The sequence below is a fragment of the Ochotona curzoniae genome, unplaced genomic scaffold (genome assembly GCF_017591425.1).
Source record: "Ochotona curzoniae isolate NIBS_2020 unplaced genomic scaffold, NIBS_Ocur_1.0 contig_64, whole genome shotgun sequence".
NCBI lineage: Eukaryota > Metazoa > Chordata > Mammalia > Lagomorpha > Ochotonidae > Ochotona > Ochotona curzoniae.
The window spans coordinates 290,823-412,925 of record NW_024466502.1 but is presented as its reverse complement, the minus strand read 5'-3'; the positions used below and the strand labels follow the sequence as shown (position 1 = coordinate 412,925).

The 122,103-nt window shown below is 56.8% G+C and overlaps 7 protein-coding genes across 13 annotated transcripts; 4 read left to right on the top strand and 3 right to left on the bottom strand.

Moving 5' to 3' along the window:
- The first annotated feature begins 4,359 nt into the window (after nucleotides 1-4,359).
- On the top strand, nucleotides 4,360-9,941 carry F7 (coagulation factor VII). Of its 2 annotated transcripts, XM_040991000.1 has the most exons (8): nucleotides 4,360-4,429; nucleotides 5,664-5,824; nucleotides 6,555-6,579; nucleotides 6,656-6,769; nucleotides 7,858-7,998; nucleotides 8,390-8,499; nucleotides 8,903-9,029; nucleotides 9,349-9,941. In XM_040991000.1, the coding sequence occupies exons 1-8, from the start codon at nucleotides 4,360-4,362 to the stop codon at nucleotides 9,939-9,941; spliced, it is 1,341 nt and encodes a 446-aa protein (XP_040846934.1). The 2 variants fall into 2 exon arrangements, with proteins under 2 accessions (XP_040846934.1, XP_040846935.1); XM_040991001.1 differs by lacking the exons at nucleotides 5,664-5,824; nucleotides 6,555-6,579.
- A 1,339-nt stretch (nucleotides 9,942-11,280) lies between these two features.
- F10 (coagulation factor X) lies at nucleotides 11,281-22,749 on the top strand. Its single transcript, XM_040990999.1, has 8 exons — nucleotides 11,281-11,350; nucleotides 13,232-13,392; nucleotides 18,645-18,669; nucleotides 19,592-19,705; nucleotides 19,990-20,121; nucleotides 20,231-20,469; nucleotides 21,531-21,638; nucleotides 22,690-22,749. The coding sequence occupies exons 1-8, from the start codon at nucleotides 11,281-11,283 to the stop codon at nucleotides 22,747-22,749; spliced, it is 909 nt and encodes a 302-aa protein (XP_040846933.1).
- A 9,398-nt stretch (nucleotides 22,750-32,147) lies between these two features.
- On the bottom strand, nucleotides 32,148-45,153 carry PCID2 (PCI domain containing 2). Of its 4 annotated transcripts, none has more exons than XM_040991116.1 (14): nucleotides 45,068-45,153; nucleotides 44,575-44,664; nucleotides 44,219-44,292; nucleotides 43,699-43,764; nucleotides 42,956-42,997; nucleotides 42,103-42,157; nucleotides 39,859-39,962; nucleotides 37,316-37,391; nucleotides 36,698-36,839; nucleotides 35,170-35,270; nucleotides 33,629-33,702; nucleotides 33,368-33,493; nucleotides 32,820-32,943; nucleotides 32,148-32,553 (listed from the first exon to the last, which is right to left on the bottom strand). In XM_040991116.1, the coding sequence occupies exons 1-14, from the start codon at nucleotides 45,101-45,103 to the stop codon at nucleotides 32,464-32,466; spliced, it is 1,200 nt and encodes a 399-aa protein (XP_040847050.1). In that variant the 5' UTR covers nucleotides 45,104-45,153; the 3' UTR covers nucleotides 32,148-32,463. The 4 variants fall into 4 exon arrangements, with proteins under 4 accessions (XP_040847050.1, XP_040847053.1, XP_040847052.1 ...); XM_040991119.1 differs by lacking the exon at nucleotides 45,068-45,153 and adding an exon at nucleotides 44,788-44,958; XM_040991117.1 differs by having other exon boundaries at nucleotides 32,460-32,553; nucleotides 32,816-32,943.
- A 560-nt stretch (nucleotides 45,154-45,713) lies between these two features.
- CUL4A (cullin 4A) lies at nucleotides 45,714-80,155 on the top strand. Of its 3 annotated transcripts, XM_040991112.1 has the most exons (20): nucleotides 45,716-45,899; nucleotides 45,987-46,102; nucleotides 55,466-55,569; nucleotides 59,546-59,615; nucleotides 60,338-60,411; nucleotides 62,974-63,136; nucleotides 63,329-63,418; nucleotides 63,987-64,069; nucleotides 66,191-66,258; nucleotides 66,994-67,112; nucleotides 68,573-68,765; nucleotides 70,528-70,632; nucleotides 70,883-70,993; nucleotides 71,093-71,178; nucleotides 71,485-71,592; nucleotides 72,916-73,029; nucleotides 74,268-74,373; nucleotides 74,564-74,736; nucleotides 77,288-77,440; nucleotides 78,987-80,155. In XM_040991112.1, exons 1-20 carry the CDS (start codon nucleotides 45,764-45,766, stop codon nucleotides 79,080-79,082), a joined length of 2,268 nt encoding a protein of 755 aa, XP_040847046.1. In that variant the 5' UTR covers nucleotides 45,716-45,763; the 3' UTR covers nucleotides 79,083-80,155. The 3 variants fall into 3 exon arrangements, with proteins under 3 accessions (XP_040847048.1, XP_040847047.1, XP_040847046.1); XM_040991113.1 differs by lacking the exons at nucleotides 55,466-55,569; nucleotides 59,546-59,615 and having other exon boundaries at nucleotides 45,715-45,899; XM_040991114.1 differs by lacking the exons at nucleotides 74,268-74,373; nucleotides 74,564-74,736; nucleotides 77,288-77,440; nucleotides 78,987-80,155 and adding an exon at nucleotides 74,042-74,255 and having other exon boundaries at nucleotides 45,714-45,899.
- A 2,275-nt stretch (nucleotides 80,156-82,430) lies between these two features.
- Nucleotides 82,431-91,082, top strand: LAMP1 (lysosomal associated membrane protein 1). The gene is made up of 9 exons (XM_040991111.1): nucleotides 82,431-82,628; nucleotides 84,216-84,328; nucleotides 85,904-86,120; nucleotides 86,232-86,390; nucleotides 88,320-88,516; nucleotides 89,786-89,914; nucleotides 90,040-90,106; nucleotides 90,177-90,347; nucleotides 90,424-91,082. The coding sequence occupies exons 1-9, from the start codon at nucleotides 82,574-82,576 to the stop codon at nucleotides 90,561-90,563; spliced, it is 1,248 nt and encodes a 415-aa protein (XP_040847045.1). The 5' UTR covers nucleotides 82,431-82,573; the 3' UTR covers nucleotides 90,564-91,082.
- Nucleotides 91,083-92,058: 976 nt separating this feature from the next.
- On the bottom strand, nucleotides 92,059-98,020 carry GRTP1 (growth hormone regulated TBC protein 1). The gene is made up of 8 exons (XM_040991532.1): nucleotides 97,974-98,020; nucleotides 97,671-97,822; nucleotides 95,739-95,897; nucleotides 94,235-94,359; nucleotides 93,922-94,018; nucleotides 92,495-92,667; nucleotides 92,225-92,410; nucleotides 92,059-92,148 (listed from the first exon to the last, which is right to left on the bottom strand). Exons 1-8 carry the CDS (start codon nucleotides 98,018-98,020, stop codon nucleotides 92,059-92,061), a joined length of 1,029 nt encoding a protein of 342 aa, XP_040847466.1.
- Nucleotides 98,021-110,292: 12,272 nt separating this feature from the next.
- On the bottom strand, nucleotides 110,293-119,853 carry ADPRHL1 (ADP-ribosylhydrolase like 1). The gene is made up of 7 exons (XM_040990998.1): nucleotides 119,676-119,853; nucleotides 117,571-117,735; nucleotides 115,730-115,855; nucleotides 115,417-115,557; nucleotides 114,637-114,764; nucleotides 113,906-114,038; nucleotides 110,293-110,450 (listed from the first exon to the last, which is right to left on the bottom strand). Exons 1-7 carry the CDS (start codon nucleotides 119,851-119,853, stop codon nucleotides 110,293-110,295), a joined length of 1,029 nt encoding a protein of 342 aa, XP_040846932.1.
- Between the last annotated feature and the right edge of the window lie 2,250 nt (nucleotides 119,854-122,103).

Below are 122,103 nucleotides of genomic sequence, written 5' to 3'. Positions count from 1 at the left end.
AGAAAGCAGCGGAGGATGGACCAAGGCCTCAGGCCCCGGCACCCACGTGGGAAGAGGCTCCTGGCTCTTGGCTTCGAGCTGCCCGGCTCTGCCCATTGCAGCCATTTGGAGAGTGAACCAGCAGATGGAAAATCTCCTTTCTGTCTTTCCTCCTCTGTAAATCTGCCTTTCTAATAAAAATAAGTATTTTTAAAGAAACTAGAAGGAGGTCTACAATTAGCTGTTTGACCAACAGAACACCTGCGGCTTAACAGATGCAAAAAATAGAAATTAAAAATCCAGCCTCTGTTCAGCATTGGGGACCAGATTTGGCCAACCAGGAACAGAAGGAACTTGTCATCACACCGAACAAAATGTTGCCAGTCACAGCTCAGAGCCCCCTGTGAGGGCCAGTGCTGGACTCTGCTGCTGGCCCCGTGTCCTGCGAACACAGCCGCTCCACTGGGTGCCTGGCTTCCCTGGGGGAAGCCTGGGCTGAGTCCCCACCTGAAATGTGAAAGGTGACCAAGCAGTGAAACAGCCAATAGACTGTCTTGTGGGCGGGTCCCAACTACTGGCAGGGGCTCAGTCAGCTGAGACAGGAGTTCCCCAAAAGTGTGTGGGTACACATGGGGGCCAGCAGATGGGGAGCTGTGCAGGTTCCTGGCCCGACTGGTTTGGAGTCGGGATACGATCAGTTCCCTCCCCAACTCAAAACAATTTTTTAAAAAACTGTTTAATTTTATTGGAAAGAAGAAATCTACAGAGAGAAGGAGAGACAGAGAAAGCTCTTTCATCCACTGGTTCACTCCTCAAACAGCCACAACAACCAGAACTGAGCTGATCTGAAACCAGGAGCCTCTTTAGGTCTCCCACCTGGGCGCAGGGTCCCACAGCTTTGAGCTGTCCTCCAGTGCTTTCCAAGGCCACAAGCAGGGAGCTGGATGGGAAGTGGAGCAGCTGGGACTTGAACCAGGGCCCGTATTGTATACTCACACTTTCAGGTGGAGGGTTAGCCAGTTGAGCCATCACACTGGCCCCAGAACAACCTAGGTTAGTGGAAGAAGGCATTATTAGCTGGAGTAGGAGAGGTTTATGGAAGACCGAGAGCGCCGCACACACAGGAGGGGCCAGGAGAAAAACCAGATGAATCTGGATTCATTACACGATGACTTAACGCTTCCCTCAAAGCCGCCCAGAGACCCCGCCGACCTCCATGCTTGACCCTTGGCAGTGCTGGGTTCAGCCGCTGTAACTGTGGGGGTCCATGAGGGCACCACCCCTGAGACGGAGGTTCCCCAGAGGTCAGGGACGTGTGAGTCACACACATGCATGTGAGCATGGCTCACACATGTACACGTTTGCATATGGAGAGTGATGTGAGTAGCATCCACGTGTACCAGTGAGCCTGTGTGCCTGCAGCAGGTGGGTGTGGAAAGCTGTGTGTGGCACAGGGTTCCCCCAGGAGACCAAGGCTGCCTCCCTCGCTCACTGGGCAACGCACAGGCACTGAGCAACAGCTGGCAGCCTCAAAGGCCCTGTGGGGGAGGTAGGGGTGCCAGAGGACAGGCCGGGGAGCCCCAGGGTGGCATATGCAGATCACCAGAAGCACCGCTAGAGGGCATCCATGTCCTCCAGGCACCTGCGTGTCCCCTAGTGGCCAAGTATGGCAAAGGCCCCACCCCTTGAGGACAGCCACTTTGTGCACTCCTGTCTCAAGACCTGAGGCCCCCTCAGGGTGGGGCCAAGTAGGCCCCTGCATCCAGGGTCCTTCCACACCCATGTCCTTCCACACCCATGTCCTTGGGAAGACTGGTCACCTCAGGGCTTTCCCATGTTGTCCTGCTGCCCACAAAAGTAGAGGCTATCAGATGGAGACAGTGAGCCAAGGTCATCCTGCAGTCATCCAGCCCAGCCCAGGGGAGATGAGATATGAGAAGGACACGACTTGGGGCCTAGGCCACCAGGCTGTCCCACTTCCAACACCGTGGGTGCTCTGCATGGCCAGCCTCACCACGGGGGCACTGCCGAAGGCCAGCTCCAACCAGATTCAGAGCTCGGGAAGGGTGCATGGAGTAGGCGATGAGGAAAGACACGGACACTGTCACTTGGTGCCCTCTCGTAACAGCTCAAGAAGCTGTCCTTTCTTGCTTACCCAGCCACATCACAAGCTTCTACATAAACAACTAATTGTTCTATTTTTACTTCAAGACATAGGGGGCATGCACAGATATTTGATCATTCTGTCTGTATTTAAGGGTTAAGCAGGTGCCCCTAAAGATAATTCTGCAAAATAGTGTATTCATGTTCTTCAAAGCAAGCCATTGTTCATTCTTCAGTAGCAGCCATGGCGCCGCAGCCAGGACTCCAAGGCCAAGGCACATGCGATTACCTGCTAGTCAGTAATACATTCCTACCACACTTCTATTCCCACAACTTGCCCGTCATTTAATGGGAGAAAATCTGTCACAAGGAAAAAACATAAAAATCCAAGACAAAAGTTTCAAATATTAAACCCTCCTACGACTATAGGTTCTACAACCCGCTAAACAATCAAACAATAATTAAAAGCATATTTATTTAATAAAAGCATCCTTTAATTTCTGTAGCCAAAAATTATAAAAGTGGCTAAAACAGCTACATTTCCTATGCTTCAAAGAAATTGCAAAGACAGGCTAGCCTTTAAGGTCACAGTAACTGTATTAATTGCCATTGCAGTTTCAGCTCACACTCCCATCACTTTCACTAATATTTAGGATATTTATCAAGCCCTTTCCCAGAAGGTGTGCTACATGTCTGGGCCAGATTCCAGGGCAATGGGTAGGCACACAATAAGGTGTTCAGAAATGGCATGGACTTAATTGTGCTCCTGTGTGTAAACTGTGAAAGGCCCACTTACCAAGACATTATCAGTGACATTAACTCCCAAGCTCACATTGGTTGCAAAAGCCATCTCACAGGGGCAAACAGTGATGCCTCAATAGATTACAGAATTCCTAGTGGGGTGGCTGAGCGTCCTTGCAAAAGGGGCGAGACTGTGTCAAGCTGGTTGGAGAGATATTTGCCAGGCCTTGCCAAACAGGGGAGCTGTTCTCTTCACACTTTTGTGTCATCCACACCCACTGCATGGACCCCAGCAGTCCCATGCGTCTACCATGAGAACAGAGGGGGTGCAGTAGGGGTTTCCGGGCTGGGCCAGCCACCCTAAGTGCTCTCCACATGTGTCCCCCTGGGCACTCGTCACAACTGGCACCAAAGCAGAACTGTTGCAAGCTGACAATTCTGACCAAACTCAGTGGGAGGCACCCTTAGGAGCTCAGGAGGTTACTCAGCAGGCAGACTGTCCCACACCACTGCAAACGGAAGAGAGGAGCAGCCCTGGTGGGCTGGCAGGGCTCTGAAACTCAGACTGGCATGAAAAACTATCCAGTCAGCTAAGTTAGTATCTAATCAACCAGGAGAACATTGGCACAACACCAAGGGGGAGCTGTCAGGAATTCTTGTCTTAAGGTTGGGCGTTTTGCTGAGTGCTAATCTGAGGGTAGGGGGAGGCTCCACCAGCAGCAGCCCAGCTGCCAGGCCCTGTGCAGAGGATCAATAGCGCTGCTCATTCTGTTACTGTCTGCAAACTTGAGCACCTCTGTGGCTGTGTGGTCTGACGGACCTAGTCACACTACCTGAGTCTAAGTGTCATGCGCTCTGAATTTTATGGACTAACAGCTGCGTCCTGCATGGTCACCAGGAGCTCAAGCAAGCAAGCGCTTTGCTGCCAGCCAAGTTCTTAAGTGGACACTAGATGTCCCTTTAATACTCTGGGCCCACATATGTCCCTAACTGAACTCTTTGCTCACCTTGAGACTTACGTCGACTCAGAGTGTTGACATAAGTGATGACATTTTGACACTGGGACTGTCCTAGAATTGATCTCTCAAGCAGAGACAGTCACAGCAACAGTGGCCAGGCCTGGGAGGCAGGGAGCTTGAGGGGCCAAGCGGAACTCAGCTGGCTTGTCAGCTTTTGGGGGCTGTTCCCCTCTGCTGGTGGGGTGGTGGGAGAGAAAGGTAGAGAGTGGAGCAGGATGAGTTCTGTGTGTGTGTGTGTAGACACAGGAGCAGCCCGCATGTGTGAGTGGACACACATGCGCACATGCAGCCCTGGCTGAGGGCTGAGGAGCCACCACATCCCCAGGCCATGTCCTGGCCATCTGAGTCTTTTCCCAGGGCTGGGGCTACCCTGCGGCAGCCGGGACACCCAGCCCCTTCCCCTCCCCTCCCCCACTGGCCTTCCCTGCCCCTCCCCTCGGCTTCCATGGCCCGGAGCCTGGGAACTTTGGCCACTGTCCCCTGCAAAGTCCACAAGCAGGCGACAGGCAGCTCCGACATGGCTGCTCAGGCCCGTGGGCTTGGCCTCCTCTTCCTCCTGCTGGCGCTGCAGGTATCCCTGGCTGCAGGTAGGTGGGCCGACACCCCTTGCCTCCTTTTCCCAGGGTGCTGGCTGGGGCCCCAGCTGTGCTAAAGAGCTGGGGAGAGGGAGCTGTGGCCCAGAAAACAAGCCCAGGGACCCTGGAGTACCCTGAGCACGAGGGGCCACTCTGCTGCTCCTGGGCTCTGCACCAGCCATGGGGGTGGGGGGTGGGAGTCACTGGACTCACCATGGCTTCCCACCCTGGAATCAGGAAGCCCCTTAAGGCTATCTGGCCCTGGTGGGCAGCCTGTCACGTGTCCCTGGGTCTGATGAGACTGTCTCAGGTGTTCATACGCATGGGGATCTCCCGGGGTGCACACACGTTGGGGATGACGTTCAGAGGCCTCCCTGGCCCTGCAGGAGCCACCCCCTCCCCCACACCCAGGGACCTGACTCCATTTGTGCCTCTCCTGCCCTACCTCCCCGCAGGGCCCTGGGCCTCTCAGAGCGGTCCTCCAGGCTCCCTCTGCGCTGCAGCTCACAGCCTGCCTGCTGTGGCCCCCACTGCTGCCTGATCAGGACTCCAAGCCTCTGCCCATACACCTCCCCTGTGACCTCCTGGTTTTAAAGGAGCAGGGTCCCCTCAGCCAGGGCTCCCAGCCTCCCTTTCTATCACCTGCCGGGTACTGCTGGGGTCACACGAGGCCAGGAGGGTGCCCAAAACAGGCTCAGAGGGGCTGGGCTGGGTCTCACACAGGTCAAAGGAGGAGCCGGGAGGAGGGCTGCTGCGGCTGGCCAGGGGTCAGGTCGGCCTGAGGGAGGAGGCAGGGTCTGTGCTGTCCACTAGGAGGGGGGACACAGGTGCGGGCTTGGGATGTCGCATCAGTGCTCCGAGAGTCTCGTCACATATACAGCTTCTCTGCCAATGAAGGGAGGATCAGGCACACCGCAGTTTTTAATCTTACTTACCTGCTGTCACATCTTGTCCTATGGAGAGCCACCACTGGACACGGTCAGTGTGCCTCCAGACTTCTCCTCTGGGGAGCTCTCTAGGTTCAGTCAGGGTCTTGCTCCCCGGTCCCTTAGTGTGTCCATAGCAGCGTAGTCCTCAAACATGGACAGGCCCGAGGGGGTGAGGCTTTCATTCCAGGGGCGTGCTGCCATCGCTTGTAGGGGGAACACTCAGCAAGCCAGGTCCTGTGAACACGCAGGGACGGGGCCCCAAGACCCACTACTGGGCGGGGGATGTGAGCACCTGCCTCGTCCCCGTCTCCACCCAGTCTTTGTGGCCCGGGAGGAGGCCCACGGCATCCTGCGCAGGCAGCGGCGGGCCAACACCTTCTTGGAAGAGCTGCGGTCCGGCTCGCTGGAGAGGGAGTGCAAGGAGGAACTGTGCTCCTTTGAGGAGGCTCGCGAAATCTTCCAGAGTCCCGAGAGGACGGTGAGTGTCCCCAGCCCACGGGGGCAGGAGGGGTGGGCTGCGCCCAGGACCCTGTGCCCACCTCACCTGGGAGCAGCTTTGTTCTCCAAGGCCCTTGTGGATGATTCTGCCATGAGTGTGGGTGAGACTGTGAGGCCACAGAGACAGGGACTGGGGGTCTGGAAGTTTCCAGAGTTTTGTCACAGCCACCGGCTCCTGAGAGACTGGGCCCCAGGAGGACTCACAGGACAAACCCACTCACAGCAAACCTCACACAGGACCAGACACACTCACACCTCATACATCTCACACTCAGGCATCACACTCCTCACACCCAAACAGACCTCACTCTCACACACCTCATGCACATATACCTCACACTCTCACACACCTCACACTCCTTGCACTCACACACCTCATTCTGACACAAATATCTCACTTACACACATCACACTCAGACCTCACATTCACTCACACACATCACTCTCACACATACCTTATACTCACATACCTCAAATATCTCACACTCACACCTCACTCACACACACCTCACACAGGACCATGCACACTCAGACTCCGGGGCCAGGGAAGCTCAGAGCGTGTGCTTGTCCCCGCACAGCTTGTGAGCGATGGAGAAATCCCTGTCCTCTGGTGGCCACGCTTGTCCCAGGGAGGGTGGCTGGCCCGGGGAGAGGGACACCCTCACGTCGAGGGGACCTGGCCACCCACCCTGCACATCCTCTCTCCTCAGAAGCAGTTCTGGATCTCCTACAGTGGTGAGTAGGGGGCAGCCGCCATGCCCTGGCCCCCTCCATCGCCAGCTCCACACACCGACACCGACTCACTTGGCAGATGGGGACCAGTGTGCCTCAAACCCGTGCCAGAATGGAGGCTCCTGCGAGGACCAGCTGCAGTCCTACATCTGCTTTTGCCTGCCTGACTTTGAGGGCCGCAACTGTGACAAGAGTGAGCCAGCGGGGGCGGCCAGGGAGAGGGCTGTGGGGGCCAGGCTGGGTAGGGATTGTAGGGGAGACTGGACGGCCTCCCAACCCTGGGACCCAGACTCTCAGTCACGATGGCTCTGGGGGCTCCCAGTCTGGGGACGGTCCACCCTTGCATGGACAGGACGCTGGCCAGGGTCACTATGTCACCACTGGCTCTGGAGCCACCAGCTAGAGCTGCTGAGTTGACCTCAGTTTCTCTGGCTACTCTCATAGAGGCCTACGATTTGGCTTTCATTTCCCCAAAATTAAATTATTACAAAGCTTAAAGGCCCTCTGGCCACACTCAGATTCATTTAAGCTGCAAGGCTCAAAGCCTCGTTAGCTCCCAGTGATACAGCTGACAACCATGTGCCTGACGGTGACAACTACGATGACACAGCTGGCAGTGACAAACCGACAGACATACCACTGACGCAGACAAGGTCATGGCATGTGCCTCCTGTGGCCTTGCCAGTAGGTCTGAAGCTCTGAGCAGCAGAGGAGGGGTAGCCAGGCCATGCTGAGTACCCCTGACCCAGAACTCCCCAGCCCTGGCACCCAGAGTGTCTGCGAGGGCTCAGTGTTGCAAGTGCCATCAGCCCCCCTCATGACCGACCTCCTCTGGGCTTCCAGAGGCCAGCTCAAGGCTCCATGGCAGACCGGGCGCCCAGTCGAAGGCAGGCTCAGCAAGCAGGGTGTTCTCAAGCCCTGAATCTGAGCCCTGAGGTGACCTGTCTGCCACACCCATCCTCTGGGCAGCACCCAGAACCCAGTGAAGGCACAGCTCGGGAAGGCGGCCTTCATGGCCCAGCCAGCCACCCAGGCCCTGTCCCCACGTCAGCTCCCAGCGGTGCCCACACAAGCCATCCCAGCCCCGGTCCCAGCCGAGGCTGGCACTGGCCCTGTGCATGGAGCAGCTGTCTTGCGGTTTGGGTGGACGCTTGGCCCTCCAGTTGCGTGGACAGGCAGGGGCCCCCCGCCCCAGGCCTCTGGTCCTGTCCTCAGAGCAGCCGGTACCAGGCTCACCCTCTGCCCAGTGGTGCCCTCAACCTGTCGCCTTCGCATCCCCAGACAAGAACGACCAGCTGATCTGCGCCTATGAGAACGGGGGCTGTGCCCAGTATTGCAACGACCACATTGGGGACAAGCGCTCCTGCCGCTGCCATGAGGGCTACATGCTGCAGCCTGATGGGGTGTCCTGCTCACCCGCAGGTAACTCCACCCCAGCTGAGGGCAGCTGTCGGGGACAGGGAGGAGGGATGGCTGCCGTGAGCCCAGCCCTGACAGCACAGCACCCTGCAGTGCTCCCTCACCATCTCCCAGGGCACAGGTACCCAGGGGGCTGGATGGGCCTCAGCCGCCCTCCCTTCTCCGACCTGCATCTTCCCTAAACCAGCCTCTAACACACGGGACTGCCATCTCACAGCCTGGGGCCCCCAAAGGCAGCCTTTTCTGCTTCCAGGAGGTGACTGCGGCCTGTGAACCCTAGCACGTCAGGGCCCATCCCAACAGGTGGACCCCTGTACCCCTGCAGCCCCACCTTGACCCCCAAGCCCCGTCAGAAAGCTGTCCCCCTTCCTCTCCCCACCTTCCCTCCATGCAGTTGAGTATCCGTGTGGAAGAATACCTGTTCTGGAAAAGATGGAAGCCAGCCACGCCCAGGGCCGGATTGTGGGCGGCAAAGTGTGTCCCAAAGGGGAGTGCCCATGGCAGGTAAGGAGGCCCCCTCAGCCCCAGGCTCTGCCCAGGGGGAGACCCCAGAAAGAGCATGGGATAACATGAGCACAGGCTGGCACTCCTAAGCCTGAGTCGGCCATTCATCCCTGCCTCTAGGGGGGAAGATGGAGCTCGCCCACCACCAGGAGTCCCCATGTCACTTCCCATGGCCCCATATGGCCCTGAGCCTTGACCTTCACAGAGTCGGAGACTCAGCTCTTCCTGGGCACACACAGCCCAGGCTCTGACACCCACACAGCCAACGGCAGGCCGGTGCCGGGCAGAGGATCCCGCAGGAACCTGGGCTCAGTGGCCTGGCCAAGGAGGGGTCCACAGAGACCACAGGGAAGCCATGGCTATGGCGTGACTGGTACCCCACGTGCCCCCCCCCCCCGTGCAGGCGGCGCTGATGGTGAACAATGGCACACTGCTGTGTGGGGGCTCTCTGGTGAACCCCCACTGGGTAGTGTCTGCAGCCCACTGCTTCGACAAGCTCCGCAGCCTGAGGAACTTGACCATTGTGCTGGGTAGGGTCGGGCACCAGGGGCCAGGGAGGGTAACGGGCACGCCCAGGCACCAGGCACCCTTCCAGCCTCTCTCCAGCTCCTGAGACCTCCCCTCCCCCCGGAGCTGCTGCCTGCCCTGTCAGGGTCAGGTGCAGCCCCTGGGACCCCACATGACCCCCTCCATGTGGCAGGGCCTGGGTCTGGGACTTTTCTAGACGAGATGAAGACTCTCGGGGAGGACAGAGGACAAAGCCTGGGTAGGGGGCACCCTCGGGCAGCCCCTTCCTGCCCTGTCCCCGGAGGCCTCTGACCCCCTGGCCTCCTGGCTGCCTCTCCCCAGGTGAGCATGACCTCAGCAAGAACCAGCGGGATGAGCAGGTGCGACGTGTGGCCCAGATCATCGTCCCTGACAAGTATATCCCGGGCAGGACTGACCATGACATCGCCCTGCTGCGCCTGCGCCGGCCCGTGGTCCTCACAGATCACGTGGTGCCCCTCTGCCTGCCAGAGCGTGACCTGTCAGAGCGCACGTTGGCTGGCGTCCGCTTCTCACGGGTCAGCGGCTGGGGCCAGCTGCTGGACCGCGGCGCCTCGGCCCGGGAGCTCATGGCCATCCACGTGCCACGGCTGATGACCCAAGACTGCCTGGAGCAGTCGGACCGCAAGCCGGGCAGCCCGGAGGTCACGGAGAACATGTTCTGCGCCGGCTACTTGGATGGCAGCCAAGACGCATGCAAGGGGGACAGCGGGGGCCCTCATGCCACCCCCTACCATGGCACATGGTACCTCACGGGCGTGGTCAGCTGGGGCGAGGGCTGCGCGGCCGTGGGCCATTTTGGCGTGTACACACGGGTCTCACGCTACACTGAGTGGCTGAGCCAGCTCATGCGCTCCAAGCCAGGCCCCGGTTTCGTGCGCGCCCCACTCCCCTAGTGCGGCAGACCCCTGGTTCTTCTGCAGAGTGGGGAGATGCAGAGAGAAGCTTGCGGTGAAGGAAGACAGACTGCAGACAGAGGCGTAAGGAGAGGGGCCCCACATCTCCTACAGTGCCACACGTCTCTTGAAGGCTGCTGTTTCACGTGTTTCCCACTTCCGTGAGGATTCCATCTTCATTTTAAATAAACCAGAAGCATCAGCCGGAGGCCCCTGTACTTCTCTCACACAGAAGTGCTGTGTGTGCTGCACACAGTGTGCACCTTCTACATACACATGTCCACCAAGGCTGCATGGCTTGTGCCTCTGCATGGCTGGGGCCACCATGCGAGGCTGTCTACAGTTCGCCCAGAGCCTGGCAGCCCCCAGCACACTCCCCAGCACTGGGGCTGGGTGCTCACAGTTGACCCTTGTCAGCTGGCAGGCAGCTGAGGCCCAGGGGTGTCTGCTGCAGTGCAGGGAGGGGCCCTGCCAGGGTTCCCCTAAAGTCCTTAGCCCTAGGATGGAGCTGCGGAGCCTTGGCAGGGAAGGATGGCGAATGGGAAATGGGAAACAGAAATAGGACAGAGGCATGCACGATGTCCAGGTCCCCAACTCTGAAGGTCAAGGTTTGGGGCAAGGGAATGAGCTGTTGTAATGGACTGGTCTGAGGGCAAAGACCCATGCATTCCCAAGCCCACCTACAGCTAGGCCCAGGCCCCTGGCCACTCCATGGCCAGGCCTAGCCCCTACAACCACTCATGGCCAGGCCCAGGTCCCACAGCACTCTCCATGGCTGACTCCAGCCCCATGGCTACCCGTAGCTAGACCTAGGCCCCACGGCCAGGCCCAGACCCCACAGTCACTCCACAGCCTGACCCAGGCCCCACGGTCACACCACGGCCAGGCCCAGGCCCCACAGCACTCTTCATGGCTGACTCCAGCCCCATGGCTACCCCCTACTGGAACTAGGCCCCATGGCCAGGCCTAGACTCATGTCCCACCACAATGGCCACCCTCTCTGGAGTCCCCATTCTTTTGTTCTGGAAAAATTATGAGAAAATGGTGCTATCATTGTAGTTGTAGCACCAAGCGGCTATTAGGGAGATCCAAGAACTCCAAGGTGAACATGGAGTGACATCAGAATGACTGTCCCAGGGCCAACCCAGAGAAACACGGTCACTGAGGAAGAAGGTGCTGGGAGGCAGGGCCAGATGGAGACACGCCCCCACAAAACCCTGTACGCCCAACTCGAATCAGGAGGCTGGGATGAAGTGACCGCCCAGCCTCCCAGGAGCCCAACACAGTGACCCTTGCCCCAGCCGGCACAGCAGGACTGGAGCTGGTGCTTGGCCACACCATGGCCAGACCTCTGAGTCTCATGCTGTTCGGTGCCACCCTGACTGGCCTCCTGCTGCCCGGGAGCAGCGGTGAGTGCCCTAGGGGAGGGGGCACAGGTGGGCAGTCAGGCAATAGCCACAAGGTGCCCGGCCCCAGCCCTGGCTGGCATCACCCACTCCACCTGGGCTTCCCAGCCAAGGAGAGCGGAGTTCCCGGTGAAGGACAAAGATAAGGAGACCGGCGGGGGCCCGGGGTGGGGCATAGACTGGGATGTGACGGGGCAGAGTGAGAGAGAAGTCCCCTTGGACTCCCAGGGAGAATTGGGAGGTCACAGCAGGGATGGCTGGGGACACCATCCTTGGGCTGACTCAGCCGAAAGACGGCACTGTGACGGCACTGCTGGGAAAGTGGGAGGAGAGGGAGGGTCCCCCTCAGGATTCAGGCTGTGGGGCCAGGACCCCTGGCTCTGTTCCTGAGAGGGAGGCAGGAGCCCTATCGAGGAGTGTGGGAAACAGGGGCAGGGAGGCAATAACCGAAGGAAGCAGCGTGGAGAGGTGGGGGAACGCACAGCGGGAGGTGGCAGGGGTGAGGGGAGACCCAAATCAGGCTGGCCTAACGGGTGCCTCTTCACAGTGGCTCTTCCTGTGGCAGGTCCGGCCCTGTCAGGTCCCTTGGTGCTGTCCCATCTACCCTTGACCTTTTCTTGGGTAACCCCCTGTTCCCTGCACAGCTGGGGTCCCTGCTCTGGGCCCATCTGCCCACCCCATTCTTGGGTCCTCCCAGGGGCCCTGGGCCTCCCCTTGTGTGCACAGCACTGATCCTCAATAGCCAGGGGTGTCCCTGCAGCTAGGCCCGCTGCCCATGCTCCCATTTTGTGTGGTGGCATGAGGCCCCAGCAGGCCTGCCTGCCATCCCAGCCCTTCTGGTCTCAACCTCGCCACAGGCAGCACTCCCCCCTCCAACTGCCATACAGCAACAAAAAAATGCAAACCCCAGTCACAGCTCAGACAACACAGGTAAAAAATCCAGGGGTAGAAGCAAGGGCAGCCTGCCTGGCTTCTGCCCTGGCTCCCTCCTGCCAGTGTTCCTCTGCACCCTGTGCCTCTGGGAGCACTGCCAGGGCTCGCCCACATGCTTGCACGGCATCGATCCGCATGCTTGTCCCCTCCACATGACGCTGTCACAGTGAGCAGGACTCACCCCATCTGGTGTTGGTGGCAGTCACCAGCCTTTAGACTAACCCTGGGAGCACTCCCAAAGCTATGAACTGTGTAGGTAGGTCCTTCCACTTCTTCACAAGTTGTCAACCCCTTGATTGAAAACGCCCAAGCATGGTGGCCAGCTGCTGGGGTCACTGGCAACGCCACGGTGCTCTCCAGGAGCACACGTGGGAAACATCTCCTGCAGCAAACACCTGAGGGCCACGAGATTCCCGGGGCCAGTTTCAGGAATCTGCAGATAGTGGGGCCAGCCTCAGGGCTGTGGCCTCCTGTCAAATGGTCAACTCAGACAGTATGCCCAGGACGGGAGCCACCGCTGCACTGGCTTCCCACTTCTGGGTGCCAGCTGTGGTGCCCGTCCCCCGCCCCTGGTGCCAGCCGTGGTGCCCGTCCCCTGCCAAGGAGCCCAGGAGCTGATCCCTCCCGCCCACATGGACCACTCAGACTTGAGTTGCGCTGGCTGGCCTAGCCAGCCCCAGGCATTTCCATTTCAGCCAAGCTCTGCCTCTCTGCCTTTCAAAACGAGCCTGCAATTATTTGGTAGAGAATGCTCCCCCCTACACACATACACCCCTCTCCTCTGAGTGTGCGAACTTGGGGCTGGGAGGAGACTGGTGGATCGTTGGATGGTTGGCCACAGGGACCAGGACAAACGGCTCCATTGTGCTGATGGATGGGGCGGGCGGCAGAGAGGGGACGGGGTGAGGGGTCCAGCGCCTGAAGTCTCACTTGGCGTCCCCCACCTCCCAGTGTTCACCAACCGGGAACGCGCCAACACTGTCTTGACGAGGACTCGCAGGGCCAACTCGTTCTTAGAAGAGATGAAGAAGGGCAACCTGGAGCGGGAGTGCCTGGAGGAGACCTGCTCCTTTGAAGAAGCCCGGGAAGTCTTTGAGGACAATGAGAAAACGGTGAGGGCTGCGGTGGGCCCGCGGGAGGCGTGCACCCAGCACAGCTGCCAGCGGTGCCAGCGGGCAGGAGATGGCAGGGCACCCATTCTGGTCTCCACCAACATGTTTTGTGTTTCCTGGGTGGGACAGGCAGTACCCCAATCAGTTGAGGCAATGGGAAGTTTTGTAAGTGTGGCTGAATCAATTTAAAATGCAAAACAATGTTGATCCAAGGGGGGAAATTGGTTTTCATGGGCCAGCTGCCCGGGGGTTGGGGTGGGGGGTCATCCACCAGATATGGCCCTACCTATGCACATCTGCAGGCCGAGTCCGCACGCCTGGGTCAGCCTGCAGAGACAGCGCCCGGGGCGGACTCGGCGGGGAGGCACGTGGGCTCTGAGGGCACTCGGGTCAGGCCCGTCTAGAAAAGTCAGACCTCGGACAGACACGACTGGGCCAGTGTCAGCGTCGAACCTGATAAAGGGAGCAGCCCTGGCCCTCCTCCCAGGTGCGTCACAGACGCGCAAGGCCGACCGAGCGCGGGAGCACGGCCACCGCTCCGCGCCTGCGCAGCAGGAGGAGAAGGAGGCGCACGCCTGAGAGGACCCGGGCCGCGCCTGCGCAGCAGCAGGAGCCGACCTGGCGCCTGAGAGGACCCGGGTCGCGCCTGCGCAATAATAGGAGCACCGGCCCGCGCCTGCGCAGCAGGAGGAGAAACACACCTGACGCCTGAGAGGACCCGAGCCCGCGCCTGCGCAGCAGGAGGAGAAACACACCTGACGCCTTAGAGGACCGAGCCGCGCCTGCGCAGCAGGAGGAGGAGGAGGAGTACGTCTGAGAGGACCCGGGCCGCGCCTGCGCAGCAGCAGGAGTCGCTCCCCAGCAGACGGGGGAAGGCTTGTCCGCTTGCAGCAGGAGAGGCGGAATGTTTGCCTAGCCTGGGAGTGAGCAAGAACGTGTGTTCTCAGCTTAGGCCTCAGGGTAAGGTGGCTGGGTTCAGGGGTTTGAGGTGAAGGTGAGCCAAACGGACAGGAATCAGGTGAAGACAAGAAAAACAGCAGAGAGACCCCTGAAAACAGCCATCAAGCACTGAGGCGGGCTGAAACGGGGACGGCGAGAGCTGCTCTCCCACGGAAGGTCACTGGCAGGGCCTGCCCACACAGCCTCCAGGAGCGAGGGGACCTGCAGCCCAGACCGCGTGACGGGCTCGCCCTGTCGGGGAAGGTCGCGCTGCAGGTTGTGACCTACTCAAGCGCAAGGAGTTGTTCAGAGCTTCCGGGAAATGGGATTGGAATTTGGGAGAAAACTGACGAAGTGAGCCAAAGGAGTGGAGCCTCGCTCTGTCATGCGGCTGGGCCCGGGTTTTTGTTGCAGGATCATAGCAGTTCTGTTCTTGAACCTGTCTGAGGAAGAATTCGGGGCCAGTTCGAATCAAGCAGTAAGTTCTGTCAGGGAAGGCTGGAGCTGCAAGCTGCCCAAACAGCAGTTGCCTCTGTCAGTGGAGAAATTGCCTTTGTCTGACTATGAGATATTCCTCCCTCGAGGTGGGACTTCTGTAGCAAGACTGGGGGACCCTGTTTTGGAACAGACCAGATCTCTCATGAAAGTTTTGGGATTTCTATATTACAGAAGAATTTTTTGAAGGAGTTGGGGCAGAAGGGGGAGTTGTCTGCCATATAATCTGAACACATCTGTTATGCCGACTTGGAAGTAGCAAAAATACTGCAAAGAATTCTATAAACATGTTTGCCTGAAAGTGGGACTACTTGGATGGAATGAGTCCATTTCAAACACCACAAGCTGCCAGCATACCAGATAGAAGCGATATCTCCGAATTCAATATTACTTTAAAACCTAAAAAAAAATTTCCAGATACAGGTGGTCGCACTGAAGAATCGTGTCAGACGTTTCAAGAAGAACTCACACCTGTTCTATGTATTCTTCTGGAATACAAGAGGGACCATTCCTCATTTTTTAAACCAGCATTAGCTTGATACCCAAATCAGACAAAGACTGAAGAAAACACTTATATTTCTTGTTAATATAGACTTTAAAATTCTCCAATTATTAAGTTGAATATGATAGCATATAAAAGAAGTTCACATCAACCAAGTGTTTGAAAATCAATAATGTAGCTGCCATATTAATAGTTTACAGAAGGAAATATAAATGGTGCAGGAAAGAATTTGAAAGAATTCCACTTTCATTCATGATTTTGAAAGGAAGAGGCAGGATGGAGGATGGCTCAGTAGTTAAGAGCTTGGTGAGGGCATCCAGGTCCCAAATGGGAGTGCCTGAGTTTGAGCCTCAGCTCTGACACTGGATTCCTGCATCCTGGTATTGTAGAGCATGGCAGGGAGGGGCAGTGGTGACGGCCCAAGTAATCAGGCTCCTATTGTGCACGAGGGCCGAGGCCCGGCTGGACTGAGTCCCCCAGCCCCATCTTGAGCCTGTTGGGTGTATGGGGGCTGGCCCAGCAGGTGTAGTGTGTTGCTCCTGTTGGCTGTGTGGGCATGGGGGCTGATCCAAGAGGTGGAGTGTTTTGGCCTCTCTCACCTGTGTCTATCTGCTTCTCAAACATGTGGATTTTAGAAGCTATCAGCCAGATATGAGCAGACAGAAACTCCCACAGCACGATGAAGGGCGTCTGCCAAGACCCTCAGCAGTCTGGGCATCTGTAATGCAGAGCCTGGGACGATGCCAGGCTGCCCACTGCAGAGCTCCTGAGTTAGCACTATCATGGCAGTCACAGGAGGGCCTGGACCCATCCAGGAAAATCAGGTTACCCTGTTGCAGCTGACATGAAATCCCAAGGAATCCGATTACAGAATTCAACCCATGAGCCATTATTGAAATGAAACTAAAGTACAGTGAGAGTTACTCCATGTCTCTGAGAATGGAGGAAATATTCATAGAAATTGGTGCTATTTAGGAAATAGAGTAGTCAGACCTTTCTGGACACTAGTGGTGTGCCAAGGGAACCACCATTTGACTAACATATCCTGTTCCTGTATATTCTCCCAGAGAAGTGAAAATTTTTCATGTAGAAACTGTACATACAAGTTTGAGCAACTATTCACAATTGCCAAAAACTGAAAATAGCATCAATATCTTCTTAGGTGGGGGGTGCAAACATGCAAAGAAATATTCAGCCATCAGTACAGTCCTTCAGAGGGGTTCCCAAACCTGCATGCTGCAGGAAAGAAGCAGGTTTCTTAAGGCTGTAGAGTGCATGGTTAACTCATCCAAAGGTCTCAGGACATCTCTGCTAGCAGAATGGAGAACACTGGGCACAGCAGTGCAGGGGTGCAGCTCAGTGGGGCCGTTCCAGAGGGTGGAACTGTGCTAGCCCTTGGCTGGTTCGAGGGGCTTCACAGAGCTCTAAACCCCAAGGCTGACCTCACTAAAGCCTTCAGAGACATTGTGCCTGTTTCTGGAGCTGTTGTAATGCCAGAGTCCAGCTCCAGCCGAGTTCAGGATTCGCAGAGGGTGTGTGGATTAGGTGTGGAAAAGAAATGGACCTCTACAATTACAGGATCATAATGGACCATGCAAGAAAGCTGTCTGCTTTATTTATAAAGAAGCCATTACAAAGGCTAGCACAGACTTCACACCTGGTCAAGCGGGCATTTCTAAAGATAGTTCTGCCAATTGTTTCCCCTTGAGGCAGGAAATCAGCCGTTCTAATCCCGTGGTCAGGAAGTTCTCAGTAGATGGCACGTATCAATCAGTAACACATTCCTGCTGCAATCCTCATTCTACAGCTTAGTCTTGAATCAGTTAAGGGAGGAAATGCATCACAGAAGGAGGGACCTAAAGATCAAGGAAAGAGGGAAAGATTAGATTCCCACTGCACATGGGGACTTGACACCATTGATTAGCATAGTCAGTGAGGGCAGCCAAGACAGCATGAAGAGTAAAAGGTCCTTTTGCTAAGACGTTAGCAGCAGCATCAACTTCCAAGCTCACATTGATAGGAAAGACCAATCTCCACCGTGGCAGGCGATGCCTAAATAGATTACAGAATTCTCAGCGGGAGTTGCCTGTTGTCCACGCAAAGGGAGGTGGAAATGCCTTCAGGTGGATGCAGAGTCATCTGCCTGGCCTTGCCATGCAGCAGGAAATTCATTGCAGCCTTACCTGCAATGGAACGGTTCTCTTCACACCTTCGTGTCCTCCACACCCACTGCACGGGCCCCTAGCACCATAACAAACAGCCACAAGAAGGTGACTCAGGCACAGGGATTCGTTGTCATTTAGCTTTCAGATGCTACAAACCCCAAATCCAGGCAGCAGCAGGACTCTCCTTGCACATGCCAGGGGCCGAGCACATGTCCTTCGGCCTGCCCACCTCTTCACCTGGCCTCTCCATGGGGCTGGCATTTCCTGTTTCTTACAAGGATATCCACATTGACCTAGGGCCGCAGTAATGCAGCCTGCCCTCCTCTGGCTCAGGCACTCTGAGGTTCTGGTCAGCTTGGAAAGGGAACACAACCAAGTACAGACAGGACACTTGTCACAAAGCTTCAGCGTTTGGCCAGTGTTAGGACCGGCTCTTGGCTAGCTGTGTCAAGCTGGTTATCACTTACCTTGTTGTTTTAGGTCATGACTGACAATCCAAGAGCGTTCCCTGAACGCCTGGCGTGGGTGTATTAACTAGAAGCCATTCTTTGACCTGCTGGGGATTACCAAGCAGTACAGACTCTTTCTGGTAGTCTGTTCCTTGGTGGCTAAGAAAGCTTACTGAAGGTTAATGAAGTGTTGTGAGATATTTACCCTTGGAGACCATCTACATAGTTGCCTGTTACACTGAATCATTCTAGAACAAGTCAGGTTTTTTGTTAAAGGTTTGTTTATTTATTTGTATTGGAAAGGCAGATTTACAGAGAAAGAGAGACAGAGAAAGATCTTTCATCTGCTGGCTCATTCACCAAATGGCTACAACGGCCAGAACTGAGCTGATCCGAAGCCAGGAGCCAGCAACCTCTTCCAGGTCTCCCACATGAGTGTAGGGTGTAGGGACCTAAGGCTTTGGGCTGTCTTTCACTGCTTTCCCAGACCACAAGCAGCGAGCTGGAAGGGAAGTGGAGCAGCTGGGACGTGAACAAGTGCCCATATGGAATGTTAGCACTTGGAGGCAGAGGGTGAACCATTGAGCCGTCACAGGGGCGCCTGGAACAAGTCAGTTCTGAATGTGACCCCATGCAGGCTGAGTTATTGGGCAAAGGCTGCCATCCGTGTGAAATGTATTTTAAATCTATTTTTCCTTTTAGAACGAGTTCTGGAATGAATACAAAGGTGAGTTATTTTCTATTTGAATCTTATGTGGATGGGGTTCATTGAGATATTTAAATTAGGAGAGTTTGCACTTGAATTTTGAAAATATTTCCTGATTTTTTTTCTGTTCCTGTTTGAATCTTTCCTATTTACATCTTTTCAATTCAGCGTGATGTTGTACTAATACATGCTGCTTCTCTCTTGGCCATTTACTTCAGTGTAGGTTTATATCAATGTATTCTTTCTGTTTCACTTCAAGATTTGTTTATTTTTATTTGAAAGGCAGAGTTACAGGGAGAGGAGAGACAAAGATCTTCCACCTACTGCTTTATTGCCCTAGTGGCCGCCATGGCCAGAGCTGAGCTGTTCAGAAACCAAAGCTTCTTCCAGGTCTCCTGTGTGGTTGCAGGGAGCACCCTCCACTGCTTCTCCAGGCACATTAGCAGGGAGCTAGATCAGAAGTGGGGCAGCCAGGACGTGGACAAATGGGCTGCTGCCACCAAGGTGGGTGCTTGCCCACAAAAGCACTGCATTCCTACCTGAGCCCAGGTGCGCCAGGTAGGAAGGCTGGCTCCCTCGATGGGTCAGTGCCGTGAATGTGTGAGCAGGCCACTGGCAGCAAGAGCTAAAGTGGTGCAAGTGACCACTGCGCTCACACACACCCCATGCACATGATCCCACGTTGGTCGTTGGGCTCCATACCTGTAAGTCACATGGCAACAACAGCTGCAGTGTCTCGCTCTGCCAGGGCCCAGTCCGGGGCTCTCCACCCTGCTGTCAGCTCCCTGTGGACATCAGAAAGCCAGCCAGGCACCCCACAAACCGGCAGCTGTAGAGGGGTCCAGACAGGAGGAAGCAGGTTCCAGTACTGTGGAGGATGCCTGTAAGGGTTTATCCATGTCTGTGGTGACGGAAGCTTCCAGGAGGCTTCATGTCTTCACAGATGGCAACCAGTGTCAGAGCAGCCCCTGCCAGAATAACGGCACGTGTAAGGACGGCCTGGGGACCTACACCTGCACCTGTGTGGATGGATACGAAGGCAAAGACTGTGAACTGTGTAAGTGCCCCTGCTCCCAAGGGGAGGGCATGAGGAGTCAGCCGCAGCCTAACTGCTGACACAGTGGCACAGTGGGAGACAAACATCACCCTTTCAATGTGCCCACCCTGTGAGGCGACACCTGCTCTTTCTGCCTCTCTGGGGCCCCAGAGGAGCCCAGCATGGCTCTCACCTCCTGTGTGGACTGGCCTGCCCATCCTGGCCACCAGCATGTCTGTGGTCTGTCCAGGGGAGGCCTGTGCGTGGCTGGCTCCTGCTGGTCTGATACTGTGCCTGTCTCCCAGTCATGCGGAGACTCTGCAGCCTGGACAATGGCGACTGCGAGCAGTTCTGCCAAGAGGATCAGAACTCAGTGCTGTGCTCCTGTGCCAAGGGGTACATGCTGGGCGATGACGGCAAGTCTTGCATCTCCACAGGTGGGAGCCCGGGGCCCCACACTGGCCTGGGGGTTGACCTGGCAGGTGGACAGAGGCAGCCTGAGCTGCTCCCTCACTGAGTCCTGCCTGGCTGCCCTTTCTCTCCCAGAGCCCTTCCCCTGTGGGAAGGAAACCCTGGGTCGTAGCAGAAGATCACTGGCCCCCAATAGCAGCCAGGTCCCCCTGGAAGGCTCTGGCGCACAGCAAGACGACCTGTATGACGAACTCGCCACCAAGAGCCCCTTCGACCTGCTGGACTTGACAGAGTCACACCCTGAAGGCGACAGTAACAGCATCGTGCGGATCGTGGGTGGCCGGGACTGCAAAGAGGGCGAGTGCCCCTGGCAGGTAGCAGGGGGTGGGCACCAGTCCCTGGTTAGCATAGCCCAGCGGGGGCTGCCCTGCTCTGGCAGGGGCAGAAGGGAGAAAGCACAGCTTCCACAGCTTCCACTCTTGATCCTGGGATGGGGGACAGGCCAGTCGCCAAGGCCACCTCTGCTCCTCAGGGAAGGACAGAGACCCTCATTCTTTTTTTTAAAAAAGATTTATTCATTTTTATTACAAAGTCAGATATACAGAGAGGAGGAGAGACAGAGAGGAATATCTTCCATCCAATAATTCACTCCCCAAGTGAGCTGCAATGGCCGGTACTGCGCCGATCCCAAGCCAGGATCCAGGAACCTCTTCCAGGTCTCCCACACAGGTGCAGGGTCCCAAAGCTTTGGGCCATCCTCGACTGCTTTCCCAGGCCACAAGCACGGAGCTGGATGGGAAGCGGAGCCACCGGGATTAGAACTGGTGCCCATATGGGATCCCGGGACGTTCAAGGCGAGGACTTTAGCCGCTAGGCCACGCCGCCGGGCCCGAGACCCTCATTCTTGAGGCAAACCTGGCTTGGTTGTGTTGCTAGCTGCACACCCAGGCAGCCAGCGACATGCCTCTGTTAGCTTTCAAAGGCAAAACAGAGACTCAGATATGACTAAGGGCCACTGATTCAGAAAATACAACCAGGAACTTGGCAGCTAAATTTGAATCTCGCTTGCACAACAGCTGGTGTCTACAGTGAACAGATTCTGTGAGTACCTGGGACTGCCAAACCCTGAAGCACTGGCCACTGCCCTCATCCAAGTCCAGCCAGGTGCCCTGTTGGTCTACGCAGCCATCCTCACAAGAGGCTGGCCGCATCTGCCTGCTGCATGGAATGCCATGCCCCGAGCAGCTCTAAGCACAGGGTTGTCACCCAGGGGCTGTGGGCTGCCAGGGCCAGGCCCAGGGGCCACCTCGGAGGACACTGACCCCTCCCACAGACCACCCTCTTTGTGTCACCCCCTGGGTGACACGGGCCCTCAGGCTGGGCGCTCCTGGGTTCTATTCAGTCGCACACTGCGCCCTGTTCTCCCCCGCCCTAGGCCCTCCTGGTGAACGAGGAGAATGAGGGCTTCTGTGGGGGCACCATCCTGAGCGAGTACCATGTCCTCACAGCGGCCCACTGCCTGCACCAGGCCAAGAGATTCAAGGTGAGAGTAGGTAAGTGATGCCGCGACCAACGCCCCGTCCTGTCTAGGAGGCTGCCTCACCTGTGGGACCACCTCCCCTGAATCCATGCCTTCTCTCCCGGCCCCAGGGCTGTCTAGTGGGAGCCAAACACACACTGTCTGAGTCACTGTGGTCACATCAGATGGAAGGAATTAGAAAGTAGCGACTTAGCATGGAGTTTTCTTGACACTACATTGAAGTAGCTACACCCAGGATACCCTTTAAAAAACAGATTTATGTCTGTAAAAGGCAAAGTTACAGAGAGATCCTCCATCCGCTGGCCCACTCCTCCCCAGCCAGGGTGGGGCCGAGGCTCCGTCCAGCTCTGCTATGTTGGTACAGGGGCCCAAGTGCCCAGACCATCCTCCACTGCCCTCCGCGGTGTACCAACAGGGGCTGGGCCTGGAAGTGGTGACGTGAGCAGTTTCACCCACAGTGCCACGGCAGCCCCAGAAATCGCTTTCAACGTGTGAATGATTTAGGAGATGGCAATGAAGTGCCCTGCCTCCTCCTGGTCCCTTAATTTTGCAATGTTACATCCAGCAGACGTCTCTGTCACGCTCCATGGACTACGACACCAGGGTTGATGGGGGCGCTGGGGGCCCTGGGGACTGGATTGCACAGACAGCTGGCCTCCACGGCCCTACACTGCCCCATGCTGTGTGGACATGCAGAGGTCATCAGATGCCACTGCCGGGCTTTATAAGAAACATCTTTAGGCAGCTGACAGGGTTCGGGACTGTTGTGCAGCAAGTTAAGGCACTGCCTGCGGTGCTGGCATCCCACATGGATGCTGATTCGCGTCCCAGCTGCTCCACTTCTGCTCCAGCTCCCTGCTGATGGCTTGGGAAGGCAGTGGAGGATGGACAAGTGCTTGGACATCTGCACCCGCATAAAGTCCCGGATGAAGCTTCTAGCCCAGCCCTGGTCGCTGTAGCCCTTGGAGTGGCCAGCAATGGAAGCTCCCTGTGTGGCTCTGTCCAGTGCCAAGCTAACAGTAACCCTGCTCTCATTCCACTTGCCCTGCCGCAGGGGACCGGGACACGGAGCAGGAGGAGGGCAACGAGATGGCCCATGAGGTGGACGTGGTGATGGTTCACAACAAATTCGTGAAGGAAACGTACGACTATGACATCGCGATGCTGAGGCTCAAGACGCCCATCACCTTCCGCAGGAACGTGGCCCCCGCCTGCCTGCCCGAGAAGGACTGGGCCGAGTCCACGCTGATGGCGCAGAAGTCAGGCCTCGTGAGCGGCTTTGGGCGCACACACGAGAAGGGCCGCCCGTCCACCACGCTCAAGGTGTTGCAGGTGCCCTATGTGGACCGCAACACCTGCAAGCTGGCCAGCAGCTTCAGCATCACACCCAACATGTTCTGTGCTGGCTATGACAACCAGCCAGAGGATGCCTGCCAGGGTGACAGTGGCGGCCCCCACGTCACCAGGTTCCGGGACACCTACTTTGTGACGGGCATTGTCAGCTGGGGTGAGGGCTGTGCCCGCAAGGGCAAGTATGGGGTCTACACCAAGGTCAGCAACTTCCTCAGATGGATCGAGAATTCCATGCGGGGCAGGGGTTCAGCTGTGGCTGAGCCAGCCAAGAGCCCCAGGCCTGCACAGCCCACCATTAAAGCGAGCTCCCCGTGAGCCCCGGGGCACTAGTGTCTGACTGTTTACCAGGTGGGGGCTGCCGGTTCCTGCTGTCCGCTGACCAGCTGCTGATTTCCACAAGACCCATTCCCAGGGCAGGGTGGAGCCTAAACTGCCTGCCTGGGCTACTTCCCAGCCCAGTGTCCTGGAGGCCTCTCCAGCAGGCGCCACCTCTCGAGTGGCCCTCCCCTGCTCATCCCTGGAATTTAGATGCCATCATGCTGTGTCCTCTGGTCAGAGGACCTGGAGAGCTGCTCTTTGGGCGTTCTCTGAACACATGTATTTATTTGAGAGGCAGAGTGAGAGTGTGTCCACAGGTCTCCTCCCCAAGGGCCTACCATGGCAGAGACTGGGCTGTAATCAAAGCCAGCAGCTGGAAACTCCATGCAGGGACTCCCACGCGGGGGCAGAGACCCAGTACCTGAGCCATCAGCTGCTACTCCCAGGGCGCGTCAGCTGGAAGCTGAGCTCGAAGTAGGCCTGGGAATAGCCAGCAGCCAGATGCCTGCTGTGTAACAGGCACGGATGTGGGGAGCCCCACCCCGAATCAGGCTCAGGTGGGGGACCCCCTCCCAGCTGCTTTGGGGACTGCTTGGGACCTTGAGGCACAGCCTGGGACTGACACTTGACGTGGGGTAGGGCTGCTGGGGTGACCCCAGGGCTGCCGGGTCCTCTGTGGGAGTCACCAAGGCATGGCCTGGCTCAGCTAATGTTGCTGCTCAAGCAGAGGGGACCAGGGCCCTTGTTTGTCTTGATACAGCCTATCTGACCGAATGCCAGAGGTCACAGGGCAGGCAAGGCCTTTTCTGCAAACACAGCTGCCGGGTCAGGAAAAACCAATAAGCATCCAGCTTCCCTGAATATGTCCTTGCCGGCCAGCAGGCAGCCTGTGTGGGGTGCAGCCGCTCCGCCAGGCTGGCCCCGAGGATCCTCCAGAGCCTGTGTGGGCTCCAGGTCCAGTCCTGAGCGTGAACAGGCACAGACCCAGGTCCTTTGCCAGGGTCAGAGCTGTGTGAGATTCACCATGACACCAGGCCTTTGTTGATTACAGGTCCCCGTGGGTAGTGCGGAGGAATCACATGTCACAACTCCTGCCACCCTGCTGGGGCCGGGGACCCCACACCTACTCAGGGTTCTGCAGTGTGGCCTGGGGCCGAGGACCCACACCTACTCAGGGTTCTGCAGTGTGGCCTGCCGGTGCTTTCATGAGGCCAGCGCATCTGCGCTGGGCGTTTGCACATGGGCACCTGATCCAGGGGCTCCCTTGGGTGTCCTCTACAACTAGCTCCAGTGCTCACAGCCTGGAGATGTGTGGCCTGTTCCAACCTTTTTTAAAGACTAATTTTATTTGAAAGGCGGCATTGAAGAGAGGAGGAGAGTTGGAGAGAGGTCTCAGGTGGTCTCTGTGTGGACTCAGTATTTCTTTTTAAGTCATGGCTCTTTTTAAATTTTTAAAATTTTATTTTTGATGATGTTTACATAGTTGAGAGAGATGCATGCCCATGTAGATAACCAATCAGGGGGAGGAGAGTTGAAGAATGGGGGAAGTGGATGAGACAAATGCCTCCAATCTCCCTTTTACTTCCTGTATCTGAGGGAAGTGGAGAGAGAAGGGGAGAGGGGGCTCCTTGATCCAGCCACATTAGTATACAATGTCATCCCAGGGTCCCTGATGTGCAGCACGTCCTACTTAAGTGTTTGTTTGTTTAAACATTTATTTATTTTTATTGGAAAGTCAGATATACAGAGAGAAGGAGAGACACAGAAAAGGTCTTCCACCTGCTGTTTCACTTCCTAAGTTGCCACAATGGTTGGAACTGAGCCAATCCAAAGCCAGAAGCTTCTTCTGGGTCTCCCATGTGGGTGCAGGGTCCCAAGGCTTTGGGCCATCCTTGACTGCTTTCCCAGGACACAAGCAGAGAGCTGGGTGGGAAGTGGGGGCTACCTGGATATGAACTGGTACCAATATGGGATCCTGGCACATGCAAGGCAAGGATTTTAGCCACTAGACTACCATGCTGGGCCCTTAAGTGGCTTTAATAGTTCTGAGATGCTGTTGATTTCATTGCTCCGAGGCTGGGGAAATCTTTCCAAGGTCCATTGGCTGACCTAGTCCACTTCAAGGTCTCCATTTGTCTAGATTCTTATCCAGAGGAGCTGTCCAGTTTGTTCTGCCCTCCATGGCACTAGACTGTGCAGACTCCAATGAACAAGCACCTGGGCCTTCCACTGCACAGGTCCCGGGACTGTGGAGACCCAGTGCGGACACGCACTCCACTGTGATGCTCACTGTGGCCAGAGTTCTGAGTCCAGTGATTTAGTTGGGAGGGTCTCCAGAGAAAGCTTGTCAGAGGTGACATCAGACCTGACTCCTGTGTGTGCCAGCCAGCGTGCGGTCTGTCTCACTCTACCATTCACGTCAGCCTACACACATACACACACGGTGCTGCGTCACCTGGTCAGGTCTGTCCCCAGCCCACTATGCCGGAGACCAGCTCCAGCTGAGTTTTGAGCTTGAGAAGGATGTGTGGAGTCAGCAAGGATGACATGGGCCGCTGTGACTTTGTGCTCATAATGGACAACTCACAAAAGCTGTCTTCTTTATTTTTTTTAAAAGATTTATTTTTATTATTTTTTTATTGGAAAGGCAGATATACAGAGAGGAGAGATAGAGAGGAAGATCTTCCGTCCGATGATTCACTCCCCAAGTGAGTGCAACGGCCAGTACTATGCCGGTCCGAAGCCAGGAGCCTCTTTCGGGTCTCCCACGCGGGTGCAGGGTCCCAAAGCTTTGGGCTGTCCTCGACTGCTTTCCCAGGCCACAGGCAGGAAGCTGGAAGGGAAGCGGGGCTGCCGGGATTAGAACTGGTGCCCATATGGGATCCCGGGCGTGCAAGGCGAGGACCTTAACCACTGTGCCACCGCGCCGGGCCCTGTCTTCTTTATTTATACAGAAATTATCACAAGACTTTGTGCAAGCTTTTAATTGTTTCTTTTATAACTTCATGATTGAAAAGGTGATTACAAAGGTAGTTCCAAAAAGTATTAAGATCAGCTCACTTTAAAGCAAGCCATTACTCAAGCAGACCTGCAGTCACTGGCTTCGCCCAGGAACTCTGTGGTTGGCACACATGTGCTTACATAGTGACAGGTGATTCACTTATTATCCAAAATTAATTTTTACTAAACCTAAACTAATATTAACGAATCAAAAATGCAAACTTAAACTAATAAAAATAAACACAAATAAACTACAATCACCTTTACCTAGTACTGGTTTGATTATTAATAGCATTTTTGTTCTTCTGTTAAAAGGCAGTGGGAAGGATCAAGGCAGCTTGGCCCTCTAAGAAAGGAAGGCTTTCACAAGAAACTTTTTCTTCTTTTAGACAACTCTCTTTCCTAAAATGTAAGTGCCAATACAAGCCAGAGGTGGATCCCCATCCTCCTCTAGGGGCCCGCCAGATTCTTTTTTCCTTTTAGAAAGCAGCCCAAATACTTTCATTCTTTTTTTTTAAGATTTATTTTTATTGGAAAGTCAGATATACAGAGAGGAGGAGAGACAGGAAGGTCTTCTATCTGTTGTCATGCCCCAAGCGGCCACAACGGCTAGAGCTGAGCCAATCCGAAACCAGGAGCCTTTTCAGGTCTCCAACACAGGGCAGGGTCCCAAAGGTTTGGGTTGTCCTCCACTGCTTTCCCAGGCCACAAGCAGGGAGCTGGATGGGAAGTGGAGCTGCTGGGATTAGAACCGGTGTCCATATGGGATCCTGGTATGTGCAAGACGAGGATTTTAGCCGCTAGGCTACTGCCAGGCCCTCTCCCACTTCTGATCAAGGATCTCCTATGATCATAAAATCTTACCCATATAATCCAGTATCATCTCCCTGATCAGCTAATTTCCAATCTTAATTCTACCATATGGGATCCTGGCTCATTCAAGGCGAGAATTCAGCCGCTAGGTTACCACACTGGGTTTTGAGTATTATATCAATTACACAAACCATTCCACATATGCAGATAGACAACAGTGTCCCTGAGAGGATTCTGAGAAATTCCAAATGGAAGGTTGAGGGTCCATACAATGAGGCAAGGTGGCAATGAAGTGACCGGAGACATTGGCTGGGCCTTGCCATTCAGCTGGAAACTGCTTGCAGCCTTGCCAAGGGAGCAGGGTGTCGAGGGCAGCAGCCCGTTCCTCAGAGCAGTGATGCTGGCACAGAGCTGGCCCCATCACTCCGTGGGACAGTGGGAATGCGTGCTGTGCTTAGTGTCCTGGTCTGCTGCAGCTCTGTCCCTCTGGGGGCCCTAGCCCACCTCCACCCGGTGCGTCCTCTATTGGACACCAGCCCCTCCAAACCAGGCCTCCTTTGCCACACGAGGAGGTAATGAGGCAGGGCCACCTGGGAAGCTGAGAGCAGACCCAGCAGACGTGTGTCCTGCCGCTTGGTTGTGGGCTCAATGCCTCCACACTGCTGCATCCATCATGCTAGCGCAGCCCCAGAGGCTGGTTGCTGTGAGCTGGAGCCCTGCAAAGGCCAAGAGATGAGGCAGACAAGACAGTGTCCGGTGGGCACTGGGCTTCCCTTGGTACCACAGCACCAGTGGGGTCTGCAAGCAGAAGTGATGCAAACATGTAACTGTGCAGTTAATTTCTTAATGCTTAAAGAAGGTGGCAAAATGTGTCTCCCTATGATCCTGTGAGAAGTCGTCACCTCAGACACGGCAGGATGACCAGCACGGCCCCTATGGTCCTGTGAGAAGTCACCTCAGATATAGCGCCATTCATGGTCCATCCATGTTCCTCAGACTCAGTCCCAGAGCCACAGCAAACTCTATGCCTGCTGACAATTAGAACATTGAAATCCAATTACTTTGCTTTTACAAAGAAGCCTTGGTGCTGGAGTTCTGGTATAGCAGGTAAAGCTGTCGCCTGCTCGTGCATCCCATGTGGGGGCTGCATCTTGTCCCGGCTGTCCCACTTCCCAGCCAGCTGAAGGTCTGGGAAAGCAGCAGAGTGCTATGGCACTGTTTCTCACAGGAGACACAGAAGGGTCCTGGCTCCTCTCTGGCCACTGTGGCCATCTGAGAAGGGAACCATCAGATGGAAAATCTACTGTTATTCTCTCTGTAATTCTTTCAGATAAATTAACAAATAGACCTTAAAAAAAAAGAGGCCTTAAGTTGCCACACATTTTGGTTTATATTTATTTATTTTTTAAAAATGATTTTATTTGATAATTTTTACATAGTTGATTAGAGCACAAAGGCCAAGGGCTACAGGAAAGTGCATAAGACCAGTTTCCATATTACTATTATTATTTCTCTGTATCTGGGCCAAGGGGGGAGGTAAAGAAAGAAGCCCCACCCAGTCTCCCACCCATCCCATGTCCCCGACATGGGGCATGCTCCAAGGGTCCTGCTCAAGTGGTTTTGATAGTTCAACAGTTCTGAATTGCTTCCAGTCTCGCCATTCTACGCACGATAAAATTTCTGCAGAATCCACTGGCTGACATAGTTCACTTTAGAGTTTCTGTTCACCCAGATTTTTACTACCAACACATGGCTGGTGTAGTCGATTGATTTGATCTGTCCTCAGTCCTCTGTTATGGTGCCAAGTGTCCTCTGCAGGCTCCAATGGACTGCCATATCCTCCATGTGCGCCTGGATATGCTGTCCACTGCTCCATCTGACCCTCTGAGGAGGCTCAGCTTTGATACTTGGACTCCACGGTCAGACCATGGAACCTGCAAATCTCTTCATGGGTGAGGTTCTGGGTCCAGCAATTCAGCTGGAGGGATCCTCAAAAAAACTTTGAGGTGATCCCAGACTGATTCTTGTGTGTGCTTGTCAGTACAGGGTCCGGCAGAGTCAGTTGCCCCAATCAGCTTATGTATATGCTGGTGGTTGCAATTGCTGGGTCAGTTCTGTTTCCAGACCTGTCTTCCACACGAACCAATGGATGTTGCAGTCCAGCCTGATTCTGCCCACCACGCACTTGGCCCCCACACTAACCAGTAGGAGCTGCAGCCTAGTCGGTGCAACCCGCAATAACATCCACCAGGCCTGCCCCCTGCCCTGTTTTCCGTGCTTGCCAGTATGTACAGCATAGTCCAGTCTGTCCCACATCCTATTCAGCTCTCATACATATCAATGGGCATTGAAGCCTAGTTCAACCCAACGGGACCCCCTATTGAGCCCATACCCATGCTGGCGGGTGCTAGCTCTACTACCCAGCCCACATACATGCTGTTGGATGCCTTTCTGTCTAGCCACCTCTGCCCCTGTTCTGGTTTTTGTGCCCTCCAGTGGGAGTGGTAACCCAAGAGGGAGGAGCCCACTATTTCCCTTCTAGGCCACTCCCACTCCCGGATTGTGCACTCTCCAGGTGGTTCTGCAGTTTAACCTGACAGAATTAGCCCCCCATGCTAGCATCTGCCAGCTGATGCTGCAGCAAAGCCCAACCAACCCTCACCCACTCTGATTTATGCTTGCACCAGCAGGAACAGTCAGCCCAGTGTGGCTTTTCCCCAATCTAGCTCACATGAGGCCCACAGGTGTTGTGGCTCTGCCTGGTCTGCCACCATCCCAACCCATACTCTCCAGTGGGAGTGGTGGTCCAGCAGGGGAGCCCTCCACATTTCCCCTACCAGTTTTGCCTCTCCTCCCCCTGGTTCTCATGTGTACTGGTTGGGTGCTGTGGCCCAGTCTGGCATGGCCTCCCTCGCTTTTTGCCAGTGGATGCTGTAGCCTGGTCCGGCCCAGCCCACCATCAATTCCAGCTGACATTGGTTTGGGTTACAGCCTAGCCCAGCTCAGCAGGTACCCAATTCCAGCTGTAATGTGTATTGGTATGTGTTGTGAACTAACCTGGCCCGACTCACACTCTGTTGTGGTGCTTGGATTTGCCAGTGGGTGATTTGAACTGGTTCAGCCTGGTCTGCCCCCAACCTATGCCAAATGAATGCCAGTGGGTACCTTTCCCTGGCTTGGTCTGGGCTGCTTCCAACTGTGGTTCTTGCACTCACCTGCAGGGACTGCATCCTGACATAGAAGTGTCCCAAGCTTCCCCATCAGAACCTCTCCCAATGCCAGACCTTGTGCATACCAGTGAGTCCATGGGCCAGCCCTACTCAGTCCACCTCCTGTCCTGGCAGGAATAGTGGCCTTAACCTGACCGGCCTTCAACCCATTCCGGTTCTTACTGTTGAATGTTTCAGCCCAGTCAAGGCCCGTCTATACCCAGACAGCTCACACATGGCTCAGTAGAGGCAGAGACCTACCCTAGTCCATCCTATATCTACCCTTGTCCTCTAGAGCACCAGATGGTGCTGGGGTCTATCCCGGCTTGGTGTACCCTGCCCTAGTCTACACTTGTGCCAAGGGACACCACAGTCATATCCAGACCAGAACACGGCCCCCACTTCATTCCCCACATTCACCAGTGGGAACCCCAACCCAGCCAGGGTGTGCTCTTAGCTCCCCAACCAGGCCTGTTCCAGCTATAGATCATGTGCATGCTAGTGGTTGCTCTGACCCAGCTTGGCATAGCCCCTCACCTGTCTTGGCCTTTGCCTTTGATGCTGTAGCCTGGCATCCCGGGCTCATTCAAACCAGCCAGTGCAAGAGTCTAGCTCGGCATGACCCATGCTCCAGCCTGATTTCTGTTCTTGCTGGTGAGCTAAAGTTTGCTCGGCCCTGCTGGTTCCACCCCCTTCCATAACCAACCCATACTTTAGCCAATCGTTGGAGCTACTTTTCCCAGTTTGCCTGACCCCCAGGTCTGGACTATGTGATCGTCAGTGAAAGCTATGACTCATTAGGGGAATTTCCCAAATTCCCCCATTCGACCCATTCTCAGACCCAGATCTCATACATGCCAATAGGCGATAGGCCAGTGTCCGGCATGGTCTACCCTTCCTTCTTGGCCTTATATGACCTGGTTGCAGCCCGGCCCACTCCACACCTGTTTTACGATGCACATTTGGGTGCTGCTGCCTTACCTGCCCAGACTGTTGTTGGTCCTTTACCAGTGAGTGATGGCAGGTTCCATGAATCACCACCCCAACTCGTAAGCTAACCAGCGGAACTTGTTATTTCCACAGGGTTGGGCCCATTCATCCCCTGCAGAATCTATCCCAGGACCTAGTTCCCTCGCATGCTGGTTGGTGTCATGACCCTTCCTAATGTGACCCATCCCCTGTTCCACACTCAGTCAGCTACTGGGATCTAGCCCTGCCAGACATGACCTTAGCCATAGCTTTGTGTGGGCTGGCGTGTGGCAGTCAGCGATGCTGTGCACTAACAGCCCATCTCAGGACTCCCATGTGGGCTGGTGAATCAGTCTGACCCAAACAGATCTTACAGATTCTCTCCTCCAAACCACCAGGTCTCAGTCCCTAAGCTTGCCAACAAGTTCAGTGACCCTGTTGCTGGGAGTCACACTGCATTCATCCCTCACCTACACTCACATTGGCCTTATCCATGGATGTCCCTAGGCAGCAATTATACACCCATAAACCCTAGAGTTTGCCACCGGGTGGCCAGCCGGCGGAGCCTTGCTTCACTTGGCACAATGGTCCCCCAAAAGTCCAGGACTGCTCACTGTGTGGTGATGGTGTCAATAGCCAGTGTCCCAAACATTGGGTCCGACCTGTCCTCTGTAGCTGCCACGCTGCTGAGGGCTCCTTTACCTGAGCCCCGCGGTTGAACACCCACCCCCAGGTTCCTCCTGGCACAAGGTGGTGGCTGCAGGGAGGGCGCAGTTTAAATTTAATGAATGTTTAAATTCAATAAACATATGTGCCCCGCAAAACCTATCTAATATGCCATTTGCGTGAATTCAGAACACTTTTTTCTTTTTAATAGAAATAACAAAAGGTCACAGAGCTCCTCTGTGAACAGCACTCACAGTAAGCGGGTGGCAGCTGTTCTGGTCCAAAGCCACAAGGAAGGCCAGGGAGCTTGCCAGTGCCTAGGTCTCTGGATGCCTCTATGGTTGGGGAGGAACCCACGGCCTTCCGAGGCTGGGGTGCTCCCAGCGACAGGCATCACAACTCGGCCATGCTGGAAACTTGGTCTCGGATTCCCTGGAGAAGCCTCTGTCCCTGCAGACGGCCAGCACTGAGGACGGCTCGGGAGGCAGGCTCTGGGACGCTCAGCACACAGTGGACAGTGGCGGGAACGGGTTCTGCTTGCTGACAACGAGTTTCTGATGCTGGTGCGAGATGTAGCCCTTAATATGACCCTGCAGGAGCAAAGAGGACCAGTGCCACTCTATATGTGTGACACCTCCCAGGTGCTCGTGCCTTCAAAGGTCATCAAGAACCACACACACCCCACGGCCTCCTGCTAATGCCAACACACTGCACCAATGCTCCAAATGCTAGGCTGGGTAGTGAGGACAGACATGCGTGCGTGTCACACTAAGCGGCAGTCAGGACACACACCCACCCACACGTGTCACACTGAGCAATAGTGAGGACAAAGAAGCACACACACACACACACACACCATGTATATCAAGTTGGCCAGGATGCACTGCACTTCATCGATGTCCACGTCATCCACCTGCATGAACTTCAAGGCAACCAGAAAGGCGTCCAGAGATAGCTGGTGTGTTCTGAGCAGCAGGTACCTGGGAGACAGCACGTGGGTGCTCAGGGGCCAGAGGACACTCACCCAGCAGGAAGGCAGCCTTGAGTGAGCCAATGTGCAGAGGACTGAGAGCAGGGCTGCTAGGTTACACTGTCGTCTCCCAATTCTTACAAGTGGCACATCTCACTCTATACCAGGTGGCAGCTGACGGACTCACTGCGCTGGACCTCACTTTGCTATTCGGCCCACAGCTGCATCAAGAGCCTGGCCCTGTGAGAAGGTCCTGGGGGAGGCCTCAGGCGACGGGGGAGCCAGAGAAAGGCGTGAACATTAACCTTCCTGGCAAGGGGTCAGGAGTCGGGAGACAAGCTCTGGGCAGTGAGTGCCAGCAGCTGGCAGGCACGCTGACCCGCCCCCTCGCAGCAGGACCACATCTGGCCACGGGAGCGCTGACTGATACTCACACTTTCTTAAAGAGGTTCCTGTAGGTGATGATCTTCAGCTTCTCAAGGATGAGGAAGATGCCACAGCGGATGAAGAAGGTCTCATGCTTGGCCAGCGCCTCATTCAGCAGGAGCAGGCTTCCTTCACTGGGGAGATGACACGGGTCACAGAAGAGCCCAGAGTGACGGAGCCCCACAGGTACCCCTTCCCGTGCAGTGTGTGCGTGACACGCAGCATCAGTCCACACTCTGCAGCCGCGGGGCGTGGGTGGAGCGCTGTACCTCACGGCTTTGGTGACTTCAGCGAACTGCATGAGGTGGTACTTCTTCAGAAGCTCGATGGTCGGCATATGCCCCTGAGACAGACACAATTTCCAGAATCAAAGCCACCTCCCTTTGCATAGCATTGTCTCAAGAAAATTTTCTTTGAAAAATTAAGTTTTAGAAACACAGTCTGATCCCTTAGCTGAGCAGAGATTACAGCCACTACAGGATTCCAGGGAGGAAGGAGGAGCACCGTGGTCTGGAAAACACTTTGTCAACAGCAGTGGCACCGCACGGCCTCCACATCCTGACCATCTCGACGGAGAGGCACCGCGGCCCCGCTCCCCACCATCCTGACGGAGAGGCAGCACATGACCCCCGCTCAGCACCATCCTGACGGAGAGGCAGCGCACGGCCCCCGCTCCCCACCATCCTGACGGAGAGGCAGCGCACGGCCCCCGCTCCCCACCATCCTGACGGAGAGGCAGCGCACAGCCCCCGCTCCCCACCATCCTGACGGAGAGGCACCGCACGGCCCCGCTCCCCACCATCCTGACGGAGAGGCAGCGCACGGCCCCCGCTCAGCACCATCCTGACGGAGAGGCAGCGCACGGCCCCCGCTCCCCACCATCCTGACGGAGAGGCAGCGCACGGCCCCCACCATCCTGATAAGGGCGGGATGGCAAGGATGGAGGGAATGCTTGAGGAAGCAGCAGACTTGGGAATTCTGGATGTTGTGCAGAAGACTCAGCTAGAAACTGGCCATCTCTTAAGTGGGCTCAGAAACTGGAGGGGCAGGCAAGCTGTTGCTACTTCAGTGTCAACCACATGTGTGCACTTGTTTTGAGAATTTCAAGAAAAGATCGAGTCATATGAGGATGTAATAGTTAATCAACTTCCCAGGAATCTGCAATTTCTTGTCAAGAATCAAAGTCAGATTTTGGTGACTAAATAAAACGCCAAAGTTGAGGCTGCAGCAGTGTTTCACTAACTTACTGATCCTAGCTGGGAATCTAGGGAGCCAGGGCAACGACACATGCCGGGTACAGGCAGAGGCTCCCAAAGACACGCCCTCCTGGGCGGCACCATGGGTTGAGTGACAAAGACCCACACACACAGCCACCATGGGTCAAGCTTAGGGACCCACACACGTGTCCGTCACCACTGAGTGCGGAAACCCACGCACGTGTCCGTCACAGGCTGAGAGTGGAGAACCACATGCGCCTCCATCACCACTGAGTGCAAGGACCCACACGCACATCTGTCACGGGCCAAGCGCGGGGCCCACACGTGTCTCCATGACACTGAGTGAGAGGACCCACACGTGTGTCCGTCACGGGCCGACTGCAGGGCCCACACGTGTGTCCGTCACAGGCCGAGCGTGGGGCCCACATGCGCCTCCATCACACTGAGCCCAGGGCCCACACACGTGTCCGTCATGGGCCGAGTATGGGGCCCACACGCGCATCCATCACACTTAGTACAGGGCCCACGTGTGTCTGTCACCACTGAGTGCGGGGCCCACACGCGTGTCCGTCACACTGAGTGCGAGGACTCACCAGCAGCATCTTGACTGGCAACAGGTAGATGAGAATCATCCTCTTGTTCTTCTGGCTCAAGCGGTGGCAGTGCTCAAAGGCGAAGGACAGGTACTCCTCAGCTGCGTGGAAGCCCGCAGTGAGCCAGCTGCGTCCAGCCGCCCTCCAGCCTCCCCAGCCCGCCCCGCAGTCCCCGTTCTGTCCTGACCATCACCCTGAGGGCCACAGCCTGGCTTCGATCCTGTTCAATTCCCAGGAGCAGGAGCTGTGGGGAGTCTACTGCACAGAGGAGACAGGACTCCTGCAAGCCCACGTGGCTCCATGACACGAAAGACCATTGTCCCTATCAGGCATCTCATTTATATACAAACACCTGTCCTGACAGTGGCATTAAAAAGCAGTCCAGTTCATACAAAACAGCTATCACCTTCATGGATTTGAAAATACAATGGTGATACTGGGCCTGGTGCGATAGCCTAGTGGCTAAGGCTTACATGCGCTGGTATCCCATATGGATGATAGTTCGTGTCGTGACAGCCCTTGCTTCCCATCCAGTTCCCTGCTTGTGGCCTGGGAAAGCAGCTGAGGACGGCCCAAAGCCTTGAGACCCTGCACCCTCATGGGAGACCTAGAAGAGGCTCTTGGCTTCAGAATGGCTCAGTTCCGGCCATTGCGGCCACTTGGGGAGTGAGTCAGTGGATGGAAGATCTTTCTGTCTTTTCTTCTTCGCTGTATATCTGACTTTCAAAAAAAAAAAAAAAAAAGAAGAAGAAGAATAAATCTTAAAAACAAAAAGTGCCTCCCCACTGTGCTCTTTCTGGTGGAGGGAGGCACAGCAGAGGCCTGGCCCGGCACCCAGCATGTCCGGCTGCAGGCCTGCTGAGGGAGCCGCCTTGGCCGCTGAAGTGCCGGCTGTTCCAAGCCCATGCTCAAGTGCATGGGTTCCAGTCCCGGCTCAGCTTCTGACCCAGCCTCCTGCTGGGGGCACCCCGGGAGGCAGCAGGGGCTGGGGGCCTGGATGGAGTTCCAGGCTGCAGCTAAGGGCTAGCCCCATCCCAGATGTGCAGGAACTTGGGGAGTGAACAAGTGTAAGGGAAATCTTTGTCCCCTTTCCTGCCCTTCATATAAAATAAAAATTTACATACACATTTTAAGTTTTAAAAGCAAAAAGAGTGGCCTCAGACTCTTGAGGGAGAGCATGGAATCCAGCACGGGTGCTGTACGTGTCAACCGCGGCTACTCTGAGAACCCACGGCCAGGAACATGGCACCAGGCCATGGTGCCCTTCTTCCCACTTCCCACACTGGCACTACCAGCATATGTGAGTGACGGGGTCAGACAGCAAAGGCGGCAGGCACGGTCACGTCCTGCTCGGATGGGGCCACATGCAGCCACTGCAGCTGCAAGTGACACCAAGGTGGATCTCAGGAAGCCAGCGCAGTGGACGGACCTCAGCAACGCTACCACTTCGAGAGCACAAAACAGATCACACGCACGTGCCCCGCCAAGACACGACCACCGCCGCCGTGTTCTCAGGGCTCAGGCCTACCTTGCTTGAAGTCGCTGTCGAACATGGCCTTGCGGCCCACGTAGTACTTGTAGGTGACCCTCTGGGCTGTGCTGTAGTCATCCTTCAGGTTTGAGCTGTCGATGGCTCTGATGAGGGGTTTGCACAGATGCAGTTTGTTGATCTACAAGGAACAGTAATGCACTCCACATACGCAGTAACAGCGAGAGCGGAGACACGACAGCCTGCAATCCCAGGCAGGAGCCCCGACATGAGAAGACACACCTCTTGCACCCCAAGACTCGGCACCTGACAGGAAACTGAACAAATGGCTGCCTGGTGCGCATGGCATGTGCCTGGTAGGTCCTGGCAGGAGCTGGCCACTCTGTCCCAGCTGTCTACCTGTGGTAGCCGCTGGTCACCGGCTGGCTGTGAGCCCACAGTACAGCTTCAGGGTCAAACTCCCCACAAAGGACGCTTGCCCTCCACACTGGGCAAGTCGCACCGCACAGCTACTGTCACAGCCCAAACTGCTGTGGACGGACGTGCGCAGGGCAGCTGTTAGGGCTGCGAGCACAGTCCCAGTGCCAGGAGGGTTGGCTAACAAACAACGCCTGGACCGGCACGGACAGTTTATCATGCACGCAGACAGAAGCATACCTTAAAGTAAATTTTAAATAACTGGTTCACCAAGAATAGCATTCCCCACTTCTTGGAGTCTTCTATACCAGCACGTCTGTGGGAAGACAACTGTTTTTAACATCACAGAAGAAATAACAATTTTATTTACAAATCAGAAAAGAAACTGCCTAAGGAAATTACTAATATGAAATAAAATCCCACAGCTCAAGTCATACTCATCAAATAAAACAATGTGAAAAAAAGTCTTCTCTATTAAGTAAAACTGAAAAGCCAGCTAAAGTGCGGACACACCCCATGTACAGATGCCAGGCCTTGCAATTGCCACTGCAGGGGCACTGGTGCAACACACAGGCACCTACTGGGTTGCGCCAGGCTCAAGGGGAGTCACAATAATGCATGCTGCCTCCGGGGCCAGGCTGGCACGGAGTTGTGGGCTCTCAGCTCAGCACACACTCTGCTGTGGCCTGAGGAGCCCACTGGATGGAGATTTCAGCTCAGAATAGAAGAGAAAGGAAAGTTCTCCAATGTTTGCAACTAACTCTGACATACATAGCAGGAGGAGTGCTCAACTGAGATAAGCTGGCGCACAAAAGGTACATGAAGATTCCACGGAACAAGAAGTGTGGCACGTGTGGGGAGGGGGGCACAGGGACAAGGGCACATGTGGACAAAGCTGGGGTGCAGGGACAAGGGCGCATGTGGGGAGAAGCTGGGGTGCAGGGACAAGGGCGCATGTGGGGAGAAGCTGGGGTGCAGGGACAAGGGTGATGCAGGCGGTAGTTGGGGTGCAGGGACTCCCTGCAGAATCCTTCCACCTCTGTAACCATGTGAAGCTTCCAGGAAGAAACAGCATCTCAGAGAACATGCAAGTCAGCTGTGTGCTCACACTCGGCCAAGGATTCTTCTGCATGAGAGAGGCCCATGGCTGCTGGCAGGTGGAGGGCCAGGCCTGCGGGGATGGTGAGGCCACTGCATGGCCATCCCACACAAGCACCACTTCAAGTCCCAGCTGCTCCACTTCTTTTCTTAGGATTTATTTTTATTAGAAAATTAGATATACAGAGAGGAGACAGGAAGATCTTCCGGCCGCTGATTCACTCCCCAAGTGGCCACAATGGCCAGAGCCGAGCCAATCTGAAACCAGAAGCCTCTTCCGGGTCTCCCAAGAGGTGCAGGGTCCCAAGGCTTTGGGCCGTCCTCAGCTGCTTTCCCAGGCCACAAGCAGGGAGTTGGATGGGAAGTGGGATCACTAGGATTAGAATCAGTGCCCATCTGGGATTCTGCACATGCAAGGTGAGGACTTTAGCCACTAGGCTATTGCGTTGGGCCCCAGCCGCTCCAATTCTGATCCAGCCTCCTGTTAACGCACCTGGAAAGCACCAGGTGATGGCCCACATGGGTGGTCACAACAAAACACCTGGCCCAGCCCTGGCTGCTGGAATTTGGGAAGTGAATCACACACTGAGTCACCTCTCGGGAGTGCAGGGAGGGAGAGGCCTGGGCCGCTGGGCCCCAGGGTGCCCCTCTTCAGATCAAGCCCGGCCGAGTGTGCAGACATCCTGGGTCAAGATCAGGGAAACGCAAAGTGGGTGTCAGGGCTTTTGCTCAGCTACTAACAAACGCAAACCAGATCCACATGACACACCCTGGGCAGAACGGGGCGAACGGACGGAGTTCAAGGAAAGCCAACAAGGCAGAGGCGAGGGAAGGAAAGAACAGACGGACACGCTGTGAGACACTGACAATAAAGTTGGGGGCAGTCCATGTCACAGTGCCCAGGGTGGACATCGGCCTCCGATTTCCAGCTACTGTGAACTGGGCAGGCAGCAGTGAGGGCCCCGCTGCCCACATGAGGGACACAGCTGGAGGGACTGGACCCGCCCACAGCCCTAGACACCTGCAGAGTAATTCTTAAAAATCTCTAATGAAAGTAACAACTTAAAAATCCAAGTCCCCGAATCATGAACCAAAGGTTTTAGCACAAGGACCGGAAGCCCTAACCCTAACCCAGCTGAGGGAAGGCCCCAGCAGGGAGAAACAGGGATCAGAGGAACCTATGCGCACACATTTATGCTAAAAGGCAGGGTGAGGGCGAGAGTGAGAGAAAGAAACTGTCAGTTCGCTTCTGGAAGGCTGCAACAGCTGTGCCTGGGCTCAGGAGCCAGGAGCTCCAGCAGGGCCCCGTGTGGGTGCTGGGTCCCACACCCTTGGGCCATCATTGCTGCGTTCCCGGGAGCTCCAGCAGGGAGCCGGGAGGAAGCAGATCTGCCAGGACTCAAACCAGCACTGTGTGGATGTGACTGTGGGTGCTGACCTACTGCACCCTGACGCTGGCCCCAGGAATGACACTCTGAACTGCTAATAGGGAACGGCCAAGCTCCAACGAGGCCAACAAGCAGAAGCAGAAGTAGCTGAGTGCTGGACACAGGACCTCAGGGCCAAGGCGACATCTCCACAGGCAACTTTACCCACACGGCTAACTGTGGCAGCACCAAGCCCTTTTCCCTTCCTCTTACTTCCTCCTTGACAGGCGCGTGCGCAGTCCTGGACGCTGTACTCACGTGTCACTGGCACAAACACGGAAGCAGCTCATCAACAGCTCGGCCGCCTTCTCCAGCATGTCCCCCACTTTGCTCTTCCCCTTCTTCACCAACTGCTGATCGGCCTGGCAGACAGAGACATCTGTGAAGCGGAACCAGGATGCCAACAAGAAACCAGCAGTGCTTGATGGCTGAGGCGTCTACGCAGTCTGCTCTTCCTACAGCCCGCCCACTGCTCTGCAACGCCAATGGTCCCGGACCCCGCATCGCTCTCGGAACTCCGGGGTCTGGACCCCGCATCGCTCTCGGAACTCCGGAGTCTGGCTCCCGCACTGCTCTCGGAACTACCCCCAACGACTCACTCAGGCTCTAACCTTGCAATCTCCCACAGACACGTGGTCAAGGCCCTCCAGATGGGGGCCAGAATGCAGCTCTGCCTGCAGTCCACCTGGGAGGCAGCAGCAGGCCCTGCCACTCACACAGGAGAACCAGGAGCAGCTCTGGGCTTCTGGCTTCGGCCTGGCCCAGTCCCAGCTGCCGCAGCCGTCTCAGAAAAGAACCAGCAGAAGGGCACAGGCTCGCTCTGCAACACATGTCCCTCATGACACAGCTGACGTCGTACGAATTTGTGCGCTCTCCATGCTGAGATGTGTGGAACACAGGGCAGCTTGTGGCAGCAGCTGAGCAGCAAGCAGAACCTGCCTTTTTCTTTTAAGATCTATTTATTTTTATACAGAGAAAGGAGAGACAAAGGGAGGTGTTCCACCTGCTGGTTCACTCCTAGGAGCTTCCTCTGGGTCTCCCAAGTGAGTGCATAGACCCAACGATCTGAGCCATCCTCGGCTGCTTTCCCAGGCAGTCCACAGTGGCAGGCAGTTACAGCCAGGGGCTCCAGACCAGTGCTGCCAGGCCCAGTGCCCATCCCTGAGTTCGGGTTTTCTTTAACATAATGAAGCACACTGCTGCATGGATCAGTGGTCAGACCATCCCCCATTGGTGCCGAGTGCTACTCCAGGGTGACCCTGGGAGGTGGGCTAGAGCAGTGGACAGGGTGACCCTGGAGGTGGGCTAGAGCAGTGGACAGGGCCTGTGTGCACAGACCTCATGAGAGCAGTCAGTGCTCCTGTACCAGTGAGGACAGAGCAAGGGCATCAGCTGGAAACTAGGCAGCAGGGTCCTCACTGGACACGGACCCTTCCAGAAAGTCCTCACTGCGTGCTCACCCTGCCAGAACAGCCCTACTGGACACAGACCCTGCCACAAAGGCCTCACTGCGTGCTCACCCTGCCAGAACAGTCCTACTGGACACACCCTGCCACAAAGGCCTCACTGCGTGCTCACCCTGCCAGAACAGCCCTACTGGACGAGGACCCTGCCAGAACAGCCCTACTGGACGAGGACCCTGCCAGAACAGGCCTACTGGACACTGACCCTGCCAGCAGTTGACACTGCACCGAGCCCCTAGAAACGTGAGTGCCAGCCGCCTGTGGGTGGCCTGGATGGACTGGGACAAACATGATGACCCTGGAGAAGCACTCCCATAGCAGTGGGGGCCAGGTCAGCTGGCCTCCTAGCAATGGCGAACAACCTCAATGCTGCTTGTCTGAGCTACAGCCCGACTTTGAGAAAACCATGTCTTGGCTTTTTGCATGGTATTGAACAAGAACCACCTACAATGATGGAGACAGCTATTAAAGTAATCTCCCGTTCCCATCTCCTCACCTACTTCAGTGTGACAGCATCGTGGAATGTGGCTGTGCTCAGAGCCACGAGTCACTGATGGCTCTGCACAGCAGACGTAGGGACAGGTGTGTGGCCCGGCAGGCCCAGGCAGACCACCTGCATCTTCCTGGGAGCACCCCGTCCACATGGGAGCCCGCACATGGGAGGTCCCCATCCCAGGGAGCGTCGCTCTCCCTTTGTGTTTCTCACATGAATAAGCTCAGCTCTTGGGGCTCTCTGACCTGGGCAGGAAACCTGTCCAGTTGGACTCTGCTCAGAATCAGGAGTCACCCACACTTTCAGAACTGTGAGGTCACTGATCCAGAAGGTTGACAAGGTCAGCTGTTCGACAGCACGTCTAGAACACTCACGCCTGAGCGTACCTCAGCTGCGCCCAGAACCTGTGTGGGGCAGCACTGCCCAGCTGGGGCAAGGCACCGAGTCCCAGTCAGCTACGGCGCCTGTGCTGGCGCTCCCCCCGCAGACACACCCTAACCCCAGCAGATCCCAGCCCAGAGCACGGTCACGGGGAACGGAACTCACATTATTGGCAAACACTCGGAGGTCAAGTGCTACTGCATACATGACAGGCAGAGCCCTACGGAGAAAAAGAAAGGCATGAAGCAGTCCGGGTTCAGCCCACTGCCGCTCTACGGCTGCTGTCAGCTGGCTGCAGCCCTGAGCGTCCTACTCCCAGCCTCTGCCCGGACCCTGGCCTACCCACGGTCACTCAGAATACCCCTTCCTCTGCATTAAGCAAACACCTGTTCAAACAGCTGTGGTTTGATAGTTTCCTTTACAGAGCTTGCAGTGTGATACACACAATGAGACACAGCTGTTTACATCTAGCTCTCCAAGCCGGACTTCTCCTGGGCAAGCTAGTCTTTACTTATAAATGGAAAAGGCTCTCGCTTACTGCAGCATAAAACTCACTTAGTTTGTCTATAGATTATAAAACAGAGAATTAGTTTGGCAGGGAATTTAAAATGACCCAATGAGTGGGGATCAAATCATGCCAAATGAATTACAGCTGGTCTACTTCTTTTACAAAGTATTTTTTTTTTTAAAGCAGGGATGGCATCGTAGCACAGGCAGTTAAGCCGTCACCTGCAGTGCTGGCTTCCCGTTCAAGCGCCGGCCAGAGCCTGGATGCTCTGACTGAGCCAGATCCCTGTTGAAGCTGGGAAGTAAACCAGCGGCTGGGTTTCTCTTCGTGTACATGCAGAAGTGCTCAGCTGGAAATAACAGTTCACACTGGACAGGCACCATTCCATTTCCATCGACTGTTACAACTGATATTAAGCACTACATTAAATGTAAAATGTTTGTATTTATAGCAAATTTTAACAGCTTTGCAAAAAAGAGCTGCCCAGCTGCTGCTGCCGCTCACACTCACCAGTTTTCTTCCTTGTGGGCCTGAAACGCTCGCAGGAACGACGTGGGGCGTTAAGGAAGCTCAGCACGGGCGGTGAGGGCAGAGGGAGAAAGGCTGACCTCCCCTCAACCCTGACCTCACGGCACCCGCGTGCTAAACACATTTACTGCAGACCCTTCCGCCAAAGACTCACGGAAATTTTTCCTGTTTTTAAATCAGCGTTGTCAAACTGAGTGGTTGAGACAAGGTATGTTTGCATGCTGCAGTAGCTGCAGTCCAAGGTGAACTGTCAGTGGCAGAATTCTGGGGTTCCCACACTGAGCTCTCCTGGGTTTATGTAAACAAGACAGTCCTTCAAAAGCAAACTGAAGTCTACACGCTGCTTGGGGCCTCGACTATCACACAACATTTAGTGACTCAAGTAAGAAGCAGGCTGGATAAAGGCCTTCAGGGATCATAATGAAGAAACCACGCGTGTCTGTTTTGTCCATGCATGCTGCACGGCAGACGTGTGACTTCATCAGCTGCTGTGGCTATGCTTAACGCTGAGAGACAACCAAACACACATGCCACCCCTCCTGCTGCCCAACACAACCAGAGAAGCTCAGCCAGCAAGACTGCAACACCCGAGCAGTGGACACCTCAGCAGCTAAGTAACCATGACTCCCTGCCTCTGAAGAGCTAGAAACTCCTCTTAACCCCCACAGATGAACAACAGCCGCCACAGTCTGTCCTGCTGCAGCCATCACGGACACCAAGGATATTGGACGATCACAGTCTGGCATTTGTAGGCCTCTATGAAGTCATGGTTTCCCACAGCATAAGTGCACCTGCAAAGGAAGCAGCCAATGCCAAGAACGGCCATGTCAGAAAGTATATCTGCACAGAGGGGACGCGGCAGGGCCCTCCACCCCGTCAGCAGCTGGCAAGGCTCCCAGGAGCCCAGTCCTCTGGCCTGCCCCCCACAGGAGGCGTTCAGAGCTCACGTGGCCGTAAGACACAAGGCTGAGCTGGAGACAGAGAGCAGGTGCCAAGTGTCAATGAAAGGTGTGCTGTGCACTTGCTGCTGCATATTTCCATGAGAAGGTCAGCCCATGGCTATGCTCTCCAATCACGACGGAAGTGCTGCTGGAGCACAGCAAGAACATCAACCCGGCACGGGACTGGACGAGGCTGTGCTACTTTCCAAGTGCATCACCCCAGCTTCAAGCCTGAGACAATGCACGATGCATTGCCCAACTTGGCCTCTGGCTCATCTGCTCTCTGCCCCTACCAACAGATTACCTGAGGTGAGCTGCAAACATTTCATCATACGGGGGCTCCAAGACTTGCTGACACTTCTCCTCTGGAGAAGCCATCTGATTGGAAACAAGAAGGCAAGGACGACATTAACAGACCTGGAAGGGTACGACACACGACTGACAAACCTCCTCAAAGTGACAGTTCACATTTTAGTAAAGTTCATCCAAGCACTATTTGCCAATATTTCTTTTCTTTATAGATCTATTTATTTACTTGAACAACAGAGTCACAAAGAAGCAGCAGAGAAAGAGGTCTTCAGTCGTGAAGTGCCTCGCAGAGCGACGGTGTGGCTTTTCTCCTGGGAGACAGGCTCCCCATGGGCCCCAACTCTCGCTTACCTGCAGCCGGGGGTTTGCGACGTGCGGGTGCTTGAAGGAGACCAGCTCTGCACAGGACGCCCCATCCCGAGTGTCGATCGCCTCGCACACCTGCAGCAAGCGGGGGAGAGACCAAGCTGTCTCCAGGGCAGGGCAGCACTCTGCCCACACCAGCCCCTTCGCCCGAGGGGTTCCCTAAGACCCCGACACCCAACGCTCTGCCTGGCCCCAGACCTGCGCTCCCCGCCTGCGGTGCCTCAGCACGATCCGCCACAACTCCCTCAGCCAGCTCGTCCACACGGCAGGCCCCAGAGACCCGGAGGGCGCTCTGCTCCGTGCCGCCCGCGGGATGCAGCGGACAGGCCCGGCCGGGGGACGCGGGGAGCCAGTCGGCAGGGAGGCGGGCCTGCGCGCCGGCTCACGCCCCGCACACGAAGACGCGCGGCCGCCACGGGCTGCGCCGGTGCCCACCTCACCCGGCCGGAGTCCGCCCTGGGCGCCCGGCGGCACCCACCTGCTGCAGGTACTGGTTGATCGTGATGTGCGCCATGGCCCCGCCGCCCCGAGCCGGGCCGCGCGTCACTTCCGCCCGCAGGTCCGTCCGCCAGCAGGCGCCCCCGACGCCGCCGGCCCGGCACGCGGGTTCCGGCCCTCGGCGCCGCGCTGGCCCGGGCCGCCGGGCGAGGCGGGCGGCGGGCTGTGGCGCCGCTCGCGGGCTCCGGCCCTCGGCGGTCTTCGAGAACGGCAGGCGCCTCGGCCCCGTCCCGGCTCGCGGCCGCCGCGCGGCCCGCCCTCGGCCCCCGGGCTCCAAGATGGCGGGCGGCCTCGCGCCCTCGCCTCGGCGCCCGGCCGGGCGGAGGGGCCCGCGCGCGCCCGCGGCCGTGAGCGCCGCGCGCCGCCCTGCCGGCCGCCCCGCCGCGCGCCCGCGAAGGCCGCCCCGCCGCGCGCGCCCCGGCCTGTGAGCGCCGCGTCCCGCGCCCGGCGGCGGCGGCGGCGGCGGCGGCGGCGGCGGCGGCGGCGGCGGCGGGAGGGGCGGGCCGGGCCGGCGGCGGTTGGGCTCCGGGGCGCGGGCGGGGCGGGGCGGGGCGGCCTCGGCGCAGGCCCGGACGGAGCGTCGGCAGCCGGAGCCGGGGCGGCCTGGGCCGGAGCCGGGCGCACGGAGGCGGCGCGGCGTGGCCGGGGCGGCTCGGGTCGGCGTCCGGCCGCGGCCATGGCGGACGAGGCCCCGCGCAAGGCCGGCGTCTCGGCCCTCGTGGGCCGCACCAACGGCCTCACCAAGCCCGCGGGCCTGGCCAAGCCGGGCGGCGCGGGCGGCTCCAGGAAGCTGGTCATCAAGAATTTCCGAGGTGCGGCCTGGCGGGCGCGGGAGGGCGGCGGGGGGCCCCGGCGCGGGCGCGGCCCGGGCCGCGCGCCTGACCCTGTGCTCTCCACAGACAGGCCGCAGCTGCCGGACAACTACACGCAGGACACGTGGCGCCAGCTGCACGAGGCCGTGCGGGCCATCCAGAGCAGCACGTCCATCCGCTACAACCTGGAGGAGCTGTACCAGGTGAGCGCCCGCGGCCCGCGCCCCGCGGCACGGCCTCGGCCCCGTGCCTTGTCGTGACTGAGTCCTCGGTTACTTGACCCTGCACGGATCTGTTAGAAGGCCCGAGCCGGGAAAACTGTCTCTTTTCCTCAAGGCAGGAGAGCCCAGACAGCCCCCCAGGCTGAGTGAAGCACCTGCAGGAGTGAGGGCAGCGCCCGCATCCAGCATCCCCCGAGCGGAAACGGCACCCGATGAGGTGTGAGGCCCGAGTGGAAAATTTCCCCTTGAGCCCGGCAGGGAAGTCCCAGGCGGGCCGCAGGTGCACGCGTGTGGGGGATGTGAAACCAGCCCCTGCCGGTTTTGTTGTGGGGTAGCTGCCCCAGACATCACCTAGTGTTGTGTGTGTGTGTGTAAGCTCTTCCTGTCAGCATGTGTGTGTGAGTGCTTGTGTGTGAAAGTTGGAGCACTAATGTCTGTGTGTGTGTGAGTTCCTGTGTGAGAAAGCTGGAGCGCTGTTGTGTGTGTGTGTGTGTGTGTGTGAGTGCATGTGTGTGAAAGTTGGAGCACTGCTGTCTTTGTGTGTGTGTGTGTCAGTGTGTGTGTGAGTTCCTGTGTGAGAAAGCTGGAGCGCTGCTGTGTGTGTGTGTGAGTGCATGTGTGTGAAAGTCGGAGCACTGCTGTCTTTGTGTCTGTGTGTGTGTGTGTGTGTGTGTGTCAGTGTGTGTGTGAGTTCCTGTGTGAGAAAGCTGGAGCGCTGCTGTGTGTGTGTGTGTGTGTGAGTGCATGTGTGTGAAAGTCGGAGCACTGCTGTCTTTGTGTCTGTGTGTGTGTGTCAGTGTGTGTGTGAGTTCCTGTGTGAGAAAGCTGGAGCTTTGCTGTCTGTGTGTCTGTGTGTGTGTGTGAGTGCATGTGTGTGAAAGTCGGAGCACTGCTGTCTTTGTGTGTGTGTGTGTGTGTGTCAGTGTGTGTGAGTTCCTGTGTGAGAAAGCTGGAGCGCTGCTGTGTGTGTGTGTGTGTGTGTGAGTGCATGTGTGTGAAAGTTGGAGCACTGCTGTCTTTGTGTCTGTGTGTGTATGTGTGTGCGTGTGTGTGTGTGTCAGTGTGTGTGAGTTCCTGTGTGAGAAAGCTGGAGCGTTGCTGTCTGTGTGTGTGTGTGTGAGTGCATGTGTGTGAAAGTTGGAGCACTGCTGTCTTTGTGTGTGTGTGTGTGTGTGTATATCAGTGTGTGTGTGAGTTCCTGTGTGAGGAAGCTGGAGCGCTGCTGTGTGTGTGTGTGAGTGCATGTGTGTGAAAGTCGGAGCACTGCTGTCTTTGTGTCTGTGTGTGTGTGTGTGTGTCAGTGTGTGTGTGAGTTCCTGTGTGAGAAAGCTGGAGCGCTGCTGTGTGTGTGTGTGTGTGTGTGTGTGTGTGTGAGTGCATGTGTGTGAAAGTCGGAGCACTGCTGTCTTTGTGTGTGTGTGTGTGTGTGTCAGTGTGTGTGAGTTCCTGTGTGAGAAAGCTGGAGCGCTGCTGTGTGTGTGTGTGTGTGTGAGTGCATGTGTGTGAAAGTTGGAGCACTGCTGTCTTTGTGTGTGTGTGTGTGTGTATATCAGTGTGTGTGTGAGTTCCTGTGTGAGGAAGCTGGAGCGCTGCTGTGTGTGTGTGTGAGTGCATGTGTGTGAAAGTCGGAGCACTGCTGTCTTTGTGTCTGTGTGTGTGTGTGTGTGTCAGTGTGTGTGTGAGTTCCTGTGTGAGAAAGCTGGAGCGCTGCTGTGTGTGTGTGTGTGTGTGTGTGTGTGAGTGCATGTGTGTGAAAGTCGGAGCACTGCTGTCTTTGTGTGTGTGTGTGTGTGTGTCAGTGTGTGTGAGTTCCTGTGTGAGAAAGCTGGAGCGCTGCTGTGTGTGTGTGTGTGTGTGTGTGAGTGCATGTGTGTGAAAGTTGGAGCACTGCTGTCTTTGTGTCTGTGTGTGTATGTGTGTGCGTGTGTGTGTCAGTGTGTGTGAGTTCCTGTGTGAGAAAGCTGGAGCGTTGCTGTCTGTGTGTGTGTGTGTGAATGCATGTGTGTGAAAGTTGGAGCACTGCTGTCTTTGTGTGTGTGTGTGTGTGTATATCAGTGTGTGTGTGAGTTCCTGTGTGAGGAAGCTGGAGCGCTGCTGTCAGTGTGTCTGTGTGTGTGAGTGCATGTGTGTGAAAGTTGGAGCACTGCTGTCTTTGTGTCTGTGTGTGTATGTGTGTGCGTGTGTGTGTGTCAGTGTGTGTGAGTTCCTGTGTGAGAAAGCTGGAGCGTTGCTGTCTGTGTGTGTGTGTGTGAGTGCATGTGTGTGAAAGTTGGAGCACTGCTGTCTTTGTGTGTGTGTGTGTGTGTATATCAGTGTGTGTGTGAGTTCCTGTGTGAGAAAGCCTGAGCATTGCTGTCAGTGTGTGTGTGTGAGTACATGTGTGAGAAAGCCTGAGCACTGCTGTCAGTGTGTGTGTCAGTGTGAGTACATGTGTGAGAAAGCCTGAGCATTGCTGTCAGTGTGTGTGTGAGTACATGTGTGAAAGCCTGAGCACTGCTGTCAGTGTGTGTGTGTGAGTACATGTGAGTGAAAGCCTAAGCACTGCTGTCAGTGTGTGTGTGTATGTCAGTGTGAGAGCATGTGTGAAAGCCTGAGCATTGCTGTCAGTGTGTGTGTCGGTGTGAGTACATGTGTGAAAGCCTGAGCACTGCTGTCAGTGTGTGTGTGTGAGTACATGTGTGAGAAAGCCTGAGCACTGCTGTCAGTGTGTGTGTGTGAGTACATGTGTGAGAAAGCCTGAGCATTGCTGTCAGTGTGTGTGTCGGTGTGAGTACATGTGTGAGAAAGCCTGAGCATTGCTGTCAGTGTGTGTGTCGGTGTGAGTACATGTGTGAGAAAGCCTGAGCATTGCTGTCAGTGTGTGTGTCAGTGTGAGTACATGTGTGAAAGCCTGAGCACTGCTCTCAGTGTGCCTCTCGGGGCCTGGGTGAGCATGGACGGTCGGCTGTGGTTTTCATCTCTACACGCATAGTGTGTGTATAGGGCTCACCTCAACAAACTTTCCCCAGTGTGTGCAGTGAGGCTTCTGAGACCACTTTGTCATGTGCCCCAGAGTTTGCCCTTTCTAGAATTTCACACAAATGGAATCATGCGTTTTGCACATCTGATTTTTGGGTTTTTTAGTGTGTGTGTGTGCGCGCACGCGCGCGTGCTAAGGACAGGAAAAAAACTTCCTTGTTTTATTTGAAAGGGAGGAGAGGGACAGAGGAAGAGATCTTCCATGTGCTGGTTCACTCCCCAAAGGCCACAACTCCGAGGGCTGGGCCAGGCGAAAGCCAGGAGCCAGGATTCCCACGTAGGTAGCAAGAACCCACTCCTTGAAGTGTCCTGTGCTTCCTTCCTGGGTGCACGTTAGCCAGAAGCTGAAATTCCTTTTTTTTTTTTTTTAAGATTTATTTATTTTTATTGGAAACTCAGATATACAGAGAAGAGGAGAGACAAGGAGGAAGATCTTCTGTCCGATGATTCACTCCCCAAGTGAGCACAACAGCTGGCGTTGTGCTGATTCGAAGCCAGGAGCCAGGAACTTCCTCCGGGTCTCCCACGGGAGTGCAAGGTCCCAAGGCTTTGGGCCGTCCTCCACTGCTTTCCCAGGCCACAAGCAGGGAGCTGGATGGGAAGTGAAGCTGCTGGGATTAGAATCAGTGCCCATATGGGATCCCAGTGCGTTCAGGGCAAGGACTTTAGCTGCTAGGCTATGGCGCCGGGCCCCAGAAGCTGAAATTCTAAGTGGAGCCCAAGCTCAGACCCAAGATTCTGGTATGGAATTGGAGCTCACAGGTCACAAGTTCTCCGTAGCACCAGGTGCACACTCCAGGAGGTTGATTTGGAAACTCATGACACTGTGTCACAGTATCTCCTCTCTTCCTCCTGTCTTCCTCTCTCTTCCCCTCTCCTCTCCACATTTGCAGAGTTATTTGAAAGGTAGACCCATAGATAGGGAGAAACAGAAAGAGACCTTGGCACTGCTGGTTCATTCCTCAGAGAGTTGGGCTGGGCCAGAGCCGAGACCATGGAGCTGCACGCAGGTCTCCCGTGGGTGGCAAAGGCCCAAGTGCTTGGGCGTCTTCCGCTGCTTTCCCAGGCATGCTCTTAGCAGGGAGCTGGGTCAGAAGTGAAGCAGCTGGGACTCCAGCCACTGGGCCAGCAGTTTGTTTCTTTGTGTTATTGCCCCGTGTGGGTGTACTGATTGTCTTGTCCAGTCACCAGCTCATGGGCATTTGGGCTGTGAATGAAGTTGTTACAAAGGTTAGTAAGTCTTTATGTAAACATAGTCTCCTTCCTGGGTTTGTGTGGAAAAGTGCACGTTTAACTTTACAAAAACTTGCCTGCTTTTCCAAGTGGCAGCTCCGTTTCTGCTAGCAGTGTGTGAGTTCTTTGTAGCATTGGCTGGTCTTGCTGATTTCTGCTGCTCTAAGTGTGTGGGGGGATCTCTCTGTGGCTTTAATTTGCATTTCCCTAGCAACGCTAAGTGTCTGTGTTCAATTGCTGTTGGAATTTTCTCAATGAAGTGTCTATTTAGATCTTTGACCTGTTTCTTACTGAGTTTATTTTCTGTTATTGAGTGTGTAACCTTATTACAGATTTTGAGTGAGTGTTTTTTTTCAGGAATTGGTCTGCAGTGATTTTGCCCAGTCTGTGGCTTGTAGTTTGATTATCTTAAGTATGATCTTTGAAGAGCAGTGGCTTAAGTTTTGAAATCAGGTGGGTCAGGTTTTCTTTTCTGGATGAAATGTCACAAACATTTCTTCTCTATGCCTTCTAGACATGTGAGAGTCTAGGTTTCCATTCCAGGCCGTGGTCTTTGTTGAGTGAGTTTGGATGTGCTTTGTGAAGTGGAAGTACAAATGCCACGTTTTCCTTCTAAGTGTCCAGTTCTTGCTACTTCTGAGTGCCTGTTCCGTAGTCTCTGTCCGCTGTCCAGCGAGGAGAAGGTGTTAATCATGGAACTGGCGGATTGGCCCTCCAGTGGGGCCCTGGTCCCATTTGTTTTTCCTGTTGTGGGTTCTTTGTATTTCTGCGTTAATCTGTTAATTTCTACAAGAAAGCCTGCTATGGTTTTTATCATGCCTTTGTGGAATCTGGATCCGTATGAGAGAATTGATATCCTGGCACTGTGATGTCCACTGAGCAGTCCCAGGGGGTAGCTCTCATTTCTCTTAGCAGTATGCTTTCTGTGTCATTTGTCTTCAGGCATCTCGTGGTTTTGAAGGTGTTTTGTACATTGATCTGGACCATGTTGCTGATCTCAACTTATTTCTAGACTTTTTAGAGATTTATGTGTTTGCTAGGCAGTGTTACGGAGAGGAGAGGGGTCATCCATCTCTGGTTCACTCCCCAAAAGGCTCCGACAGGCAGGAGCTGGGAGCTTCATGCAGGTCTCTATGTGATGCAGGGGCCCAAGGCTTTACGCCATCCTCTGCTGCTTTGCCATGCCATCAGCAGGGAGCTGGGTGGGAAGGGAGCAGCCGGGACTTGAAGTGGCACCTAAACAGGGTATTTACATTGCAGGTAGGAGCTTTACGCACTATACCACAAGGAGTTGGCCCCTTCTAGTCCTGGTTGGCTGAGGGTTTTTATAAGAAATACAACTTGTCAGATTCTTTCCCCACACCTGTTGAGGTTATAATATTTTTGTTTTAGTTCAAGAATTGTGTTGGTGTCCAAGTGTTAAAGCGGTCTTGCTTCCCTGAGCAGGTGCCCGAGAGCCTGATGCCTTGTCTGTTTACGGGTTGCAGACTTGCTGCTTGTGCATCAGTGACCCTGAATGTTATCAGTGTGCTGTTTGCTCATTATTTGGATCTGGTTTTTAGATCAAAATCCTGCTGACTCCATGAGTTGCAAAATACTCCCTCTTCATTTTCTGGAAAGGTATCCTCGCTCCCTTCAGAGTAGGAGAGAATTCTACTGTGAAGCCATCATGGGACATTCAGACAGGACTTTGTGAGTGCCACAGGGTGTGCAGGCACTCCTGCTGCCAGTGCTGTGTCTCTGCGTCCATCGCTCAGCCCAATGACTGCTCAGCTGGTCTTGTCTGTTGTGTGTCATACCTCCGATGTGGCTTGAATCAGACAGGTTTTTCTCAAAGGTTTTATTTCACTGCTCTGTGTGTCTGGTCATCTTTTTGGGTGAGTGTCAGATGGGAATGTTGACTTCTGTGTGCTGGATGTTTTTGTGTTCTTGCATTGTCTTTGCCCTGGAACGGGGCCCTTTGAGAGTTGTTGGATGGGTCTGGTGGGTGGGGCCAGAGTAGCATGCTGTTTAGGACCCTTGTGGCGGGACCTGCCTGAATCTGCTCTAGTGAAAAGATACGGTTCAGGTGTGAGAGTCACACTGTTTTCTTGAAGCCTTCTGGACGGTTCTTTCCCTGGCTGTGGCATATCCCTCTTGCCACGTGCTGGTCACTCTGCTGAGAGCACGAGGGCTGCCCAAGGCTCCACCCACCTCCAGGTCTCCCTGGCTGCAGACTCTCCTGGGCCCTAGCCCTGCCTCCTGGAGGCCCCATGCACAAAGCCACCCATGACTGCCTGTTCCCTCTCAGCATTCCAACCGTTCACAACCCTGCTCCTGGGTCACTTCAGTTGCAGGAGTCCCACCAAGTACCTGAACAATTTCATGGAATACTGTGTCTTAACAGCTAAGGGTTGTGTTGTATATGCATTTACATAATTGAAAGAGTTACAGAGAGCGAAGAGAGAGATCTTCAGCCATTGGTTTGTTTCCCAGGTGGCCACAATAGCCAGAGCTGAGCCAGACCGAACTTTAGAGTCAAAACTGTCTTCCAGATTTCCTATGTGGGTGGCAGAGTCCCAAACACATGGACCCTTTTCCTCTGCTTTCCCAGGCCATCAGCAGGAGGCTGGATTGCAAATGGGGCAACCAGGACATGAACCAGTACCCATATGGGATGCCAGCATCACAAGCAATAGCTTTACTTGCTGTATTATAGTGCCAGACACCAGTATGGGGTGAGAAGTGGATGGCCACTGGGCAGGACAGGACAGGTGGCCCTGTGTGGCTGCAGGAGCCTGGTAAAAATACCCTGAGAGGTGTCGTGCTGTGTCTCAGTGTGTCCTGGAGGGCTCTGTCAGTTACAGTGCCCTGCTGGGTGTTAACAGTTGGTGAGAGGGAGATGCAGGGGCTCCGCACACCCCATAGCGCAGCTCTGAGAGGAAGCACACGTGTCAGGACCACCCGTGAGGCAGGAGGGCAGAGAGAATGGCAGTCCCTTAGCACCCAGCAGGCTGTCCTCGGCGACTGAGAAACTATGGCACCTGCTCACAACACAGGGAGAGGATGGAGGAGAACCGAGTGCTGACCAGGTAGAAGAAGTATTTGGTAGCACCAGTTGGCAAAAGTAGCAAACTGATCAAGTGAATACACAAGTTCCTCTTACACGGGACAATGTCCACAAGGAGCAGGTGGCTCCCCTGACTGAGGTTATTGCTAGCCTGCCTTCGCACTGGCAGCCAGCTGGAGGTCAGGCGTGTGAAATGCTCCCACAGATCCAGGTCGCTTGCCGGCCGGAAGCTGAGGGCAGAAGTGGAGGTGTGTGCTGGGGCAGAGCGGGCTACGGGAGGACACTTCTGAATGCTGTGTTTCTCATGCTGCTTATGTGTGTCTGTGTGTGAGACAGACACAGAGGTCACTGCCCAGATTCCCAGCAGCCAGGACAGGCCACAGCTACCCTGGGAGCTAGAACTCAGTCTGAGTCTCCCACGGGTGTGTCAGGGACCTGGGAGTTGGCTCATCCCATCTCCTAGGTTGCCCATCAGCAGGCATCAAGAATAGGAGTAGAGTTGGACCACAGGTGTCCCAACCTGGCATCTTAGACACTGGGCCCACCACCTGCCCCTGTTCTCAGTCACACTGGTGTGTGTGTGTGTGTGTGTGTGTGTGGTTTTCCTGGGCTTTGGGAAGCAGGTGGGGTTAGCCAGCCATCCTTTCTCCCTGTTGGTCTGTGGAGGTGACTCCTAAGGGCAGTCTCTGTCCTTGTCCCCAGAAAGCATCGTGTGAAGCAGCAGTGTGCGCCCGGGGGTGAGGACGGGGTACTATAAATAGATCCCCACGTGGGGAAGTTCCCAGTGCAGACACAGGCGTCTCTAGAGCGCAGGTGCCTCGGGTGCAGGAGTGAGGTGCTGGGGAGGCCTGGGTAGACCCTTCTAGTCACCAGCTTCTGCCCACCTTTCTGAGGTTTCTCTAGCATGGTATTGGCCATAGCCGACCAGCGTGAGGCTTACTTACTCATCTTGTTAGGTGCTTTATGTATCTAGAACGTATTTCTAAGTATCAATAGGCTAAGACCCCCAAAACATGGTGAATGGGCTGCCTTGGGGGCCAACACCTATGCTGGGAGAGGTAAGTGGCACACCAGTGCTACCCCAGGTGTGGCAGCTTCCTTGGAGAGGGACTCGATTCTGGCTTCAAGGTGAAGTAGTTCTCAGTGCTCCGTGTGGCTCTTAGGCGTGTGCCTGGCTCCTGCTTGGGTGGACAGCTTGCAGGAAAAGGCCCTGCCATCCTGGGAGGCACTTCTTGGCCGCCCTCAGGGATTTCACACAACTGTGTTTGTGAGCTAGTATGTTGGTGCTTCCAGAGCAGGGGTGAGGGGGCTTTCACTGCATTGTGGTGCATGGGAGAGGAGGCAGGGGATCAGTTTTAGAAGGAGCTGAATAAAGTTGTCGTGTGGGTGTTAGGAGCCTCATGTCTGTGACCTGGCAGCTGGGGGAAGGTTGTCCCCTTTTCACACGGAGGCTTTGCTAGCAAGCAGGGTGTATGGTCATTACTGCCTCTGCACATTCCCTTTGGTCCTTGTAAGTATGGGTGTGTGCTCCCCAGTTATATGAACCGTATTTAATTAACTCACATTGATTCCTTGATCTCCCAGCATTAAATATTAGTTGCTGAGATAAGTATTGCTATCATGAATGTCTTTATAATATGACTTTATCTTCTTTCCTGTAGGATTATCAAATTTGGATTAAATTCCAATTGTTTGAAATGATTCCACTCTGCATATCCACACTTTGCAGTTATTCAGAGCTAGCTAGTGGGAAGGCTGTTCAGTGTGGTTTTATCCGTGAGGTTTTATTGGATTTGACTTTGCACAGGAAATGGGATTAAAACTGATGTAGAGGCATAGTTAGGTACACTGTACTTGCAGCTTCAGACCGACAGGGAACCACTCAACCCAGTGTGTCCCTGGCACCTGCTGATCCCACAGCTCGCCGTGGGCAGAGGCCTGTGCTAGGGGAAGCTTGGGAAGCTGGCGAATGGAGCCACGTGGCCCCCACGGCCAACTGTAATGACGTGCTGCTGACTCTGAGTAATGAGTTCCTTGTGTTGCAGGCCGTCGAGAATCTCTGCTCGCACAAAGTGTCCGCGATGCTGTACCAGCAGCTGCGCCAGGTCTGTGAGGACCACGTGCAAGCGCAGATCCTGCACTTGCGAGAATATCCTTTTATGGGCACCTGACCCTGGTAAAGCTGGGCATTGACAGGCTCGAGGAGTGACGGGTATCCTTCATGTGGCGACAGTAGATTCCTGCGTCCTGTCATGGACAGAGCAAGCTTACCTTGATTTGCCTCAGTGACTGCTGCTCTTAGTTCCAAGGGAGCCATGTGTTCCTGCACAGACTGGCCAGCCCCCCAGCTGTCTGTCAGAGGTTGGGCCTGGCTGTGCTGCCTTGGCCCAGTACTGCTCCGGGGCTTCACTGACTGAGAGAACCGTGTGGTCCCACTGAGACAGGCTGCTGCAATCGAGGGGAGGGATCATGTAGCGTGCAGATGTGGGCGGACACAGGGTGCTGCAGAATCTCTGGTCCACCACCCTCATGTAGTCCTTTGCAAGGAGTCTCGGGCTCCTCGCCATCCTCTGGAAAATCTTTAACTCTAGCTTCGTCTCCTTTCCAGCCTTCTGCCAATACTAAAGCCATGGGTGTGTCCAGGTACAGGCAGGAGAAAGTGGGAAATGAGGCTGCTTGTTTGCAACATTACTTGGTGTTGGAGGACTCCCCGCCAGCCCCCCAGCCCCACCCCAATATGTGCATCGGTGCGATGTGGAGCCGCAGCCACCACAGTGTCTTGATGGTCCAGGAGAGCTGTCGGCTCCAGTTCTGACATGGCCAGGTGCCTCGTTGATATTTTCTGGCACAGATTCATGGTAGAGGTGGCAACACTGCCCGAGAGCTGAGAGCCAGTATGTGCCCTTCTGGAATCTGGTCAGAGTACACCCTCTCTGAGGAGGTACCTGTGAGGGCAGAGAGCGGCCTCCACGCTGCAGGCAGAAGCTCAAGGATCCCTGTGGGCTGGCCAGGGGTCCTAGTTTACATAAAGCTGTTGTTTGGTCGCTTGGTGGGATTACCCTCGTCAGCTCATCCCTCCCCCTGTGATTGACTGGCATGTTCAGTGAGGCACTAAGGTAGAAAAGGATTGTCCCGGCTGATTTCTGCCCTCCCAGAAGGCACAGCCAAGGGCAAGGCAGGGGCTCATGTGGTGTCTCCCGTGGAAGGATGGGAGGAAACAGCCTGTCCTGTGAGCTTGCTTGTGAGTGCTGGAAGCCAAGCCCCACCCTGCTGTCACCGGGAGGACCGTGGGCAGTGCGGCCATGGAGGAGTCAAGCCTGGGTCTGTGGCACCTTACAGTCCTCGGTGTTTTTAGGAAGATTCCAGTAGAGCTAGTGGTTTTGTAAGGGTCACCTTTGTGTTGTCCACAGTCCCAGCAGAATGGAGTTGTACCTTGAGCGGAAATGAGGGAAGCACAAGGATACACATGCTCCCAGTATCCCAAAGGTACCCTGTGGCGGTCAGTCTGCCGGGGCAGTGCATGCCCAGGAGACCGACAGCTGGGAAGGGAGAAGCTGCCCCAGCTGAGGGCATGGGGTACCTTGGCAGTGGACATGTTTGGCTCTGTTGGGGATCCCTGGAGAGAAGGGGCTATGGGCAGCAGATGTGTGGCCTGGGAAGAGGGTGAGCCTATTCATTTGCTTTGCTACAGGGTCTGGGTCGGTGAGTATTCACTGGGCCGCTGACCTGCCTGCTCTGTGTCCTCAGTGCCCAGCTGTGGCTCAGACCTGGAAAGATTGGGCAGCAGGGTCTGCTCTAAGATGGCCCAGAAGGACAGAGTGCCATCCTGGGGAGCCAGGCGAAGGAGTTTGAGATGGGTTAGGGTTAGCAGAGACCTAGAGACCTCCCAGGAGGGAAGCAGTCTGGGGCCAGTGGCAGTGCTGCTGCCACGAGGGCTTGTTCAGTTGGGGAAGAGGGGTCCTTGCCAGTCCTTGTGGATATCACACACCTTGTGGCCAGGGATGCTCTGATCCTATGTTAACTACAGCAGTTGTGCCTGCTGTGTTCAGATGCCAAGCTTAGGGACGTCCTGGCACACACTGGAAAGAGGCCCAGGGCGGCAGCCTGTGGAGCAGTTAGCTTCCTCTGCATTGCATCCACCTCACGTCTGCACAGTCACCGCGCACACATGTTTGGTCACATCTGTATGCGGCCACAGCACATGTGTGTGTGCTCCTGTCTGCACACATTCACGGTGTACGTGTGTGCTTACATGTTGAAGCAAAACAGGCTGCAGCACTCTGTGGGCCAGAATGCCGGAGCACCTGTCCTTGGAGTCTAACCTTGCAAATACTGACAAAACTCACTCCTGAGGGATGGGCTCAGCCAGCCCAGGAGGGCTCGGGGGCATTACACACTCAGAGCAGCCGTGTGTCAGAGCCGGCTGAGAGGGGCGGAAACATTGCAGATGCTGTTGGGAAAGTGGAGGAGCTCCGTTTTGCCTTGGTATATGTTTGCCACGTGCGGCTTGCAGTCCAAGGGCCTACAAACAGGTAGCCACACTGTGCGTCATCCTGCATCAGTTTATTTCTCACAGGCTTTGTCAGCTGTAATTTATAGATGAACCAGCAGAGGCATCACACGTACGTGGCCTATATGTACATGGCATCACAAGTACGTGGCCTGTACATACATGGGATCACACGTACGTGGCCTGTACGTGGTCCTGTGCTGGAGCTGGGGTCATGGCATCTTGGCCTCTGTGTTGTTCATAGCAGCGAGGGGGACAGCCAGTGCAGGCACACCTTGAGGAATGCTTTGAGAAAGGCCTGCATAGTGGTCATGGCCAGGGGAGCTGTCCACAGGCCACCATGCTTGCTGCTCGGGATCGTAGGTGCTCTGAGCTCTCTGGTCAGACAGCCTGCCCGGTACTCTGAGTTGGCGCTGGCTGCAGGGCAGATGAATCCATGGTGCAGCCACCCTGGCCTCTGCACAAGGCCGTATGAGTTTACCAGGGCCCCTAGATAAGCAGGCCCTGTGGCCTCACGCCAGGCTGAGCTTGGCTGTGGCTTTGGGTGACACTTGAGCCGCCCAAGGGTGTTGGATCTGCTGTGTGATTTAGTTCTGTGGGGCTCATATTGTCACCTGCATGCTTACGCACAACTGGTTGGTGTTTGTCCAACATCATGTGGCTCCCGGCGCAATGACTGGAATGCTGAGCAGGTCTGCTAACTGTTCCTCCAGCTGACTTGTTAGCCATGTACTGTGACCACCTCTGTAAATGACAGCGTGCTCTCAAGGCTCCCATACAAGGAGACCTGAGGTGACGGCCTCCAGAGCGGTGGTCAGCGGCTCCTCCAACTGCTGTGCTGCACACTGACCCCTGGTGCCTGCCCTGCTCTCCACGTCCCCATGGGACTCCTCGTTGCCCGCTAGTTATCAGCTTTGACAGGTGTTCTCTGCTAAGATAGGCCCAGCCAGTGTCAGATGCTGCTGCAGGTGGACCTGGGCTGTGCCAGGAACCCATTGTTTTTTCCTTGTGTGCATCATGAGGTGGGGAAGATGACATGGTAGTGTCTCCCTGTTACTTCTGGCTGTGCTAAGTGAAGGAGGGTAGGTTCACATTGGGTCCACTGAGGTTAGGAGGACCCCCGCTGCTGTGAGTAGGTTGTCCAGCCACCAGGCCCGGGCACCTGTATCATGAGTGGTCACTGGACACTGCTCTCAGAGAGCTGGGTCCTCCGTCCAGCCACCAGCCCTGGGCTCCTTTATCCTGCTGGTTCGGTGGGAGATGAGAGACAGTTGCAGCTACAACACACAGGGTCAGGCAAGCAGGGAACGGGACATGGAGGGGGACACTGTTGGTGATGTTGACCCTGTGGTGGCAAGGGACCACAGTCCCAGAGGCTGCAGGTGCGGGGAGCATCAGCAGGGCTCCTGTTGTGTCTGAGGGGCAGTGGTCTCTGAGGGCATGACCCTCCACGTCCCACTTGCCTGCAGCTCTCTGGCCCATGTGCTGAGCCATGCGTGACGATCTGTGGGCGGGGGCTGATACTAGGAGTTACCAACACACGTGACGCTCTGCGGGCGGGTGCTTACACTAGGAGTTACCGACATGTGTGAAGTTTTCCTTAGCAGGCGTGCACAGACTCACTAGATAGCGTTTTATTTTTAAAGAAGATGAACACGTGCTGGCAAGATCACTGCAGACAGATGGTAAGATGCCCTGGGACCTGGCCAGCTCCACCCTTTCTTGGGTTAGCCCGCAGGAAGGCGCCTGGGCAGCTGCCATCTTGCCTCTTCTGACAGTACAGCCTCACTCTTCTGCCCTCCCGACCTGAGGGGGGCTGTGCTTGCCGGTCTGGGCTGGCTTGCTGGTGGAAAGAGAGCTGGGCCTTCTAGGGGCTGTGAGTTCACATGCCCAGGGTCCTAGGGGCTGTGAATTCTCCCCAAATGGACAGCCAGGTCTCAGCTTCTTCAGCTGACTGGCGGATTCGATATGATTAATGTAAATTTCCACTGTGACCTCAAGTGAGGGATGAGACCGTACCCGTAGCTTCCTAGGAGATGTGGTGGCTACAGGAGGTGAGCAGGAGACAAGGACCATGCCTGGGTTCCCAGCCAGGCGTCCGGAAAGTGCTAGAAGCAGAAGTGTCTGCTGGTGCAGAGGTGAGCAAGCCTCAGGCCAGCCAAGGGTGAGCCAAGGCAGCTGATTGCCCAGAGTCCTTGCCTGGGTGCCTCCCTGTGGGTGACGTCAGCCAAGGATGGCCCCTGGTGGGTGCCTCTGGGCTTCAGAGCCACATCGCTCAAGTTACTTCTGCAAAGGGACAGCATCAGATGCCACAGGGGAAAACACTAGCAGGAAGGCGTTGGTCGGTGCCGACTTGAACCAAGATAGCCGCGTGGACGCAGTCTTCACTGTCTCCTCTGACCTACAGATCATGATCAGGAGCATCTTCCTGTTCTTGGACCGCACGTACGTCCTGCAGAACTCCATGCTGCCGTCCCTCTGGTGAGCACCCTGCCTCGGGCCACACACGTGCTGGATGTGTTGGGAGTGGGAATGGAGGGTGCAACTGGCGCAGGCAGGTACCAGCAGTGAAAGTGCCAGCCCTTTATCCAGTCTCCCCAAGTTCCATAGGCAGCCTTGCCTGTGCAGGTGGGGAGGGCACTTGTGAGGTGGAGGTCTGATCTGTGTAGGGATGGCAGAGTCGGGTTCTTGGGCCGTCACCTGGTGCCTCCCATGGCACACGTTAGCAGATGCTGGACTCGTGTGGAGCAAGGTTCAAACCTGACGTTCCCCTGTGGTACATGGGGCCCATATCTGTCAGCCTCGTCTGGCAGAGTTGTGGGGAGCTGGAGGTAAACACTGAGGGAATCCAATGCGTGTCGCACTCTGTAAGCTGGAATGTGAGCCTGGAGCTGCCATCTCACTGCTGCCCGTGCTTGCAAGGCCCCCAGCCTGGTGTGGCTCGCTTGTCCTGGGAGGCTGGCTTGTCCTGGGAGGTTGCCTGACCGCCAGTGGACATGGGAAGGGCCCTCCCAGCTTGTGGGTGGTGTTGTCACTGCTCTGTTCAGCCAGTGTGCACTCAGTCTCTGGGCAACTGGCTCACCCTTGGCTGGCCCAAGTTTTGCCTCTCAGCTGTGCCTGCTCCAGAGGGCGGGAGCCATGGCTCTGCTCTGCTGTGCACCCTGTCCAGGACAGCCTGCCTGAGGTTCCAGGAGCCTCCCAGAAACTGTTTGAGCTGTTGGTACATATTCTGAGGTCTCCCTGTTTATTTATCTTCTTTAAAAGCCAGGACTGGGCACAAGTGAAACCAGGTGCCCAGATGGGTGGCAGGGACCCAAGCATAGGAGCCGTTTCTACTGCCCTCCCGGTGCACACTCACAGAGGGATGCATCAGAAGCAGAGCCAGGGCAGAGAGTGCTAGCACCCTGCCTGAGCTCTCGGTGTGTGATTGATTTACTGACTCATCATGTGGAAGACAGCAACTCTGGGGGGTTTTTCCTGCCAGCAGGGCCCCAAGACCACCAAAGGGGTGAGACGACGGTGTTCTTTGGCTGCAGAACTACCAGGGACAGTCTGGTGGGGCATGTCCATTTATTGTAAATCTGGCACAACTTGTATAGACTAGGAAAGGGGAAGGCAGAAGGGTGGTCCCTCAGTCTTCCCACCCAACAATGACACTGTACCTGGCAAGAAGGCATGTCTATCTCTCTGGACCCTCCAACCAAGTCACAGGTCATATACCACAGTCATGGCTGGAAGCTGTGCCTCAGGTCAAGGGCAGCTAGACCATGAGTCCCATAGAGCACATAAGCTGAAAGCTCTGCCTCGGGTCACATTCACCACGTGTGGCTGGCAGATAGGCTGTGGGTCGCATTTGACTTCTTAGAGTTGCTTATCAGGGAAGTCTCAGCTCAGCTCGTCCAAGGACAGAGAAGAGAGACGGGGGTGCAGCCCACCGCTCTCGCTGCATGCCCAGTGAATGGGCCAGGTTGGGGTCTCAGTTAGCCAGAGCCATTGTCAGGGTCCCCCAGGGACACAGTGTGCCGTGTACCTATGACCTCCCACATAGGCTAAGCAGGCAGGGATCCAGGGGCCATCTCGCACACAACAGAGAGGGAGAGACCTTCTGTCTGTTGGTTTATTGCCCGATGGTCACAACTTCCAAGGTTAACCATAGCCAGGAGGTTAGATCCAGGTGGACGCTCACTCCCACATGGCTCCTCAGGCCTCGTGCAGTGTTGGTTCTGCAGGTGTGGCATGTCCAGGAAGCAGGGGTCCCCTGGGAGGCTTCCCACTGTGTGGGGTCAGTGCAGGGTGCCTGGCTGGACTCCAGCCTCCGCCCAGTGAGGAGTATGGTTGCTGGGATACAGCAGATGTTACCAGCAAAGCTCAGCGGGGTCTTTCCTCAGCTTAGTGTAGAAATAAAAAGCTGGAATCAGTTGCAGACAAAGAAGTCTTACTTACAAAGTGCCCAGGTGAAAGCAGAAGAGGGAAGGGGAATTGCATCTCAGGAGAGAGCCAGGAGATGGGGTACCTCTTGGCAGGGGGTTGCAGAGACACCATAGATTTAAGGAAGTGTTTGGGGAGTTTAAGCATTCTGTAACCCTCCTTGAGGAGAAGACACTCCCCACTGGTGGTCGCTCAGCCAGGTAGGAAATGGCCGGGCAGTTCTTGTGCCCTCGTCTGAAGGTGTGGCCGAGATTTGGGTGGACTTGGCCAGGCTCAGCAGAGGGCAGAGAACACTGCTGGTACTGTGTGCACTTCAGGCACCTTGGCCATGAGCGAGGGGTGCTGGGCACTGCAGGGAACGTGCTGGGTGACATGCCCACCAGCTTGGAGGTGACAGATGCAGGGGGTCTGGGAGAGTCCCCACGTCTCCCAGCTAATTGGGAGCATAGGTGACCTTCTCGAAGGGAGCAGGAAGCTTGCTAGTCTGGCCAAAATCCACCATTTCCAGGGGCTCCCTGGCCCTGGTAGTAAAGCAGAAGGGCATGTGTGGGGGCTTTTCCTTGAGGCATCGGGAAGTGACACGGTCACCGTCCTTTGTTTTTATTTTTTGTCCAGGGACATGGGATTAGAACTATTTAGAAATCACATTATTAGTGATAAAATGGTTCAGAGTAAGACCATCGATGGGATTCTTCTCTTAATTGAGCGAGAGAGAAGTGGAGAAGCTGTGGACAGGAGCCTGCTGCGGAGCCTGCTGAGCATGCTCTCGGATCTGCAGGTGAGTGCCTGGCCTGGAGCCCCTGTAGCTGAGCAGGGCAGGGGAGCACCTCGCCCGCCTGTCTGGTGCCCCCCATAGCTGAGGGGGGAAATGCAGAGGTTAACCATCACAGCAGTGCTGGGGAAAGCCGTAGGTGTCGGCGCCTCGGCTAGGTCAGCCGGGGCCTGCACTGAGATGTCTCTCCTTCCTTAGGTGTATAAGGATTCTTTTGAACTGAGATTTCTGGAAGAGACTAATTGTTTATATGCTGCAGAAGGCCAAAGATTAATGCAGGAAAGAGAGGTGAGACAAAGTGATGGCATTGCCTTGGTCCCTGTGTGGGGCTGGGCCGGGGTAACCTTCCGTGTGGGCACACACTTGCACACCTGCTAGTGGGCATCACATGTCTTCCCCTTCTCTAGAAGCACTGTCCCCCGCAGATCCAAGCCGATAAGGTAGGGTCTGGAACACTGAATGGGGGACTCTGGGTCCCTATAACAGGATGAGGAAACAAAGCCCAGATCATGGAAGATAAAATTCACCATCGTTTCTCATCTGTGAAGCACTGAAAGAATTCCCCAAACCATAAAACAATCATGTGCCTCAGAGACCACCTCCTTTGAAAGGCACCGTCCTCCTGTACTTGGAGAGCCAGTCTGACGTCACACCTAGCAGACAGCACAGGCACCGGGTTCTGCTCCGGCTGCCCCCCACGGGGGGCATACTCCCACAGCCCTCCCCTCAGTTGGGGCTGATGTTTGGTGTGATCATGGATTCCGTTTCAGTTCTAGAAGGGGAGCAAAATTTCAGGTTCTTGGACAACATGAAGGACTTTTTTGTACCTGATGTGCCTGAATGTTTTGTTTGGAAGGTCCCGGAATATCTTAACCATGTGAGTAAACGTCTGGAGGAGGAAGGCGATCGTGTGATCACATACCTGGACCACAGCACGCAGTGAGTACTGGTCATCCCTGCTCAGTGTCTATCCTGCACTGCCTGAAAGTAGTGCCCACTGCGGTCTTTGCACGATAAGGAACCGTGTGTGTGTGCGGGAGTCTCACTGAGCAGGGTTTTTGTTGCTGGGCCGGGGGCTGGGAAGCAGACAGTGAGAATACAGGGTGGAATAAGAGCGCCTGTCCTCTGGTTTGCTGCCCAGCTGCCTACATGCTGGGGCCCTGGGACCAAGAGCCAGGAACGGCATCCAGGCTTTCTGCCGTGTGCTGACCACCTGCTGCCTGCCAACTTGCCCATCAGTAGGACGTTGGAGGTGAACCTAGGCCTTGTGATGTGGGATGCTGCAGGCTCCTGGCAGGTGTCAGCCTGCCCCAAGCTTTTGGGATTGATCATTCTGCCAGAGGTCATGTGTGGCTGTGTTTTTTTTTTTCTTTTTTCTTACCTTTTTTTTTTAACCTTCAAACCTGAGGTTGGTAAGTAGGTAGGTAAAGAAAGGGGGGAAATTGGTGCCTGTGCCTTATATGATGGGATACCACACACAGGGGAGAGAGATGGGTGCAGAAAAGGTAACGAGAGCAAAATTCAGAAGTGGGGATGCGCATGCTGAAGCTGGGACTGGGTCCTGCTGCCCTCTGCCCAGCCAGGATGACGCAGAGGAGAGGGACAGTGGCTAGCCGATGGAGTGACACAGTGGGCTCCACTCAAGCCACGGCCCTGGACAAGTCCCGTGCATTGCAGAGGGCTGCTATGAGATTCTGATGAGGCAAGGCCAGGTGGCGTGGCCTAGTGGCTAAAGTCCTCGCCTTGAACGTGCCAGGATCCCATATGGGTGCCAGTTCTAATCATAGCAGCTCCACTTCCCATCCAGCTCCCTGCTTGTGGCCTGAGACAGCAGTCAAGGATGGCCCAATGCTTTGGGACCCTGCACCCGTGTGGGAGACCTGGAGGAGGTTCCTGGCTGCTGGCTTCCAATCAGCACAGCACCGGCTGTTGCGCTCGCTTGGGGAGTGAATCATCAGACCAAAGATCTTCCTCTCTGTCTCTCCTTCTCTCTATATATCTGACTTTGTAATAAAAATGAAGAAATCTTTGAAAAAAAAGAAAGATTCTGATGAGGCAGTGCAGTGGAGCCTGCCTTGGGAGTTTGGACTGAGGGTGATGCTTTGACGTAGGACTAAATTGCTGCCTGGATGCTGGCATCCCCTGTGGACACCAGTTGCAGTGCTAGCTGCTCCACTTAGAATCTAGCTGCCTGCTCTTGTGCCTGGGAAAGCAATCAGGCTAGCCCAAGTCCTTGAGCCCCTGCACCCATGTGGGAGACCTAGAAGGAGCTCCTGGCTTCAGTTAGCCACAGCCACAGCCATTGAGGCCATTTGGAAAGTGAACCAACAGGTAGAAGATTTCTCTTTTTATCCCTTCCTCACTATTTCTGACTCTGCCTTTCAAAAAATAACTTCTTCAAACAAAAAAGCTGAAGTGAAGGCTTGGGGAGAAAGTAAGCTGAATGTTGCTTGAGATAGAAGAGATTCTTCTGGAAACAGGCGCCAAGACTGAGCTGTGGAGTTGTGGGGAACACAGAAGTACCGTGTCCCTCATGCTTCCCGAATGTCCGTCAGTACCCTTGGCTGCGGAGGAGGTGGGGCTGGGGCCCTGGGGCTGGAGTGAGAGAAAGAGTAGACATGTCTTACTGGGCTGGATGTTGGAGCTCCACAAATGTCGGTTTGAACATGGGACCCCGGGAGGCGAGGGGAGCAGCAGTCCTGGGAACCCTTGGTAAGGCTCTAGGGCCTGGGAAGCTTAGGGGGTGAGGGGTGGCTCAGGGGCTCATGTCCCAAAGCCGCTGGCTCCTGTGGCCTTCCAGGGGTCCTGCGACTGGTCCCGTCACTCAGCAAGCTCCTAGGGTTAGGGCTCAGGAGGACCCAGTGGAGATTGGGAACCTGCTGTGGAGTGTGGCCAGCAAGGGGCAGCCTTGTCTCCTCAGGTGTGACTTGCTAAGACAGCTGCTTTCAGAACGGGCTCCAGGCGCGTGACGAACATGCTTGGGCCTTCCCCTCTGGGCCCTGATCTGCCGTGACTGTCACAGCTGAGCTGGCCCTCCGTGACATTTCTTTCCTTACACAGGAAGCCGCTGATTGCCTGTGTGGAGAAACAGCTGTTAGGAGAACATTTGACAGCAATTCTACAAAAAGGTAGCTTCTCCCCACTCTTCCGAGCAACTATCTTGTGAGGGTGACATTGGCCCCCGGGACATTTCAGGAAGCAGCCGGTAGAGCAGCATTTACTCCCCAACCAGACACCTCATCCAGGGTAAGGGCATCTTAACTACCAAGTCATGTATTGCTCCTAGAAAAGACTCAACATGTACTTAACATCCTACTGATAACAGCTGTGTTTGTGGGAGCCAGTGTTTTTGGCCAGCAGGTTAAGCCATCTGGACACTGGCATCCCAAGCCTGCTGCTCCACCTCCCACCCAGCTCTCAACAGATGAACCAAGTGCTTGTAGGGGACCCTGGAGCTCCAGGCCTGCCTGTTGCAGTCATGTGGGGAGTGAACCTTCAGATGGAAGATCTCTGTGACTGGCTCTGAAATAAATCTTTAAATACCAGTAATAAAGTGCTATCTGATTGTGAGTCAGCTGGAAAGTCCAGTTGGTTGGCAGTGACTTTACCTGATGGATGGACTCAGAGCCCAGGATGACCAGTTGGTGTGACTGTCTTGGGCTGGTGACTTGAGAAGTGCACTCCCAAGTACACTCGAAGGGAACAAGAGGTAGCTCGGGTTGACCGAGACTGTCTTGCCTGCAGACGTGGATGCAGTGCTGCCTGGAGGGCCTGCGCCTCTGGGTGGGCGTGCCTGCACTTCTGGGTGGGCGTGCCTGTGCTTGGGCCCAGTAGCTCCACGCTGACCCACTGTTCTTCCCTAGGCCTTGACCACTTGCTGGATGAGAACAGGGTGCCAGACCTCACACAGATGTACCAGCTCTTCAGTCGTGTGAAGGGTGGTCAGCAGGCACTGCTGCAGCACTGGAGTGAGTACATTAAGGTAAGCTGCAGGTTCTGTGTGGATGGACAGCAGGCCCCCATCTTGGTCCGGGTGGGACACTCCTCCTTGAGGAGCGACCGTGGGCTCTGGTGTCCGCTTGAGGCCTGCCTGGCCCTCATGCCTTTGCCCAGTGAAGGTTGCACGCAGTAGGCTGCTGCCTGTACGTCCTGTGAGTGAGGTCACCAGTGTCCATGTGGTCCTGGCAGAAGGCAGCTTTCGCAGCACTGACCTGAGCCTGTGCTGGGATGTTCCAGATGTGCATGGTACAGCCCCTGGATCCGTATGTACTGCCCAGTAACAGTCCCCTCAAAGAGGTGTGCTTGTCCAGCTCATGGCTCTTGCCCTCACGGCATCCCAGCCACGCCGTAAGAGTCCCAGGTAGTGGAACTGATGTCCTCCCTGCAGGGGGTGGCTGTGGGGAGTCGGAGTGTGGTCATGTTTGGCCCGTGGTGTTGGCAGACGCGGAGCAGGCATCTCACATAGTGAGCTCTAGAGTGACCAGGGCGGCCATTGGAGGGCAGCATCTGCACCAGCATAGTTTGCAGAACATTGCCCAGGGTCCAGGACACAAGGAGGGCTTGCCATTTTTGCCTCCATGCTGAGCTCTAGGAGACAGCAGAGAAAGCCTCTTGCAGGGCAGTGACCATCCACCACCAGGCCTCAGCAGTGGTGACAGAGTGAGAACAGTTTTCCCAAGGAGGAGGCTGCCTTCCCAGGCCCAGCCTTGGTCAGATGATGTTGAGTGATGACCTGCGGATGGTCAGCACAGTGGACCCTTGTCAGACAAGCTGGTCCTTGCACTGCACACAAGCTTTTGGATAGTGAGGTGGCACTGGTGGCTCAGGTAGGAGGGTGCCTACACCCACATAGGCGGCCTGGGTTTCCAGAACATTCATGTGGTGCCCTTGTTTATGACAAGGGCAGAGCGGTGCAGACCCGTGTGGGCCTTTGAGTAGCACAGAGAGGGTGAGGGCAGGGGACATGGTCTGTGACATGGCCCAGCATTGTGGTGCAGCAAGATAAACCTCCATCTGTAGCATCAGCAACCCATATGGGTGCCAGTTTGAGTCCCAACAGCTCTGCTTATGATCCAGCTCCCTGCTAATGCCTGTGAAAGTAATAGTGAGCTCAGTGTCTGGGCCTCTGCACCCATGTGGGAGACCCTGGCAGACTTTTGTGGGAGCTCCGGGCTCCTGGCTTTGGCCTGGCCCAGCCCCGCAGTTGGAGCCATTTGGAAAATTAACCATCAGATGGAAGCTCCTTTACTCTTACTGTAACTGTGCCTTTCACATAAATCCATCTTAAAAATGTGTGCTGGGTTGATGAAACTTGGAAGATTCTATCTGGTACTAGTATTACTTGATAGACACTGACGCCTGTCCACATGTCCTGATGGTGTGACAGCAGGAGAGCATGTCTCGGTGTCCTCCTCGTGGTGACGGCTCTGCATCCTGTTGTAGACATTTGGCACAACAATTGTCATCAATCCTGAGAAGGACAAAGACATGGTTCAGGACCTGCTGGACTTCAAGGACAGGGTGGACCACGTGATCGAGGTGTGCTTCCAGAGGAATGAGCGGTTCATCAACCTGATGAAGGAGTCTTTCGAGGCGTTCATCAACAAGAGACCCAATAAGCCTGCAGAGCTGATCGGTAGGGACACTGCAGCATGCTTCTTGACTCGGTGCTGAGGTTGGTGGAAGGGGAGGGGCGTTACTGAGTGTTGCTGAGACCTGTGCGTGCATGCATGGTGCGAACATAAGGCGGCATGGGGCCAGAGTAGAATGAGCAGGGCAAGACGGAGATGACGAGGCCTCTGTGCTGTGCTTTTCTGACCTGAGCTGTCACGTAGAAGCCACCTCAGGGATTTCCATTCAGAGGGTGGACTGTGGGCTGAGCAGCTGACAGCACCATGGAAGTTTGCCAGCTGTAGCACAGGGCCATTCAGTCCAGCCTCCTGCCAGTGCACACCCTGGCTTGTGGCCTGGGAAGGCGGTTGAGTATGGCCCAAAGCCTTGGGATCCTGTACCCGCATGGGAGACTCAGAAGAGACTCCAGGCTCCTGGTTTCAGATCAGCCCTGCCCTGGCCATTTGTGGTAATACAAGATAATCATCTTGTATCTTATCATCTGCATGCTGTAACTAGTAAAATAGGATCGAGTTAGGTGAGATCTTCAGTCATAGCGAGAAGGAACTTTATGAGTTATCATTGGTATAATTCCTTATTATAAAGTCAAAACAGTATTTCTGATTCCCTGGACACCAGTGAGGCGTTGGAGTTGTCTTGAATCGACAGAGGCAGACTGGCGTGATGGCACTGGCTGGCCCTGCACGGATGTGTTCACGACAGTGTGGGATTCATGAGACGGTTCTTTGTCTACTCAGAAAATGATGAACGGGTTTTGTTTTTTGTGTTTTTTTTTTTTTTTAAAAAAGATTTATTTATTGGGCCCAGTGCGATGGCACAGTGGTTAAAGTCCTCGCCTTGCACGCCCTGGATCCCATATGGGCACCGGTTCTAATCCCGGCAGCCCCGCTTCCCATCCAGCTCCCTGCCTGTGGCCCAGGAAAGCAGTCGAGGACGGCCCAAAGCCTTGGGACCCTGCACCCACGTGGGAGACCTGGAAGAGGCTCCTGGCTTTGGACCGGCATAGCATTGGCCGTTGCGCTCACTTGGAGGGGTGAATCATCGGATGGAAGATCTTCCTCTCTGTCTCTCCTCTCTGTATATCTGCCTGAGAGACAGAGAGGAAGATCTTCCATCCGATGATTCACCCCTCCAAGTGAGCGCAACGGCCAATGCTATGCCGGTCCAAAGCCAGGATCCAGGAACTTCTCCCGGATATCCCACGCGGGTGCAGGGTCCCAAAGCTTTGGGCCATCCTCGACTGCTGTCCCAGGCCACAGGCAGGGAGCTGGATGCCAAATGAAACAGCTAGGACTCCTAGGACTTGAACCTGTTATGCCACCACATTCGTCCCCTCAAGTTTTTAAGGATTCATGAAATCTGCGAATGAATTCCCTGGATAGTTGGCTTTCTCCCCTCATCATTTGTGACTGGTCCTGGGAGTGTGGGCTTTGCGGTTTCCTCTTGGACATCTTGGGGTGGCTGGTGCAGTCTCAGGAGCCCCTTTTCTGCAGCAGCCCCTCAGTCAGCTGGAGGCCCCAAGAGAGCTTCTGTTTAAGTCCCCTGGGTCTGTGTGGTCTTGCAGTGCCCACAGCAGTGGCTGGCTTCGTTCCACTTTGGAGAAGTCTGTTCTTAGGTGACGTGGTGGAAGTGCCTGTCTGTAAAGGCAGATGTTTGCTTACTTGTCACATGCCGCAGTGTTGCTGATTTCTGCTTGAGGGAATCAGGGGTGTTGTTTGTCTTGTCTTTCCTGATTGTCTGCCGGCTCTTCCACACTCCGCTCCTAGCCAAGCACGTGGACTCGAAGCTGCGAGCAGGCAACAAAGAGGCCACAGACGAGGAGCTAGAGCGCATCCTGGACAAAATCATGATCATCTTTCGGTTCATCCACGGTGAGCAGCTGCCCACCCGGGGGGGGGGCTCGATTTCCTGAGTGCTGCCCCCACCGGGGAGGCATGGACTGGGTGTCTGGCTCCCCACCTGTTGCGTGTGGGCCCTTGGGGAGAGAGCCGGTGAATGGGCACTCAGACTGCATCTCAGCCCCATCTACTCCTGCGCGACTCCCTGTGGCCAGAGACACGGCACAGTACACGTGCCTCCGCCATCTTGAGTGTCACCTCCTTCTCACTTGCTCACAAACAGGGAAAGACGTCTTTGAGGCATTTTATAAAAAGGATTTAGCTAAAAGACTCCTGGTGGGGAAAAGTGCCTCCGTGGATGCTGAGAAATCAATGCTGTCAAAGCTGAAACATGGTGAGTGCGTGGGCTGACACGTGGGGTCCCCTGTCCCTGACCGTGGGGTGAGCACACTGGGCCCGCCCACTGCCCTCACTGACCCCTGCCGCATCGCAGAGTGTGGTGCAGCGTTCACCAGCAAGCTGGAAGGCATGTTCAAGGATATGGAGCTTTCCAAGGACATCATGGTCCATTTCAAGCAGGTGAGCAGTTCCTCCAGGTAAGACAGTGTGGTAGAGGGGCCTCTGGGGGTGCCTGCCAGCAGTGCTGGGTGCTCCACAGGGTCAGATAACTAAAATACAGAACGGCTAGGAAAGGGGCCTAGAACTGTGTGGAGGTGCGCAGTGACCCAGGACCCACCCAGAAGAGCAGTGGCACAAGGTGGGACGTGGCTCTTTGGGCAGGACACCTTCTGGGGACCAGAATGAATGCCAACATCTCATAACGTCATTTTGCAAGCTGCATTGTTTGTAAAGCATCGTTTCTGAAGTGATGTTTGCTTCTTTTAGCACATGCAGAATCAGAGTGACCCTGGCCCGATTGACCTCACCGTGAACATCCTCACCATGGGATATTGGCCGACATACACGCCCATGGAAGTGCATCTAACGCCAGAAGTGAGTGGTGTGTCCTGTGCCCACTGTCCCTCTGTCACGGCATCATGTGCATACACCTGTCACTGGGAACAGTGAGGGTGACTGCCTTGCTGCCCATCTAGCCGTGCTCGTGTGGGTGTCGTTGGCTGTGCTGCCCCACTAGGACACTATAACAAGAGGCAGGGGCCTGGCCTTACTGAGTTAGCACCCAGCAGGAGAAGCCGGGTTTGTGAGGTGGGGTTGGGGGTGCTGAGCTGCCTCTAGGACTGTACTGGCTGTGCTCCTGACCAGGGCAGCTGTGAGTCTGGGCCTCGTGCCAGGAGGTGGCAGCGCAGAGCTAACTAGCCAAAGTTGCCTCAGCCAGTGTGCTGTGAGTGCATTGAGGTGGTCACACCCCAGAACTGCATAGTATCACTCAGCTTATCTCCACGACAACAGTGGTGAGCGTGTGAGCAGAGTGTGAGGGAACTTTCCAGGTGGGCATCCTGGTGATGAGGGGGCGATCTGCCAACTAGAGGGTGTGGATGTGGCGGGCGGGCCTCCTGCTCTTCCGCCACACCTTTCTGTAACATTGCCACATGAAGAGCTTTCTTCATGTGGAATCTGCCCCGAACTTGCCAGCAGCCCCCTTGGTGCTGGGATCCTGAGCTGCCCCAGGGTGAGACTGGAGTCATCCAACCAGGCTGGCACAGCGAAGGCATCTTTCCTTTCTTCACAACTTGCAGCTTGCAGGGAGATCCTGTTCTTCTTGGGTCCCTCTCACATACACATCCTGTCTTCCGCTACCTCAGCCATTCCCTGTGGGACACCCCCCCCCCCCCCCCGTATCTGTGTTCCTCTCAGCTCTGACTGGCGCCCCATCCGAGTCAATTACATCTGCACAGTGACACCCTGAGGTCCTGGGGGCGTTGTCCATGTCATCCAGCTGACGCCAGTCAGAGACTTTGTAGAGCATTAAGAATAGAGGAAGGAGAAGTCACCCAGAATGCATTGGCCAAACCACTATGGGTCACATAGCACTCTGTTACAAGCGTGCCATGGCAGCCTTTGTTCAGCTAGCTATGGCCCACAGAGTGCCCAGACGACAGCCAGCTGGTGGGCACACAGTGCCCGGACCATAGCCAGCTCACGGGTCACACCATGGGGGCTGGAAGTATTGCTGAATCGAGAATCACTTGTGTGGCAAGAAACCCCAGTGTCATGGATGGCAGATAACCAGAGAAGAAACTAACCACTACGGCAGTTTTGTGATGGCGCTGTCGGAGATAGCAGAGACTCCTTCAGCAGGCGTGGGTGTTCATGAGCGGAAACGATATTTACTAGTTTGTCTCCTGTGATTGGCAGATGGTCAAACTTCAGGAAGTATTTAAAACCTTTTACCTCGGGAAGCACAGTGGTCGGAAACTTCAGTGGCAGACGACTTTGGGACACGCTGTTTTAAAAGCAGAATTTAAGGAAGTAAGTCTTGGTCTATTTTCTTTACTCAGTGCAACTGTAAGAGTTAAGTAGTAAATGTTCCCGGAAGGAGATCAAACCACTGTGAAGAAACATGGTCCTGAGAGGGGCAGATGTGAGCAACTCCTGAGAGGCAGGCAGGCAGGGTCCAGGAAATCTCTTCCCCACCTCCAACCTTCCCTCTGTCCCCACTGCCGCTAAGGCCCAGGACACCCTGACAGGTCACAGGACACGTGGGAGAGTCATGACATGTTCACCCTGACAGGTCACAGGACACATGGGAGAGTCATGACATGTTCACCCTGACAGGTCACAGGACACGTGGGAAGTCACGACACGTTCACCCAGACAGGTCACAGGACATGTGGGAAGTCACAACATGTTCACCCTGACAAGTCACAGGACACGTGGGAGTGTCAGGACACATTCACCCTGACAGGTCACAGGACACGTGGGAGAGTCAGGACACGTTCACCCTGACAGGTCACAGGACACGTGGGAGAGTCAGGACACGTTCACCCTGACAGGGCACAGGACACGTGGGAAGTCATGACATGTTCACCCTGACAGGTCACAGGACATGTGGGAATCATGTTTTTGCTTGACTGCAAATTAAATACACTAAGCAATATAAATTCTGTCTGACATGGCTAGCATAATGCATTTTCACAGTAACACATGCATGTTCATGTGCAGTGCCATACAGTGTTCTTTGCGTTACACCACACAGACTCATCTGTCGTGGCAGGAAGTTAATTCTGGTGGTCCCTGCAATTGCCAGGACCAGGCTGAGCTGGAGCCAGCAGCTCCTTCTGAGGGTTCCCCACCTACCTGGGCCACCAACCACTGGTTTCCCTGAACAAGCAGCCAGATTGGTGTGGCTCTCAGCCTGCCATGGCCAGAATACCTGCCCCTGTTCTTTCCATGTGGGCCTGAGGTATGTTTGCATTTCCACTTCCTGGCCTGCTCCTTGGCTGAGCATCCTCACCTTGTGTGTGTTCCTGCCGCCACCGAGGGTCCTCGGCTCCACAGCGGATGGAGGTTCAGCAGGCGCCAAGTCACCATCAGACTTCCGAGCTGAGGGAGAGTGGGAGAGGATTAGGACCCTGTGCACGGTGACGTCTTCTCATTTGCTGTGACTAGTAGCTCTTAGTCCCCTCACACATGGTGTGAGAGCAGAGGAAGCTGATGAGGCTTGTTGGCTGTCCAGCATGGCCTCAGGGGCACCTCTGCTCGTGCAGGGCAAGAAGGAGTTCCAGGTGTCGCTGTTCCAGACACTCGTGCTCCTCATGTTCAACGAGGGTGACGGCTTTAGCTTCGAGGAGATCCGGGTGGCCACCGGCATAGGTGAGCACGTCTCAGGTGCAGGCACACCGGGGTTCCCTGCTGCTGCTAACTCCTCTGACGTCCAGGGGAGCAAGGGCTGGGCCAAGGCCAGGAGCCTTGAGGGCTGGGCCTAGGAGCCCGGGTCTCCCCACGCTGGCTCCTGGGCCCCTGCTGCTGCCAAGTCTGGCTCTTACATCGCCTTTGCTTCCAGAGGAGAGTGAGTTGCGACGAACGCTGCAGTCACTGGCCTGTGGGAAAGCCCGTGTCCTAGTGAAAAGCCCCAAGGGGAAGGAGGTAGAAGACGGGGACAAGTTCATTTTCAACGGAGACTTCAAGCACAAGTTGTTCAGGATCAAGATCAACCAGATCCAGATGAAGGAAACGGTGCGTAGAGCTGTCAGTGACGCACGCGCTACTCCTGGGCTGTGCTGGCGCTGTGGTGACTTCACCGTTCCACCAGCAGCAGGGATGAGCTCATGCATGCTCCCAGCCCCAGGCTGTGGGTGTCCCCAACGTGCGTCTGCTTTGTCTGGGAATTTCACCAGACAGGGCTTCTCCAGTGTCCCCTGCCCAACAGCCCTCACTGTACAGCCCTGGCCCCACCTGACCAGAGCTGCTTACCTACTCATCTCTGGATACACCCAGCTGTGACCCGGGCCTGGGCAGTGGTGGCATCTCTTCAGACCAGAGGGATGTCCTCACCAAGGCTGTGTCCTACCTGGCACCCCGGCTCCCCTGGCCAGAGGTGTGTTAGAAAGCGTCACACTCAGTGGTAACCATTTAAGACAAAAGTACTGTCTGTATTTTATAACTCAGCCTAGATTATTGAGGATTTAATCACATCCAGATTGGCAAGTTCATGGGGAAGAGATGTTCCTTGTTTTTGAAAGATACTTGATAATTGTGATTTTGTATTCAATGAAAGTGTTTTGTTATGAGGTGACAAGTAGTTTTGGTTTCCACTTGGTACTTCCCACCCACGAGACAAGTATTCCTATTCTCATTAGCAGAGTTCATGTTTAAAATGTGCTTTTCAATGAGAAGTTGAATAAGCATGAATCTAGTTCACATTTCTTGTGAAATAACCTTTTATGCTTTTTAACTTTAAAAGTGTCTAGCATCATGCCACCTTGACTGCACATGTGCACATTGTAGACATAGTCTGACGAAGGTGAATGAGACAGAGTGAGGGTCTCCTGCTTGGGGTCCTGACCGGGGTCAGCGAAGCAGTGTTTGTGACCAGGCACCAAATGGTGAGCAGTAACACTGTGGCTACACTCCATGTAGTTCTTGGTGGAACTTTTCTGTGGTAGTGTGCGTTTTTTAGTCCCCTTTTTAAAATTTGTTTCCATGCCGATTCACTCCCCAAATGTCCACAGTCATGGGGCTGGTCCCCCCAGTGGACTAGCAGGGGCCCAAGGCCTGTTCCAGGGTGCATGTCAGCAGGAGGTTGGAGTTGGAAGCCAGAGCCTGATTCCTCCACAGCCACTCGTGGGTGAAATAATGCCAGCCTTTGTTTTCTAAAGTGAAAAAGAAAGCACGACTGCTAGTTCACTCCCCATGTATCCCAAAGCCAGGAGCCGGGAATCTTCATCCAGTCTTATGTGGACTCGGGCCATCTTTAGCTGCTTTTCCTAGGTCTCCTGTGGGTGCCAGCGTGGGTGGCTGTGGCTTAACCTGCTGCTTTCATGGGTCTCCCCCACCAGGGGCCCCGGGTGATATGTGACCAGCCCCAGAGCTGTCCCTTACAGTAGGCCCGCTTTGGCAGGTATCATGGTGTGGGAGAGCAGCTCTGCTCACTGAGTGGGCCCCACAAGGCTCCCTCTAGCTTCTCGTGGCTCCATAGCTCGTGTCCTCTCTGTGATGGAGCACAGCTCATCATGCACGCACCGTGCGCGTCAGCTTGCTTCCAACCGTGGCAGCTGTGAAGGTAGCTCTCAAGGATGTCCGCACAGGATTCCACTGAGGACATAACTGTTATTGGGCCAATTTGACAGGCCTAGAGCGATTGCAGTGTGGGGATGCCATCTCTTATCCCAAAGGGAGCCAGAATGCTGCCTTGGGCAGCTTTCCTTCTAGGAGCTTCACGCATGCACACCACTGTACCACTGCAGGCTGCACAGGGCCCATGTGTGGGGTGCAACATGCCACAGGACCCTGTGGTGTACAGCGTGCTGCAGGCTATGTAGGGCCCTCTTGGGACTCTGCAGGGCCCATGTGGGATGAAGCGTGCCGCAGACTACGCCACCTCTTGGACCTTTGTGGGAGCCACACCAAGTCCTAGCTTGCCTCACTTCCCACCCTGCCGACTGACCAGCTGCTGGCTGTGATGCTGTGGTCCCATCGTCTGGTAGCGCCAGGGGAGTGAGCCAACTAGTGATTGGTGTCTGTCTCTCTGCCCTCCCCCCACAGCTCTGCCCTTCATAGACCTAGATGTGTCTTCACCGAACATGGCAGTATAGAACATAGCTAGGTTTTGTCTTCCTAAGTTTAGGGAAGAGATGCCAACCTCCCACCCCTGCCCACCCTACCCCTTCAGCTGGAGGCCAGTACTAGCTGTTTGCTCTCAGTAACTGCTGGAGGTTGTGTGTTTGTTACTGTTAGGTTTCTATGCGCAGGGCTCAAGTTTGTTTAAAGTGGGCTGTGCCCTCAGCTCGGCATGGCTGTTGCCCAGCTGGTCACTGCCTGGCAGAACTGTGTCCTTGGAGCTGACCCTCACAGCCATGAGACTGCTGTGTTTTGTTCAGTGTTGGTTGGGTTGGTAAGCTTAATCTACTGATAAGTGGAATTTTCCTTTTTTTTTTTTTTTGTGATTCTACTAGGCCATATCTAAATGTGTAATACAGCAGGGTTCATCCTGAGTCGTCCCCTCTGCCTCTGAGGAAAGCTGCGGGGTGGAAGGGTTGTGCCCTCTGACCGAGTGTGCCTTCGGCAGGTGGAGGAGCAGGTCAGCACCACTGAGCGAGTGTTTCAGGATCGCCAGTACCAGATCGATGCGGCCATTGTCCGGATCATGAAGATGAGGAAGACCCTCAGTCACAACCTCCTGGTGTCTGAATTGTACAACCAGCTGAAATTCCCAGTGAAGGTAGACGACGGGTAGTATGGAGTCGCGGAGGAGGCCCGGGCACAGGGGAGCAGGTGCAGCGTGGGAATCCAAACACACTGCTCAGTGGTTGCAAGGGCCATGACCACCTCACAGGATGGGTTATCAGCAGTGAGCAGCCACAGAGCACCCCTGCCTTGGGGTTGTCCCACCATGGGGGCTCATGTGCCTCTGTCACTGATCTGGGCATCCATTATGCATCCCATTAAGAGGACAGGACTGGGTCACGTGGTGTTATGGTGCTATAGGCCAAGTTTCCACCTGCAGGGCTGGCATCCTGTACAAGCACCCGTTTGAGGCCCAGCTGCTGCATTTCTGATCCACCTCTCCTAATGCGCCTGGGAAAGCAGCAGAGGATGGCCCACATGCTGGGACCCTTGCACCCACATGGGAGAGCCAGAGGAAGCTCCTGGCTTCGGCCTTTACGAGCCACTGCTGTTGGGGCCATTTGGGGAGTGAGGCAGTAGATGGCAGATCTCTCTCCCTCTTTCTGTCTTTGTAACTCAGCCTTTCAAATGAATCAGTGTGTGGTGGCACATCACCAGCCCGGGAAGTCAGGAGCACATGTGCCCCGCCTCTTGGTGCCCTCAAGAGCCCGGGGTCTGAGACCAAGTGCTTGTCATGTGTCCTCTGTTGGGAGCGCTGATCACTCGGCTGAGCAGCCACAGTGGAACCCTGGGCTCACAGAGGTGACTGCATCATGCCGACAATGAGCGTGGCCAGCAAGGTCAGGCTTTGAGGTCAGCACAGTGTGCAGCTCACCACAGCATGAGGTCAGTTTTCCCAGAGAGCTGCTTTCAGCCATGTCTTTTTGGGAGGTGTTTTTTTGGTTGTTGTCGTTGTTTGTTTTTTGTGAAGGCAGGTGTGCAGAGACAGAGACCATCCATCCTCTGGCTCACTCCCCAGGTGGCTGTCATAGCCCGAGCTGAGCTGATCTGAAGCCAGGAGCTTCTCAATCTCCCTCTTGGGTGCAGGGTCCCAAGTGTTTGGGCCGTCCTACACTGCTTTCCCGGGCCACAGGCATGGAACTGGATGGGAAGAGGAGTGGCTGGGGCACACACTGACACCCTCTTGGGTGCAGGGTCCCAGGGCCTGCGGCCATCCTCCACTGCTTTCCCAGGCCACAGGCAGGGAGCTGGGTGCTGGTGCTGCACATGGAGGGTTAGCTTGCTGTGCTACTCTGCTGGCCCCCAGCCCTGGCTTATAAATCGTATGGCCGATCATTGCACGGGTATGCCCCTGTACCATGTCAGGGAAGTCCTATGACTGGGTGAACCTGGGTGGGCTGACCTGGGTCCCAGAGGGGCACTTCTAGGGCATGACTGCCAGGTCCCTTCCTAGGCAGCCCGCAGTGGGAGGTATTTGCCTCAGGCAGGAAGCGCTATTGGTCGTTCCCACTGCCATTCCCTGTCCGTGGGGGGGTGGGGGAGGGACATGGCTATAGGTTACAGGTGGTGGTTGCCACCATGGTTGAGCTGTTGGCAAACATGTCAAACATGTCAAAGGCCTGGTTCATTTTCTTTTTCAGCCTGGAGATTTGAAGAAGAGAATTGAATCTCTTATAGACAGAGACTATATGGAGCGAGACAAAGACAATCCAAATCAGTACCACTACGTGGCGTGAGCTTCGCTGTGTCGTCTTTAGGGAAACACTAGAATGGACCTTGGAGCAATGGCACCTGCCTGCAGGCTCTAGGACTCTGGCAGAAGCAGCTGTGGACCCAAGAAGAGAGGACAGGCAGGCCGGCCTCGTCCCGCAGGGCTCTGGGCGCCCGGGGCGCGTGTATCTTTATTTCCTCCAGTTCTTTTAGGCTTTTAAATTGTTCTATGCTTTGTGCAAAATGAGATTGGGCAGAAAATACTGGTTCCAGGAGGTCCCTTATTGTGGGACAAAGAGCTGAGCATTTGGTTTGCTTCTGTGTGTGTGGTCAGTGTGTGCCGTCAAGACAAATGCTGCATTTTGCTGTGAGGTGGCTGAGGTTCCTCAAGCCAGGCGCTCCTGGGTGCCGCTCATGGAGAGGCCATCCCTTACCGGGCAGGTGTCCGCACTTGTCAGCGAGGCAGCCTCAGCCCCCAGTGCCTGTGTGTTCCAGCTTTTTGACTGCTTTCTTAATCTTGGGTCTCCTGGAGAGATGTGTAGAGGTGTGGGGGGACTGGTAGCTGTTTGCGTCTTCTTTGTGAGACGATCTAGGAAGTTGTTTTCTGATTGAACTGCAGCACCCATGTGGTTGCTGTCCTGGGAAGAGGGCAGGGCCGCTCTGCCCACCACTGTGTCCTGTGCGGGCACTACCCTGTGCCCACCACTGTCAAGCATTCTAGGAGACTTCAGGTCTTGACATTGTCAAACAGACGTTATTTTGTCGAAAGATTAAAAGGCTTTTGTTGGCACTTGGCTACGTGTGTGTGTGTGTGTGTGTGTGTGTGTGAGTGTGAGAGCGGCCTATGGGAAGTTGGCTGCTGCCTTGTGGCTGACCACAGGAAGAAGTACTTTGTTTGGCATAACAGCATGTTTCATTTTGATTACAAGCTACCAAAGGAACTTTGATCATGGCATAAGTATCTAAAGCAATATTTTCTAGAATATACCAAGTTTATATCATTTGATTTTGTGCTAAATTATTAAGAGTCTCAGTTTTCAAAACGTGCCTGTTTAGAATATGACATTTGGGTTGCCCTATTAAAATCCTTATTCTTCAAGTATTGTTATTTCTGTATTTGCAAGTTTTCACTTGTGAGTTCTGATAGGTGGGCTGTAAGAAGCCAGGCTATTCCTGTTTCTCCTTGAATTTCAGGTTCACTGTGTTTGGAAATTGTTGGTGTGATTTATGTAGGCTTCCTTTGAATAGTTCATTTAGCCTTAAGACCACATTAATAAAACTGATACGCAAGCACACATTCCTGCTAACTCTTCCACGCACACTCCGGACAAGCAGGGACACCTGTGTGCCCACCAGCCGGCCTCCCTGCCTGTTCCCTGGGGGAGCAGAGCTGCTGCGGAACCTGCCGGGCCTGTTTGTTCTCATCCCTCCTGTAGAGGTGAGGCTGCCAAGGAGGCTGTTTTACCCAGGGGCAGTGCCTGGGGAAACGGGGTGTGCACTTAACCTAGGTGCAGGGCAGTGCCCTGGTAACATGCGACCTCGTGAGGGGAGTTGCTGCTTGCTGCAGAGCTGTGACAGTCTGGGCCAGGGGAGGCCAGTGCAGTGAGGGTGGCATCAGATGGGCTGTTCAGTCGGACAGGGGATGGCTTGAGCAGCCCTGGTTGTAGGAGAGGCAGCCAGATGTGTGGAAGGGGAGCAGACTGAGTGGCCTGCACAGGAGACCAGGATAGTTCAGAAGTGAGCTCAGGCTGGGTTTGGTGGAAGCCACCACAGGTTGATGCCAGGCAGGGCCAGCAGAAATGGCAGGCCCTGTCACCTGGGGGCAGTCAGGTGTACAAGTATGTGACAGCAGGTAGGCTATAAGTACCACCCAGGAGGAACTGGACTTGGCAGAGGGTCAAAGGAGTGAGGGGAGGGGTGCTGCTGCAGCCGTGTGGGCCCCAACCTCCTGCCAAGGCTGCAGTAGCTACTGCTGGCAAGTGACAGATCTGTGCATGGGGTCAGCCACTGTGACTGATACATCCATGGCGGGGTCACCCACTGTGACTGACACATCCATGGGGTCACTCTCATTGTGACTGACACATCCATGGCGGGGTCACTCTCACTGTGACTGACACATCCATGGTGGGGTCACCCACTGTGACTGACACATCCATGGGGTCACTCTCACTGTGACTGACACATCCATGGCGGGGTCACTCTCACTGTGACTGACACATCCATGGCGGGGTCACTCTCACTGTGACTGACACATCCATGGGGTCACTCTCATTGTGACTGACACATCCATGGTGGTGTCACCCACTGTGACTGACACATCCATGGCGGGGTCACCCACTGTGACTGATGCTTCAGTGAGTGTGGATCACTCTGGCACAGAGGAGCCACAGTTTGACCCCTGGGCCCTGTGTGGGCGGTGGGCACCCCAGGCAGCTTCAGAACAGTGAGGCCACAAGCTGACCCTCATCTCTGTGTGTGTGCACACGTGTGCTTTCCTAGATGAAAAGTTTGCTGCTTTCTTGGGAGAAAGTTCCTTTTTCATAACCTTCTAGAATCAAAACTACTTGTGGCTTAGGGGTTTCGAGGAGTCAATAAAATGTGCCTGTTTCAGAGGCTGAACAGCAGCGTGGACAACTTGTGGCTAACCCACCAGGGCCAGCATAGTGGCTCAACAGGCTAATCCTCCACCTGCAGCACCAGCATCCCATGTGGGCGCCAGTTCAAATCCCAGCTGCTTGACTTCCCATCAAGCTCCCCGCTTATGGCCGGGGAAAGCAAAGAAGGACAGCCCAAGGCCTTGGGACCCTGCACCCATGTGGGAGACTGGGGAGAAGCTCCTGGCTTCCGCCTGGCCCAGCAACTGTAACGGTATGAGCCAGCGGGTGAAAGATGTGTTCCCTCTGTAACTCTGCCTTTCCCATAAATAATAAATCTTTTCTTTAAAAATTAGTTTGGTGCAAGTTTCACTTGAAAACGGCGCCTCACCCTCATGGGCCTGGGTTTTGGGGAAGGCCGAGACAACCCAGCTCCGGGGACGCTGCAGGACAGCCCAGGACGCAGCGGCCCTCTGGGGTCACCCCGTCCGGGGCCTAGAAAAGAGGCGCTCCTCCTCCTCGGGCCAGGGCGGTGCCCGTGGGCAGCCTGGGGCCGGGATGGAGCCAGGTCACAGATGACAGGGCGCCCTCCCCGGCCTGGGGACGTCCGGGGCCAGTCCCTCCCCGCCAGTGACTGCGTCACGTGGCCCCACAGTCACGTGGGGCGCCCTCCGGGGGCCGGCTCGGCGCGTGCATGCTCTCGCGAGAGCCGCGCTCACGTGACGGCGGGCGCGGCGCGCTCACGTGACGCACCGGCCGCGGGGTCTCCTTGGCGCCGGCGCCGCAGCGCTCGGACCCGTCCGGCGGGGCGGTCGGTGGTCGTCGTCGCGCGCGTCCGCAGCTCGGCTCCCGCGGCCCAACCGCCGCCCTCGGCCTGCGTCCGGCTCCTCGCCCCGGCACCGGCTCGGCCGCCTCGCGCCATGGCGGTCCCCGGCGGCGTCCTGCGACCGCTGCCGCTGCTGCTGCTGCTGCTCGGTGAGCTCCGGGGGCCGGGGCGGCGGCGGCTCCACGGCCGACTCGGGACCGCCGTTCTTCCCTTCCGGGCTGGCAGCGCGCGTGTCCGAGCGGGGTGACCTCGCCGCTGGACCGGGCGGGCTGGTGGGCAGGGGGGCAGGTGGGCAATCGGACCCCCGTCTGACCCGGGCTGCTGGGCAGGTGGGCAGGTCGGCAGCCCAACCTTCTGACCCGGGCTCTTCGGCTGGTGGGCAGGTCGGCAGCCGGACCCCCATCTGACCCGGGCTGGTGGGCAGGTGGGCAGCCGGACCCTCATCTGACCCCGGGCAGGTGGGCAGCCGGACCCCCGTCTGGCCTGGGCAGGTGGGCAGCCGGACGCCCATCTGACCCGGGCTGGTCGGCAGGTGGGCAGCCGGACCCCCGTCTGACCCAGGTTACTGGGCATCTGGGCAGCCAGACGCCTGTCTGACCCTGGCTGCTGGACAGGTGGGCAGCCAGACCCCCGCGCACCCAGTGTCCCAAGCCTGCGTCAGTTCACAGCTTGGGACTAGTGCCCGTCTCTGGACTTGATGTGACTGTGGTCCCCGTCCTCTGCTCACTCGCCAAATGGCCACAGTGGCGGGGGGTGGGGGGGGCAGGCCTGAGCCTGAGCTGAGCCAGCACCTGCTCCCTCAGGGTAGCCAGCAGCTGGGGAAACCTGCTTTATCTTATGACTTCTTTATTTGAAAGGGAGAGGCAGAGCCTGGGGCTTCAGGGGGCCCTGGGGATGCAGGGGTCCCCGTGCTTGGGGTCACCTAGAAGCAACATGCAGCACTAAGAACCTGGCTTCTCCAAAGATCCTGTAACACCTGCTTGTTCCCGAGCCCAGGGTCCCCACACGTGGGATGCTGTGCAGGAGCAGGCCAGGGGCAGTAGGCTTAGAGTGTATGGTGATGGGGCTGAGTGCTTTCCCAGGCCACAAGCAGGGAGCCTGATGGGAAGTGGAGCAGCTGGGACACACTGTGCCACGGCACCGGCCCCCAGGTTCCTCCCAGCTGTGATGAGGCGGTACCTGCCACCAGACATCCCGATCAGTGCAGTGTGGTGTGCACAGCACACCTTCAAAGCCAGTCCTGTCTCCTGGGTCCCTGTTCCGAGGACCTTCCTGAAATCGCACACAACCAGGCTTTTCTTCTCAAGAAAGATGATTTCATTTGAAGCACAGAGTTGGGAAGGGAGCGAGTTGAAGGTCTTTGGCTCACTCCTCACACGGCTGCAACCGCTGGGGCCAGGCTGGGCCTAAAGCTCTGTCCTGGTCTCCCATTTGCACTCCGGGGCCCAGAGAATTGGCAGCTTTTCTGTTCCTTTCCCAGGTGGGTTGGCAGGAACTTGGATTGGAAGCAGAGCAGGTGGCACTTGAGCCAGCACCAACACTGCATGTGGCTGTTGCAGAGAGTGGCCTAACCCATTGGCCACACTGCTGGCCCCACGACAGCATGGTGGTTCCTACCACAGCAGTGGTTTCAGAGAATTCAAAAGGCCCCTTTGTGACCCAGTGGCTTGGTGAGTGACGAGGCCTGGCGGAGCCTCAGGCTGCTGTGTGATCCTCTGCACTTGTGGAATTGGCAGGTCTGGCGCATGGTGTGGAGTTCACAGTGAAGAATAGCAACAACACAGCATGCATAATGGCCAACTTGTCAGCGAACTTCTCTGTGACCTATGAAACCACGAGCGGTCCCAAGGTAGGAAGTGCCACTGGCGCTTTGCTCCTCTGTGTGAGGGGTGTGAGTGTGTGTGTGTGCGCGAGTGTGACACCGTGGGCCCCGTCAGGCCCGAGTAGCAGTTTCATCACACATGTCCCCGCCCTCCTGGCTGTTGTGTAAGCATGGTGCTGGCTGGGCCTTTCAGAACCCGTTGTCCTGCCCTGCAAGTGGCTCTGTGGCATTTGCTGCAGCACCTTGTCGGGCCGTGCTGCTTATGTCACCTGCCTTGTTCTGCACGAGAGGCAGAAGGTGGTCTTGAAGCCAGTAGCTGCATGTGTGTGCTTCATTCTAACTTCTCCGTTGGTATTTTGTTTAGTTTTGTAAGAGTAAAAGGGAGGAAGAGCTCTTGCGTCCATTGGTTCACTCCCTAGTGGCCTCAGCAGCCAGGCCGCCATCCTGGGTGACAGCGTGCTAAGCACTTGGACCGAGCTGGGACTCAGCTAGACCCGACACAGGAAATGGGGTGCTGGACTCACTGTGCTGGGTCACAATGCTGCCTCCTCCTGCTGCTGGCTGCTTGTAGACATGGGTGGGATCTCCCCTGGATTTGTATTTATGATTGTCTGCGGGTGCTGCACTCAGGTCATGTGACTGTGGTCCCAGGTGGAGCACTCACTGGAGTGCTTTGGCTCGCATGGTGTCCAGGAGGTCCTGCGACTAGAAAGACAGAGAGAGGAAGGGACAGAGAGCTCTTGCAGCCATCGGTTCACTTCCCACACGGCCACAGTGGCCGGCGCTGGGCTGGCCTCTGCTGCTTTCCCAAGTGTGTTAGCAGGAAACTGTGTGAGGTGCAGCAGCTGGGACTTGAACTGGCGCTGTAGAAGGTGGCTCCTTCCTCTGCTGCATGTATATGCTGGCCCAGACGTCAGCTTTTCAGCCTGTTGTGGTGGTGGTAGGAGGAACCCCAGGTGCTTCTGCAGCACTGCCTGCCTTACACCAGCGTTTCTGTTTGTTGGTGGGGGGAGGGGGGCAGTGGTGGACAGAGCGGGGCTGCAATGAGCCTGAGACCAAAAAGCAGCATTTCTGTGACGGAAGGAGAGCTGGGCGCACTCCTACAGCCAGCACACCATGACACTTGGCTCCTTAGTTCAGCGGGAACTTTAACTGACTGGAAGCTGGAGCTGTTTTACCTGAAGCAGCAAGTTTAACTTCCTGATGGACTGAAGGAACAGCAGGTGGCAGAAGTCTTGTGGTACTGTCAGCATCTCCCGTGACCAGGCCAGGCAGACGCTGGAGGAGACGGAAGTGCTGCGCCCTGCTTGGGGGGTTGCAGTGCAGCTCCCCCAGGGCGCCCACAGCCATGCACAGCGGTTACTGCTCATGTCTGAACTAGGAGGCCTGCGCTGCTGTCAGACTTACCAGGGAGCTCTTTCTGGTTTCTGCTCTGTTTCAGAGGTCCTGCTGCTGTTTGCCCTCCACGACGTCTGGCCCGGTCTCCGTGAGGGTGTCAGTGACCCTGTCACATGAGCCCTCATTGCTCAGAGCTGGATGTGAGGGATGGGTGTGGGGCTGTGCTGGTTCTAACTGGCTCTGCTGGAACTGTGCTTGTCCTAGACGGTGACCTTTGAACTGCCAGCCACTGCAAAAGTCCTCGACAGCAACAGCTCTTGTGGCAAAGAAAACGCTTCCGACCCCATGCTCATGATCGCTTTCGGGAGACACACCCTGGCCCTCAGTTTCACTCGAAACGCGACACGGTACAGCGTGCAGCTGCTTAGGTTTGGCTACAGCCTGTCGGACTCTGCGTACTTTCCCAATGCGAGCTCCAATGGTAAGAGCAGAGCCGAGCGGCTGCGCCCTGACAGGCAGGCGGCCCATGCAGTGTGGACACTGCCTCCTGGAGTGGCCGGCAGCTCAGGGTCCTGTTTTTCCTCCAACACAGGCAGCGAGTTGGTCGACTTCAAGATGGACATCAAGGCCGACATTGACAAGAAGTACCGATGTGTCAGTGACGTGCAGGTGCATGAGCACAACGTGACCCTCACGCTGCAGAACACCACTCTCCAGGCCTACCTGCGCAACGGCAGCTTCAGCGAGGCAGGTGCGGCGGGCCTCACCCTTGGGCCGGCACGTGCAGGGGCATGGATGGGCTGGGTTCCCGCAGTGGGTTGACTGGCCAAGGGCTTGTGGATGTTGGCAGGAAGGGAATGAAGGCAGTTGATTTTGGTGCAGGAAACCTGGAGCCTGTACTTAACACATTTTCCTTGCACTTTGTGAACACACGTGTGCATGGGCTGCAGAAGTGGTTTTGCTCCAAAATAAGCTTGCCTTCTTGCATGAACTTTTTCAAGTTCTTGTAGAAATCATAAGCAGAGCGGCGGGTGCTGGGGCGGGTCCAGGTTGAATCAGGCAGCAGTTGGGAGGCGCATGGTCGGGTCTAGTAGTTACTGGGTGGGGGGTGTTAGGGGAACGGGTTGGGGAACTGTAGGGGAAGGGTACAGGTGTGTGCCAGCTGCTGTGGGGTCACAAGAGAGCTCTCACTGCCGCTCACAGGAGGGGCAACACTCAGTCCCACCATGACATGGCAGACGCTTCTGTGTCCACGTGTTCACTGTGCAGTCAGCGACACACGGACATGACTGTGCTAGGAGCCTCAGAAAGGTGGGGCAGCTGCACCCTGTCGTGGCTCCAACAGGTCTTGATTCGTCCAGTCACAGGACTGGCAGAGCCTTCTGGGAGTCTTGCGGCCTCTCAGCCAGCCCGCCGGCAGGTTCTAAAGACTGGTCAGGCAGGACCCAGGCCACTCCTGGCCTCCTGAGGGTGAGCTGGGAAGCTGCCCTCTCATGTCTCCTGTGACGGCTTTGTTCAGAGATGGTGAAGGCTAAAAAGAAAAGTGCCTATGCCCGTGTCCACTGCAGCTTGCAGCAGATGTGCAGGGCCCTGCCAGACCAGGGAGCCAGTGACCATGGGCTGCCCCTTTGCAGGCTGCTGTCCTCACTGGTGCAGGAAAAAAAGAAAATTGCATTTGCATCCACTTGAAAGACTCAGAGGGATCTTCTGTCTGCTCATTGAGTCCTCAAATGCCACAGCAGCCAGGGCTGGGCCAGGCACCCTGTCTGAGACTGTGCTCTGGGCCCACACACGGGTCCTCATGTGTTGCCTCTAGGGACACATTAGTACGAAATTGGATTGGAAGTGGAGCAGCCAGGACTAGAACCAGTGCTCAGATGTGCTGTGTGCTTGCTGCGCCTCAGGAATGCACTGCTTGGGGCTAGCGCCCTGCCATAATGAGCAAAACTGCCACCCACAGCGCTGACACCCCACCTGGACATCTGGTGGGAAACCAGTGGCGGATGGGCCAGATGGCCAGGTGGCCAGGTCCTTGCACTCACACGGGAGACATGGCTAACCCCTCAGGCTTCCGCCTGGCCCAGCCATGGCCGTTGGGGACATTCGGAGGAGTGAAGCAGTGAATGGAAGATCTGTAACTTTCAAATAAAGTAAATCTTTAGACTTCGCCTAAAATACATGCAGCGCTTGTGTCTTTTGGCTCATTCCTCCAGGCCCACAGTGGCAGGAGTGACACTCAGTACCACTTCTCTGTAGGTGACAGGGACTCACTGCTGGGGCATCAAGGGGACTTGCTAGCAGGAAGCCAAGACTGCAGGAGGAGCCCTCTAGTGTGGAGTTCATTGGCCAGTGACTCCACAGAAATGCCCGTTTGGGGCAAGACTGCGGTGCTGCCACAGAAGAGCAGCCCACGTCTGTACCATCATGGTTGTCACTGTTCAGAAACATGTAGCTGGTCCCAGGGCTGGGCGCGGGAACTAGTGACAGAACTGGGGCTACAGGCACGTGGGAGCACCAGGTGGCAGGTTCTGCCGCCTCACCTGGCTTGTCCTGGGCCTCTGCGGTGGTTCAGACAGGTGGCACTGAGGCCCTGAACAGAATGCGACCGCTGTAGAGGGAGGACAGCCCTGGCCTCTGATGCCTGCAGGCAAGCGGCATTGTCCTTGCCTTTTCTCCACAGAGTCCCACTGCCAGCAGGACACCCCCTCCCCGACCACAGCGCCGCCAGCACCACCCAGCACGTCAAGCCCCTCGCCGCCTCCCAAGCCCGAGAGCCCCTCGGTCTCCAGGTACAACGTGAGCAGTAACAACGAGACTTGCCTGCTGGCGAGCATGGGGCTGCAGCTGAACGTCACTTACGTGCTCAGAGACAACACGGTAGGAATACAGCTGCTGGTGTGGGGAGAGGGTTCCAGCCTGCTCTGGCTGTCCTCTATGACATAGTGTGCCTTGTGGGACAGTCAGGCTGCACATATGTGGTGATCAGGCCTCCTCACTGCCGTCCCTCACACACGTGGTGGACATCCCTCCTCACCGCCATCCTTCACACACATGTGGTGGACAGCCCTCACACCGCCATCCTTCACACACACGGTGGACAGCCCTCACACCGCCATCCTTCACACACACGTGGTGGACATCCCTCACACCGCCATCCTTCACACACACGGTGGACAGCCCTCACACCGCCGTCCCTCACACACACGGTGGACAGCCCTCACACCGCCGTCCCTCACATACACAGTGGACAGCCCTCACACCGCCGTCCGTCACACACACGTGGTGGTCAGGCCTCCTCACTGCCATCCTTCACACACATGTGGTGGACAGCCCTCACACCGCCGACCTTCACACACACGTGGTGGACAGCCCTCACACCGCCATCCTTCACACACACGTGGTGGACAGCCCTCCTCACCGCCGTCCGTCACACACACGTGGTGGTCAGGCCTCCTCACTGCCATCCTTCACACACATGTGGTGGACAGCCCTCACACCGCCGTCCTTTACACACGTGGTGGACAGCCCTCACACCGCCGTCCGTCACACACACGTGGTGGTCAGGCCTCCTCACTGCCATCCTTCACACACATATGATGGACAGCCCTCACACCGCCATCCTTCACACACACGGTGGACAGCCCTCACACCGCCGTCCCTCACATACACAGTGGACAGCCCTCACACCGCCGTCCGTCACACACACGTGGTGGTCAGGCCTCCTCACTGCCATCCTTCACACACATGTGGTGGACAGCCCTCACACCGCCGTCCTTTACACACACGTGGTGGACATCCCTCACACCGCCGTCCTTTACACACACGGTGGACAGCCCTCACACCGCCGTCCCTCACACACACATGGTGGTCAGGCCTCCTCACTGCCGTCCCTCACACATGTGGACAGCCCTCACACCGCCGTCCCTCACACACATGCCGGTCACTGTCCTCCCCTTGGTGGCAACAGTGAGGCCTGGGGAGCCTGATGGACAAGGGCATGGAGTCTTCCAGGCGGCAACCTTACCCTGCAGGTGGCAGAGGTGGCAGAAAGTGCTTTCAGCATCTGAAATGTGTGCCCAAACTTGCGACTTGTATGCCTTCTCTGAGCAGGGGGGTAGGTGGTAGCTTGGCTGTCTCCTCCTGCAGACTGTGACCAGAGCGTTCAACATCGACCCCAGCAAGACCACGTTCAGCGGGTTGTGCGAGGCGCAGCTGGTGACCCTGGAGCTGCACAGTTCTGAAATGAACACTGTGCTGACCTTGCAGTTCGGGACGGTGAGGCCTGGCAGTCATGTCCTGTTGAGGCGGACAGGGTCCTGGGTGTCCAGCATGCTGCAGAGATGGCCACCTGGGGGCTGGGCCCTGCGTGTCCAGCATGTCATCGGTTGTCTCCTTTCCAGAATGCAAGTGCCAGCCAGTACTTCCTGCAAGGAGTCAAGCTGAATACAACTCTTCCAGATGCCAGAGGTAAGACCCTAGCCCCCTCCCCTGCCCCGGGCACGTGGCCTGGGCTAACGGGCTGTGTCGCGCCTCGCAGAGCCCGCCTTTGCAGCCACCAACAACTCGCTGAGGGCACTACAGGCCACACTGGGGAACTCGTACAAGTGCAACTCGGAGGAGCACGTCCGTGTCACGCCCGCCTTTTCCCTCAGCATTTTCAGGGTGTGGGTCCAGGCCTTCAGGGTCAAGGACAACAAATTCGGGTCTGGTGAGTGCTCAGGGTTGGGGGCGGGCCGCTGGGTGGGCCCCGGACAGGGCTGGGGCTGACAGCCGTGTGCCTGCAGTGGAGGAGTGCCTGCTGGACCAGGACAGCATGCTGATCCCCATCGCCGTGGGCGGCGCACTGGCCGGCCTGGTGCTCATCGTGCTCATCGCCTACCTCATCGGCAGGAAGCGCAGCCACGCTGGCTACCAGACCATCTAGAGGCGCTGCTGGCCCTGCGCCTGCCCTGGGCGCCAGTGGGCGGGGGAGGGCACTCTGGAGCAAACTGCTGGCGTTGCTTTGTCTGTGTGAATGCCCCGCTTGCAGCACCACCCGTGGAGGGCCAGCACAGGGTCTGCTAGTTGGTCAGTGTTCCTACTTACCAAAGGAGAGCTGGGGCAGAGGCCCTCCTGCCTGGCTCCGGTCCCACTCCTGCTTGGCTGTTCTGAGAGTCTGGTGTTTGGTTTCTTCTTCACTCAGATGCAAGCCTTACAAAGGGAAAATGGCCTCCGGCCTGACCCGCCCCAAGGGAGGCTGCCCGCGTGTGACCTTCGGGGCAAGCCAGGTGGGCAGGCAGGGCTACCCTGGCCAGGAGTGGCACTGCTGGGCTGTGCATCTGTCGAGGGGTTTGGGGCTTGGGTGGAACGTTGGGCATCCCTGTTCCTGCCTGCACTGGTGGCAGTAGCTGCCCGTGGCAGTGCTGCCTGCAACAGAGCTAATAAAAGGCCTCTTGCCCAGTGAGAACCTGTGTGTGTCCAAGGGGCATGTCGTGGGGTCAGAGCTGAGGGGACCATCAGGGTACATGCTCCCTCATGGCTCTGCCTATGGGGACCTCGGCTGGTGTCCTACGATGCACGACTGCTCTGGGGCCATACTCAGGAAACACCGCCCCCACCTCCCCCCGAGCTAGGACCCACATGCACCCTGCATGGTTGCCTGGGCCTTAACAAGCTGTCAGGCCTGGCCAAGCCTGAACCAGCCCACCCCACAGCACAGGTGGGTGTGGCCGAGGAAGGTCACTGTGGTGACCAAGGGACTTGTTCCACAGCGCCACAGTCCTACAGCCTGGACACTGGAGTGAGTCCTCAGTATGTCCCCAGGGTTGCTGGGCCAGCGCTAGCCAGGAGCAGTGCTGACCAGTGGGCAAGGGCTGTGCAGCTCCATGCCCTTACCCTTGGGTTCCACATAAGGTCGAATGGCCTGAGAGCCAGACATGCTATGAAGCATGGTAGTTAAGGCCCCCCTTCCTTGGCTCAGTCAGGCCCAGGCCCCGAGACCACTCATAACTGCCATCTGTGCTTGTCACCCACAGTTCACCAGGTGAAGGGACAATGAGGGGAGTACAAGGGACTGGAAGGGACACCTTATATCTTCTTCACTTCCCAGGCGTCCCCAAAGGCCAGGTCTGGGCCAGGCCAGAGCAGGAGCCCCATCTGGGTCTCCCACATGGGTGCAACCCTGGCCCGCAGACAGCTGGGTGACACAGGCAGAGGCACTGATGGCCTTTAATGAGTGCCCCTTACTTTATTCTCCTGTAAAAACACTTTGCAGATCTGACTTCATAGCTGACAGCCAAAGGTCATGGAAAGACATTCCATGTCACTTTGTAAGGAAGTCTACACCTGGGCCCAGTGAGGCCACGTCAGTGTGACCAGCACCTGGCCTTGGTGACAGCATTCAGTCCTGGCCGGGTACAGAGCCTTGGTCGTCAGTGGGCTCAGCCCTGTGCCAGCAGCGTGGCTCTGCACGTCTCCCGGAGCTTGGTGATGGTTGCCATGGGCAAGCTGCCCGGCTCGGAGAACACCTTCTGGAACACAAAGGGGAACCCATCAGGGCCCACAGCCTCCCTGTGCGTGAGGGACCCATGACACCACCCCACACACCTGCATAAAGGTGTGGCACTCGGTCACAAAGGGGCCACGTGTCATCTGCTGGAACTTGTCACACACGTCGGGCGCACTGGCCGCCTGCAGAATCAGTGTCTGGTGCTGTTTGATGAGTGTCAGGGCTACGCGGAAGAGGACCTTGGAGCCCTCGTTGAAAAGGCAGTCCCAGACACGCAGCACGGTCTGCGGGGGGACACGGCAGTGAGGCAGGGCCAGACTTAGCCTGTGGGGACACGGCCAGTTGGGCCATGGTGGGCCCATGCTCACCTCCACGGGCAGGACGTCCACAAAGAGACAGATGAACCAGCGGGATGCCACCAGCGTCCACAACACTCCGTGCCCATCCAGCAGGGCGGCCACGGCTGGCAGCTTCCTCCGGACCAGCTCTGCCAGCACCTGCTGGTCAGTCTGGAGGCCCAGCATCTGGGGGCCGTAGTAATCTGGGCAGGGAGGAAGGAGGGTCAGCCCCTGTGGCTCCAAGGACAAGAAGGCTGCAGCCACCAGTGGGGCCACCCAGCACCTGTGCCCAGGCGGGAGACACCCCCACAAGGCTGCAGGTGCCTGCTTGGTGTTTGGTCCCGCCCCCTGCCCGGGGAGCTGGTATGGGGCTCTCGGCTTTGGCCTGGCCCAGCTCTGGCTGTTGCTGCCATTTAGGGAATGAGCCAGCAGATAGATCTCTTCCTGTCAAAATGAAAAAGCATCCGTGCTCAGTGTTGTCCCAACAGCCATAGGTACTGCCCGGGGGAGGAGCTGGAGGACCAAGTTGGTCCCCAGGCCAGGGGCCCGGAGGGGGAGGGGATGCAGCCGGGAAGCTGTGGGTTATGAGACTGACCACACAGAGCTGTCAGGACACATGCGCCAACTGACTTTGCTGTCCACTGCTCTGCCTGTCTTGGCAAGGAGCTCAGGGGCTGACTGCCCAGCGGCTAATGCAACGTGAGAAGCAGTGACAGGCAGGGGACAGCAGCCACAGAGGGGGCCCAGCCAAGTGTGCGCCATGCTAACATTCCTGGGAGCCATGCCTTCCAAGCCCTCCTCTATCTGTCCTGCCCCAGCTAGGGGCATAGAACGGGTGGTCATCATTGACCCCAAGCCCACACATGCGCAGCAGAGGTGGCCGGGAATCCCGCCGAGCCACAGCCTGACCTTGGCCCAGTCAGAGGTTTAGAGCAGCTTCCAAAAATAAAGGCTGGAGCCCAGCAAAACTACCAGTCACCAGGATCACATTAAGACTGGGCAGCTTCCTGCTGTGCCCCTCAGGGCCACCCAGGCCAGGCACAGAACAGCACCTTGGGCTCCTGGGCAGGGCTACCTAGCAGCTGCCTCAGGGCCCCAGAAAGTGGCCCCCACCTGTCCTAATCACCCCACCTCAGGACATGGGATCCAGTCAACACATAGCTAACCAGACAGTAGAAATGTCTGCACACAGGGCTGTCAGCACATGGCTGAGGCACACAGTAGGGCTGTGAGCACATGGCTGAGGCAAATAGTAGGGCTGTTAGCACATGGCTGAGGCGCACACTAGGGCTGTGAGCACATGGCTGAGGCACATAGTAGGGCTGTCAGCACATGGCTGAGGCACACAGTAGGGCTGTTAGCACATGGCCGAGGCGCACAGTAGGGCTATCAGCACATGGCTAAGGCACGTACTAGGGCTGTCAGCACACGGGAGGCACACTGTAAGGTTGTCATACCAGGCAGTATTCTTCCAACCAGCGCATCCAGCAGCCAGAAGGATTCTTCCTCGTTCTTGGTGATGAGAATCAGGTACCCCGCAATGAAGTTCATGCCCTGAGGTGGGAAACCTGCTTGAGCCCCAGGACTCGGCCCCCTTCTTCCACTCTTCCCTGTGCTCGCCACTAGGGGACCCTCGAGGGCAACTGTGGACGGGCGTCCAGCTGAGTCGGGTCCACCATCAATGGGGGACTGCACCCTGTGTTAACCTTGGCTGAGACCCAGGCCCCCACCCTGACAGAACCCAAGCCTGGGCTGGGACTCGGGGCTTACCTGGCAGTACCCCACCCCTGGGTTGTGCGCTCCATATGCCCGCAGCACGTGGTACAGGCTCTGCTGCAGGCAGGGCTCTGCTGTCTTCCGAAATCTCACATTGTCTGGGAAGGTCCGATTCAGATCTGCACAGATGCACAGAGACCCCTGGAAAAATGACCCTCAGGACCCCCATTTGGGCACCCCAGGGGCTGCGGGTGCTGGCTGCACATCTCTGAGAAAGGTTTGGCTGCTGCACCTGCCTAGTGCACATGCAGGCCGCCAGCACAGACTGGGGAGCCAGGTGCTGGGCGCCCTGGGTTCCCCAGGCTGCTCCTTAGGACCTGAGACAGCAGAGCTGCAGCCACTGCCCCACCCTCACCAGCCTGTGTGCTCAAATACGGGGCCAGGGGCACCCTGGGCCAGCCAGAGGCTCAGAACGCCCACATCCATACTGGGTCCGGCGGGAATCAAGGAAGACTGCAGGTGAGGATTCAAGTACCCAGATGGAACTCCTGGCTCTGGGCTTCCAAGTGGGCCACACCCTGGCCATTGCGGCCCTTGGGGAATGAACCAGCAAAGGGAAGAACAGAATGTATAGCATAGCGGCTAAAGTCCTCGCCTTGAACACGCTGGGATCCCATACGGGCAGGACACCAGTTCTAATCCCAGAAGCTCCACTTCCCATTCAGCTCCCTTCCTGTGGCCTGGGACAGCAGTTGAAGATGGCCCAAAGCCTTGGGACCCTGCATCCACGTGGGAGACCTGGAGGCGGTTCCTGGCTCTTAGCTTTGGATCGGCGCAGCACCAGCCGTTGTTGTCACTTGGGAAGTGAATCATCGGATGGAAGATCTTTCTCTCTGTCTCTCCTCTCTGTATATTTGACTTTCCAATAAAAATAAAATAAATCTTAACAAGAAAGAATGTAAGGGACTCGTGCTGAGGGACAAAGGCAGCTGAGTCTCCTCTGGGAAGCCCACACGGATCCCTGTGGTTAGAGCTCCCCACTGCTGGCCCGTGCCCAGTTCCCAGCAGCCACTGCACAAAGCCGCCCAGGCTCCCCTGTAGCCACACGCTGACTGCCACACTAAACACAGTGACCACAGCAACCACAAAGACCACAGGATCAGACATAGGCCACAGGGACACCCATGTGGCCACGGCATCCACAGCACACAGAATCAAACAGGGACTATAGGGGTGCCCATGTGGCCACGGCATCCACACAAGGCCAACAAACAGGTCCCAGGCCTTGAACTGGAGTTGGCCTTTGTCAAGGGTGCAGGAGCACTTGCCCAAAGGCCTCAGGGGTCGGGGGCTCAGCCATCCTCATGACCGCCACATGGGAAGCCCAGGACGCTGCGAGCAGGGAGCTCACTGCAGTCCCCACGAGGGTCCTGGTCCCTTCACTGCACTGTCACACGTGGATGCACACACATTCAGGGCAAAGTTCACCCAGGGGTATCTCTGTCACTGTGCCTACAGCAGCCCCCCAAGCCTGAGGCAGCCCTGGCACTGTACCCACCTGTCCTGATGGCCTCCTCCAGCTCTGGACTCCCGGCTCCCTGCAGGAGGCTCTGGTAGTAGCCAGGGTTCTGGTCCATCTGGGCCTGGGCTCCGCTCACGGCCATCCAGACATGGGCACGGTGCTGCAGAGGGACCCCCTTCCTGACGTAGCGCTTCACTGCAGACAGGAGGCATGTATGGGGCCCGGTGGGGAGAGGCGGGCCCTGGCTCCACAGACACAGGGATGCACGGGCACACTGAAGGACAACTGATTGGCTGTCATTTGCATGAGAACAACGGATTGGATATAATTTGAATGAGGACACTTGATTGGATATACAAAACAAAAAGATACTTTCAGACAAGGACGTGAAAACAATGGATGGGTTCCGTAGACAGGCTTATGGGAGCTGTTCAAGCTCCTCCAAGCCTCCTCCCTTGTATGTGACCCTCAGTCTGTAAAAGCCTGGTGCCACGAACAAGCTTGAGTTACTGACCATCAGTCGGTAGTCCACGTGTAGTCTTGGTGCCAAAGTCCATCGCTAAAGGACAGCGAACAGCACATGGACACATACACATTTCACAGAACTGAAAGGCCTGTACACCCTAACTGGTGCACTCCCTACATTCTCTACCGTCTTGCCAGAACCTAGAACAGCCAGTTAGCACCCAGCTCTCCAAGAACCTAGCACGGCTGAGAAGCACCCAGCCATCCAGATCAGCACTGGTGGGGTAGACCAATGGTAGGCCAAGGGTAAAAGGCCAACAACTGGCCAAAAGCAACGTGACTGCCACAAACTCAGACTGTTGCTGAGCCAAGGGGCCACATCCAGGGTCCAATGTCCCACAGCGGTGCCGGGCAGGCACTGGCGGCCAGTACTGACAGCCTGTATCCCACGTTCGTATGCTCACCGTGTCCTCACTGCCCCCGGCCCCTCTTCACACTGGAGTGCCCGGGCAGCCTCAGGCAACAGCCCACGTGCTTGGATGCTTCCCGTCCATGTGGGAGGCACAGCTGGAGGACCAGGCTCCAGGCTACTGGCTGTTGGAGGCAATGTGGAGTGCACCAGCAGGTGGAAGCTTCCTTCTCCCATATGACATGCCCTCTTCCACTCTGCCTTTGGGATACATAAGTAACTCTTTGTAAAAGGCTTAGTGTTGAGGGACCCAGTGCAGTAGCCTACTGGCTAAAGTCCTTTCCTTGCATGAGCAGAGATCCTATATGGGCACCAGTTCGTGTCCCAGTGGCTCTGCTTCCCATCCAGCTCCCTGCTTGTGGCCTGGGACAGCAGTCGAGGGTGGTCCAAAGCCTTGGGACCCTGTACCCGTGTTGGGGCAAAGTCCAGGCGGCATCTCAGTCTAAGCCATGGGACATAACACAGGTTTGCTGGGAGCAGGTGAACCCCGTGGCTGCTCAGGATACACTTGGGGTGCACATGGAACACAGACTTCAGGGTCTGGAAGGAAGGCGAGGATGGAGCCGCAGAGAGCCCCCAGGCCCGCCCAGGTTCAGTAAAGCCAGAGGGGCAGGAGGAGGCGCTGCACCCTGTAGGGACCCAGCCACACAACAGTCCACCAGTGGTCCTCCCGGCCACATGGGCATTCCTGGGGTCAGCTGAGGACCACCCTAACCCCTCACTGTCTGCTGTCCGGGGCCCAGGGAGCGATGGACTCGGTGGAGCCCCTGCCCTTCCAGGTTGCACGGAGAAGGCCTGGCCGCCCCGTTCCCCGCCAGCCCCTCCTGTCCCGGCCAGGTGCGCCCTGCAGCAGGCAAGGGCCAGGTCCTTGCGGACCTTGCAGGGAGGTGTGGCCGCAGCCACGTCCCGAGCAGGTCTGCAGACAGACAACACCCTCGGCGTGGCCCGGAGTCCCGCACCCTGCTCGGGAGGCGCTGGCGGGAACCCTGGACTTCGCCCTTCGGCTCCCCGGGCTGGGCGGGTGGGGCGCTTACCTGTGCCGCTCCTTCGAACCGCGCGACCGCCCCGCAGCAGCCGAGACCACTTGGCCGCTCTCCTTGCGAGAACCACGAGGTAGGAGGCGGAGAACTGCTCGTAGGCGGCGTAGTCAAAGTCCTCGGGCCGCTCGAACCCGTACGCGTCCACCCTGGCAGAAGAGCACGCGGCTAATACCGACCACGCCCGCGCACCTGAACCTCGCACACCTGCGCCGCGGCACCGGCGTGCAGGGGCTGAGCCAGGGATCCCACGCAGGCGGGGAGTGCATGGATCCCTGTGTCCCTGCCCTCGCGACCCACCTGGGAACTGGGTCCCGCACGTCCTGCTGGCATCTGCTCGGTTCCATCGAGAGCGGCGCTGGTTCTCCGGCCGGGGAGAGGAGTCCCAAACACGCGCGCCGGGCCAGGACGTGTCCTTCCGGCGGGGCGGGGCGGGGGCGGAGCCAGCGGCCGGCTCGGCCAGGGGTGGGGGCCTCGGGAGGGACGGGTCACCACCTGGCGTGGAGGGGGGCGCGACTCCAGGGTCCCCCTGAGCCGGCCGGGCGCGGCCAGCGCGGCGGGGCGGTGCCGGAGCCGGTGGCACCTGCTTTGGGGCGGCTGTGGTCACAGCTCCTGCGCTCCTGGCTCCGGCTCCCGTTTCTCTGCAGGAAACGGCCGGCTGCAGCTCCCGGGCTCCCGCGGCTCAGGCCCAGGTCGCTGCGCCCACGGCTGGGACGGACGCGGGTCCCGGGCGCGCGGGCGCGACGGAGAGGGGCCGGGACTGCGGCGGGCGAGCCGCGCTGAGGTTAAAGGGGCGCGGGTCGGACCAGCAGGCTCTCGGCGTCAGCTAGACGGTGCGGATCTGGCCGCCCGTGGGAATCAGCACGGGGGCTTTTCTGAAACACTCCAACAGCGGGCTGATGGGGAAGCCCAGGCCGTGTCCGCGACCCTCCAGAGTGTGCGCCCCTGGATCGGGATCCGGCTGAGTCTGCCGCCTGGGCAGGAAGGGCCAGCACCTTTGCGTACACTGCAGCTGCTTGCTGTGCCCCGGCACTGTCCTACTCCAGCCGGACCTGGGCCCCCAGACCAGCGGGTGGCCTCACTTGCCTGTCCTGTGTAGAAGGCCACTCTGCGGTCCGTGTGTCCAGTACTGAAGTCTCCTTGGTCACTGTATGCAGTGGGGGACGCTGCTGGCCACCCAGCTTGGTGCCCCACCTCTAATGTGGGCTGGATTTGGGGCCATGGACCCTGCTCCTGGCCGCTGGGCAGTTCTGACTGGTGTGAGAGGGGACTTGAGTGGAGGCCCAGTTTACCTCACAGGAAGGCCCCAGCCCTGCAGAGCCTGGAACTGCCAGCAACTCCGTCCTGGTGTGGACAGCGCGGGGTGTGGACAGAGCAGATCTGTAGCTCAGAGCCCAGGGCACACTTGTCCCGGTGGGAACAGCCAGCCAGGACGTTGGTCGCTGTCAGCACATGGATCCCGGCCAGCCTGGGTGTTTTCTCGGACACTCACGGGACAGGTTGGGGCTCCACTTGGTGAGTCAAACGACTGTCCCGAGGCTTTGTCGGAAACAGCCGGCTTTATTCCTAAGGTTGCTTGGGCCATGACCGTGGCTGAGTCCGGGCCAGGGCCCTGCTTGCTCCTCCTTAGCCTTCAGCTACAGCCAGCACAGTGCAGGCTCTCTTGCCACATGGCCACATGGGCTCAGGACAGGGCTGCCCAGGCCCCTGCTATCCGCTCCGTGATGAGGCCTCAGGCTGCTGGCCGTCATGGTCATTTGGGGAATTAACCAGTGGATGGAAGATCTCTCTGAAAATCTGCTTTACAAATAAATGCAATTAATCTTTAAGAGACTGAACGTTACCATAATCATTTTCTTCAAAGCAAGCCATTATTCCTTCTTCACTAGTAGCCATTGGGTGACAGCCAGGACTCCAAGGCCAGGGCACATGTGCTTACCTACTGATTAGTAATACATTCCTACCACATTTCTGTTTCCATACTTATCTATCACTTAATAGGAGAAATACATCAAAAGGGCAAAACAAAAAGATCTAAGACCAAAAGTTCCAAACATTAAATCCCCTACAACTGCAGGCTCTACAACCCCATAAACAGGCAATAATTAAAAGCATGTCTCTATGATATTAATAAAAGCACCCTATAATTCCTCTAGTCAAATTATACAAGAGGCTAAAACAGCTACATTTCCTATGCTCTAAAGAGTTGCAAAGACAGGCTAACTTTAGGGTCACAGTGACTATATTTGTTTCTCATAGCAGTTTCAGCTCACACTCCCATCACTTCCATTAGTTCGTAGGGTTCTTATCAAGCCCTTTCCCAAAAGGTGTGCTGCATGTCTGGGCCAGATCCCAGGGCCATGGGCAGGCACACAATAAGGTGTCTAGAAACGGCACGGACTTAACTGTACTCCTGTGCGCAGTTAAAGGCCCATTCACCAGAACATTGTCAATAACATTAACTCTCAAGCACATGTTGGTTGCAAAAACCACCTCACAGGAATAAACAGCAATGCCTGAATGGATTGCAGAATTCCTAGTGGGGTGGCTGAGTGTCCATGCAAAGGGGGTGAAATTGCATTGAGGTGGTTGGAGAGACATCCACCAGGCCTTGCCATACAGCTGGAAGCCCCTCTGGACCCTGCCAACAGCGGAGCTGTTCTCTTCACACCTTTGTGTCATCCACGCCCACTGCATGGACCCCAGCACCCACCCATTCATTCTCTTCCAGAGGTAGTGTGCCCAGTCCTCACCTCTTCTTCCAGCTAGAGCCCAGCCTGACCACAGCCCCAGTCACCTGGGAGCCTGTAAGGACCTTGTTGGGCCACCCAACTCTGGCCCCGGCTCCAGGACCTGAGGAGGCTGGGAACTGAGTTGCAGAGCTCACATACAGCTGCGTAGTGCACACTCCCGAGGCCACAGCACGTGCACGAGGCTGGGCTCGGGTCAGACTTGCTCCTGCCAGCCAGGGCAGGGCCAGGATGAGGTCAGCAGCTAGGAGATGTCTCTAGGTCTCTCATGTGGGTGGCAGGGACCCAGGGTCCGGAGTGTCCCTGCTGTCCTCCAGGTGTGCTGGGTCAGGAATGGATGCTGAAGTCTGCCCATGCCCTCCGCCCTGGGTGTGCTGGTGGAGAGGCATCGAGCCTACGGGATCCTGGGTCAGAGACTGGCCGACCACAGCTCAGTCAACAGGCCAGAATCCTGAGCCATCCCACGCCCTGGTCACCTGGGTCCGAGTGTCCTGGGTGGGTGGACGTCGGCAGCTATCCCGGCTGCTCATGTCCACTCCTGTTCCTCTTTTGTTGGATCATTTGCTTTCTTCTTGAAAGGTCAAGGAGTTAGTCAAGTTTTGCCCAGGACAGTGGCATGGGCCCAGGAGCAGCAGTTGACAGCCGTGTGTGCCAGACACTTGGCAGAGAGGTTGGAGCGGCCCTGCCCCCCCATTGCGGCTCCAACCAGTGAGCTCCTGGGGCATCCCTCCTCCTCCTCCTCCACTTGCCAATCAGGCCAGGGCATTCCCAGCCGTGGGGTGGAGGGAAGCAGTGGAGGAAGGCGGGGCTGGGGAGGGGACTTGGTTGCCCATTTTCACTGACCGTTTTGGGAGATGCTGATCGCTTTTGCTGCCACTTAAAATAGCAGAACTGAGGTGCCACTTGAAGCAGACCCAGGGAACCCTGTGGGGCAGATGTCCTCCCAGCCAAGAGCTGGCTCAAGCCCTCAAGGGACACAGTGTCCAGGCAGATCATGGCTATGTGTGCCAGGACATGGAGCCCAAGGGCCATTGCCCACACCGAGGTGACTCCTGCAGAGGTGGGGGCCTGGTGCTGTCAGGGGTACCAGGGGCCACAGGGCCAGTACGTCCCAGCCCCTACAGTTGCTGGGTTTTGAATAAGCTGCTCTGTCTGAGTGGCTGAGATGGGAGCCAGGTTGAACAGCTCACCAGCAGTGGAGAGCTGGTAGTCCCAGGCTGGCCACGGACATGACGGGCTGGTTAGGGCCCTCCTGGTGCTGCACCCAGAACACACCTTCCCCTAGGCTGGAGGTCATCTGCTCTCTATCCACAGATTCCTGGGTTTTTGGTGCCCTGTCAGTGCCATGGCCCGGGCCAGATGGCATTGCAGGCCAAAAGCTCCCACCTCTCACTGGTCATGGAAGAAACAGTGCCACAGGTGGACACAGAGCTGACCTTTCAACCTCACCAGGCCACGCGGGGACGACCTCTCGCAGCCCCACGTGGCTGTCTCCTGGTCTTAGTGTGGCATTTTCAGACTTAAGGTCCAGCATCCTGGAGCTGGCTCTGTGACTCATGTGGCCCCCCACCCAGGCCCTGGGCATCACCTGGCAAGTCCCTAAGCCCCAGTGCTTGACAATGTTTGTAAAAATTTATTTTTGTTTATTTGAAAGGCAGGCAACAGAGATGTCCCATCTGCTGGCTCATTCCCCAACATGCGCAGTTACTGGGGCTGCAGCAGAAGCCCCTCCTGGCTCTCTCATTGGCCTGCAGGAGCTGGACCAGTGGTGATCACTGTGCCACCGGGATCGGCCAGCATCATTGGCCAGTTCTGCCCACACCAGTGCAAGGGCAAGCTAACTGGCTGCTGATGGGGTTGTCCCGAGGGCAGTGAGGGCTGGCCTCACTTGGGGGGCTCACAGGCTTTGGGGGGTCGGACACTGGTCCTGAAAGACAAGTCAAAAGACTGCTGGTCCCCAAAGCTCTGGGCTCTGTACTTGGCTTTGTGGAGGGGCCTCCTAAGATGCTTGTTTTCCAGTGTCATGCCTATCGGCCCCTTGGGCCCCTGGAGACCATCTTCCTGAGCCGGGCCCCACATCTGCACACCCTGAGCTTCAGCCTCCTGGCCCTGAGCGGCCTCCCAGCTCGCTCCAGAACTGCGGGGCTGCTGTGTTGGCTGTGACCACAGGTCCTGCCTCTGACCTCCTTCTTGTTGCCCTAGGCCTGACTGTGTGTTTCCACCCAGGGACCTTGCCTCTAAGCTGGCCACAAGAGGCTGCTGGACAAAGGGACTCCACACCTGCTGGCCATGGGCCTCCTTCACCTGCTGGCCATGGGCCACCTCCACCTGCCGGCCCTGGGCCCCCTCTACCTGCTGGCCCTGGGCTCCCTTCACCTGCCGGCCCTGGGCCCCTTCCACCTGCTGGCCCTGGGCCCCTTCCACCTGCTGGCCCTGGGCCCCTTCCACCTGCTGGCCCTGGGCCCCTTCCACCTGCTGGCCCTGGGCCTCCTCCGCCTGCCGGCCCTGTGCCTCCTCCACCTGCCGGCCCTGGGGCCCCTCTACCTGCAGGCCCTGGACCTCCTCTACCTGCCGGCCCTGGACCCCCTTGAACTGCTGGTGCTGGGCCCCCTCCACCTGCAGGCCCTGGGCCTCCTCCACCTGCCGGCCCTGGGCCTCCTCCACCTGCCGGCCATGGGCCCCCTTTACCTGCCGGCCATGGGCACCTTCCATGTGCTGGCCCTGGGCTCCCTTGAACTGCCGGTGCTGGGCCCCCTCCACCTGCTGGCCCTCGACCCCCTCCATCTGCTGGCTCTGGGCCCCTTCCACCTGCTGGCCCTGGACCCCCTCCACCTGCTGGCCCTGGACCCCCTCCACCTGCCGGCCCTGGACCCCCTTGAACTGCTGGTGCTGGGCCCCCTCCACCTGCAGGCCCTGGACCCCCTTGAACTGCTGGTGCTGGGCCCCCTCCACCTGCAAGCCCTGGGCCCCCTCCACCTGCAGGCCCTGGACCCCCTTGAACTGCTGGTGCTGGGCCCCCTCCACCTGCAGGCCCTGGGCCCCCTCCACCTGCTGGCCCTCGACCCCCTCCATCTGCTGGCTCTGGGCCCCTTCCACCTGCCGGCCCTGGGCCTCCTCCACCTGCTGGCCCTGGGCCTCCTCCACCTGCTGGCTCTGGGCCTCCTCCACCTGCTGGCCCTGGGACTCCTTCACCTGCAGGCATGGGATGCAGCTGCTGCTTGGTTCTGGAATGAGAACCCCTCCAGAACAGTGGTCACTTCCATCCCCTGCCAGTCTGGCTCTGCCTTCTTCCTGGTTCGAAGTCACACTCTGTCCTGCCAGCCCAGCTCTGCTCTCTCCTGCTGCCTCAATCTGAGGAATGTGGGCACTGCCTGGCTCTGGCCATGTGGCACACATGGTGCTCCTGACAAATGCCCTCTGCCCAGAGGCCTGGATGTCCAATGTGGGCTCTGTCACTGGGGACATCGTGGTCCTGGCCGAGTCCTGGCCAGCATCTCCCTGGACAACCCCAGATACCAGTTCCCATGGCTGCTCATCTTGCTGCCCCCACAGGGTGCAGCTGTCTACTGTGGCGAAGCCCTCAGGCTCTATGAGGACTCCCCCGGCCTCTCCTTTGCTGAGGAGTGGCCCTTGCTGACCTTCCCTTGGTTGATGTTTTGTGGCCTCATGGCTACTTGTGGTATCATCCTTTATCTCTGGGAACCAGCGTTTCCCGTAGCTCAGCCAGGGAGCACCCTGAGGTCCCTGGGGTGTGCCTGAGCCCTCAGTTGCTCCACAGTGCACTCCCTGGGGCCCTGGCTCGGCTGGTGCCAACTGTAGTCTTGCTGGTCTCCCAGCAGTCTGGTCCACTGGCCTGTCCTCAGTCACCATGGGACACCAGGCTTGCATGGCACTGGTTGGCCCCCTGCCCCCAAAGGGGCCAGAGCTGTTGTCTTCTAGTTGGGCTTTGCTCTGCGGAGGGCCGAGAGCTAGGGGCAACTGGTGGATCAGTGGGTGCTGCAGAGTCAGCTGTGGGGCTTCTGGGGCCACCTGTGTCCTCAGGGTGGCCTGTGAGGATACCGGTTGGCATGAGGGCATGGGTACAGTGCCTGCCTCTTCTGGGAGAGCTTTCTGGGTGGCCAAGAGCGGGGCCTGGTGCCAGGTCTCCTCAGCCTCATCCTCGGAACTGCACACGGTCATAGCGATCTCAGGGGCCTCCCAGACGCTGCTCATGCTCCCCCTCGCCTCAGGCTCGGGGCTTATCCTGTCCCTTCCAGCTGTAGAACTCGCAGGTCCCTGTGTGGATGACGCAGATGGGAGGCTGGGGCCGGTGCGAGGGGAGGGCTGGGTTCGGCCAGCTCTGGCGCAGGGTGACAGCCAGCTCCGGGGGCCGCAGACCACGGTGGCGACGCTGAGCGCCGGCCGTGGCTCGGCAGTGCAGGCCAGGAAACGGGCTGCGGGCCCCTGGAAGCAGGTGCTCGCCAAGGCGGCCACGTGCAGCTCGCGGGCCTCGGGTCGGTGCGTCCTCACGAGGCTCCTCCGAGCTGGGTCTTGGCGCAGTGGCCGCAGGCCGGCCTCGGAGCACAGGCGGCCGCTCTGCTCGAAGCGTTCGCGCAGACGGCCCCGCGCCCGGCCCCCGCCGCCGCCCGGCGGCTCCCCGCCCGCCTCCTTATGCTCGGCTACCAGGAACTTCCTCAGGATGCTCTTCACAAAGCCCCTGGCGCCCGGGGTGCTCCTTCGCGACGGCCTCTCCCCGGGCGTCCCCTGAGCGCTTTGGCCGGTCCGCTCCTGCAGCCGGCGGATGGTGGCGCCCACCAGGCCCCGGCCCGGGCCCGGCTTATCCCTGGCGATGAGCCGGCCCACCTCGCGGGTCCTTTGCAGGTGGCGCTCGCGGCCCGTGCCCAAGAACTTGGCCTGCAGGAGCTGGAAGCGCGTGAGCCGTCGCGGGGCGCCTTGGAGGGGCGCGGACGGGCTTGGGCCGTGGCCGGGCTCGGAGCCCTGGGCCGCGGGGGGCCGGTCGGCGCGCCCCGCGAGGTACAGCAGCAGGCTGTCCAGGAGCGCGCGGGCCGCGGGCGCACAGACCCTGCCCAGCCGCTTTCTCAGCGCCGGCTCCGGGTCGGCCGGGGTCGCTCGGCCGCTCCTCTCCCTCTGCCGGCTGTGGAGAGAAAGGCCTGTTACATTCGGTCAAGGTCGCCGAGTGGGCTGCTCTGAGGGGGCAGCGCGGAGGCTGGGCTCTGAGGCCTGTGCCCGCACTTCTCAGCTCTGCCTCCATTTGGGGTCGGGGCTGCCCTGTGGCTGGAGCTGTGCAGGGCCTCTGCTGCAGGAGTCTCTCAGGCAGGGACCCTCTACTGCTGGCAGCCTAGCTCAGCCTCTACCTTGGTCCCCGTGTCTCGCTTGCGACCTTGGGTTCTTCCAGGCACCAAACCACAAGTGATGGAGCTGGTCCCTCCTCCTGTGTCTTCCCTGCCGGGGATCCCAGATCTCCCCACTGCATCCACTTGCTTCCCCCTACACTGCTTCAACTATGGGCAGTATAACCCCCTTTTGCTGCTACTCGCTGCCCACGCACCCCCAGCACTGCCTGAGGGCCCAGCTGGCTGCATGGTCCACATCCCTGGTGGCCACAGGGTCCAGTGACCCCCATCTTGCTCTCAGCTGCTGATGCCTGGCCGTGGCCACCTTTCCTGCACATGCCCAGAGCCTGTGCACTCCCTGCAGATTGCACTGCCCACCCAGAGCCCTGGTCAGTCATGTCTGCAGGAGCCTGCGTGCTCACTGCTGGACTCGAGGCTGCAGCCCTGTCCATGGGGCCTGTGTGGGCCCTGTTGGACACAGGAGCTCCAGCCCTATGCAGAGCAGATGGGCATGGATCTGGCTCTGACCCTCAGGGCAGTAGTGGGGCCTCAGGCCTGAAGTGACTGTGTGGGCAGGCCTCCCAGCAGGCAGGGGTAGACCCAGGCCAAGCCCCACCCCCAGCAGCCACTGGCTCATTGGGCTATTTCAGTATCTCAGAGATGTCCAGAATGAGTCACAAAGATGACAGCAGTAGCCACACTGACCACATGCCAGCCATGGAGCTCTGCCACAGGTGCTACTGTCATGCCTGTGCTGCCCACCGAGGGCCTGGGCACTCCTGGGTCGCTCGGTGCCACTCTGGTATACTTCGAGGCTTAGGGCCACGTGTACCCGTGCCTGGCACTGTGGCTGAAGCGGATCCATGTCCCGTGCTGCTATGATTAGTTCCACAGCCCAGTCAGGGCTGGGCAGCTGCGAAGTCGAAGGCAGAGAAGCCACCCAGCTCTCTTGGGGCCAGAACATTATGTTCTCAGCACCAATTCCAGGGCAGTTCTGGCATGTTCTGGAAGGGGAGCCTGACTGTCCCTGGACATATGGGCATCCCTGTGGAGGCCTGGGAGGAGCCAGTGCCAACCAGGCAAGGTCCTGGCCCCCATCTTCCTCTGGATGAGCTCTGACCACAGCTGGGCAGCTATCTCCCACACACAGTCACTCCCATGGATACACAATGACCATGGTTTTGCCATCCCTCATCAGGTCACAAGGCCCTTTGGCTCCAGCACCTGGCTGTGTCCCTGGCAGGCACGGGGAGGGGCAGGGCCATTTGTACCTCCCAAGCCCCATGGACCTCACCAGTCAGCTGGGAGGGACAGACAGTGTGCTTGGCTGCCCAGGGCTCTGAGTCCACGCAGTAGTGGGCCTGGGGGACTTCAGCCAAGGTGGGCCTTCCCAGAACCCTAGCACCACTTCCCCACACATGATTGTCCAGGCCAGTGATCATTGGCCAAATCCCCGTCATAGCAAGAGAATGAGTGAGGTGGTTAAGGTACCAGGACAGAGATCCTGCCTTCAACAGGAAATTTCAAGTTGGATTCCTAAGCATGAAGCCTGACATGGTGCTGGGAAGCATGGAGGCAAGGGAAGGAGTGAGCCAGCAACAGTGCCACATGACGGGGTTCCTGGAGCCTCCCCGCAACTGCGACCACCACACTCAGCAGAGTCTACAGCAGACACATCCACTGTCACTTCACTTCCTTGACAAGGAGACTGACAGCTGAGGTCAGTCAGTCCATGAGGGTCCATGTCCCTGGAAGCATCTGGCTTCAGGTGGTGGGCGCCTCGGCCTCTGGGTTGTATGTAGACATTAGCACACAGGGGTTCTCTCCCTGGGACACGAGAGCATCTGATTTCTGCCCTGTGGCCATTTGGTGGTGAGTGGACAAACACACCCCGAGTGTGAGATCCCCGTCCTATGGCCTAGCTGCTGATGAGTGACAACCAGGGGTCACTCTGAACCTTCATGTGGTTGCAGACGGATAGGGACCTGCCTGAACATCCACACAGACCCACCCTCACCTCGGAGCTGATATCCTGGGCATGGCCTGGGCCGGCAGAAGTCATGTGGGCCGTTGCCACAGACACGGCCAAGCCTGGGCTGGGCTATCGCATGCCTGTGGTCCCTCCCTGCTGTCTGACAACCACCTTTCCCTGGGTAAGAGACTACCCCCCTACCCCGCCTGGGCTTCCTTGGGCCAGCCAGGGGATACAGGTGCCTGCATCATGGGAACTGCAGAAGGCAGCCAAGGTTGGGGCTACCAGCGCTCTTGAGTGCTGCCCCTGAGGGGCTCGGCAGAGCCTCCTCCTGCCGGGACATCCCCGAGCTCTCTCCCCACCTGTCAAAGCATTGTCAGAGGGAAACGGGACACCTGCAGCCATGGCAGCAGGCAATGTTGCAACTGGGTCTTCTACAGGGCTGCACACAGGGCCCTCCCAGGTGCCAGCCAGCCGTGGCAGTGAGGGCACAGTGGGCACTGCCAGGCAGTCCTCCGAAGCCCAGCCCGGTGCCATCCCAGCTCCAGCAGCCTTTTGTGCCCTGGGGGAACAGCATGGTGCATTCAGGGGACCCCCTGCTTGGGGTCCTCAGAGAGGAGTCATGACAAACTGCAAGACAAAAAGCCCAAACTGCACATGGGACACATGTCCTACACAGAACACAGGTTCAGTGGAACTCCAGCTGCTCACCAACCAGACATGCTGGGAGCAGAATGTTCCAAACACAGAACACGTGTCATGCGAAGAACACATGTCCTACATGGAATGTACATTCTGTTATGGAACTAAGCTCACTACTTCAGAGGCACAAGACACAGAACATGTGCCCAGTGGAGCCCCAGCTGCTCGCAACCAGACATGCTGAAAACAGAACACACATTCCATGCAACATGCCACTTTCCTTGGCACACGGCCCGCAGTCCCATGGGTGGACATCAATGTCTTTACAGGAGAGGAGCAGCACCGTTCAGACATCATGACAAACGTGTTGACCATGGAAGCCACGTGACCTACGAGGGCCAGCTCCAAAGCGCAGTCTAGTGCAGTGGCTATACGCCCTGTCCCTGCTACCACTTCCTTCCTGGGGATGAGTCTGCCACCTCACCACACATCAAAGCATGTGGGCTTGGCACCCTGGGGCTCCCTGGGGCCACCTGCCAACCCCACGAAGCCAGGGTTACATGAACTGTGTCCAGCCCCAGGGCGTGGGGTGCATAGTGACCCAGAGGCCCGCTGGGAACACAGAAAGCATTCCAGCAGCCCAGAGCACCCCCTGCAAGCTCAGCCTCACTCCCAACTGAAGTCCCAGGAGGCCCCACCCACAGTCGTTTGTAGCACCATCAGGAGTCCCTTCTCAGAGAGCTGTGTCCCCTGTCCCTGCCCTGCTGGCTGTGGGGCCTCACAGATTGTGCACATCTGGTTTCCCCCATGGGTTACACCCCCCACCATGGACGTGAAGGTTGTGGGCTTCAGGGTCAGCACCCGTCTGTGCTGCCATGGCTGGGTTGCCCAGGCTGCCGTGGGGTCAGCAGGAGCCCCGTCAAACGGCAGATTCACACAGCTGAGGGCAGGGATGCCCATGATGCTGTATTTGGGGTGAGGGCAAAAGAGGTGACATTGGTAGCAAGTGGGTGTGCAGCAGGGAGGGAGATGCTCACCCAGGACAACAGGAAATGTGGGTAGGAAACCAAACTGGCCAGGACAGACTGGCTGCAGTGGGGCAGGCACGGGAGAAGCCAAGGGGCAACTCACTCGGGACAGGTGGGTGGACGTGGAGACTCTCTCAGGGCCGGATGAGTGGACGTGGGACCCTCACTCAGGGCCATGTTGGGTGGACATGGGACCCTCACTCAGGACTGTGTCGGTGGACATGGAGACTCTCATTCAGGGTCGGGTGGGTGGATGTGGGACCCTCACTCAGGACTGTGTTGGGTGGACGTGGGACCCTCACTCAGGACTGTGTCGGTGGACATGGGACCCTCACTCAGGGTCAGGTGGGTGGACGTGGGACCCTCACTCAGGACTGTGTTGGTGGACATGGGACCCTCACTCAGGGTCGGGTGGGTGGACGTGGGACCCTCACTCAGGACTGTGTTGGGTGGACGTGTGACCCTCACTCAGGACTGTGTCGGTGGACATGGAGACTCTCACTCAGGGTCGGGTGGGTGGACGTGGGACCCTCACTCAGGACTGTATCAGTGGACATGGAGACTCTCACTCAGGGTCGGGTGGGTGGACGTGGGACCCTCACTCAGGACTGTGTTGGGTGGACGTGGGACCCTCACTCAGGACTGTGTCGGGTGGACATGGAGACTCTCACTCAGGGTCGGGTGGGTGGACGTGGGACCCTCACTCAGGACTGTGTCGGGTGGACATGGAGACTCTCACTCAGGGTCGGGTGGGTGGACGTGGGACCCTCACTCAGGACTGTGTCGGGTGGACATGGAGACTCTCACTCAGGGTCGGGTGGGTGGACGTGGGACCCTCACTCAGGACTGTGTCGGGTGGACATAGGGCCCTCTACCTAGGGACAACAGAACACTTTACTTCTCCTCGGTGGACAGACGGTAGAGGGCGGTGCCCAGCTCCTGCAGCTGCTCCCGGTGCTCCAGCTCCTGGTATAGGCCCCTGGGGATGGCATCCAGCCCATGCAGCAGTCCAAACAGGCAACCAGCGATGGAGCCCGTGGCCCCGCTCTCACCTGCAAGGGCAAACATGGTCCAGTACCAGTGACCCTGTATGGCCCCACTTTGCCCCTGTCCTGGGTACCCCCATGCAAATAGTTGCCTCCCTGCTCCAGCCAAGTGCACGTCAGGGTGGAGCGAAGGAGGGTGAGGGTCTAGGCATGCTCAGGGCAGCACACTTAACCTATCTACTGCCTTAGCTCTAGTCAGACTCAGTGCCCATGCCCAACCTGGCTCTCTTCTTGTGCAAGTTAAAGAAGTGCATGAGGAGTGTGTGTGTACAGTGAGTGTGTCAAGAACATGTGTGTAAGAAAGCAATGTGGGAGGAATGTGTGTGTCAGGAAGGAGTGTGTGTGTGTGTCAGGAAGGAGTTGTGGGAGGAATGTGTGTGTCAGGGGGAGTGTGTGTGTGAGGAGTGTGTGTGTGTGTCAGGGAGAGTGTGTGTGTGAGGAGTGTGTGGGAGGAATGTGTGTGTGTCAGGGGGAGTGTGTGTGAGGAGTGTGTGTGTGTCAGGAAGGAGTTGTGGGAGGAATGTGTGTGTGTCAGGGAGGGGTGTGTGTGTGTCAGGGGGAGTGTGTGTGTGTCAGGGGGAGTGTGTCGGGGCAGTGTGTGTGTATGTGTGTCAGGGAGGGTGTGTGTGTGCCAGGGAGGAGTGTGTGTGAGTCAGGGGGAGTGTGTGTGAGGAGTGTGTGTGTGTCAGGAAGGAGTTGTGGGAGGAATGTGTGTGTGTCAGGGGGAGTGTGTGTGTCAGGGGGAGTGTGTGTGTGTCAGGGGGAGTGTGTGTGTGTCAGGGGGAGTGTGTGTGTGAGGAGTGTGTGTGTGTCAGGGGGAGTGTGTGTGTGTCAGGGAGGAGTGTGTGGGAGGAATGTGTGTGTGTCAGGGAGGAGTGTGTGTGTGTCAGGGGGAGTGTGTGTGTGTCAGGGGGAGTGTGTGTGTCAGGGGGAGTGTGTGTGTGTCAGGGGGAGTGTGTGTGTGTCAGGGGGAGTGTGTGTGTGAGGAGTGTGTGTGTGTCAGGGGGAGTGTGTGTGTGTCAGGGAGGAGTGTGTGGGAGGAATGTGTGTGTGTCAGGGAGGGGTGTGTGTGTGTCAGGGGGAGTGTGTGTGTGTCAGGGGGAGTGTGTCGGGGCAGTGTGTGTGTGTATGTGTGTCAGGGAGGAGTGTGTGTGTGTCAGGGGGAGTGTGTGTGTGTGTCAGGGAGGGTGTGTGTGTGCCAGGAGTGTGTATGTGTCAGGGAGGAGTGTGTGTGTGTGTCAAGGAGGGGTATGTGTGTGTGTTTGTGTGTGTCAGGGAGGAGTGTGTGTGTGTCAGGGGGAGTGTGTGTGTGTGTCAGGAAGGGTGTGTGTGTGCCAGGGAGGAGTGTGTGTGAGTCAGGGAGGAGTGTGTGTGTGTCAGGGAGGAGTGTGTGTGTGTCAGGGGGAGTGTGTGTGTGTCAGGAAGGGTGTGTGTGTGCCAGGGAGAAGTGTGTATGTGTCAGGGAGGAGTGTGTGTGTGTCAAGGAGGGGTGTGTGTGTGTTTGTGTGTGTCAGGGAGGAGTGTGTGTGAGTCAGGGAGGAGTGTGCGTGTGTATGTATGTGTGTGTGTGTGTCAGGGAGGAGTGTGCGTGTGTGTGTGTGTGCCAGGGAGGAGTGTGTGTGTGTGCTGAAACCAACTCAGCCTCCCACTGAGTGGCCCTGAGGCGGCAGAGGGCTCAGGTCACCTGGTTCCTGCCCCCAGTGGGGGAGGGCTCTGTTATGTTTGTGACTCCAGGTGTGCTCCACGCTGCTCCTTGGTTGAGGCCACTGCTGGTGTTTGCGCTGTAAGCCTGGGGGCCCAATGTTCTTAATCTCTCTCTCTCTTTCCCTCTCTCTTGCTCCCTCTCGTGGCTCTAGAATGCTGCATTCTGCACCTTGGGGGCTGGGAACCCCAGATGTTGTGGATGCTTCTCCCATCTCCACCTTGGGTACTGCTGAGCTCTGTCAGTTTCCACACACCTCTCCTTAGTGCACTGTGGGAGATCACCCCTGGTCCCTGCCTGCTTAGCCTATGTGGGAGGTCATAGGTACACGGCACACTGTGTCCCTGGGGGACCCTGACAATGGCTCTGGCTAACTGAGACCCCAACCTGGCCCATTCACTGGGCATGCAGCGAGAGCGGTGGGCTGCACCCCAGTCTCTCTTCTCTGTCCTTGAACGAGCTGAGCTGAGACTTCCCTGATAAGCAACTCTAAGAAGTCAAATGCGACCCACAGCCTATCTGCCAGCCACACGTGGTGAATGTGACCCGAGGCAGAGCTTTCAGCTTATGTGCTCTATGGGACTCATGGTCTAGCTGCCCTTGACCTGAGGCACAGCTTCCAGCCATGACTGTGGTATATGACCTGTGACTTGGTTGGAGGGTCCAGAGAGATAGACATGCCTTCTTGCCAGGTACAGTGTCATTGTTGGGTGGGAAGACTGAGGGACCACCCTTCTGCTTTCCCCTTTCCTAGTCTATACAAGTTGCGCCAGATTTACAATAAAAGGACATGCCCCACCAGACTGTCCCTGGTAGTTCTGCAACCAAAGAACACCGTCGTCTCACCCCTTTGGTGGTCTTGGGGCCCTGCTGGCAGGAAAAACCCCCCAGAGTGTATATGCACACACATGTGGGAAGGAGAAGCTGGACCTGAAGGAGCTTGGGCTGCAGTGGGTGGAGGGAGGCACAGCACCATAGCAGTGGACACAGGACCCCAGTCTTTGGGCAATGGATGGGACCAGGAGCTCCCTAACCTTGGCTGAGCCCTCCAGCTCTCACTGATGCCCTACCCCCTCTACACATGTGCTGTGGTACCCAGCACGCTGTTTCCCGAGTGCTCTCCTCTCCCTGCACCATCCCTGTACCCACAACCAGAGGAGACTGTCATCTGCATTGTTTTCCTCCCTGCACAGCCCCAGCCCAGGCACTGCTAGGGACCCCACATGCCTCCCTTAGCTTCTTTGTCCTTTCCAGGTCTGGGAGCCCCCAGAACTCCTGCAGCACTAGGTTCAGGCCCTGGGCAGTATTGGTCTCCCCTTATGGCCACGAGAGCCCCGTGCCACACAGTGCCAGGCACCTGTTCACTATCTTATGTCAAGGTCACTCAGGGTCCTGGACTCTGAACTTTGACCTGTGGTATGTTTAGGCTGCAGAAGCAGGGACCCATGGGGCGGCCTCAGACAGACACCAGTGGACAGTGGGCAGACTTGGAATCTTGAGCAGACACAGAGAGGGGCCTGATGATCATTCTGGCTGTTTCTGGGCAGGCACCTGTCTCCTTTGCTGTCCAGGCAGGTGTGCGTTGGGACAGGGACTAGCAGTGGAGTCTGCTGTCTTGGGACAGCTCCAGAAAGGGACAAGAGGAGCCATGTAGGGGTCAGCAGGTTGTCTGATGCATACCAGAGGTTCCTGGACACTCCAGAAGGATGACCAGGGAGAGCACCCAGAAGCCCATGGCCATGGAAAAGGACTGGCTCACCTCCATGGAACATGGCATGGCGACACAGCTCATCCCAGCTGCTGCCCGCAGCCAAGAGAGCATCATAAGCTATCATGGGAGCATCGTGGCCACGCCGGCCCCCTCGTCCCTCAGAGCTCCACTTCCTGTAGGTCTAAAGAGAAAACCCAGGTTAAAGGTATGAGACCTCTGTGTGTGTCCCCACAGTGGGGACAGTAGTGCCACCCACCCACTCATTCATCCATCCATCCATCCATCCATCCATCCACCCACTAACCATCTACCCATCCATCCCACCATCCAGTTACCCACCCATCCTTCCACCAACCTAACTACCCACTTACCCCTCCATCATCCAGTCATCCAACCACCCATTTATGTCTATCCCTCCATCCACCCATCCACTCATTCATCCATCTACCCATCTATCCATCTATTTATTCATTTATCCATCTATCTATCCACTTGCACATTCATTCGTTCACCCACCCAGCCATCTAACAACCCGCCCATCCATACATCCATCCATTCAGCATCTACCACCCACTCATCCATCCACCTATCCATCCATCCACCCACCTAATTACCCACTCATTCCTCTATCTCTCCCTCCCTCCCTCTCTCCTTCTTTACATCCATCCATCCACCCATCCATCCACTTTCCACTCTCCCATCCTTTTTTCTGCCCAGCTACTCTGCTCTGAGCACCACACCAGAACCTGGCATTGCCTCAGTTGTCAGGCTAGACTCACCCGGTCTCTTTCCTCTGCATTGTAATTGTCAGGAAAGACAGCTTTGTTTTCTGTGTCTTCACTGATTTTTCTTTCCTCCAAATAAAATTGCCATTTAGCTTCAAAGTAAAACCAGTGCTCCTGGTATTCTGATGGGAAGAAGAATATGACATCATTGGAAGTGACAATCATCTAGTTGTGAGGGGGAGAGGTAAGGAGTGGGTGAAATTATCACCAATGCATCTGCAGGTGCATGAAGTGCTGAGTTTCTGCTGCTGCAGGAGACGCTCAGCAACCACAGGACAACCACAGTGCAGATGTGGCTCCTGTCACAGGCTTGCAGCAGCAAGAATGGGGGCAAAGGTGCAGTTCTGCAGTCTCCTAAGCCTGTCCTCAAAGGTAGGCCCAACCGCAGTGCAAGTGTGCTCTTCCCAGTTGTGAACATGGGGGTCATACAGTATCCCCAATGCTCAAAACACAGCAGAGGGGTCACCACAGAGTCCCCACACCCACAACAGGGAGACACATAGAGTATGCCCATTGTGCTATGGGTATGCCTGGGTGTGCTGTGTGTGCTACAGTTGTGCTGGAGGTGTGCTGAGACATGGGGTTGTGCCTGGATATGGGGTGTGCTGTGGGTATGCCATGGGAGTGTTGGGGTGTGCTGGATTTGCTGGGATGCAGTGTAGCCATTCCTGGGGTGTGCCGTGGATGTGCCTGGGTGTGCTGTGGGAGTGCTCGTGTGTGCTGGGTGTGCCTGGGTGTTCTGGGGTGTGTCAGGAAGGAGTGTGCGGGGCTTACCTGCCATGTGCCGGATGGTCCTCTTGCAGTAGTCCTCAGCCCGCGGCAGAGCACGCAGCATATCCCGCCCCCACTGCACCAGGGGCTTCCCTTGTGCAGCGAAGGCCACAAACAGGGCTGTGCACAGAGACCCTAGGAAGCCTGTGGATCAGGGAAGAGAGAGACTGAGTGGTCACCAGGCCAGTTGTGCCACCCTGTGCCACCTAAGCCCTGCCTCCCGTTTTGTCCATCTCAGCAGGCCCCACCCCCACCCCACCCCCTACCAGCCAGGTGGTTGTGTCATCCAGCCCAGCAGGCCCCGCCCCCATCGCACCTGTCGGATGGTTGTGTGTCATCCGGCCACACTCGATGCTGACCTCCACGAGGGTGTCCAGCCGCTCTGGCTTCCAGTACCGCAGACCGATACACATGGCCTTGGTGGCCGCTCCGAATCCTGAGCCTGCAGGAACATAAGTGCCTGAATCCAGATGACGGTGATGACACGGATGGCTTCCTACGACCTCCTCGTGTCCAGATTCAGGCACTGTGATGCACTGACGGGGCAGGCAGAATAATGACCAGCAGCTGAATGGGGCTGTGACACCTGCCCATGTCTCATTTCTGCCCGGGGAACGTGAAGGACACAGCTGCCTGCTGGCATGTCTAGGCACATCCCCTTTGACTACCAGCAGTCCTCAGCTACTCCAACAGCTGCTCAGGCAGGATCCACTCCCGGCTCCTGACCCTCACATAATTGCCTCTCTGTGAGTCCATGCAGATGTGGTCCACTGGGCATGGAGGGCAGCTCACCATGGCTCTAAATGCACTGGGGCCACCTGCCTGGGCTGGGCACCCTGGAGTCCATCCAGCAGGGGTTCTTGCCATCATGGCTGCCCCTGACCCTCCTCTGAGAGCTGGACACTGTATCCAGCAGGCATTTCACCTTTCTCTGGCGTGGGGAGCAGCCTGTGGGGAAGCTATGGGCACCCGTAATCCTCTGCCACTCTGCTTCTCCCAGCGGCCTCGGGTCCCTGATTCGTCATTGTCCACTTGCGGGGGCCACGCATGGACCAAGAGCCTGACACCAGTCCCCTTCCTATCTCCTGTGTATTGGACAAGCCACACTCTCAGATCTGAACGTGTTCTGCCTGGCCCTGAGCTGCCTCTCCCAGGCCCCCTGTGGACAAGCACCAACAGCAAACAGGCCACTAGGAGCGTGGCTATCAGCCCAGGGTTTGTCTCCATCACCCGGGATCTGTGTCCATGTCACAGGACCCACAGCAAGTGTCCAGGACACCATGGCTGGGGCTGTGTGGTCACCGATGCTGGAGCACATGGGTCTCCTGCCCATGAGCTTGCACATACAATCTCTCACACACAACCTTTCAAACTTCCACACATGCAACCTTTCACACATCACTCCACACACATGACCTTCACTCACACAGCTTTTTATACAAACCTGCACACACCTAGAGGAAGCAGAGGCAGGCACAGGCCTGGGGGTTGCACGACGTGAGGCACAGAGACCAGGGTGGGCACATGGGAGCTCCAGGGATGCCACAGTCAGCCTAGGGCCCTGCGTGGCACTGAAGCACTGGCCCTGGCCCACAGTGGGAATGTGGGAGGATGTGACTCCCAGCAGGGCTCTAGACTGGCTGTCTGCACACAGCAGAGCTTCGCACTGTGGTGGACCTCAGGGTGCCCGAGGCAGACACAGTGACCAGTGTATGAGCACACATCACACGTCTATACTGTTTTCCCGTGTCAGTCTACACTGCCTGCACTCAGTGTTACAAGCAGGAACAGCTGAGGGGAAGTTTCCTGGGAGTCAGCCTGGCATCCTGGAAAAGTGACCCCACACCTGCCATCCTTGTCTCCCCATGCCCACTGTCCTCATCTCCCCGACACCCGCCATCCTTGTCTCCCCCACACCCGCCATCCTTGTCTTCCCCACACCCATCCTCATCCCCTCCGCCCACTGTCCTCGTCTCCCCTACACCCCCAATCCTCATCCACCCATGCCCACGGTCCTTGTTGCCCCTGTCCACCATTCTCATCCCCCCCCACACCCACGGTCCTTGTCCCCTCTACCGCCCTTGTCCTCCCCATCCACTGTCCTCATCCCCACACGCCCACCCTCCTCGTCTCTCCCCCCCCCCCCGCCACACGTACCCTTTTCATTGAAGGGCGTGTGCCAGGCCAGCAGGTAGTTGTCTGGCTTCAGCTGGGAACAGCCCTCGAGGGTGGCAGGGTCTGGCCGCCGATCTGGAAGTTTCTCCACAGCGTGCACGTAGGCCCGCACCATCTCCCGGTACAGATCATCCAGGCACCAGTAGTCTGGGGATTAGAGGGGTCATCAGGGTACGGGCAGAAACAGGGGACCTCCAGGGCCAGCACAGCCCCATACCAGGATGCCCTGAGGGCAGGAGGACTGAGTGGGTGGGGAAAGGGGGAGTCCCCACCTGCTGGTTCACCCTGGATGCTCCTGGTGGCTGGGTTGGGACACCACTGGGAGCTCCTGTGTGGAACCCCAAGGTTCAGCCACCTCCCACTGCCTCTAGTTTGTGAGTCTGTGCAAAACTAGATCAAGGACAGGGACCCAGGCCCAGCAGGCATGTCAGCTGCCAGGCTAAGTGCCCATTGGTGGGTGCTGACAGCAAGTCATGAGCTATCTCAGGATGGACAGAGAGCCATGCTCCTGGAAGCTGGGCCCAGCACTGAGCACCCAGGGACCTACAGCTGTCCTCACATGGTGCCACGGGTGTTCAGCTTTGGGGAGAGGGGAGGGAAACAACAGATGACAAAGGCCAGTGTCGCCCCCTACAGCCAGAGGTGAGGGTTGGAGGGCCTGGCACGACCTCTGTGGGGCTGTGGCGGTTAAAGCAGGACTAGGTGGCAAGGGGGAAGGCAGGGGGTGCATTCCATGGCCCCAGCTGTGAGTTGGCGGCTAGAGTGAAGGGACTTGGCAGGGATGAGGTGTGCAGGCCACAGGGGAAGGTGAAACACGGTGGTCCTGAGGGGGGAATTAGGTCTGAATGCTCCTGTGGCAGGGCTCAACACAGTCCTGGTGTTGGGGAGACTAGCCGAGGAGGGAGGGAGCTGGGCTGCCCGAGGCCACGCCCACTGTATGCCTGGCATCTGGCTGGGGACCCACACATGGAGCTTGGGTAGACACAGCGGGAAATAGATCCCCACATGGGCCCTGTCAGGAAGACCCCGTCATGTAGGCATCATGGGCAAACAGTCACGGCCGGGGACGGAGCATGGGGTAGCTCAGTGGCTCCATCTGTACATGGCTGCTGGCGCCAGACACCCAGCCAAACCCTCACTTGTGTGAGAATGAACAAGTAGAGTTAGGGGTAGACATTCAAGGCATGCCTGAAGCCACCACAGCTTGGCCCCCCATGCTCCTATGTGGCTGGTAGTGGCTCAAGGGAAGAAGCCTCAACAGTGCGCTTCAGTGCAATGGAACAGCTGCCAGCAGAGGAGATGGCAAGTCAGGGACCCCACTGTTTGCAACCTTACCTGGGTGGGGGCCAGCGCTCCCAAGGGCTGGGCCACACAGCTCAGCCGCTCCACACCCACCCTATCTAGGGGCGGGTGTGACGGCCCCCATAGCCTCTGTAGCTCACAGGGCTACTGAGATGCTGCCTGCCAACCTTGGGAACAGGGTACTGGGTGGACTCAGGGGGCTGTATTGCCTGCCAAATCACTGGTGCCTCACCCTGCAGCACACCTCGGCTGTATCGGGCTATTTAGGGCTCTTGGAGTGGGTGGCATTCCTATACAATGACTTCGGAGCTAAACGGAGCCATGCACGCCAGACGGCCAGCACAGGGGGCCCCAGTGACTTAGAGGCCTTACTGGGCAGTGGGAGTGGCCCAGGCCACATTGGGTAGTGGTAGGGGTGGGCAGCACACATACCGCTGCTCCTGTGAGATCGGCTCCACGCACAAACTGGTCCACAACCCACTCGCCAAGTGGGGAGTGTGTCTCAGTTTCTCCCTACACTCTAGCTGGGGTCCTGCCTCCCTGACCCCTGACCGCACAGGCTTCTGAGCATTACGATGACACAATGGGGAGGGTCCAGGGGCCCACCCACTCTGTGCCAGGGCCTCAGCTCCACTAGAAGCGAGTGCTTCGCTGGGACTCCTTTCCCATGCAAATCAAGAGTCCCAATTGCCACCACAGACCCTGAGCCACAGTGGGCATCCATGGACCAGCCATCTGCCACGGTGGGCAGCAGCGGCAGGCACTACTGCACACTCCATGCCTACCTGTGGTGAGGGCCTCAGCGGTGGCCATGTGCATGATGGTGTTGTCGCTCACGGGCCACTCTGTTGGGGATAGCACTAGGTGGCCCAGGCCCCCAGTGCCATTCTCCCTGCCGGTGTGGCTGTAGCCGAGGGCATCTCCGACTGCCCCCAGCACCATCGCAGCCTGGAACCTCTCCATCCCGGGACCAGCTTCCATCCCTGCCTCTGCTGCCTCCAGCCAGCTGTAATGGCACCAGCACTGGTCACTGTGAGACTGTTGGAGCTTTCCCCAAGTGGCTGGGTACTGCCCTGATGTCTCCGCCCACCGCCACCAATGAGAGTGAACCCCACCACGTGGGAGGTGTCAGGTTCTCGGGGCTGAGCCTGGAACTGCAGCTTCCTGGCCCCGGAGCAATGAGGGGGTGGGGACATCATCGGCCCTGTTGCTCTCCTCTGTGGCATCCACCTTTCTGGAAATTCCGGCAGGTGCACCTGTGTTGCCCTAGACCAGACTTCCTGGTCTGCACGAGGACGCAGTGTCCACCTATTGCCCGTAGTCAGAGGACCTGAAGCTTTGTGGTGAAGCTGGCCACAGAACACGTGTGTGGGCAAAGGGTTCTGAGCCCTCCTACCACCCACCTACCCCAGGAAGTGTATCTGGCCTCCACAGGGTCTAGTTACTCAGACACTCCTGAAAGGGACCCTGCCCCAGCTCTCCCTTCCACCTGCTGGGGATCTGGGCTCTAGAGAGCCAGTTTGTGGTGTGACGTCAGTGTTTGGGGGACCCCTGCTCCTGCGTGCCCTGCAGCCTGCACAGCTCTGGGACACAGGCCCCTACAGCCGGCACTGCTGGCCACCTGGATGCTCCAAGTACCCTCCTCTTGCAGTGAGCTCATGGGTTTGTGCACTTCAGGCACCAGGACTTGCATCCACTCTGGCCCTGTGGGGTGCATGCACACGCAATGCAATGCGTTGCCTGATGCCGAACAGCACGGCCCACACTCTGTTACTGACACCAGCACGTTCATGCTAGGGGCTCCTGGGGTGCAGTGGGTGGGGGTCCTGAGGTCCTAGGCCAGGTGCAGGACCCTGCCCTCTACAGAGACCCGCAAGGCAGGAGCCTCGGCCTCAGGGGGCCCCAGGTTTGCTGAGCCCTGTAGGAGCCCCGGGCTCAGGGGGCCCCAGGTTTGCAGTTGAGTCTGGGACTTCTCCAGCACAAGTTTCAGGTCAGGCCCATGGGTACATGGAAGGAGACCTCCACACCTTCAGGCTGCTTACAGCCACCAGAGGCTGGGCATTCAGCTTCTGAGTAGAGACGGTCCAGCTGCCCAGGAGGACTGCTCCAGCCTGAGTGACTAGTTAGGCTCTCACACTAGTTATGTTTTCACATGATTACTTATGTCACATAACTAGTTGTGTCCTCACATGACTGGTTGTGTCACTACAGGACCAGGAGGGGGCAAGCCAGGCCTGGGATCTCCAGTCAGAAGCCCAGACACACTGCAAAGCTTGAGGCAGGGCACCCAGGCCACGGGCTACAAATGACATCCCCTAAAGCTCGGGCGCCTTGGTGTGCAACCCAGCCCGCCTGCTCGTGGCCCTGTCACAGGCCTGCAATGCCGAAGTTGGGGAGCCACAAGTGGTGGCCAAAGCCCAGCACCAGGGGGCAGTGGTTTCCATCAGGAGGAGGGGGAGGATCAGAGGCTGCTGGGGCCGGGCTGTAGCTACAGACAGGGCAGGGCCTCGGTCTAGTCCTGCCTCAACCATGAAGTGAGGGCCAGCTGAGCAAAGGGACTTTTTTTTTTCTTTATTGATTACATTGCATTATGTGACACAGTTTTATAGGCACTAGGATTCCCCCCTCCACTCCCCAAAACCCGCCCCCCCTTGGTGGATTCTTCCACCTTGTTGCATTACCACAGTTCAAATTCAGTTGAGATTCTTTCCTTGCAAGCATGTACAAAGCATAAAGTCCAGCATCTTATTGTCCAGATAAGTTCAACGGTTTCTTGGGGAGACCATCTCTGGTCTGAAGGTAGAGCTGACAGAGTATCATCCCAATCAATTAAAAGCCCCGACATTACATCGGCAACAATTTATAATGCAATGGAATTAGTTGACATGGTATTGTGTAACCAGCATGTTAAAAGAGAGAGAGAGGAAAAAGAGTGCAAGTTCTGAACCACATCCTATGACTTCTACATGGACATTACAATTATTAGTCTATATACAACCGGGCTCTATACACCTTAAAATGGCTATAGATTACTATTCAGCTGTCTCATGTCTATTTTAATTTTAGTATTGAGCAGTTTATAGCGTTGAAGCATGATTTTGCAGAACCTGGCTGTTTTTCGGGTAGTCTAACTCTATAACTCTAACAAGACATATGTCAACAGTTTAGGTGAACAGTTTTAGGAGGGGTGTGCAGAGAAATCTTCAATACCCC

What these genes read in the sequence shown, in the direction of transcription:
- F7 (XM_040991000.1), top strand. Translation starts at nt 4,360, where the DNA reads ATGGCTGCTCAGGCCCGTGGGCTTGGCCTCCTCTTCCTCCTGCTGGCG. An exon ending in GGGCCGCAACTGTGACAAGA is followed by an intron (nt 6,770 to 7,857) that starts GTGAGCCAGCGG and finishes TCGCATCCCCAG; the next exon opens with ACAAGAACGACCAGCTGATC. An exon ending in GAACTTGACCATTGTGCTGG is followed by an intron (nt 9,030 to 9,348) that starts GTAGGGTCGGGC and finishes GCCTCTCCCCAG; the next exon opens with GTGAGCATGACCTCAGCAAG.
- F10 (XM_040990999.1), top strand. Translation starts at nt 11,281, where the DNA reads ATGGCCAGACCTCTGAGTCTCATGCTGTTCGGTGCCACCCTGACTGGC. An exon ending in GTTCTGGAATGAATACAAAG is followed by an intron (nt 18,670 to 19,591) that starts GTGAGTTATTTT and finishes ATGTCTTCACAG; the next exon opens with ATGGCAACCAGTGTCAGAGC. An exon ending in CAAGTCTTGCATCTCCACAG is followed by an intron (nt 20,122 to 20,230) that starts GTGGGAGCCCGG and finishes TTTCTCTCCCAG; the next exon opens with AGCCCTTCCCCTGTGGGAAG.
- PCID2 (XM_040991116.1), bottom strand. Translation starts at nt 45,103, where the DNA reads ATGGCGCACATCACGATCAACCAGTACCTGCAGCAG. An exon ending in TCCGAGTGTTTGCCAATAAT is followed by an intron (nt 39,963 to 42,102) that starts GTGAGTTCCGTT and finishes TCTGTCTGCCAG; the next exon opens with GCCGATCAGCAGTTGGTGAA. An exon ending in AGGAACCTCTTTAAGAAAGT is followed by an intron (nt 32,944 to 33,367) that starts GTGAGTATCAGT and finishes GCTGTCTCCCAG; the next exon opens with GTACCTGCTGCTCAGAACAC.
- CUL4A (XM_040991112.1), top strand. Translation starts at nt 45,764, where the DNA reads ATGGCGGACGAGGCCCCGCGCAAGGCCGGCGTCTCGGCCCTCGTGGGC. An exon ending in GATTAATGCAGGAAAGAGAG is followed by an intron (nt 63,419 to 63,986) that starts GTGAGACAAAGT and finishes TTTGTTTGGAAG; the next exon opens with GTCCCGGAATATCTTAACCA. An exon ending in AAGTGCATCTAACGCCAGAA is followed by an intron (nt 71,593 to 72,915) that starts GTGAGTGGTGTG and finishes TGTGATTGGCAG; the next exon opens with ATGGTCAAACTTCAGGAAGT.
- LAMP1 (XM_040991111.1), top strand. Translation starts at nt 82,574, where the DNA reads ATGGCGGTCCCCGGCGGCGTCCTGCGACCGCTGCCGCTGCTGCTGCTG. An exon ending in CGGCAGCTTCAGCGAGGCAG is followed by an intron (nt 86,391 to 88,319) that starts GTGCGGCGGGCC and finishes TTTTCTCCACAG; the next exon opens with AGTCCCACTGCCAGCAGGAC. An exon ending in GGACAACAAATTCGGGTCTG is followed by an intron (nt 90,348 to 90,423) that starts GTGAGTGCTCAG and finishes GTGTGCCTGCAG; the next exon opens with TGGAGGAGTGCCTGCTGGAC.
- GRTP1 (XM_040991532.1), bottom strand. Translation starts at nt 98,020, where the DNA reads ATGGAACCGAGCAGATGCCAGCAGGACGTGCGGGACCCAGTTCCCAG. An exon ending in TGGACGTCCTGCCCGTGGAG is followed by an intron (nt 92,411 to 92,494) that starts GTGAGCATGGGC and finishes GTCCCCCCGCAG; the next exon opens with ACCGTGCTGCGTGTCTGGGA. An exon ending in AGTGCCACACCTTTATGCAG is followed by an intron (nt 92,149 to 92,224) that starts GTGTGTGGGGTG and finishes TTTGTGTTCCAG; the next exon opens with AAGGTGTTCTCCGAGCCGGG.
- ADPRHL1 (XM_040990998.1), bottom strand. Translation starts at nt 119,853, where the DNA reads ATGGAGAGGTTCCAGGCTGCGATGGTGCTGGGGGCAGTCGGAGATGCC. An exon ending in CGCTGAGGCCCTCACCACAG is followed by an intron (nt 117,736 to 119,675) that starts GTAGGCATGGAG and finishes TCTAATCCCCAG; the next exon opens with ACTACTGGTGCCTGGATGAT. An exon ending in CACGCCCTTCAATGAAAAGG is followed by an intron (nt 115,856 to 117,570) that starts GTACGTGTGGCG and finishes ATGTTCCTGCAG; the next exon opens with GCTCAGGATTCGGAGCGGCC.